General features: G+C 43.6%; 2 protein-coding genes across 6 annotated transcripts; one reads left to right on the top strand and one right to left on the bottom strand.

The window, feature by feature from the left end:
- The first annotated feature begins 6,176 nt into the window (after nt 1-6,176).
- On the top strand, nt 6,177-7,664 carry LOC117145355 (serine protease 41-like). Its single transcript, XM_033310974.1, has 4 exons — nt 6,177-6,315; nt 6,738-6,934; nt 6,992-7,037; nt 7,091-7,664. Exons 2-4 carry the CDS (start codon nt 6,757-6,759, stop codon nt 7,635-7,637), a joined length of 771 nt encoding a protein of 256 aa, XP_033166865.1. The 5' UTR covers nt 6,177-6,315; nt 6,738-6,756; the 3' UTR covers nt 7,638-7,664.
- Nucleotides 7,665-25,456: 17,792 nt separating this feature from the next.
- On the bottom strand, nt 25,457-113,686 carry LOC117144833 (nucleolysin TIA-1). 5 transcript variants are annotated; one of them, XM_033310218.1, is made up of 9 exons: nt 113,596-113,686; nt 112,325-113,213; nt 61,034-61,121; nt 36,385-36,460; nt 28,127-28,229; nt 27,851-28,043; nt 25,931-26,275; nt 25,631-25,799; nt 25,457-25,573 (listed from the first exon to the last, which is right to left on the bottom strand). In XM_033310218.1, the coding sequence occupies exons 2-9, from the start codon at nt 112,605-112,607 to the stop codon at nt 25,532-25,534; spliced, it is 1,299 nt and encodes a 432-aa protein (XP_033166109.1). In that variant the 5' UTR covers nt 112,608-113,213; nt 113,596-113,686; the 3' UTR covers nt 25,457-25,531. The 5 variants fall into 5 exon arrangements, with proteins under 5 accessions (XP_033166109.1, XP_033166112.1, XP_033166113.1 ...); XM_033310221.1 differs by having other exon boundaries at nt 112,325-113,076; nt 113,592-113,680; XM_033310222.1 differs by having other exon boundaries at nt 112,325-112,900; nt 113,596-113,680.
- Nucleotides 113,687-122,491: the final 8,805 nt, after the last annotated feature.

Below are 122,491 nucleotides of genomic sequence, written 5' to 3'. Positions count from 1 at the left end.
TGTATTTTTATGGGGTTTTTAAACAATGGTGCAGGTGTCGAAAACCATGGAATTTTAATTTTTGGAAATTTGGTGGTTTATTACATTTCTTAGTGCTTAGTGAGTACAACGAATTAATATGTATTTACCCTGTTTGTTTTTTCATGCATTAATTGTAGATTGTAGAATACCTTGTTCTTTATTCAGTGTGGTCCATGTAAACATCGAGCAAGTTTCAAATAAAATTAGTTTTGGAATACAAGGCCATTGGCGCCATTCATCTAATTGGCAGAAACTAATATGTGGCCATGTATGCAGGCAGCTAAACCAGCAGTCAGAACAGCTAAGTATGTGGCGCCACCAAGTGTGAGAGTCCAATCCCAATCCCATAGCCAAGTCTGAGGTTTTGGGGCTGCTTTGCGGCATTTTGTCGAGATTTGTTGAGAATTTATGCGCTACCTTAGAGAATTTATGAGTTGCAGTCGAGTGAATTATTTTATCATACGCATGCAGCAGCAACAAACACAGGGGGCATGTAAAGTCCTTGCCACAACAAGCTGCAGCGGAAACAGCAGCAGCACAGGCAACTAAGGCCTGCAACACAGTTTAAGCTACTAATTTCACATGCAAAAGTCTTCACTAAGCTGGCATTTTAATCTTGCCCGAGTGGTGGTCCTCCATGCGTGTGCATGTGTGTGTGTTTGTGAGTCCTGTTTCAATGTGGATGTAGATGTGAAATGGGCGTGTCTATGGGCTTGTAAGTAATTAAGCACTCGCCCTGCTGAAATGCCTACACACTAAATAATAGCATTGGCCGTGGTACGATTTCCCTCCACTTTTAAAGGGTATTTCTTTCCTAGCTTATAATTGTGCACTGGAATCTTAATGTTAAATCGATAAAAAACATACCAAAACTATTCAGATGCAATCGCTTTTAGTTTTATGTTTAATATAAATTTTAAATTAAATTTTGTAGATACTCTTTCAGTTAGTTATTAACAGTATTTGTAGGAAATTCAAAGGGCGTTCCGTATTTTTTTTCGTGTAACCTGTCCGCAGAGATTTAACTTGTAGTCCGGCCATTGATATGCGTTTCCCGGGAGGAAAGCCTCGAACCGGGCTTAAGTTGCTCCAAGTCCTGTCAAATGGGCTCGTCCTTCGGTCGCTGTTGCTCCTTCCGATCCTTCTGCTCTCGATGCGGCTGACGTTGCCGTTGTACTTAGGCCTAATGCCTTGCACTTGTTTGCAAATTGCATTGGGATAACAACGGGCAGCAGCAACTCCTGCATCCTTCTGCGTCCTTCTGCATCCTTCTGCATCCTGCTGAATCCTCTGCTGCCGATTCTTGGCCCATTGTTTGTGCTGTGCCGTTGCCAGGTGTCCAGATTGCAGTTCGTGCTCGAGCCTGGGCTAATCAATTTGCATGCTGGCGCAAGCTGATTTACCTGCTGCTACCACCTGCTCGCTTTTCCGGCAGCAGCAGCTCTCTCCGCCGTCACTAGCTTTTCATTTAATTTCCAGCCGACGTCGCAAAGCATGCTGCTCCTTCGGCTGCTACACATTTGCATTCTGGCGCCAAGTCACGTCATTCGGAATTGCCTTTCGAAATGAAAAAAGTTTTTTAATTTTACACATGCTGCGATTAAGATGTCAAATGTCAATTGTTGCCCCAAAAATATTTGCGAAAAACTATTAACTAAAACTATAAAAAATTTCATAGAAAAGCACATGGAATAAGTATTCTCAATACTTGTATCATCGCGTGTATTCTTTTAACCATACAACAGAGTTGGTTACAAGTCAGTATACTGCAAAACTGAAATCAAAGACCTACCCCTAAAAACATCGACTATAACAGACCCGTGCCATCAATTATTTCGGTGGTCCAGTACTTTGATCTGTGAAAAGAGTTTCGATGGTATATCCATGTCGTCAATTAGGAACCTGCCATGTGCCGGCCATTTAATCACGAATTAATTAAAATTCCAGCACATAAAATGCTAAATTTGAACCCCTCTCTTTTCGGCTATAATTCAATATACGTGTGTGTGAGTCGGTTATGGCTACTTTGACGTATTTGTCGGGCATAATTAGCTTCATTACTCATTCATCTTTGCATTCATTCATTAGAAACCAATTGACAGTTTAATTAAGTTTTCGCTTTTCGTCCCTCGTTTGTCTTTGCCGTGGCCGACGCCAAACTTTCGCTCAAAATAAAAAGTTTAAACAAAACGGCATGGGTGTAATGGAAACGAAGGGTATGCAGGGATCTACACAAAGTGGTGGCCGGCAGTGCCTAATTGGCACCCAATTAGGCATAAATATTTGGCTGTGTCGGCAGCAAAACAATTATTCGTGCCATACTTCATCGCCGAGCTGCGCTTTTCATTCTTCACTTTTGGGGGCCTTTCGAGACCGGACTGAAAGCTGCCTTTGACCTTCTCGACGGGGTTCTGGAGTCCTGATTAGGTTCCCTAATTGAGCATAGTTAAATGCATAAGCTGATTGTGGTAGAAAAATTAAAAAGTTCTCCTCAAAGGGGCTTCCAAATAGGTAAAGTGTCGGCTTCAATCTAAACTTTGTTTTGGGTTGAAGGACTCAGTGGGTGGAAAATTTAAAAATCCTAGTACCCACATTATTGTATATTTGGTATTTAAAGAAGCCATCATTCGTTTATATATTCTTTAATTCCATTTTTTTAACGATTCCTTAAAAATTTTATCGGCACTGGCTTCTGTATGCCCATTAAACATTCGATACTTCTCGCATTCATACTTAACCGCATTTACCTGCATATAACAGGTAAACCGGAAAGTTTATAACATTCATTCGAAAATTATAATAAACGCCACTCGTCTGCACTTTAAACTTGGATTCTGGGCACTTAGGGCTCGTTTCATGCCACCCCATCGCCGACTAACATTCAAAGTTGGCCGCATCAAGCCACATTGTTAGCGCTAACTACCAGGAAAGGCCTGTGGCCTTTTCTGTTCCAGGCTGTGTCCCGTTAATGAAATGTCGAATCCTGAGCAAGGACCTCGTTTGCCACCCATCACCCGCCGGCCGATTCACATGTGTGTGTGTGGGCGCGGCTTGTTCGCGAAAGTTGATAAAAGCGCCGCGAGACAAATTCTGATGTGGGTGTGCTGTTGTTGGGTGCAGGTTGTTACCTGTGAGCAGGATGCCGTACATCAATCCGCCGCTGTTGCCGTTTCGGTTGCATGTTTATCGTGTTTGCGGCTCATTAAATGCGGCTCATTAGGCCCGGTCAGAGTACAGGCCAACCGACTGCAGCGCCAAGAGGCTGAGCTCGAGCTCCATGCTCATCTTTGGCAGGAGCCAGCCGCATTAGGCTCATGCAGAATGTACTACATGTGGAGCCGGCAAATTAATATGATTCTCGATGTCTTTCTGTTTGTACAGCACATATCGAAATCCGAAAGTAGCAATCATATCAAATATTAGGCTTGAAATTAAACAAAAACAGAAGCGCAATCAGAATCTTGGCACACATCAGGACAAAGGAAGTGTTTATTAGAGTGGTCCTATTCTGCATAATAAAATATATTTTTCTTCATATGAAAATATATAATAATAAACAGAAAATGTATTTATTTATTTTTGTGCTATTAAAGCACACTTCCGCCTTAAGGGCGCCTAAAAGCTATGAAAAATAGAATATCAATACTGGCAAACTTTCAGATTGAAGCTTCGACAGATTTTTGTGGTGCATAATGCATGTATGGCTCATTTTAAGCATGCCCCAATTAGTATTGCAAGTGTAATTTCTAAGTCCACCCTGAATATCAGACAGAAATGATTCGATAACCGGCCAGAATCAGAATTCAGCTCCTAATTGAAATCGACTATGTTGATCATGGGCCTCTTCCCGTCTGCCGATGACAGATGTCGGATTGAAGTCTGCTCCCTTCCTTCTGCCCCTTTGATGTATGTGTGCAATGTTTAGGCCTTTTTATGAGCCAAATCCCTGTGTCCGTGTGTTTGTCTGCCCGTCTGTGTGTTTGTGGCTGACAAACAGCTTAAAACCTTGATGGACATTAGGCTAGCAGAGGGGGGCCAGTGTGGTGGGATGTTTTACATTTCAACGTCTGTTGGTCGAAAGGCAAACCAAAACCCGAACCAAACGGACGATGGGGCGTACAAACAAATGCGCTTTGAGGCCTTTCACTCACTTTGGCTAGGTAGCAATTACTGTTTGTTTATGCATTTGTTATTGTTGCCGTTGCCGTTGCAGCCAAAGAAGTAGAATTGAAATTTGAAATTCATAATTCAATTGAAGTTGTGCTTGGCTGGCAGCATCAACAAAACCCGAGACCAACAAATGGAATTACACAAATACACAGAAGTTAAAGTTGATATATCAACGGTATATAACCGCGTGCACTTGTAGCTTTCAATTTAAATTGAACTGTCTATATATTATTTAAGTACTTGAAGTCTTTATTTGAAAACGAGGTAAAAAGCCATAATGAAATTGGAATATAAATTAGTTAATAGCTTAAGATTTGTTAAAGAAAGAAGCTAGTAAATAAGAATTATAATTAACAATTTAACGATTTTGATAATTCTTCTATTATTTTTTTCTGTGCACTGCTGCTGCAGCAGAAGGGGGCGTGGTCGCCAAAGGCGGACTACGTGCATGTGTGTTAATTGAATGCAGTTGCAATTGCAGCAGTATACCATCCAAATGCATTGCCAACTGGAATTTTCTTTGATCGTTTTGCCGGAGAAGGAACGCAAAATGTACGAATGGAAAAAAAGAAATGCCAGCTCCTTTATATACGTCCATTTGCTGACATTTTGTTTAAAAGCAATGCACAAATACACGGAGACAATAAATAGATATGCGCTTGCATACGAAAATCAAACACGGCATATTATTATTTTGTGAGCTCGGCAAAAAGCAACAGTAGCAATGAGCAAAAAAATGGGAAAATCACAAAAATGGAAAATAGAGAAAAGTATTCAACTAGAACGAGGCGAAATTCGTACCCTCATCGCCAGTTGCAATAAATCTGCTGGGGCAGTCATAAATATTGATTTCGAAATTGTCCCTTTGCATGATGCTTGCATGTGTGTGTGTGATTGTGAGTGCGATGTAGCCACGCCCCCTTCGACCCACTTCACTTAGATTTGTCGCTCATATTAGCTGCAGAAATGAAAATCGTTTTCCAATCGTATTCTTGTCGTTTACCTTTTCCTCTTACCGTCGCCGCCCCCACATTTCCCATTTTCCCTTTGTTCCATTCCAGTGTAATTTGCAGTTGCTTTGCCTGTCGTTGTTATTCTTTTGCTGACAAACGCTCTTTTTCCATACTCTATTTAACTGAAGGTTCTGTGTCCTAGAAACCAGCTTTTAAAATGAGGAAAAGCTTGGATGTGGACTCTTACCACCTTGCATCAAGAATTTCGCTCTCGTAATAATTTGTGAGTGGTTTGTTAGCTGCCACACGAAAAATCTGAACAATATTAAAACAATTAATGGTATTTATTATTTCTCAAAACACATATTCAGATTTGACATTTGCGGTTTTCCAATTAAAACAGTTCAAACAGAGAATTTGGCAGTCTAAGTTAGCCTGAGCTGCCGACCTCCTCGAGTGTTGAACTCAATATTTTCAATATGATGGCAATCGGGTTTCGAGTTTGATGCTTTCGTCATTGACCGTCGATGGTTGCCATGGATTCATCTTAGGACGCCCATCTTGAACCATTGTTGTTGCCTTTGGTTGTTTCTGCCACTGCCGTTTCGCAGAAAAGTTTCGAATTTATGATCCGTCACTGACTTTAGAATTATGGCCAATGCTTACTGGCAGGTGGTTTGCCAGGGAAACTGGGAAAGAGGCGCGGTAGGGGAGAAAGGGCAGGATATCGCAGGGACGACACATATGCTGGACCCGGACTGAAATTGAAATTAAAGTCATAATTCATAGCGGACCCGCTGCCTTCAGCGTTCAGTTTTGGTTCTTCTATGAAACACACGAAGAGAATTCTCCACTGAATATATACGATAAGAAGTGCATGTGAAAAGTGTAAGCTGATAAGCCTTCAGCGAATCAAAAATATGTATACAAATTTAATTAGCACAAACACACATAAGATTCGTGATAAGCAAGTTTTTAAACAGAATATAAAAGTGATACTCAGCTTTCGACTTCAAAATCAGTTGGCTGTTGAATTTCCGCATGGAACGAAGATCACAGCAAGATGGATAGTACCACATGGAGCGGATCAACGGATCAAACTATGCTCCCTGGCTGGCTGAAGTTCTATCAGATTATAAAGTTATCTGCGCTGGAGCACTCATAAATAATCGTTAGTATAATCAGCATGTTGTTTCTCAGGTTATGCAGCGAGTTGCTTTAAAAAGAAAGCAATACTGTAAGTCCTGTTTAGAAAATCCGAAAAAATCATGATAGCCCCGAAAATTTCCAAGTATTATATTATTATATTTACTGCTTTAGATAAGTACTCCATCATGAAATCAGTATATTAAATATTTAATGGAAAATTAATATTTGAACAGTACTGAGTTGGATTTTAAATTGGTAAACGGAAATATCAAATAAGAACTTCTCTTTAAGTACTGACTAATATTTCTGAATAAATTATTTGTTGGTGGCTTAATCTTTCAGTTAAATAAATGTTCTGATCGCTGATAAGAAAAAAAAACATAAAAGCGCAGCGGGTAGCGCCAGCTCAATTGAAGATTGCTTTTAATCGGAATCATTTGAAAGTATATTTTAGTTTAAAACAATGAGTGGGGCACTCCGGTTTGCGGTATTTGCTCTGCTGCTGTTTTACCAGGGATCAGCATTACTTTTGGAGCAGAATTGTGGTAAATGTTCTGTATTTAGTCCCACTCCATGGCTGGTCAAAATTCGAACAGAACTGAGTTCGAATATCACGTGCACTGGCACGCTTATCAACGAACGTATGTATTAAAATACAATTTTATTAAAATTTGTGAACAATGTTGCTGACTTCGAAGGGTTTGTCTTGACCGCTGCGAGCTGCATAGATTACCAAGCTGAACTGTATGTAATAATAGAAGAAACACTATACTCTATTCACTAAGTTCCCTTCACAGCATCGTTCGCTTGGGAGAGATTGACGGAACCCTTAAAAACAGCAGTAAACTTCAGTATGAAGAAATCTATGTTGCGAGGGCGATTGTACATAGGTCTTATTCCTCAGAGAGCTATCAACATAATATAGCCTTGCTCAGATTGAAAACAAGTGTTGTATACAAAAGAAATATACAGCCGATATGCATTGATGTAAACGTTGGAAAAGTACCAAAAGCTCCTACCTTTGAGATGGAAATGAAAAAAAATGAAGTGCCTAAAAAGTACAAAGTTGGCATCCTTAATCGTTTTCTCTTATGGCTTGGAATGCGAGATCCAGAACCCGATGTTATTTTAACCCCCCAACCCTTTGAAATTGGGTGGCCACTCACCACACAAATTGACAAGTCTACAGTATTTCATCAATACGGCATTCTGAGCCATCATAATTCCAAGTCAAAGAAGGACGTCTATACCGATGTAATGGCCTACGCCGATTGGATAATGCCGCTCGCACTTGATGTGCATATAACCATGGCCCCAAATACAGATTTTGATTTTAAAATTTAAATACAAAATTGTAAACTTTTACTTCTATATTATGTTCAGTTCTAATGTTGCTATTGGCCGCTGTCGCTTTACTTCTTGATTGTATTTAATATGCTTCTATGATGGAGGAGATGGAGATAGCTCATCTTGCCCCCGAACTGGACGCACTACTACAGGATATTCCCATCTGGTAAGGTCCTTTATTTTATTTCTTGCCTGCCCTGAAATCAGCTTGTGTGTGCGTGTGGCGTAGTTGACAATTTTGGGCTATAAAATAACCATCATACTCATCTCTGAATGCTGACAGTTTTTGCATTCCTCTGGGAATGGTTGCTTGGATTTGGGATGTTACTAAAGCTTATGAGTTATCAGTCCATCCCCTAATCATATGTGTTTCCTTAAGCTTTACTTGCCATTCATTTATATGGTTTACCGCGGATAGTTAAGTAGGTCCAACTTTAAGTAAGATTAGTAGTGAATATAAATTAGACTGATTAGTTATTTGAATTTTTATTTGTTTATTTATTTAATATGCCGAAAGCTATTTTCCTAAAAACCGCTATAAACGCAAACTATTAAGACATTTGATTGCAAATCGATAGATTTTAATCAACGTTTATTAAATTTCCACTTTATCGTTGACCGCAGATGATTCTAAAAGTGTTAAAATGTTACCGCTGAAAACTCAATTTATTTTATCACACATCCCCCCACATACTATAGTCTTTTTCCAAATTCAAAAATCGTTACTCCATACACGGCCATCGACATTTTATCCAATTACAAATAGCCCTTTGACTTTAAAATAAAAAATATCGTTATGGAATTGGGGCAAATAAGCTGAACATGAGTCACATAAATTGCCTGGAGGTCCTAAATCTACATCCCCCATTTGGGGACCTTTGTGCCCTCCTATGTGTCACATTGTTTTTTAAATATTGGCACAAAATCAAATTATCTGCTATTTGTCAATAAATAACTACGGACAAAGGCGCAACTTTATTAAAATTCACCACAAAACGTTGCAGTTTCCGGTTTCAATTACGCCATAAATTTTCGGCTCTACACACCCGCACTTGGGGGCGTTCGGAGGGCGAGGGCGTGGTCGTGTCGGTCATTCGATGACATAGAGCCCATATTGAAATTTAAAGCCCCGCTGGCAACCTGTCGCAATTTACAACCCGTCTCCTTCCCGAATTGACTCAGTCATCCCTTCTCCGTTGGACCAGTCCAATGCCCAAGCTCCACCCGTTCCACAAAACACGAAATATGAGCCAATATAAAAGCAATAAAGCACGACATGCAAATAGAGCAATATGAAATCTGCCTAAATCGAGAGTAAGCCCTTGGAATCCAAATAGCAGGGAGACCACTACACAGAAACAAATATTTTAAAAAACTCCTAAGCTAGAACATTCTTAAGTAATTAGGAAGATGCCTGTTTACATTACATGTGCAATATACTTAACCTTTCTTTTTAATAAGGATTAGTATCTTTAAAAAGAAAGTGCAATATTAATATAGAACTTAACCCCTTTTCGTAGTGCACTCACGGCCTGCTTGTCTGGCTTTATGAATTATTGTAATGGCCGCCAAATGAAATTATAAATTTCATTGGCCAAGAAACTGGCACAGATCAAACGACGACAGCGTGCGGCCATAAACATTAATAACCAATATGCCAGCAGGCAGAAGGCAGGACTCGCAGGAGGACTCGCAGGACTCGGAGGACCAGGTAAAGACAGGCGTGTTAAGCGCATAAACAAGCCGCACAGAATTGCAGCGAAGAAAGGCCAGATCCTAGCAGTTTTCCCTGGGCGAGGCAAAGCCACTTTTGCAATTTATGGCAGCGGGGGAAAAGGCGAAAAAATCGCGAGCAAAAGCGCGGCAGAGCAGGGAAAAGCAAAGTTTGTTACTTTGGCACGGCTTTCACCGATGATGCATTGATGCGGATTTAAAGTTTAAAAGGTTTCGCGGCCGCGCCAGAGGGATAGAGAGAGAGATTCCTGACAGCCATTTGGCGTTTTGGCGCATAATAAATTCGAGCGGTAGACACACGGTTTAATTTATCATCAAAGGCTGCGAACGGCTGACTGGCAATCAGGGCCTAGCGAAAAGCAACTGGCGAATGGAATTTATTGGACTAACTTACGGACAAACCAGGGAAACCAGCCAAACCAGGCCAACCAGGCAAACCAATGCCGAGTTGATGGCTTCGTGGCTTCCAAGGTGTCTGTGCATAGTTTATTTCAAATTGGTTGCTTCTGCCAGCGATCCGCCAGCAGATTGATTGGACTGATGAATGAATGCTCATAAGAAGCGGTCTGCGCCACTCCATTGTGCCCGCAATCCAGTTTAAAAATTCCATTATATGGTTTGCTGTTTTTGCAGCACTATTTGCCTTCAATTGGTTATTTATTGGCATTCATATTGGAATGTTTAAACAATGGGTGGAGCAGCAAATGGGGGCTTAAAGATGATTTTCACTCAATATTTTGTTGGGGGTAAGTACACTTCGAAAATATTAAATCGTTCCTATTTAAACTCAAAAGTCATTTAAGAATCAGAAACGACTTGTGACTAAAACAATGCTAATAATCCCCGATGACGGTGAAAGACAAACCAATTTCTTCGCAATAAATGGTCTGAAGTAAGGGGGATTCATAATTTCCAGCTTGAGATAAGCACATACTTGGAGAAGGGACATGACTCGGCTGTATCCTCAGATATGGGATAGTAATAAAAGGGCACGCCTGGATGGCCAGAGACGACGGCATCCTCAAATCAGGCAGAAAAATGCTGCCGTGTCTGACTAGCTGCTGATACTGGATAGGATCTGACGGGAGATGATGGGATGGGGGCCATGGGTTAGGTCGGAATGGGGTAGTCAGTGTGTCTATCTGTGTTCCACATTTCATTACGCCGAACATGACGATGCTGGAAGCACGTAACAAGTTTAAATTGCGCTCGTTGACTGTTGACTGCCGTGCGGAAGATGCCGATATCGATGCCCCGTATCCCCATAGCCCCATGGTCATATCCACAGCCGATTCCTGATTCTGATTTCGATTCCGACGCCGCTGCCGGCCAAGTCATGGCCAACAGCCGTAATTGAACCAGAAAAGTGTATTTATATGTAACGGAAATGATGCTGCACTTATGTCCTGCCACACGGAGCAGAGTGGAACGAATCGAGTTGGCCATCCACAGATTTGCCTTGCTAATATATGATTATGATACTGTATGTGGATACTGTATAGAACATACAAAGCAGAGCCCACTCCAAGCTGGCATCTTCCACGGGCAATTGGCTGGGCGATAACGCGGTATTATGCATAATTGTGAGTGGAAAATCTGAAAATGGCTGGAGCAGCAATGATATGAAGTAAATAAAGTTGAGAGTGTGCGGGCACTGAGAAAAAATTGTTTAAAAAAGCAAGAACTTAATTAGCTGTTAGCCGAACAAAACAAGAAATATTTATGATCAATTATTAAGAAAATACTTAAAAAAAATACTTTTTCATCTTTAGTTTCTATAAGGTTTAGATAATCCATATTTTTCTATGCTTCTTCAGTTGATTTCTTTTCGTGGAATCACAGCCATTGCTATGACATTACTTTTTATGTAGTTAAAGCTAAATTGATGTGAGTGTGTGCCTGTTGTGATTTTGTTTCTACTTGGTGTGCCTAATTTAATGGCCACCTCCTCTCAGCCTGCTATCCGAGATTTGGAAGCCTGTTCACCTGGCAATGGAATAATGGCAGACTTATCGCTCTTGCCAACTCTGTTGATTTTTATGGCATCTTGGTTTTGGTTTGGGCTTCGGGTTCGGGTTCGTGGGAATGCGTAAATGAAATTATTATCTGAGGGATTTTTGGCAAGCTGAATAAATAAATTTTATGTCTGCGGCTGTGTGTATTTTTATGGCCTGCCAGTCGGTTGGGGCGAACTCTTGCAGTAAGTGTTGCCTGTTTGCTCAGCATTTGCATTTATTGTAATGGCCCAAAAGTTTGTCTATTTCAAAGTCATGCACGCTGTCAAGCATTAAGCGTTTCACACACCTACAACAAATAGAATGCAGGACGAAGGACGCAGGGCACAGGACGCAGGACAGGTATGCATGCTAATGTTGCGTATACGTTATATTTTCAGCTGCTGCAAAACGCGACTCGCTGCTCCCTCAAATATTTGTGTAGAGCCAAAAACGGGCACACAAATGTGTAACCAACACGCTATTTGCTTGAGGCAAACTCACAGATGCAAACGTTCATACGTACGTACATACATATGTACTATGCTTGTACGTAGCTATATGCGGATCCCAGATGCGACACAGTGCAAATAAAAATCTTGGGCAAAAAGGTGAAACGTGTATTAAATAATTCCTTTGTCGAGCACATTTTAATCGTGCAGCAGTAGCGGCAAACAAAGGCTCCACTGGACGCCAGCCCAAATGTCCAGCGGGCACAACAAACATGGCCCTTGGTCCACACAGCCCATCCCCCATCACTCCCACCCACCACTTAAGCACCCTTAACCCTTTCTGCACCCCAACAAAAAAGTGCAAACTTTGTAAAAATTCAGAACCAGAAATTTGTTGTGTCCACGTACACGAGCTTTTCGGTCTGTGGTCGCGCATGCCAACTAAGTGGACTTCAGATCGCTGCACTGAAAAAAATGAATACAAAAGGATGCTTAGACTTAGATGGCACATAAAACAGTAGTATTTAAAGTCATGAATACCATTTAAAGTAATCTAAAACAAAAGGCAAGGTATCATTGATCTTCTTTCTTTGTGAAATTAATATATATGTTCCTGCGAGTGTTTGTCTCATATTTATTGAAAAACACAATTTTTCTCAGTGTGAGTTTTGCAGCAGGCTAAGCCTAGCGAATGGATGACAGCGGTGCAACGGTTTGACAGGCGTGTGAAGACAAATTTCTGGGAATTTTCGCTGGGGCGACGAATTCAAAACAACGAAAAATGAAAATATAACACTCGTTCTCTCACTCTGGCACACGTGTGTACAAATGTTGTGAAAACAAATAAAGGCGGAAAGCGTACCCCCTTCTCTGGTGTATCTGTGTGTTTTATAACTTCAACGTGTGCCATGTGTGTATGTGTGTGTCTGTAAGTGTGTGTGAGTGTGTTGGTGTTTTGAGAGGGACCATTGCGGTTTTGCAAGCATCAGCATCAGAAATAGGAGGAGAAAAAGCCGAAACTGAAACTGTGGCAACGGCAATGACAAAGCCATGCCATCTTTTTATTTATTTATTGTTTTTGTCTGTGCTGCTGCATTGGTGTTATTAGTGGCGCTTTCCTGCTACATAGTGTAATAAAGTACAAGCGCCACACACGAAATACCAAAACTGTAGCGTCAGCTGGCATCATTCGGCATTATATTTCTATATTTTACGAGTGCGAGCTGCGCTGGTAAGCCAAAAATGCGATTCAATTTTTGATTGGAATTATACGTTTTTTTTTTTCATCTATTGGTTTATTTTGGATAGTGCTTCGCAAGGCTTAAGTGAGTTTCCACAACTTTAAGGTCACTAATAGCAGACAATAAGAAAACGGTTTAAATACACATAAGTGTTCAATTACCCACTTTCTCGTACGTTTAACGGTCTATTTTGCAATTTGGAAATAATTCAAATTAAATGAAGTTTATTTTAGGCGCATTTAGTTTATGCAAATGAAAAATTTGTAAATGCCAAATGAAAATTGCAAAATGAAAATTGAAAATTGAAAGCGAACAAAGCCGGGCTGCCTTGGCTTGCATTATATTTGATAAAATTTATTGATATAATTATCCGAGCAATTTGTGGCCTGAATTTCTGATGTCCCATAGGTAAATAGCATTATTTTCTTGTTGTTCGAAGCAAAAACTCTCCTTTAATCGACTGTTCGTTATCGTACTTTGCAATTGGTTTAAATAAAATTGAAAATTAAATAAAAACTATGTAAATTACAGCAATAAATTTCATTCGTTCGATAGCTGGCCCATAAAGCGAAATCAGATAATGGCAATTATCCATCTAGCAGTTAGTTGGGTCGACAAAGGCTATGCAAAAAATTTTAAGCCGGGCCAACTCGTAATCAGTTTTATGCAAATGGAAAGATAATAATTACATCCCACACGACACTTTTGTCTCTTCTGTGTGTGCGTGCGGCTTCGGTTTCCGAGCAATTAATTTACAATTTTCGGTTAACTGGCTGCCAAGAATAACAAAACAATTAATACAATCAAACAAACTTTCCCAAAGAAATTAAAGGCAAGTGCCGCAAAACCAAATAAAGTCCTTCGCAGTAATATCCCATTCCCACCTGTCTGAGTACTTTTTGGGTTCGTGTGGCAGTTACTAAATGGAAAACAACAAGGCTACAGCCACAACAGTGACAACAGAGTACACTGCGGAAAAGTAAGGAGTTTTCTTACAACAACCTGTTACTATTCGATTGTGTCCAAGCATCATGATGTTCAGTGCTGATATATAAAAGTGTATACATAGATTTTTCCCTGTGTACATGGTGAGCACTGAGCATTGACCAGTTTAGTTGGCTTCTCATTAAAGATTCAGTCTGGTTTCTGGGGAGGCGTAAATCAAGCCGGAACACCGTTCCCTTCACCAAACTGAAACAACATAATTTTATGTGAACTTAAATGCTCTTAGCTCGAGTGGCGACTAACTTAAGAATCGAATTGAAGAAATTTCTCGGCTTTTGAAGCCGCTTTCGCAAAGGCTGTTGCATATTTTATGCAACTCAACCGGTGAGTTGTCGGTCTTGTTTGACTTGAATATTTTGGCAAAGCGAATGAATTTTCCTTTCTGGTTTTTTGGCATGCCTCTTTTTGTTTATGGTTGACCGAGGTCAATTGCTGGCAAAGTTTAGCATGCATGCCGAAGAGACCGTAAATATTTTAAAGCCAGATGCCAAACTGTTGCATACTTATGGGAGTCGCCGGCCGACGGACAGAGACGGCTGAAAGGCATTTCCATTATTAATGTCATTGAGGCTCTGCGAAAGGAACTCATCTCTCAACTGCTGCGTTGTGGAATTTTAATAAATCATTTCTCGTGAAATGCGTATCCAAAATGAAATGGAACGAAATCAAATGAAACGAATGAATGAATGCCTTCCACAGTGGGAATGTCTGGGCAGAGGTTGGGGAAAAGCCTCCACTCCGGAATACAAAGCAAATTAGGATCGCTTAGCTGGGCCCACCAAGGAGGGGATTTATTTCAGTGGAAATATTTAAAAATGTCCGGGGGTATTCGCTTGCTGCGTTGTAAATCAAAATGCCAGGGCATTGGCAAAATATTAAAGTACAGCGAGGAAGAAGGCATCAAATATGTAAATTGCTCTTGGACTGTCTTGATTTTCTGTTCGACGTTTATGCGAAACCTTTTTTGAGAAAACGAACCTATATATAAAATATAATATTTAAAAATTCTTTATAGACATAAACGTGTTGCCATAAATTTATTCGGAGTACTGGGAAGCCGTTTCATGCATTTTATTGGGCCAATGAAGCCGCTTTTCTCTAGACTATCAAGAGTATAAATCAGCCAAATCACGATGCAACAAATGTTTCACAGACTCATGGAGTCTGAAAAAAAAGTCTCCCCACTTTAGGTACTTTTTTCCGAATGTAAATGTTGCTCGTCATATGTGTGTGTTTTTTTAAGGGCCTGCATTGGGGACACTCTTGTCGGGATCTCGACTTTAGTATTCATTTGTCAGATGAGCTACCATTTATTGAAAATATATATTTTTTCGCTTAGTCAGCGGAATTTCCTTTGATATCCGAAATCCGTTGAAATTGGCGCAGATAGGGTTTTTAGTAGAGCAGAACTCCCATCATACTTGTAGTTAGATGGCTTAATGGTCGAAAAGGACAACCCCCAAAGCCAACAACTTTTTCGCGCATTGTTTAATTTACAATTTGCGCATTAACTTTGTCACATAATTCTAATTAACGCTTTTAATTACTTTATGAGGCACTTTGCGCCGCACCCTAAAAAATATGGCTGGCTCAAATTGCCCGGGCAACAACGGCTTAAATGTCATCGCTGCCCCACCTTCCCCTTCAGCTCCATCTCCTGCCCACCTGGCCAAATGGCCAGGCATCCGCCGAGTGCCTCGTTAGGGGCCAGCATTCGAGGCGCCCACTATTTTCACGCTGATGTTGGCAACTGAGGCCGTGGCCAAAGCTGAAGCCGGGGCCTGGACAAAGTCATTAAATGCGACGCAAATTAGATTTATTGTACGCCACTGCACTTGCCAGGTGACTGCCGAGGTACACCTAGAGAAATTAGCAATCATATAATGTGCATTAATTCATGACGATATTGATGATTTGCAAAAATAAACTTCTTGATTTCAAATATTTTTTTAAATATTTTTAAAATTTCGGAGATCTTTAGCTGAGATTCAACATGAGCTATTAACCATCTCCTGCTTTTATTTGTTATCGTTTTGCTAAACTATTAATAATAATGGTTGATAACTAATTCAAGTGTAACTGTGGGTGGTTCGGTTGGTGGTATTCTGAGGTCCAATGCCGCGGTGCCGCTGCGGTTACCGCGTTGACCTGCCCAGCGAACGTGGTCCGCGGCCAGCCCCTTTCGCCGCCCACTTTTTGCTTAACAATAAATTTACATTAGCAGAATGTTACATATTTGCAGTGCTCGGAGCGCATTTTAAAAGCCGCCTCGGACAGCCTGCCAACATCCAACTGCCAACACCGCAGAAACATGCACGCACCACTAACTGAGCCGTGTCCTTTCGCCATTCATATGTGTGTGTGTGTGTGTGTGTGTGTGCATGTGTGTTTGTGGTGAGTGCACTCACCGTTAACTTGCGAAATGATATGCAAATAGGGATAAATTCGTCACCCATTGTACGTCCTTCGCTTCGCTTCACCCCGCCTGCCAACAAATCAACTAAGCTTAATGTCAGTGGACTGCAATTTTACTTTATTGCCACTCTAAGTAGGAAAATATTTCTGGCAAGTTTGTGCATTCTTGCAATTCTCGAAAGCTATAAACTTGAGTTCAATAGTCAGTCAATTTTGGCACCTTTTATTGAGTTCGATTAACATTACATTAAACTCGCAAACTTAGAATGGAAGCAGCTATCATGTTTCACTACTTGACCTATATCATATATTTGTTCGAACTTATGAGTAATATTTCAAAAGAATTAAATTTCTAGTGAAAGCATCAAGCAAATTAAATTTCATATATGCTTTGTAGTCGTTTTATATTTCCCAATTTTAAGTTTATCTTCATACATATATGCAAAAGGTTTCATCTTAATTTACTGGTGAAAACATTTAGCAAATTAAATTCAGCTCATATATGCTTTGTACTGCCTGCAACATGTCTGCGCAGTGGGACTGAGAACCCGGTCAGGAAATCGTATCTCATAACTCACGTCATTTAATTTAGCAAATATCACGACCCCAACAAAAGCCATTGAATGCAACTGCTGCTGCTGCTGCTGCTGCTGCTGCTGCTTTTGGCTTTCGGGAATCCCAGAGTCGGCGTAATGAAACAAGAAGCAGCAAGAAACTGGCCGAGATAAAAGCCAAAAGGAGGACGGGCGACGAGCGACGTGCAAAGCGAGACAAATGGCTGGATTTCGCCTAGATCTCCGGGTGCCTTGCAGTCGCAGTCGTCCTCTTTGGTCCTTTTTTGTTTCGGTGGGCAGGTGGCAGGTGTCAGGCGCATGAGTCTAGGCAATGCTGAAGTTTTCGCATAAACAAAGGCAAATATTGCGCACTTGTGCAATTTATATTGCAAAACAATTGTCATTAGAAAATGCCGCACGAACAAAAACGCCGCAGACAAAAGCGCCGTCGACGGTCGTCGGTCGACCCACCAAGGACCAAGCACAGAGCTCTCAGCTCCGAGCACTGAGCACAGAGCAGTGAGCAGGATCCAAGGACCAAAGGCATGGACTCGCCGAGGTAGCAACTGCAACTGTCACATGTGAAAGCGGGCTGTGCTGCACAGCAAACGGCAGCAGCATTTTATGGCGCAGCTTAAGTGCTTCAAAAATTCCACGTAATGCACTCAAAGCAACGTCTGCCGACCCTCAGAGAGAACCAGCCCCCAGATCTGTCCCCATTCCGAGTCCCTCGCGTCCTGGCCCCAATACTACAGATGGCAAATAAGAAAACGTGCGAGGAGCAGCGCAAATTAAAGCCATTGCCGGTTGGATTCCGCCTGCACTGAACTAAAGTTTGAGATACTTTGGGATGTGCGCTGGAAACCATTTAATTAGCTGGGAATAATATATGGATTCTAATCAGTTGCGTGTCTTGGCAATATATTGTTAATTTATTCATTGAAAATCTAATTGTATGCATATATCAAACTATATGTGTTATCTCATGCTATCATAAGTTTCAACTACTTTATAATATGGTCTGCTTCGAACTATAACTCTTGCCTAATTACAATACATTTATATTGAGTCCCAGCGAATTAGAAGCTCAATTTCTCGCTGTGAAGTGATTCCTTACCTGCTGACAGAGCAACGTGTTCCAGGTCTTCCCTTGCCGTTTCCTTTGCCTCTAGTTGACTCTACTCAACTCCACTCTACTTCACTCCAGTCCGCCGCCCGTGTGTCATCCGTCCGCTGCTCCTTTTTCATCGCTCAGCGAGTGCTGTGCGGCATTTTCTTCATTTAGGTTTTTGTCTGTGCGATTTTCACACACTTTTTGTTCATTAGTGGATAATGAACAATTGCAGCATTATGACAGCGCCAGCAGAAGCACAAGCAAAAGCTGGAACAGAAGCAGCTTCCGTGGCAGTGCAATGCAGTTGAGTTGAATTCTCTTCTTCTCGGTGGCCGGAGCATTAGCAGCCTGCATCTGGCCAGTTTTTCACCTCTCGCTATCCGGACGCAAGCATTTTTATTAAAATTCCATGTCAGAACCATTAATTTTCCCGCACTGTGCACTCGCTCCATTCGCCTCGTCCTGGTTTTTATGCAACGACTGGTTTTGTTCTTTTTTCGGTTTTAGATGTTTTGCCGGTTGTTGGGTTAAGTTTTGGTCGCTTTTATTGGAGCTTGTGAGCAGGCTGTGCGCTTGTTCTTTAATAAAGTCTCTGGATAGGAATTAATAGCTTTTCGTGTCGAATCCTTCATGTTTTTATGGCGAAAGGAGATGGCTGGCTATGTGATGGTGGGCTGGGGACTGGCCATCTCTCGTCCCCGCAGGAGTGCGTTCAATATGCAAATGATCCGGCTCGGATGGCTCGTATCTGGGGGCACAATCAAAGTTTTGTTTGGCACATTAAACCACAGCTGGCAATTAATTTGGCTTAGTTTAGTTTAGTGCACTTCCGTTGCGCACAGCGGCCATTTTGTCGCACCGCCGGATGGACATCAGCCATTCGCCAGCAGCTGCAGCGGCAACGGCAACGCCGGCGAATTCATGACCGCTCAAAAGCAGCTTTAGTTTTTATTACCATTAAAAGTGGGCGGTGCCACCCACTTCCCGCTGCTGCGCCCAAAAAACAGAATGTCGCTCATAACTCAAAGGCATAAACACACAGAAACGGCACATGTGGGGGTATGAGTGCACTCGGCAAAAATTAAACTTATTAAATTAAATTATAGGAATCTGATAAGAGAATAACTTTTTTATATTTCCCCGAAGTTTTCTAACTAATAGCTTCTATCAAACCGCAAGAGTTTTAGCCACTTTCAAGCCTCTTCCAATTATTTTGGCGTTTACGATTATATACGAATCATTTTCCCAGTGTAGCGCTATGGGCCCCCAACTGAGTCTTTCGGGGCATCATGTATTTAACAATTTTGGCAATGCTCTTTGCTGGCATCACCTGAAATCCAGCCCTCGGCCCAGTGTCCTCAAGCCCCGCACTCGCATACCCGTGACCCTATTGTCCACTCGCCGGTTCAACGGCGGCTTTGAAAGCCAAAACTGAAATCAACTAACAACATTAACATGGCAAAGCAATTTCCACGCATCCAGCGAGGATGTGGAGCAAAAGGAGGAGGACCCGGACCTGGACCTGGACCTGGATCTGGTTTTTGGGCCACACACAAAAGCAGACAATAAGCGAGCTCTCTGCCATTCGTGATGACTGCAACGGTGGATGAGCCCGCGGTGGTGCTGGTGGTTATTGCATATGCACACACCATATACCGCGCACCACACCTTCGCCTCTCGTAGGGCGACATGGGTTAAACAGGCGAGAGTCCTGCCTGCAGAGAGTGTGCCAAAAAAGATGGGCATAGTTGCCGCCGGCATCCTGGAGTTGGAGCTGCATTTAGGTACTCAAGCGCCGTTGTCATAGTCATTTGCCATGCGAACGGGTCTGGGTTGGTAGCGATGGTTTTAGGTGTGTTAGCCGGGCTACGGATCGGCCCTTTGGCTTTCTATCCAACAGCGTCACATATGCTCCTAACGATAATAGTTTTCTGCGTAATTTGTTCGCAATTTTAGAGGAAGCTCCGTCGGATATCGCGCTAAAAACTTAGGCCACGCATCGGATCCGAGCCCGGCTTTTTGGGCAGGCGGTTGCAGTTGGAGTGGGAGTTTCCCGACGTTGCGTATAATTTAGTAGCCCAGCGGAGGACCCACAGGGTGGGATATTGCGCAGATAAATAGAGAGTGCACTGAGAAAGGTAACCAAAAGTGAAAACAGTATATTCTTTAAAATTAAATTAAAAATTAAAAAGCGCGAAATAAACACTTACACACCAAAAGTAATGAAGCAGGATGCTATTAAATGCTATTTAATCTTAAATTCCTTACAGCATTTATGTCTACAGATAAACCAAGCGGTGTCTTCCTTTGCTTGCCGACACTTTTCGCTGCGACTCGTTAAAATTCATTTCAATTTGGCCCTGCTCCACAACGCCTTCGGTCCGCGGCCACCAATGGGTTAAGATAGTGGGAATGGCAGGACTTTGTCTCTATCTCCGCACGTGTCACCGATGCCGCCGCCGTGGCCGCATCCTGCGTAGCTTTATAAACAATTTTGAATTTTGCGGTTGTGCGAAAATTAATGGATGCCTCGCTCTTGTGCGGTTTTTGGCCGCGCTTCCAGACACGCCCCCTTGGCGCTCCGCCGCCCTCCGGTAAATTTTAGCATTTTGTCATTAGCGTTTGCTTTCGGAAAACGAGATTGTTGTTTGTCGTTGCGGCGGTGGTGCAATGTTGGTGGTGCGATTTCGCAGCTTAATGGCGGGTGAACTGTACACTGAAAAAGCAGCTGTGTTAGATTCAGATCAAACTCAAAGTGTATTCAATGATATATGATACTACTACTTGCATTTCATATTAATTGTACCTAATCTGACATTAAGTAGTAGACCTCAATCGCATTCTGTGGGTTCATACGTTCTTCCTGTGATTATTTACCACAGCCCGAGGGAAACAGAGTGCAATCAATTAATGCAGCAGCCGACGCCGAAGATGGCTCACACACATAAAAATGTTTCCCCGGAGTTTTGATTGTGGTGGTGGTCGTGGAGGTGCAGCACGAGTGCAGTTTCCACATGTGACTATGTGTGTGTGTGTGTGTGCTATGAATAAGACAGGACGAAAACTTGGGCTTTTGACTTTGGCAGCGCCATGGAGCCGAGTCAGGCAGCCAGGCACGGTTAATAAAACAGACAAACACTCAAACTTTTGCTATAAAAATTTCCAGCTAGTGTGTGTGAGCGAGTTTTTTAAGTTGCCAGCGTTGTTTGCTTGCTAAACAAGTGCTATTAAAAGAGCATAAAAAGGTGGAAGGTGAATTGCGATTTGTGTAGCGGGGAATGGGGAATGGGGGATGGGGCCAAAGACAAAGGAAACCCACCCAGCCTTCAGGCATCGTTAAGGTCCTGGCTGGCTGGTAGCAGGATGTGTCGCTCCCTGTGCCGTAATAAGCCCCGGCAAATCTTCATGCAAACTCAGAGTTTTTATATTTGGCAGCTTAGGTGCACTTCTGCAGTTGTCCTTTTGGCGTTCTTAATGCACTGCACGGCGAAAAAAAATATATAAAAATGGGAAAACAAAAGCCGGAGCGGAGCCACTACATGATGCAGTGAAATTTTATGCGCTTAGTTTTTATTGCGGAATATTTTGCATGGCAGGGCAGTATAAAGAATTATCCACTAAAACTGTTGTAAAGCGAGTCAAGTGTTTGTTAAGAAGTACAGCTTACAGCTCTCCCTAACTCGAGAGCCGACCGAAACTTTGGCCCCGACCCTTTTACGGTGCACCCAATTTCGAGCTCGATGCGTTTGCGTTTGTGCGGCCAACGGGGCGTATGAGTAACATGTGCACTTTATGGAGGGTAGGGGCCTATTTGTTTTATTTATATTTCGCCGCGCTGTGCCATTTTGAGCGCGCATATTAAACAGGACATGGCTGTTTGTGTGGCCATGGCATCACGACTGGCAGGCCAGCGGGCAGGATACCACGGAGGCCCAGAAGAGACACGGCCAAAGTGCAAAATGCAGTAAAATATTGAAATTGTACAGTTCCCGTTGTGCAATGAGCCGCAATGCCAGCGACGTTTCAGTGTTCTCTCTGCACTATTTTTATATTTCTTTTTTCTGTGCACTCACATGTGGGGAAGAATTTTGATTTTACGTGACTGGCATGCGACGATTGCTGTGGGAGGGGTGTTGTGGGCCACTTCCATACTGAAAAATAAAATGGTTTGAATAGAAACATTCGGCGCTCGATTGTGGGTGGGTGGGTGACTTTGGAGCAGCTTTTCTCTTATTTCCAATTAGCATTGCAAATTCATTTGCAGTTTATCGGGCTGAAATAATTCCATAGAACCCTGGGTGGAATCACCAATAATTTGAAGTTCTGCAAATGCATCCATTCAGGCATTGATGTGTGATTACTGGCAATAAATGTATTGTTCCATATGCCATTACCCTTTATGAAGGTTTCGAGATGCCTCAAATTCATTATTGGTGTCATTTATAGGCCATAGGTCATAGAAATGTTATTAATCGATAAGTATTAAGTATTTCTGGTAATTCGATTCAAAAACCCCTTCCATGATCCCCAAGAAAATGAGAAGACGTCAAGGCATTTGTTTTTAATTTTGTTTTTCTGTTTTTTGATTAACATTTTTCCGTTTTATTTGATTATTTCTCTCTTGCTCGGCTGCAATCGCTGGCAGCGCCTTTTTCTATGCATATATTAACGTGTTTGCAGCCACACACTCAAGTGTGCGTAAGTGTGTGTGTGTGTGATTGCGTGGGTGTTGGTGTGGGCATAAATGGGTATTTGTGAGTTTGTTTCGGGGGCTTCGTTCGGTTTGATTGAATTGGATAGGCTTTTGATAGGCGCTTAACATAATTATGGCATTTTGCTTGCACACTTTTCATAATTCTCTTTTTCATACTGTTTGTTTGTTTGTTTATTTTTCGCTCTCCGATTTTCCTGCTGCTGTCACAAATGCAATTACATAGGCGAGTGGCTGGGTTGGTTGTTTGGATCTGATGGGCGCTATTTAATGATCTATCATATGTCTGCGCTGGGCCTTTGCAAAAACAGATGCTCTCCTGCAGCGTTGTTTGCACTCGGCTTTGGTTTTTTTGTTGGTTTTTACATGTATATGCAAATATTAATACAATTTCCTTTTAGTTAGTTTGCCTTTGTTATGCGCACATATATCTTGTTTTTAATTATATGTTTTTTAGATATACCTTTTCATATTTTTATATGTACATACACAACATTGAATCATTTATTTATATTTCTTTTGCTTACACCATAACTATGTTTATATAATTAAATATAATTAAGCTATTATGTATATGTCGTAGAGTATTTCTGATTTTTTCATCCGTTTCATTAAATTTATTTCGTAATTTTACCATAATTTTCCAACATTTCCAACATACGTTCAGCTACAATTTTATTTAATTTTCATTGGTTTTCCATATATTTTCATTATTTATATATTTATATTTACGCATAGCTTGCTCTGACACACAGTTTTCTTGTCTGCTCAAATAACATTTAGTATATATATATATATATATATATATATGTATGTATATATATAGGTGTATATATATAGATTTGTATATATGTAAAGTGATGCATCCGTCGATGCACAGTTTGTCGTTGGCTTTCAAAAACATGTTATGCCAAGTTGAAAAAATAAATCAGTTTCCTTTGTCCGTAACATCGATTTGCTCTCATCACAACTTATAGAAATTAGACTCGCTTCTTTTGGCTCCACTCCAATTATCCAATTGAAAGATTTCTAATTTTGATTTCTCCGTTTTAGCATTATGAATTAGTTTTTCTCAATTTTTGTTTTCTTTGGTATGTAAAAAATAGTTTACAATTTGTATTCGCTTTCGTTTTCCGTTTCTTAGCCGTTTTGTCTTTGTAAATACCATAAATAATTGTGTTTAGGTTTACATTTTAGTGTATAGTGTTACAGTTACTCTTACGATTCTTAGCTACACATTGACTACATTTTGTATTTTGCTTTTGCTACACGTTTTTCTTTCATATCCTTTTCTAAATATTTCGCTATTTCCTTAGTTTCTTATAGGTTACCTTAATACATTTACACGTTACACAAACACAGATACATGAATAAGGATCCTTACGTGTGAGTGTGCGTGCTTGCTTATGCGTGTGCTTGTTTGTGTGTATGTGTAGTAGCCTCTTCTATGGGTATCATTTAGGATATATAGTTTGATCTAGTCATGGGTCCATCTACATATATATATATATTCTCTGGCTCAATCGATCCGTTCTGTTTTCAGTGCAATTATCTACTCGATTTCTGGTGTGTTTCTCATTTTCGGGTTCGGTTTAGTTGTCGGTGCTTAACTCAGTTAGTACATTTACTTTGATATTTCTCTAGATAATGCTGGATAACACTCATAGTCGTGACTCAACTGATCGATGCTAATGGTGGGCCAGTCTAATGGCCCTTGACTATTTGCTAATTCTTAGGCCTATGCACATCGATATATCGGTGAAATGATCATCGGAATGGAATCTATTGGAAAATCATCGATTCTGTGAATTTCATAGAAGATGGGGCAAATTTTCCAAAATGAGTTCTCAGTCAACAAAACATATTTCTCTTAACCTTTTGTTTGTTTGCTTAGTCTACGCTTAAATATTAGTTTTTTCGGTTTATTATACTTTCTTTTGCTATCTGAAACGTAAGCCCTGGTAAATCAAAACCACTCTCTTCGTAGCACCCACTCTATTCTTACTCTGGTATATACATACCTACATACTCGTCTATATGTTTATACCTACTAAAATACATTTAGAGCTTCTCGTGTTATCATTATTAATATTTTTCTTTTTGACTGAGGCGATTTCCTCGAACCACAGGAAAGTCCCTCAAAAATAGACACAAATAACACACATTTAAACTTTGGTTTTCGGGTTAACCGTCTTGGTTTATCGATTGATTAGATCAACTTTGGATTCGACTATTGCACTTTCTGGCCTGTGTGGTTGCTGCTGTCGCCGTGGCGTATACTTAATCTAGGGTAAGATTTCGTTTACGTGTATGCTGCACCCTTCTACACTTCGGACATGCCATAAACCTGAGCCACTGGTGGTTGTTGCTGCTGTTGCTGCGGCTGCTGCTCGTTGTTTGCGACCTGCTGCTGCTGCTGTTGCTGCTGCACCCAGTGCGATGGATAGTACAGTTGGTGGATATAGTGCTGCTGCTGCTGATGCTGGTTGTGTGTGTGCTGCTGCTGCTGCAGTTGGTGGTGCTGCAGCTGCTGCGTTTGGTAGGGCGGCTCCTTCACATATTCGCCGGACGTCTGCTGCTCATGTTGCTGCTGCAGCATCTGCTGCTGCTGCTGCTGTTGCTGCTGCTGCTGGTGCTGCTGTGTGGGATACATGGCCATCCCTCATGGCAGCTACACGAGCAGACTGGGCGCCAGCCACTCGTCCTCCGCCAGCTAAACGATGTACAATCGTTAGGCACCGCCTCATCATCGAATTCCTTGAGCACTCACCTGTGGACTAACCTGGAACTGCTGCATCGGATAGGCGACCACTCCGGCCGCCTGCGGCAATGCGCTGCCCACGCTCTGTGTGATCTGCGGCGCAGTGGCTGCCGCTGCACTGGCCAGCTGAGGCTGGGGCGGCACACTCTGCCAGGTGCCGGGCAGCTGGACGCCCATTCTGAAGCGACAAAGAATAGAGAGGGCATAAATAAAGCGTATAACTAACACAAATGATTAAAATGTATTCATGTAGTTCTTTGTTACAGCTTAATCCCAACTTTGCTGCCCCGATCTGGATCTCAAACTCACCCCATGTATCCCGCCTGCTGGTAGCCGGCGAATTGACCGTAGGTGAATCCCTGCATGCCCTGCAGGAACTGTCCGGGCTGAAGGGCACTGGCGGGGGCTGCCGCCGGATATGTGGGTGCCGGCGGGTACCAGTATCCGGCCACCTGCTGTCCGTAGGCAGCCGCTGCGGCCGCCGCTGCCGCCGAGCCGAAGGGGAATCCCTGGGCCAAGGCCCCACCGGCAATGGCCGACATGTGGTTGGGGTCACCACTCTCCTTGCCCCACGCACACTTCACCGGCTGCTGGTTGATCTCCGTGTTGTTAACGGCCACGATGGCGTGGGTGGCCGCCTCCTTGGTGGAGAAACTGAGAGGTGAGAGAATAAATTTATTCTTATTATATATGGCTTAAATTCGTATAATTAATGTCGTTTAATAATGAAAAAAAAACTGCATAAAAATATAAAATTAAATTTGAAAATAAGCATTTAAAATATTTAATTATAACTAGCAATCAGATATATCTTTAGCACATTCATTACTGGATTTTTGCTTTTTGAAGGCAGGCAGCAGATTGGCCTGGTTTAATTTCCGCTTAACCCGCTGCGGCAACAAAGCGCAAAAGTGGTACAAGCGTCTGTGGAATTATTCCGTTGTTGCTGGATTGGTTATAATGATGCAGCAACTCTGCCACAGCTGCTGCTGCACTTGTAGTCCCCGAGCTCATTATGTTACAAAATGCCAAACAATGCCTCCGCTGCGCACCGCCTCCCGCCTCCTCCCGTTCTCTCACTTTCTCCTCGACTTTCTTTTCCCCTTCGCCGCTTTTTTTTGCATCACGTTTGCAACACACAAATGAGTTTTGGAGCAGTGCACAAAAGGCGCCCATGGACATGGCCAGTAACTGCAATGCGTTTGTTGCCCACCCCTCCGCACTCATCACACTTCACACATACACTTGACACAAAGGGCTACTAATATGCACAAAAGTAAAGAGTTTTCATGAATGAAAACATTTCATTTTCTCGTCTTAACTATTTTGAATAAAAAATGCTTAAAGAAGAGCCCTTATTTGTAAGAGTAATATATTTGTATTTATATTTCTGGTCACCCATATTTTTTCTCAGTGAGCGAATCCTATCCGTATCTGCCCTTTTGGTTGCGGTGGGGTGAACTCAGTCCGTCGTGGGCCAACGGCTGCCATTAAAACCCTATCAGCATTCGTGACGGCAGCTGCGATCTCCACCGCCAACACCACCAGCACCACCAGCACCACCGGTACCCAGCCACCTCTGCACCTCCTGCTCCACCGACTCCTTGGCTGGGTTTATTCCCCCACTTCTTTTTTTGGTTTGGTTTTTACTCTTTGCCGTGCCATCGTTGTCGTCGCTGTTATTGCGGTTCATTGTTCTGTTTGTAACTTCAAATTTGCCTCTCGATGTTGCTGTTGTTGCATTCCTTGTTATTGTTGTCGAGTGTAAAAGTGTTGTTGATTTATTAACGGCGAGCGGTTTGGATGGGGGCCACGCACACATTTATATGGCGTGGTGTGTGTGCATCGGCGACGATGACAATGGAAACACACCGATGACACCGCAGACCGCAGCACACGCACACCCATGCAGGCGGCAAATCAAAATGGCGGGCCACAAAGGGTTAATGTGCAGGACACTTATAGGGGCACAGGAAAATGGGGGAAGATTGCTCCATTATTTGATCGATTGCCTGATCGCTTATTCTACGGTGGAGCATACATACTTCTTCAGAAGTATGGGAGCACACAAAATATAAAATTCTAATAAGAATAACACATATGTTTAAGAAGAAAATGAAAATGTTATAAATTGGTAAATGAAGTACCTTTTATATATTAAGTACTTATGCACAGTAGAGTTCTTAATCTTACTTTTATACATGTAAATATCGTTTTCTGTCAACTTACCGCACGAATGCGTATCCTTTGTCCTTGAAGACCCGTATCTCCTGTATTGTGCCATACGGCGAGAAGGTCTTCTGCAGAATCTCCTCGTTTAGGAAGCCGGAGAGGGCTCCGTTGATGCCACCACAGTAGACAGTGCAATTGGTGGGGCTGCTCTGGTTGTAGACCTCGTCAAAGGTCAGCGGCTTGGCGTTCACTGTGGAAGAGCGAGATGTGACATTGAGACGCGGGATGGCTTGGTGGTTCGGATAGGTTGCTCTGATGGAATGGGATACTCACTGTCTGCCTTGGTTGCCGGCGGCTTTCGTGTGGCCCAATTTGTGCGTATCGAGCGCGAGCCCAGCCATTGGCCATTCATTGCTGTGATGGCGGTTTCCGCCTCCTGCAACGAGCCAAATTAAATGGAGAGCGCAATTAGCTAAGAGCCCATTCCATTTACGCGGGCTTGTCTAGCCGCTTAAGCCGCTTACGGCGGCTGCTAAGTCGCCTTGAAAGACTGCTCTTGGTTTTTAAGTAGAGATCCCAGCCCAAAATTTATAAACAAACAGCTCAGAAAGTGTTAAGGCAGAAGCAACAAAAGTAGCAAGCACTTGAAAAAATATAATTATCCCCTAACTACTCGCAATCCTATCGAACGAGATTAAATTCCTAACAATTTAATGAGAAATTATCTCTATTAAATGATTAAGCTGTTTTTTCATTATTTATACTATGGAAATGTTAGTGCAATAATAATTTTTTTGAGTGCTTAAGCAGAGACGAAAAAATGAAAAAGAACATGGAAAACAATCGCGTTGGAAAGTTGCTCCTTGTGGTTAGCAGGCGACATTGTTGCTGCTGCTCTTTGATTTTCCTTGGCTGCGTTTGTGTAAAGTAAAGTAAAGTAAAGGAGGAGCAAAGTGGGTGGTAGGAGGAGGAGGAAAGGGGCTGACTCTATACGTAGCATTTACAAGGCCGTGCACAAATTATAATTTCAATTTCGCATAAAAGGTAATTCGTGCGTATCAAACGTGATTCATGCCGAAATGATTGCAACTGCCAGGAGGTCTTGCATGCAGTCTGCTTTCCCTGTGTGTATATGTATGAGTGTGTGTGCGCTTGAGAGTGTTTCCGTGTATGTGTGGTGGGCGTTTCATAGCAATTTACTTGCGGCACACCAAAAGACCGAAGACCGAAACCGAACGGAGCCGGCTAAAGCAATGCAATGCAATAATGGCATTTGCGGCGCTGCAGACGCTGCAGCTGCTCATTGCACGTCCCTTAAATGGCGGCAAAGTCGAATCCGCATCCGGATACGACTGCGGCTGGCAGCAACTGTAACTAGGCACCTACAACAGCCCGCCCACCAGCGTGCCAGCCACCAGGCCACCGGCCCACCTTCCATCCTTTTTCCTTTCTTTTTTCCATTAATTTTCCTACTCTTTGTGGCGGCTACGTGCAGCGCTCGAAATCAGCGTTGACGTGCACCGGCTGAAAAACGACGTTTTCCAACCGAAAGTAGACTCGAACTTTGAGAGGGGAAAACTTTCGAGGGTTTTCAAGAGCAGATCTCATTCGAGGGGGCCTGTAATTGCTAAGCGTTTATAGACCATATCCATATTTAAATATATTTAATCCTTGATTTCTGACAATCTTATTCAGAACTAGATCAATTGAACTGAACAGAACAGGTTCTTGTACAAATTCATTAAGTTTCACAGAGCTCCTGGGGTTAATATATAAAAATTGTGCATTAAAGTCGTTTCTTAAATAGCTTTTACGTGGTACTTAAAATCCCACAGCGTAAATTGCTGTGTATTGGTTTTCTTGGCCCTGTAATTTAACCACTTGAGTAAGAGTCAACAATTGAGTGCTTGCCCCGTCAGCGATAAACCACGCAACTGTCGCCCAACTTTGTCCGTAATTTAATGTCTGCATGTGTGAGTGCCAGGATGTGTGTGTGTGTGGACTCCTATGTTTGCCAGTGTGCGTTTGTTCCCGGGCAACGTCGCTCAGTTTGCGTGCGTGCGCATTTTTATGCATTGCCAGTTGCATTTTTCATATTTGCATAAACTATAAATTTTACATTTTTTAAGCGATACGCATCGTTGATTACATATACACTCACGTTCCCTCACAGCACAAACAGCAACAACAACAACGCAATGGCAACCACAACAAGAACAAGTCCTGCAAACAATACCACAATGCCCATCCCTCGTCCTGCGAGTTTCTGCCGGGCATGAAATGTTATTTAAATATTTCACCAATGACTTTACGGCAGCTTAAAGCCTAGCCTTTTTCGCCCGATTGTTCGTCCTTTCGCAGCGGGAAACATCATTCAGGATTTATCAAAGGACAGACACTTCAAGTGCAGTTACAAGTGCAGTTGTGCCGCTTTCTTCTTTGCCAATTCCAATTGCAATCGCATGTGTCAATGAAAATTGTCTTGCCATGATTGTGTGTGGATTAGAGGAATGAGCCGGGGAGTTTGTTAGAACAACTTTGGTCCTGGCTAATGCAATGGCCAAGAGCAGACACACGCACACACACACAAAAACTTGTCCTAACTGCAACGGACATTTTCGGTCGAGTTTTCCAGTTTTTCCAGTTTCCCCAGCTTTGACAAGTCTTTGAAGCCAGGAAACTTTATCAATCATTTTGGTGGCAAATTGCTTAGAAAACAGGAAGTGTATGCTGGTGAAAGAAGAAAGCAAGTTAACAGAATAATGGCTGAAAAAAATAACTAAAATAATAGTACTTGGCATTGCTTAAAGCTCGAAAGAAAATAATTCTATTAGGACCAACAATTTTCTTTTCATAGTTAATCCAACTCGACACAGAAATCTTCAAGCACCCTTAATGAGTTGATTATAACACAATTTCGGGCCTCAAGAGCCTCTCCAGTAATTTGCCAATTCATCTTGCTCAAAATGGGAGCCCGACGACCGCAATATGGCACCCACTACGACTTGTCGAACTATTTATGAAAGTCCGACCCAAAAACCGAATCCAAACCAAAACTGTTGTTGGCAAGAATGCCTAGGCTAATTGCAAATCTACGGCATTGGATCAAGTCTGCAGACAGACGACAATGGGAATTGGCCCGGGTTTTAGCCCATTTCGCATCATTGGCAGTTGGAGCGACACATTTTCTTTGTGTGCGGTTTGCCTGTTGTTTGTTGACTGGGCGAAATTAATTAATGGTGAATGGCAAATTTGCAGCTAATAGGAGGAAAACTTGAATCGTTTTCTGGTCTGTCGCTGTGACAACCAACTTGGCGTGCACTGAACAAAAATGAGCTTAACTGAGGTGCTATAGTTTATCGGAATTGGAGCTCATACGCGCACATGTCATATTATTTTCTGGCTAGTTCCGAGTTTTAACTCGCCTTTTATTAAAACTTCAGGCCTGCTTCGAAGTTTTTCCTTGTCGCTGGAAAATTTCCTAAATGACAACTTCGCCTTCGAGATAAGTTAATTAATTTTCATGGACATGGCTGGCTGAAAACTTTTCCCCCTCCGCGACACTCAAATTTAAGAACATTTTTCGCTGCGTACAGATTGAATTTTCAGCGAAACTTGTGTAAAGTCAACTCGGACCGAGAGTGAGAACCGGGTCTTTTGTAAATATTGATTACTTGATAAGGCGCAGAATCCTTTAATGCTGCGTACCGTGGACGGACCATGGCTAACAACGGAAACGAGCTGGGATGGACCAAAGTTTTCCGGGGGGCGGTGTGGTGGAAACAAGACCAAAAAGGCGAAATACCTTCATTAAGCGAATGAAGAAAAGCAAAAGTAAGTTGAAGAATTTTTAAGTGGTTTAAAAGGGTTTTGTCATACTTTTCATGTGGATCTCGACGGGATCAGGAACCCTTTATCTTACGCCACAAAATGGGGGATGCCGCTGGTTGCGGGTGACGTTTCGTGTGTATACAAAACACGGTAAGCCGAAAGCAAGACATTTTAAATGTTTATTAAAACAATAAGGAAATGGTTTGTGCCGAAAACGGAAAAGGGCCAGGCGGAAAAGGAAAAACTGTAGCGAAAGAAGGTGAAAAAAGGGCAGCTCGGCACACAAAAAGGGGATAATCCCCACCCGCACATATAGACGACACCCTTGGCAGATGGACACATTCAGGGAAAATAAGAAGGTTCTGGCTTTTCTAACGGCGACCGTTTTGTCTTAAAAAGGTAGCAGACGCCCAGTATTTAGTGTTGGCCAAGCCCCTACCTACTTATTTTTTTTTTTCATCGGCTAAAAGGTTTTCTTGCCTTCCCAGCTCCTAAGCTGGTTTAGCTTTGTTCTTCGGTCAGATTCATTAACGTGGCTATTTAGATAAGCGTGAATGTAACCAACCAACCAACCAATCCCAACCCGAGTCCCAATCCCAAGTTGAATATTAAAGCTGTCCAGATAAAAAAAATAAACCAGCATCTCAGTTCACAACTCGCAGTTCCGATGATGATTTTTTGATATTTATAAAATAACTCAAGTGGCAAATCGTTTGCTCAGTGAAAATGCCCTTCCATTTGCGGACTTCTCGAACGATAATGATGGTCGGCATCCAGCATTATGATGTTCTGGCCATCGAAGAGCGCAGATAAGGCCCAGTCATCTTTGAATCTGTCTGGCCCAGTCAACGGTAAAAACTGTTTTCATTCCGCTTAGGCCCAAAACGCTGTTCGATTTTTGACCACCACACACACACATCTACGATGTTGGGTGGGTTGGGTTGTGGGAGTTGTTGACCAAAAAATCAGTATTTCACGCTAGAACGCATTTTTGTCAAGGCATAATTCCATGGGATTTATTTATGTATGTCAGCTCTGGCCGTTGTTTCCCATTCCCATTCTGTTCTACCATTTTTTTTATAGTTACTGCCCCCGAGGCTTGAGCTTATGCGTGTGTAGGCAGTTTGTAAGCCGTGGTGTCCCTACATCGTCCTCAAATCACTAGTTCCTGAATTATTATGGAAAGCATAAAATGAATGTCCAGGCCATTTATATTTATAACCGAGTTTTGTACGCTTCAGCAAATTTATTGCCTGGCTTGAAATTAAATAAATTGAAAAGCACTAGGGCGGGGGAGAAACTTTAAAGCCAGGCACAAATATTGGAAGAGTTTTGGGGATTTGATAAATTAGCCTTCTGCATATGTCCTGCTATAGAGGATCTAATTGATTTACTCTTGTTTGGAATTGGTTTACATTCTTGCTGACGGGCTTCCACTTTTTATTTAGAGAACACCTGAATAATTACCCAAAAAATTAGTTGGCATCGAAGAGGTGGGTAATCAATCTCATGGCGGTTGCTGATTTTTCTCATAATTTTGGCTATGGCAAGACGGCACGTAGCGCAAATTAAGGCCAATGTATGCGGAATGCTTTTTAATTTAAGTGCACATGCACATGACAAGGCAGGCAGCAGGAGCAACACGCAACGGAATCATAAAAGAAACATCACCACTGCCATTGGAGTGGGTGGTTGGGTGGTGCAAGGTTAACCACAGGCATTCTGTGCGCCGCGACAACGGCAGCAGCGACAACAATAAGAACAAATGATAATAATGCAACAATGAACTGCACAAGAAGATGATGAAAAGAATGGGGGGCGTGGCCGGGAAGTCGACATTATATCTTGTTCGCTGCACACATTGTCAATTCGCTTGCCTCCGTCTGTTCCTGCATTTTTTTTTATTATTTGTATTTTTGTGGCCCTGCTGCCATCTTCTGTTGTGGCAACTTTTAAATAAATTTAAGTGCATTATACAACGAAAAATCTGTCGTGGAAAGCAAAACGAGGCGAAGGCGGTGGGCGTAATGCGATTAAATGCATCTCGGGCCCTGAGCCTGCCTTTGTCTCCATATCGCTGGCAAATAAGTTTTGTGTCAAAAAGAAAAGCCACTCAAGATGCAGCAGGCGGTGATTTCCGCTTCCTGAATGTGCTGATCGCTTTTTATTTTTGCCATGTGAGTATGCAATAATATGTTAATATGCCTCGGCTGTGTGACAATAACAGAAGCCGTCGGCAATGGCGAAAGGCATTAGCATTTCCGGTGGAGCAGGAAATACTGCACGGCAACAAAAAAGGACGTGTTCACAAAAAAAATCATGCTTTTTTTTTGCTATCAGTTGGTTATATAAATCGTAAATGAAGACCTAAGAGTATGAAATGATATCGTATTCTTTAAGATTCCAACTGATTGATTGCCAGTTTCTCTATGTGTACTCTCCTCCTGGCATCGACATGTTTATTGCGTTTAATGCCGGCGTAAATTTTTTCGAACTCGCTGGCGTTGTTGTTGTGATTTATGATGCTAATGACACGCAGACAGGCATCGTCTTCCCGAGAAGAGCTCCCCATGCAAATGCTCAGCTTGCCTTGATGGTTATTAAATTATGGCAATTTGTATGCGTCGCCCAGGAGGAGGAGGAGGAGGAGTGGCCAAGGAGCTGGCTGGGGATGAGAGGTAATGCTCTGGTGTTTATTTAAAACATGTTGCCAAACAATTTACGTTAAATATTTCTCGAGATGCTTGAGCAGATCTGGCATTTTGGCATTGGGTTTATGCAAAGCCATGGCGATTGGCAAAATTTCATGCGCCGGCGAACGGAAGTGCTGAATGAAAGAAAACTGTTTCTTCCTTTTCCGCTTGCAGTTGCCATTGCAGTGCGCACACATGCGAGTATGTGCGTGTGTGTGTGCAGTAAGCCATTCGAAAAATAACTTTTCAATTTCCGCAAAACCACAGAAAATATCAACTTTGCACAAAAATTTAATAAAACTTTTCGCATAAATAAAATTTGCATTAAATCAGCTGCAAGCGACGCCGGGACTCAGGGACAAGGGGCGTGGCGGCTTAGGGCGTAGCGACTGTGTACAAAACGCATGTCGAGAAACTTAATTTGAAATATTTGAGTTTGCTATTTGGTCTGTGAGTGTGTGTGTGTGTGCATTTGTGTGTTTGCACTTCTTCCTCTTTTCGTTTGCATCGAAACTAATCGAGAAAGTTCGAAAATTGGCATCCCATTCCCCACTTGCAGCACAAAAAGTTAACTAGTTAGCTGGGGAAAAGCATTAAGTATACGCCGCATTGGCCATAATTCCAACTAAAACAAGCCAGTTGCCAAAAGGCTACGAACGGAAAGTTCGTTTTTGGCTTAAATCTATATCTATACATATATCTGTGCACATATATCGCCGAATGACAGCTGGGCGTGCGGCCGAAGGGGGCGTGGCAGCAGCCAAGTGTCAGAGATTATGTTGTATTTGCACACGACACATTCCAACGCAAATCCGCGCTCATCTCTTCGATGTCAAACAAATCATTGACTTGGCTGCCAAATCATTGGGCCATGTCGGCTGCACACTTCATGGCATTAGCATTAAAATTTAATTAATAATTTGGAACATTTTGCCGCCTAATTGACTAGCGGCACCTTTGGCTTTTACGCCTTCTTCGGCAACTGATTTGGCTTTTCCCAAAAGTACATGAGGGCATAAATCTCCGTGTGTGGTTGGTTGCTTTCAGATTCTAAGCCTTAAGCTTTCGAATTTTTTCTGCTCCACTGGCTGACACGCAATTCACTTGGCTTTACTCGGCAGCCTTTGATGATTTAAAGCATGTTTATGCCTTGAGTTCTATGAATTTCGGAAATTTCTAAGTCGAGGTAGAGAAAATATAAGTAAAAAATTAAAGCCTCATCTTTTATAAAACTAGTCTATGAAATAGTCATATAAAATTGCTTACGAAGAACACTTCTTTAAAAATCGTCTTGAATTTCGCAAGCTGAATAAGTTTCTTGACATGATTTAACCACAAGGACCTTCCATAAACTTGGTAAAACCCCCCATTCTCCCGATTTCGCTGCCTCTTTGTCGAATTTTCTACCTATTAGGCACATGAAATTCAATCACAACACACACACAGGGATATGGAGTCCTGCCAGCAGTTACTTGGACCCTTATCAGTTGCGGTTTAAACATATTGAATATGATGTGTAAATGTTTACAGTGCCCCAAGGGTGGTTTCTTTTCGGGTTATTCTTTCCAGCCTCGGGAGCCCGTGAGATTCGCTGCATCTGTGGCCATAAAAAAACATTACAGATTCGTGAGCCGCACGCTTTTGATATACGAGTGTGTCCATGAGGAAGAGAATAAAATCAAATACTCGCCCCTTGGCAGTTAACCGAGAAAAGGAAAAGCAGAATGCATTAAATCTTAAAAATGTGTGCGCTTCGGTTGGCTTTTCTTTGGCTTATGTATATCTTGAGCAAATGTGGGGAAAGTGTGGGTTTGGGAAAGGAAAGTGGAGCCACAGGTGTCTTTTGATATGTTAAGTTGCTGCTGGATCGTCAAATGGGATGCCAGCTAAAGTTTTCACTTGTTTTAATTAAGATTTCATTTGCCAACTTCTCCCTTTGTGTGCTTTTGTGTGTGTGCTTACTTAGAGAATTAAACTTGTGTAGCGACTAATGCGAGTTTGATTGAAACATTTCTAATTGCCGGCGAAGGAAGCCTTTGATGTTGCAAATCTGCTGGGATAGCTTACCGATTTCTTGACAAAGCTGACAAAGCCATAGCCCTTTGATTTCAACGTCTGCGGATCGCGCACAACTCTGCAGTCTCTGCAAAAAGATTGAGAAAATAAAAATGGTTAATCTCGAGTAAAACTTTACCGAACAGGAGTGGGAAACAATTAAAATGTAGCTTTATGTTATTTATTTGGGTAATTTAGAGTTATCAGCTTAATGTTTAAACACTTCAGACCCAGCGCAAAGGTCCTGCGAAGATGGCAGGACCCCTTGAGCGAATTAAAAGGCAAACGCTTGGCCCAGTTGAAGTCAAGAAGCAAAAGTCGATGTCGACATTGGAAATCCAATGGAATTACGTGTGAGGAAATATCAAGCTTTGGGCGGAGAAAAGGGGATTTCGTAATGGAAGTGCAGAGATATAGAGTGCAGCCCACCGCCTTCGAGGGTGTATCAGTGGGCGTGGCCAAGGGGATTTGCCACGGCCTCCATTCGCCATTCCCCATCCCCCATCCTGGTTCTCAATGCCAATCCCATTCCGAAAAGCCGTAACCCCGCCAAACCACCAAACCACGTGTCGTGCCATGTCGTGGACGCTGCTCGAGAATCGGGCGTCAGCATTCGGCTTAAATATGTTGGCCCGTCCAACCTAAGCCACGAAGAAATATTTAGCCCCCCTTTTCGGTTCGACACCCATGTGTGTGTGCGAGTGTGTGGGCCAACCGCAACAGCAACAACAAGCTGGCGAAGCTACTAGGCAACCAGTTTAGGCCACTCCGAAAAAGTTTGCGTTCTTTAAAAACTCAAAAAAAGCAGAGGAGTACATTTTAAATACATTTTTTTAAGAATGAAAAGCCTACTAACAAGCCCATATTTTATTAGCTAGCCTTTAATGTAGAAATCTATTACGAAACATTGCGTTTTTACTTTTAGAATGCAAGCGAAGCTGATAGTTGTTTGCTTCCTTTGCAGCAAGTAATAAAACTACTTTCCAAAGATTCTACATAGTATCTTTTTTTCGAAGTGCACTCGGGGCCAGCAGGGCAAAACCCGCATGTCGACCACGGCATTTAAAAAAGGCCAACTTGATTGTAAATCACGATAAAAGTCAATTTTTAATATGAGTTTTAGTTTAGTCCGTGTTGCCCCCCGTTCTCGCAACCACCATGTTAAGTGGCTGGCGAAAAAAAGAAGGAAACGTATTTTAATGGCCTTTGGCGCTTTGGCTTTGGTGGGGCGCTTCAAGGCTGTAAATTTATGGGTGGGCTGGCCAGAAGCGAAATTGCAATGCGATTGCCAACGCAATTCAGTCGATGCACACATAAATATCGAACAAAAAACATATTTAATTAAAGTTTAATATTTATTAGCTACCAGAGGAATTCGGCTGCAATTGCTCGGGGCCGAGGTTTGTCTGGTTTGGTCAGGCGAAAGGTTTTCTGACCGGCACGCAAGCAAACACACAAACACGGCAAGCTGGCCAACACCAATACAAACAGGAGGACAAACACTCTCAGTGAACGTATATAAATACACTTAAACAATGAATATAATAAGCAATTGTAAGCAATTTCCAAAAGACCTAAATTGAATAGAAAGAATTTTGTTTTCTTTTTATGAACAATACATCGACAAGTAGTAGTAGGTTTTCTTCATATTGAGACTACAATCAAAGTTTTTGCCAGTGCACAGAACACACACTTCCTGGCTGCCTGTCAGCGGTGCTGACTGCCATTGGGAAGGATTGTGCTAACAAATTAAAGGCCAGGACAGTATGTGCACTCCCTTGGAGACCGCCTACCCTTCTAACCCACCATCCACCGCCATCTCCCCGGAGTATATCATATTTCACAATCGATAAACATCACAGTTCATATATTCATAACGTTTTTGTTTGAATATTTTAACATGCAGACACAACATCAGTGGCGTGGGGGAGGTGTACAATTTCCTGCTTGCATGTAAATACAACTTCGAAAATGTCTGCAAGTAGAGTGTAGATACACACACACACACACATATAGTAGCCTCCAGTATCTCAGGGGCTGCAATAATATATTTGAACATTTAACAGAAAACAAACACAACCTTTGTGCCCCAGGCCAAGAGATTTTCGTGGAGGAGCATCGATGGCCCTCGAACTGCGTTTGCCACACAGTTTGTTATCATGCACGAAATGCTTGCAAAATTTGCAGGCAACGGCTGCAGCCAATGGGGGCGGCACATCGGCTTTTGGGGGCGTGGCACCAGCTGTGCCCAATGTTTGTCCAAAGAATTGAGCGGCGAAGTCGTTGGGGGGGAAAGTGTGAGACGCTCGGGAGATGCAAAACACAGCCACGAAAGTTTGATTTCAAAGTGATTTCAATATACCCTTAACTTACTAGTTTTTTTCAAAAATTGTTATTTACTGAGCTTGAATACTGACAATTATCACGTCATATATTTATTTTCAAAGTGGTATATAGATATATTTTATATTGAAGGGACCGCAACCATTTATTCGTTGTTTTGAAGTGTCACGCACTTTAAGGTATTACAACAAATTTAAACATTAAGCCTACAGACTGACGAGCTCTACAAGCTAATGATTGTTAGTCTAATGACCTTTTCGAGTTGTATCACTCAACAATGAAGAACAATTTGAATTCGAAAGTCAAAGGGTAAAAGTTCAAGAACACTTAGGGAAAGGGGATAAATGCATGTGCATAAGTAAGATCTGTATGCACATGTACATCCATAAGCCTTTCCGTCTTTTTGTTTTCCCCTCTTTTACTCTCGACTCGGGCCAATCAATATATTTTTTACAAATATTGGCAAAAGTTTTGCTTATGGCTTAAGCTCTGTGCCTGATACTCGAAAATAAATTTAACCAGAGGAGAAGGAAAATATTTTGCTATCTTAAGTGCATAAAACTATAATCGTTAAACAAAATATTTCGCATACACGCACGCACTCATACAAATGCTGTTATTTATACTGCATATATTTTTTTGGCTTTATTCCCAAAGCCTTTGGCCCGGGACTCGAGTAACTTTTGTCCCGATCTATTTTTGGGGGATTTGTGGGCCGAAAGGACGAAGGAATGTTTGCGGTGCGCGCTGAGCGCATTAGTTGTGGAGTCCTCGCTATTTTGGCCTTTGCAATTGGTTTATGCCAGCAATGCAGCTCCCATTCCGGCCCCTTTGCCATGTGTTGGAAATTCTTTTGTATTTGAATTAAAATTGCATAGATGATTTATAGACGCTTCCAAGTTGGCCGGGCGAAATAAACTTATGCATGGGATTTTTGTGCACCACGATGGTGAAATGGGTGAAATGGTTGAAGTGGGAAGTGTAAGGCAAGCCCATTGATAACTGCATGAGATATGGCTCTTGAGTTTGAGTGGGCTTTTCCCGGTGGCAAGCACAAAATATGAGTTCGATTTCGAAAACCTAACATTTCTAGCCAGACAACAAATAAGCACGGAAACAGTTGAATGTTTGCGTCCATAATTCTTCCGCATATAGCCACACATTGGCTTTTCCTTATCAGCCATTCAAATATAGACATAAGAAAGGCCACAACGGCCAAGAAATCGACTAGTAACATATTTATTAGGGCGTAACTTGCCTACGCAACTTAACCAGCAATTTGCAATTTCCGGGCCACTTTAAGAGCATTATCTGCACCCCATCGGCACACTTGGCAGACATATAATTTACAAATCGGGCGATCGGAAAGGAAAGGGGTTAGGAATCGGGCTGGCAGGACATGCTGAACACATCAACAGCGATGGCAAACACAAATTACTCAGCAGTGCAAACAAATGAAAAGCGATAATATCGCGTACAGCACAAGGAAGAATATAGAATGGAGAATGGAGAATGTACATATATATCTACAGGATTAGCTGAAGCCAAGTCAAAATCCCTGGCACTAAATCAATGAATGGCGGTTGTCCTTCAATTTCCTTTTTGGCCACGTTGGTGCAACGGGAATGGGGAGCTCATCGCATCGCATAAGAATAGCATCTCATCCAGCATCCAACATTGGCATCATCATCGACATTGAGTTGCGTGTTTGAAATATTGAAATATTTTTGTTGGCCATGTTTACACATCGGGCTATTGACTGCGCACAGTTATTCCGCATTTCGTTTTTTTCGCCTCCCAGTTTTGAATTTCCATAGCGAATTTTTCGATTTTTTCGCCAAGCATTTTTATTCGATTTGTGTTTGTCTCGTGCTTGCATTTTATTGGCTTCCTCTGCGCCGATAACCCTGATGGCTGATGATGATGATTTCCATTTCCTTGTTCGATTGCAGATCGGGGACGGCGTGGAACTGGGGGCGTGGCAGAGTTACTTCAGCGCCCGTTCAAATACCGAATACAGTTGTAAATTCAAATGAAATGCAAGCGAGCGCATTGTTTGAGCTCTGAAATGGGTAAAAATCGGGTGGGGACGGAGCTCCAATTCTGGCTTTTTGGTTAGCCAAATATTTAAAGTGGATTTCTTGGAGCATTTTATGAGCTTTCCATTGCGGCTGCCTTCTTTTATTTGATTTGATTTTCCGGCCAGTGGCATCTGCCGTCCCAGAGAATTAAGTAATAAATTTGGGTTCGAGGCACCCGGTTACCGAATCCAAATGGCAGACCGTGCTGAATTGCTGTGAATTACAAATCCGTAAACGTCGCATCTTTGATGCGGCATGCACTCTGCGAAATGGCCAAAAGTGGCAGAGCCAAACCGAGAAAAAATAAAGCAAGCGCAATCGAAAAAAATCGAAAAACCGGAGAAAAGTCGAGCTCATCACGTCCTTGTCCTTGTTCCCTCGGCCAGGACATCTTTACATTTATTTACACCAGCATGCAAAACTCGCATTGAGACAATTTCATGCTCATCTGCATAAAATCAATTCCATTTTGGAGACAATTTGAAGATTGGAATACAAATTTCGAATTATCAACATGGGACCCGACGTCGGGGAATCGTGGCCAAAATGGCCAAACCGGCAGCGATCGCAATCAGCATTGAGACCTGACCCCCAACTTCATCCATTCCCCATTTCTTTTCAATCCTGCACTGGAAAAAATAGTTCGGAAGGGGATGAGCAGAAAACCGGCATACGTATAACAAAGAAACCCATGGAGCGCAAGTTTTAATTTAGAGGGAAATAACATAAGTGCCTTTGGCATGCTTCTATTCTTGTGCTCCGTAATCCATTTTAGCCATATTTGTCTCAGTGTATAGAAGGCCATCTATCGCTTGAATGGTGCGGATGCGACTGCTTGACTTGTGTTGCTAGTTTTCCTCTTATTTTTGGGAGGAGGCAGGCTCTTGCCGCTCCTGTCCAGGCATTTACGCCATTCACGATGCGACGCGGCTGCTTTGGTGGGCTCCTCGTCCTTTTCGTCCTGCCAACGTCATGCATACGTAATGCGCCTGGGGATCCTGGCAGCAGCGACTGTCTCACTAATTCCAGGCCAGCCATTACGCGCGTGTGTGAGTGCGAGTGAGTGAGTGTGTCTCCAGTGCAGCGGGAAAATTATGTGGTGTGTGATTTGCCATGGACACTGAACGTTTCCCGTTTGCCCCTGCTTTCACCCTGCAATCGCTTTTCCCGAGGTTTTCCACGCTTTGCTATTGAAATTTCCCTTTGAGAGAGAGTGAGCAAGAGGCGGAGCTGATATTTCAGAGCACAAAACGAGAAACAAAAAGGAGAAATTAACATGCAACTCGTTACGCTTGGCACTTGTGTGTTAAGCCCGCTCTCCCCCTAACCCCTGGCACCCCAACCCTTTTCCCGAGCACGTAGCGAAAAGTGTGGGGCAGGGGGATGGGTGTGTGGGGTGGGGTGGAGCAAAAAGCCATATCGATTTTGCAGTAAATAAAACATTCAAAGATTGAAGTTGCCGCTTTTGAGCTTAGCCGAATGGTGTGTGGCCTCCTTTTTTATGGAGTGCGCTTCCTTTTATGGCTTCCGTTTCTATAGCAGCTGCCGCTGCATGGTTATGGTGGCTCCACTGTGGTGATGGTGGTGGGGGTTCCACTGTGGCGCGCTGAAGGGACACTGCCGCTGCCAAATTGTAAATATTTTTGTCGGCCACGTAGCGGCGCAGGAGAAAATATTGCATTTCTCGCTTGGCATAATAAACGATGTGCCGGCAAAAAACGAGAAGCATAAAAAACACAGAAACCGAAAGAGTACCGCCAAAAACCACGCAGAAATACCAACAGCTGCACCACACAAAGAACACCACATGTACACAACGGACAATGGCAGGATCTTTGTAAAGGACGAAGGGTAAACAATATGGTTCGACGGTCAGCCGAAAAAATAAGAGGAAAAACCGCTTTATGAAAGCGATAAAATCTATTTTTCTGAGAAATATATGGAAATCAACTGGGAAATAATTGCTTAAACAAGTTTAACATTAAAAATTTAACATGCAACTGCTACAGTTATGTTCAGCCTTGGTCTGCTGTGTAGTTAAACATATTACCCCCAAATTGGAAATTGATATCCCATTTGCAATATTTCCGTTGCCTACTTTCGGGCGCCAGCTTCTTTTGCCGGACATTTGGCCATTCTTTTTATTCAATTTGCGTCCGCTTAGTTGAATTCTCATCAGCTAAAATCCTTAAATGGTCAGTCCTGTCACATATGGCCCAAACGACGCCAGCGGCAGACAAAACGGGCTGAGCAGGAAAAAAACTGGTAAAATCAAATTAAAATGGCGCCGTTGTCCCACACACACACGCAAATCCAGCAACTTTCCTTCCGTGTATGTGTGTTCAATAAATTATATAAGATATAGCTTTTAGCCGCGCTCATCCTTTCGGCATTGATTTGACATGAATTATTGCGGGTCCTTCGTCCTTCGGGACATGAGTGCCAGTAGCAGTACCACTACTAGTAGCCATTCCTGAAAATCTTGCTCGTAAACTTTAAGGCTTCCGTGAGAATGGATAAATTCCATTAACCGATGCCAGCCGCAGGCTAAACGCTGAAGTGCATTTACCCACCAACCGACCGACTGAATGAATAGGGCGTTATTTATAACGCAATAGTGCACCTCCCGACGCCCCCCTTTATGTATCTCCTTGAATCCATGGCTCCACGGATCCATGGATGCATGGATCCAGCCCCCCTTGTGGCCACGCCCGGACACACGTCAATAAAACTGCTTCAAACTGTCCACATTGAAGTTGTTGGCCGCTGCAACTGAAGCTGATGCCGGGGCGATAAGGCTACTTTAACGCTGTCCCCGATTTCTGCATGATGCCACACACGGTCGGCCCCTTTCGTGTTTGCCCCCAATAGTGGTTGATGGCCAGTGAGTGGGGCGGTTGGGTGGTGCGCTGGTCGCTGGATGGTGCAATGGCCGGGTGGTGCGATGGTGAATGGAATGGCGGTTTCAAACATGCAAATTGCTTGCGGTTCGCTTCGGTTTTCCCCGCCATCGCTTTTCCCCCGCTCACACCCTTTCGCCCCCACGGCATTTTTCGCTTTCATTGAGTGCTCCGCTTACAGTTAACTCGACTTTATCCCGTGTGTATGTGTGTGAAAGTAAGTATGTGCATGTGTTTGTTTTATATGCACGAGTGCAAAATGCAACAACAAAAATCCATTTAGATTAATTAGTTTTCAAGCGAACCAAGGCGACTCGGAGTTCCTGCGGCAGAGCTTAAATTTTACCAGGAACGTGGTAAAGATTCCCTTTGATTACCAAAAGCATATGTATGTCTACAATTCATTTCAATGCGAAGTAATCAATAAATCATTAGGGCACTTTTAAGACTTTTACCAGTAAGTAGAATAATCTTGTTTGGCTTCCATTTAATGGCAACAAACTATGCTTAACATTATCATTGCCATATTTATTTCTTGGGTTAAAGCTTTTACAACATAAATACTTCAGTTTAAAAGTGTGAGCTTCCTAGAAAGTAGTAAGCTCTTTTATTATTCCTTCGTCAGAAAGGACGTCTGGAAGTCATAAAAGCTGAAATATTCGCCTTTGTATCTTTGCGTTCCCCTTCCAGCAAGTTGAGACTCACTTTCTGCCCGACTGCACTTGGCCAACTCCACCTGCAGCCCCAACTGGCCAACTGGCGTCCGCAAAACGGCGCTTAATGATGCCAAAGATGAGCGACCCCGGCGTGTCAATGGACTGGATGCGACCAGAGACCGGCGACCAGGACCAGCGACCCCCGGACATCGGCTGCATCATCTACATCATCTACATCTACTTGGCTAACTAAGCGTGGCCTGTTCGGCTGCTCCCTTGGTGTTAAACTTGTCGTACATGCACCACTCAGCATCCCGGCCGAGTGGATCCACAAAAAAAGTGGGATGCGAAAGTAGTGAACTAAAGTTTGCTCAAAAGTTTGTTTATTACACCGACAACGGGCAGCAGCGGCACACAAAAACTCGAGTGGCTTTCACTGCGGCCAACTTTATGGAGTCGTTTGTAAATTCATCATCTTTTCAGCAGTTTATGCGCCAGTTTGCTGCCTACTTTCGGAGTTCGGATGTCTGGAATGCAGCTCCTTTGTTTCGCTCTATTAAAAACTTGTAGCAACTTGGCTCGTTATCCTTTTTTTTGGTAAGCATAATTTCATCCGGCATTCGTTTGCATGTCACATCGCCGGCCATAGTTTTATTGATAGCCGAGCACTGGCGGCAATTAAGTGCCAGTTCGAAGAAGCCAAGACAAATGCCCCAGCCATTTTCTTGAGCTGCGAAACTTTGATTGCTTCGGGCCTGAAAAGGCTAAAAAGCGGATAGCGGGGGCTTCAAGAAAGTTTTCTTGGTAAAACTGTGACCCCGGTGACTGAGATAAAGCTACAGCTGAGGCTATGAACGGTATGAGACTAGAAGATACCCCGTATCAAGTATTTTTATTTAAAGTGAGTAGCTTATCAAGTATTTACTTTATGAACGGCAAATGCTGATTGATTTTAATCTGTACAACGTAAAGAAAAAGGTAATGCTTCAAGTTCTTTGAATTTCCAAGAATACAATAAACTCTTTCTGGGTAAAAGTACTTGGTACGAGAAGGACCTTTTACAGCATCATTAAGGATAAGCATCGCTGGCTGTCTCTGGAATTTGTTTGTTGCCATTCTGCGCATTGTGCTATTCACTTCCTTGAGATAGCTGTTCTCTATCTTCGTAGATAAAGTCAGCTTTAATTTTGAATTCAACACCAATCGCCCTGGGTGTTCAATTGGCATACTCCTTATGCTGGGCCAAGCCAAGCCAATTAAGAAATAATTTAGGGCGCCAACAAGTTAACAAGTGTGTCCTTTCAGTGCCACCTGCCACTCGATGGCCACCTTTTGCTGGCCATGTGGACGGCCAAAAGTCCGTAAATAAAACTCGAGATCTCCAAGCTGACCTGGGCCGTGAAATCCTAGCGAAATCCTTGGAAATGTTTTATTAGCCCTACGTACGCTTGAATAAGCCAGCTTAGCGGAAGCTATCGGATTTTATGCTTTTGACTTTTGCAACGAGTGCAGCGGCGGTCTTGGCCCTCTCAGCTGACCTGGGAGTTGCATTTCCCCCGATTCCCACTCGCTCCCCCGGCCGCTTTTCCGACCCCGCTTTTCCTGTCTGTCTTGGCCAGTCCATCGCCGCTTAAGCTGTGTGCCTTGCAGCAGCTTTTTCTTGCCGCTTGTTGGTTCTTGTGGCTCTTTGTTTTTCGTTTCGTTTTATGGGTTTGGTGGCGAGTGCACCTTTGGGTGCTGATTATCTGTACGTGGCTAATGTTTGGTTTTCTATTCCTACACATTGAGAAAACAAGTCAAATATTTATGTGTAACAATTCTAATGATTATAAAACAGATTGCGCTTTCTGCTGGTAAAATAAATAGTTCGGTCTTGTGGACGATTAATTAATATATAGTCATTATTTCCACATGTGTTGCTATTGCATTTGACAATCCTTTCGCCTGCTTTCGGCTAATATCGAACATTAAGTTGATGGCAGTCTGAAGAACATTCCACTGCGGCGAAGATTCCTAACGTGAACTCAACCTGGAATTTCAGAGCAATGAGGGCCATAATGTTATTGCAAACATTACTGCATTGGCCAAATATTTATTTCGTGAGAGCACTGACCGTGCATCAATTTTCGGTATTTTCGGTATTGAAAGGAATTTCAGTGCACTCAGCAACATGTGCTGTGAAATACACGCATCCTGGCTGGCATTCCCATCGTCCTGAAATGCGAGTACAACACAACAAAGAGCAAAAGAGCCGGGTTAATCCAGCCAGTAGCAATGGCAATGCCCATGATGATGGCGATGGAGCTCCACATTCCCACTTTTCCGCCGATTTGAGAGCTTGCTCCTGGCCAGGCTTAGTGCGTTCGCCTGTGTGGGTGTTTAAGTTAGAAATATTGAAAATTTTTTTATTGAAGCACGATATATGAATCGCAGACTCAGACTGTGCTGCACAAACAGCAATGGGCAAAGAAAACAAAACGTGAAATCAAATTCCATGGCAAAGGAGTAAGCCTTTGCCTTTGTTGGGAAATATTTTAGATACCCAACAGATGTTCTCATTCGTAAACAGATTTTTAGAAATCGTCTCGGGCCGTGATTTGCATAATACTCGTGGTGAAAGAAGAGCTTTTCACGCGTTATTGAGAACAGAATCGATTCAAGTCCTTGCCGTTTTCAAGAGCCATGTTTATGAGTTTCTCCCCCGAGAGTGTTTTGCATATCCCGTCGCAGCGGATGTTGCCATTGTCCTTGTCATTAATTATTCACTGGTTGGAGTAGGAGGGATTTGAGGCGAGGGCTTACCAAATCATGAGGTGGGCTCTCGCATGCTGCTCTCATCTCGAAACAAAATAAAGATACGACGCAGACAAAAATGTAACTTCCGGTGGCCATAATTGATGATGTGCTGCCACAGATAAATACAGTGGGCCAGATGGCGAGCCAAGGCAGTGGATTCCAGGGGGGAAATTTAATATTGACCCCACTGTTTCGGCAACAAACAGGAAGCAGCCACATCATAGACATAAATATTCCTCAGCTTATAACGCACACAAAAGCGTACACTTCCGCTTACGAGATGTAAACTTGAGGGTAAACTTTTCCCCCGATTTCCCAGCTGATTGAAGACCGATTTTGTGTGTGTGCCATAGAGAACATATGATATATATTCTGTTCTTATTTTTTTACCAAACGTGCTGCTGGTGTTAGCTAGACAAACATCAGCTTCATCATATTTATAAATTAAACGTCATCGATACGATACATCGATTGCGGTCGGGGGAGGTGGCATGTATGTTTGTATGTATGCTATATGGAGAGCCTGCCAGACCGAAACATAAAAATGAAATATTTATCATCCGAGGCGGTATCACTCGACGTCCCAATAACAATTCTCGATTGCGAACGTGCGTTGGCATCTGCCGATTGCCGGCAATCAGCGCCAAAAAGGACGAGTCCTGACAAATACGAGTGTGTGGCTGACTGGGAGTTGCAGATACCACCGCTCGTGCTTCCTTTCAAATTTGTCATCATTTTGTCATTGGTTTATCGGCAAGGGGTCTGCTTAATTTCCTTTCGAGTGGCTGTGATTGGGCAAAAGTTGAGGCCATCAAATAGGCAGCCAACGATGGTCATTTCAATTCAATTTCAATTCTCTGTACAGCGAAAAAAATGAATTAAATGAGAAATTTATTCTCGAAAGTTAAGAGAGTGGTTTTACTATTTAGCCATAAAGAGAACTCGTTATGCCTGAAGTGTTTTTATAACATCCCAGTTTAATCATAACTTACATTTATTTTATTAAACTCTTTGGTTTTTTAAGCGAAAATGAAAATAATCATTTTCCGAATGTTATAAAAAACCACATATAATTATGAACTGCTCAATTCCCCAGTGAAGAAAACAATAAGCTGGCATCAAAACGGCAAAAAACATATTTGAAGAGTCTAAAAGTTTAATGCACAACCAGAAAATTTGTTGAAATGGCATCAACTTTTTTACGGCAATCAATACGAAGAGGCAGCGAGAAAAAAAGGCTGAAAAAACAACTTGTACCAATTTGGAGTTTTGTCATAAAAAATTGAAAATGTCAAAAACAACGTGGACGTTTTGCCAGTTTGCTACCACACAAGCAGGATATATGCGCGTGTGTGTATGCCAGTGGGTGTAGATGTGTGTGTTGCCGGCATGTAGTTGACATCATTGATTGATTTAGCTGTCAATTGCATAATCACTCAAGCGTTATTGTTCGACCGCTGGGTTGAAGCCAGCCTCGCGCTCGCTTTCAGTTTTGGTTGGTTTCCCTGCCACGCCCACTTTTCCGCCGCCACCGCCCTCCGTCGCCACCCTATCCACGACCGTCTCCTGACTTCTGTTTGTCTGGCTTGGCCAGGCCAAATCAATGCGCCACCGGGGGTTTGAGTTTGCCCACGTGTGCGGCGCAAATAAAGCAGCTGCCCAGTGTCAGGCAATTGTCAGCAAGCCGCCGGTGCCCTATGAAACCACCCACCACCCTCGCCAATAGCCACCCACCCAGTTGCCTTGCAGCCCCCTCGTTGCTTATTGTTGCTGTCCTTGCCGTTGTAATAGTTGTAGCTGCGAACCGCAACAGCGCCAGCTGTCGGTGAGATTGTTGCACAAGCATCCTGAGTCCAGAGTCCTGAAGGGTGTCTATGTGTATGTACACGGGGGAAAATTACTTAATATAGTCATTGAATCAATTAAGGAATATCGGAGAAATGCCGACCCAATATTTTTTGAATATTGTGTATCCCAAACATTGATATATTTCAAGGAGAGCAATCTTTTGGCTGACCCTAGCTTCTCTTCAATTTCTCTCAGTGCATGGGTGCGCCTTTGATTGCGAGCGCGCCGTATGTTTGTGCATGCGCCTCGCATATTGGCAACAGCAATTGATGTGGCAACAAATTAACATGCCGCAAATGGAAGTAATGGCCAAGTGTTAATTGTTGTGTGAGTGCAGCACACACATCTAAACCCACTCGGCATTCAGCCACAAAACAAAGCATCGGCCCATTTATAGCCATTTAATAATGACGTGATTTAAAATTGATTTATTTCTATTCGGCGAGGTGAAAGACAGGAATTGACCCACAGAACAGAAAAATCAAGTCACAAAAAAAAATAATAAATTACCTTCATGGCAGCCCGATTGTCGTTGTTGTTATTTGCGTTGGCTTCGGAGAATGGCATTGTTATTCCTATAATACACACAAATACACAAGCACACAGAAACGCAGGGACCAGCATAAGTCCTGTGCTGGCAAATAGAAAAAGAATGACCAGGCTGCCGGAGGGGCCACTGGGCTTGTCTAGGCTTGTAAAAAATGGATATGTCAACGTCCGGCATGTCAACAAGATAACATGACCATGCCCACATCGGCTGCCCCTTGTCAAAGAAAAAGGAAAAAAAGATGAACAAAAGTTCAAATCAACAAAAGCCAAGCCTCAACTCGGAGCAACAATTGTGGGTAGAGGCAGCATTCAGCTTTCAGTTTCCATTCCTTTTTTATGGCATCTCTGCTCTTGTATTGCTTACCGAAAATCCAACTCTAAGTCAGCCGAAAGGCTGCTGAAAACATCCTGAGTGGGTGACCTGAATGAGGCCAAGATTAAGCAGCCAGCGGGATAGTTGGTTGCAGCGAGGAATACGAGTGCACCGCGAAAATAAGCAGAATCCATAGGAGGATTCTGCAAACACTGCAAATAATGTCTGCAGAACTTTAACCTTAAAGGTTTTGGTTGATTTCAATCATACTCAACCACGCTCTGCCCAAATTATGAAGTATGGATTGACATCCCTTTTCTCAGTGTACAATTTCGGTCACAGGGCCCAGTAAGATGTCCTCGAAGTGGACATAAAGCCTCTACTGTGGGCCGAAGTAATCGTTCGCTGCCAAGTATCCGTTTACGGCCAATGCATTTCGGCTGCTTGTCGTGTCATTCCGGATATCCGGCGGAGTTGCAAGTGCACGGCGCGAACCATAAATCTTAAAGGAGCCAGCGGGCGAGCGGCAAAAGAACAGCGTCCTTGAGTCGGCCAGTCGCCGAGTCCTTTAATCGTGTCACAACAACACAGCACAGGACAACACACTAAACAGCTTTCGCCGAATTGCAGTGTCATAAAAGTGGCAGCGCTTTCCATCCACTCGCCACTCGTTTTTGGCCGTTTTCCCGCGTTCCTTTTCTGGCCAAAAGCATTTTATCGCTCGCTTTGACGGCTGATGGGCTCTTGTTAAGTCGACCGGCGGAAGCGCCTAAGCAGCTCGCATTTCTGGCGTGTTTTTTAACTGCCAGCCGCATGCAAAATAAATTCGCAACGCGAGCTGCTGATGGGTGGTGGGTGGATGGTGGGTGGCGTGGTGCGGCAATTGCAGCCAATGGAGGCTTGTTGCATATATGCGTTGCAATTGCACGTCAGTGGCATGTTTGCACTTGACAATTCATTTCATTGTTTGTAGATTGCATTTGTCGCCCCAGCCCGCCTCTGCTTTCCTCTACGCCCTCACTGGAAATTGTTAACGCAGTTTGGTGGAAAGGGGCGTGGTCGTGCAGCAGCTCCGAAATTGCATTCGCAGCACGCGATGCGCGCATTTCACTCGGCCATCCCCTTCAATGAATCCCTTTTTACTCCCACCTCTTGGAAATGCACTCGAACGAATTTGTAAATGATTTTGCAGTTTTAAACAATTTTTGCTGTTTTTGTTTTGACAGCTATTTTGCGAGTATGAACATATCAATTTGTTATAAAATTAGTCTGTGATTTTTGTAAGTGGGTATTGAACTTTCGAAGCTAATTATTTCCACGTAAATAAAAATAGCAGTGCATTATTTTTGTGTGTTCCTTTCCCAATGCCTATTCCCGGCAAACACAAAACGCCGGAGTTTATTTCCCAGCTGCCTTTTACTTATTTTGCACTGTCGCCAGTCGAGGTTGCTACCTTTTTCATGTTTCTCCTGCTCCAGCGAAATGCAATTTTCTTGGCATTTTCGGCAAAACTTGAGCTGGGTTGTTTGAATTGCAGTATGCACGTGGTCAACAGGTTATCCTGTCCGGGGAACGGGTCCTTGGTCCTTGCACCGTGGTCCCTGGTTCTTGGCTGCCTGCCTGCAACGTTTATTTCCGCTTTTGTACCTTTTTGGCATTTTTGTTTTCTTCGGTCCTGAGTCCTTGTGCCTTGGCTTTCTTTATTTTTTTTGTATGTTTTGTAGATATTTTTGTGTTTTGTCGGTTGCTGTTGCATTGTGGTTTTCTCATTTATTTTGTGCTGCACTATGCCGCAACATATCATGGTATTGTTGTTGCAACAGGAAATGGCTTCAATTTGCTGTTAACAAGTTTAAAATTTCGCAATTGCAACGGAAATACACAACATGATTTCCACCTGAGCACGAGCATTGGCGCACATAATTACTCAGCCAGCAGTTCAGTTGAGGTGTGTTGGCGAATTAATATCTCCGACTTGATTTAGAAGGAGCCTTTCAGCTGGGGAAAGCTGAAACTAACTAATCTGATGACTTCATCTTCTTCCCGTCTGCCATCTCAAAGGAGCAAGCAATCAGTCGGTCTGAAAGCTTAGCATCTTGGCCGGCTCATCCGCTTTTGGCCAAAGTCCGAGGACTTTAGACTGCAGCAGCTGTTACACGATGCCAATGAACTCCGCACTTCACATCTGCTTACATCTGGAAAATAAATTCACGCCATTTGGCAAAATCCTCGCAACGTGCACAGCCAGCTCTTTGTGGACATAGTAGGTATGTATATGTACTATATACTTCAGACACACATATAAAGGATATATTCATATGCCGTCTCTGGGATTCCTTGGGGTGCGTAGGTGTGGGTTGAGATGACTGTGATAAATCAACAAATTCATCAGGCCGAGACTGGCAGCAGATGGCGACACTTTGGTAGTAGAGAAAGACATTTAAATCTGGCCGAGACTTTTTCAGATTTTGTTATTATTTAGAGATAGTTTTACATAGTTGTAGGATGGACAAAAAGTTCTGCATTCCAAAAGAATATACGTTTTGAAAGTAATATTACCAGATGTTCGAAACATAATTACCTAATATGAAAGACCTTCTTCTGATGAATAAGTTACTCATTTAAGCCCCTTAATGAATACAATTTTCTGGGAACATAGGGAAATGTTGGAAGCCGTTTAAATGAAAATCAAATTAACATTTTTAATTTAACCTGCTTCGCCACCTTTGCGTCATTTCGACCATTTCGGGAATTGTCGCTGTGTGCTTCATATGAATTGTCAACGTTTTTATTTAATTTGTTGTGGCTTTGCGCTTCAGTTTTTCTATTTGGTTTAATTAATTTAAGCGCCTCCCCCCACCAAACAAACTGTCTCATCGCACGATGACAGTGTCGAGAGGCCCACACATGCACAATTTTATTACATATTTTAATCATAAAAAGCGCGTGGCCATGTGGCACAGACAAATTGACATTATCATGGCCAGGAGTGGGAGTGGCAACCACCCAGCCACGCACGCATTATCCTTCCATGTCCGCGTGTGTGTGTGCTTCGCTGCAGATGCGTAAGTTGATTATTAAGTGGCGTGAGTGGGTGACGAAGTAGCTGATGGAAAGGGGAAATGGAAGGTCCTGGCTGGGTATGTTGCTTCGATAATTACGAGCGTGCCCAGAACCAGACTTTGCCCACGGTTCATGCCCAGTTAAATACAGACATTAGGCATGCATAGCTATTTAGCTATACAAACACATCTCACTCCCCCTTTGCAAGTACACGGCGAAGAAATATATCATTATAATAATAATGTATTCGGCGGATTGATTGATGTTGTGTAGAAATCAAGAACGTGTCTTCAGTCGAACAACCAATATCCGTGGAACTACTTAAGCTTAAGCACTAATTTAGTCATTTTGCTGAACAATAATATATGGATCTAACTGGGGACCTTATCCAATTAGCAATTAAGTAACATTTCTCTCTCTGTAGCTGTTGATTTTATAAGAGCGCGTGCGCTCGAGGATTTCAGTGCGGCCGGGTCTCAATTATAATTTTGTTTGATGGTCGCCCAGAATCGTTATGTCCTTCGTGCGTTTTGCAATAACAACAAAGAAATTAAATTACCTCAAGGCACAAATTAAGCGACCCCACATATGCAATGCATGTGTATATGTGTGTGTGTGTGCGTGCGGAGCGGATAATCTAACGCAATTAATCGACTCGTCACTACGCACACACATGTCACAGTCCTTTCGCCGTTGTTGGAAATGTCAGCGGTCTAATATGCAAATTAATCTGAAATTACAGCGCATTGCGAATAGAAGGGGCGTAGAGTTTTCAGAGAAGGCCCTACCTATTCTTTGGGGGCGTGGCAGTGTCCGCTATTCACGTGTTTTAATTAAATTTAATTGCAGACTAACGCTGGAGTGGTTCTGGGTCGGGGCTTTGCGGCTCTCGATTGGAAAAGATTAATTTGGAATGCATTCAATTCTCCATTGCGCTGCTGGTTTTTAAACAAATTGATAGACCCTCGAAACTAAATGGAAATCAAAAAGACATTATGCAAATTGTTGCTGCCCCAAAAAACACATTAAATTGATATCAATCTACAAGGAAATAATCTAAATATTAAATATGTATGGCTTCTGGACCCGGAGCGTTTCACTTTGCCCATTATTCCGGATGACGAATCCCAGGACCCCTGAACTCCCGAACCGACGACCCCCGCACCGCCCAGACCTCCAATGAGCAATCCCAGACAAATTCAATCAATCAAACAAGGAACAGGCCAAAAGCAAAGGCAATGCCAATGCCGTTAGGTGCCCGTAATGAAGTCCTGTCCAAATTTGCCTTTTTCTAAATTAGCACAAATGTTCTTTTTACGACGGCGAAAGAGGACCTGGAAGTGGCAATGGTCCTGCCATCGGTTCCGGCTCCTATCTGCGCCACTGTGGCTCCGACTCCGCCATTGTCTCTAATTTCTCATTAATTTGCAAGCGAAATCAGTGAACACTGTGCGGCACTACCGAAATGACAACAAGCAGAGAGCGTGCACTGAGCAAAAAGCCACCTAATATGGTGAAATTGGAAAGGAGCTTGATTTCTTTGGGCTGGTATTTCTTTTATAAGCATTGCCACAGCATTTTACAAGTATGCCACATAAAAATGCTTTCTTTCAATAATAAAAAACCCATAATAGATCCATGCGCCATGGCCAAATTTATCCAAGTGCAAAACGACAGGTCCAAAATGTAACGACAAAAGCGAATCGAGGCAACAGGGCGTATGAGCGCTCTGTGCAAACGGCGGTTGTGGATGGACGAAAGGGAGAGGGAGCTAGGCGCAAGACAAGGAGCGGGAAAGAGATGGCCCCAGCTCGGGGCAGGTGGCATCGAATGAATACTCGTCAGGTGTTTGCGGTGGTTTTTCGAGTATTTTGCCAGAGACCAATGCCAACGAACGCTGTCAGCGGCACAGCCACTGCCAAAGTCAATAAGAGGCAACGGACGGGCAGCTGCTGCTCCGGCTTTCGACTTAATTGAAAGGCGTTTATTTGGCTTTAAAAACGTAAATCAAATTCATTTAATTCAGCCCCAGCCCGCGATCTTCTTTGCCCTTATCTTTTCTACTTTGAGACCGCCCCTTCGGGCGTTTACCTCTGTCCGGCAATTACAGGGCACTCGACACTTGGATGGCTCTGTGGCAGATCTGCATGGCCGTCCAGCATCCGCCATTCGCCATCCGCATCCGCCACATCCGCATCCGGCAGCTCATTTTATAGCTTGTATTTTAAATAAATGTCTACCATCGCCGGGGCCCTTGAGTCTGGCCAAGCAAATTTCCGCGCTTACGCCACTTGGGGCAAACAAAAGGCGCTTGACATTGCCCCGGCATTCGCTTTTGTTGGATTAGCTTTGATTAGATTTCTCTTGTTTGCAGCTCCTTCTTCGCCATCCTGCCGCAGAGTGTCACTCAAGTGGTAGGGGCACCTGTACAGGCGGCACACTAAGCGAAAAACCACGACCCAGCTAATGAGGGACTAACTGATTTCATAGAATGATGTTATAATGGAAGCAATGCAAAGTAGAGTCTTAGTGCAACAATAATGTATACCCTTTAGTAATGTATAGTTTTGATACGCATTTTATTCCTTAGTGTATGGACCGACTTTATTGGTCCATGATTATATTATTTTGTGCCCCTTCCGCTAATTTTTGCCCGACTCAAACTTCAGGAGGCTGGCCCAGAGGTCGTTGAGTGTTTTAAAATTACATTTCCGTGTCGAAATTGCACCTGTGACTTCGGCGTAGAGCCGGGGGCACATAAAATGGGCCACTCAATCTGTGTGACTCATTTTGTCAAATTATTTTAGGGATTTATGCGTTGGCAGCCATTTTTTATTCGCTTACTTTAATGGCAGTCAATTTATTGCCAATAAATTTGTAGCCAAAAGTTTAGAGCAAGGCCGTGGAGTGGCAAGCTCGGCCCGAGTAGCAAATTTTTATTTGGCCAAGTGATAAACTTTCAACATATGTGCGGGCCCCGGAGGGTCGACTCCTCAGCCGCCGCCGTCGCCGTCGTTGCCCTTTACTTGTTTTTTTTGGCAGCGGCTCAATTCCGGGCAGAGCCGAGAAGCGGAGGACCAAAGAACCAGAGGCCCAGAAACTGCAGTTAAATTCAATTTGTGCCGCGCTGCCTGCAAATGACAGGCAGCCAAAGTGCCATTTTAAGCGGCAGCCAAAAATTGTCGCCCCTCGTCCAAGGACGAAAAGGACTACACTCGGTGTCGTCTTCATTGCAGCATAATTTCTGGCGCGGCTTTGTTGGCGCGATAAAAAAGTTTGGGCTGCTGCCCTTACATCCCTTGTTGTCCCTTTTATTTCCGTTGATTTAATTTTAAAAGGCGCCGCCGCTCTGAAGCACTTTTATTTATATACATTTAGCCGCTGTGGGGCGCCGTTTTGCAAACTGTTTTGGCTCCGTTTAGTTGGCCCCAAAAACGCAGGACATTGTCAGCCAGCTAGCCAGCCAGTCAGTCACTCAGTCACTCAGTCATTCATTCACTCAGTCGCCGAGCATTTGGCAACAGACACTGTCCAAAAGGCAGCCAACCGTGCTTGGCACTCGTGTTTCGCCTTTGTCAATTTTAATGAATTAATGCGTATTTTATGGGAAAAGTTGCCTGGCCGCGGCATGAAAGTAAATTAAATAAATTTATGCCCCAGGATCCAAGGACGATGCTGCTGCCGCCACAGCCTGGCTCTCAGTCTATTATCTAAGCATTAAACCTGTGTATTGATACACAATCTGTACAAATTGAAAACGAAATTTGTTTGCCATTTAATGATTGTGCAAACTTTGCTGGCCATTAAAATTATATTAAAAAGTTTACACAGCTGAATGTACTCGGCCCGGTTTCAATTTGCTTTAATTTGCATTGAGTGGCGCTTTAAAGTCGCAGAACTTGGTCCAACTTTTGACACTTGCCACAAATATAAATCGTCGCAGGCGGCATGAAAAAGTGTCAGGCTTTTGCGGCTGCAACACAAACTGCCAAGACTCATTTTTCACACTACGCACAAACAGAGCGAAGGATTGCGAGAAAATCCGGGAAGATCACATAGAGAAAAAATGAACTCTAAAGTAAGCCAAATGTTGCATTTACATTTTCCTAAACTTTTAATACAGATTTTGAAAAAAAATAGTAATGAAAGATGTGTAACAAAAACATTTTTATAGTCTCATTATGTCATATTTAATGCTAAGTAAAAGGTATTTCTCAAAGTTAGTTTCTAGACCATAAATATATATTTGTAAATTAAAGGGTTAAGTTTATTTCCAAGTGCAGGGAAAATCGCTAAGAGTGCCACGGAGATGATGCTTGACTGATTGTGCGCGTTTTGGGGCAAAAGTTTTTCGCATTAACTTCCGCTGCACGCCGCGTCGCATTTGAATGCGATTTTGATTTGTCACTCGCCGCCTCGCAACAAAAGCCGCCGCCTACTTAACAGCAGAGTTAGATGGCGCGGGCCGCTCAACTTTTTGCGCCATTTCCGCCGCCCACTTGTCGCCGATCATTGGTTTCCGTTTCCCCTTGCTGCAACTGAAAGTCGAACTGTAGAACTGTACAACTGCAGAACTGCAGAAAGGAGCCAAGTTAACTTGACGACGTGCACAAGCGCATTTTGAAGTTTATGAAAAGGGCTGAGGCCGAAGCTGAGGCTGAATCCATCGCTGAAGCTGGCCAACTTTCTGAATAGATTAAGTTGAAAGTTTTGCTCATTTTCAGCATAGTCCCAATCGAGGGCTGTCGCTGAAACGGGGCGACAAAATTATATGCCCCTCTGAAAAAAATTGAAATGGAGAGAAGGAGCATCAGCGTAATGACGTCGTGGCCAGGTGGCAAAGGAGTCTGCAGTCTGGCGATGGTAGACAGCAAACCAAAATCAAAACTTTTCCAAGTGTCATTAAAAGTAACCGAAAAAAGCAAACGAGATAGCGAGTGAGTTTATTTCCCTTCGCATTCCCAGTCGCAACTATCAACTATTATCTTGTTGATTTCTTTGCTTTTTTTCGGGAAACCTCTTTGGGACTTTTACACGTAAGTTCAGCATAAGTTTTGTGTGGGTACACGGGAAAAAAAAGGTTTGGTCAAAGCTGGAAAGTAGGATTATAGGAATAAATTCGACTTTCCGGTCGGTCCTCATTTTCCAAACTTTTGTATTGCTTATGTTATATTGCTTTTTAATTTAAAGCTTAAATTGGAACCCATTGAAATATTTTGAAATATTAATTGCTCTATGAACTTTTTTCGTGGAAATTTGGAAATTCGTGCGAACCAAGCTTGCGCACAAAGGCCAAGTTAAGCCCTTTGTGGCCGACAATGAATGGCGGCAAACAGCAACAAGCAAGAAGGGCTGCCAATTACAGGCCGAGAAGGCCTCGTTAGCCATGCAGCACAAAAATGTAATTGAATTATGAGAGGCGGCAACAATATCGAGGAAACTAATCAGCCAAGGACCCACAGTAGTCCTGCCAAATGGCCAGAACGTGTCCATGTCCCGCTCGCTAATCAATTTGCCCATTGTGCCGAACTCCTTTGTTTCTCTATTTCTCTGTGTCTACGTTGCTGGTACTGCTTCTGATTCCGATCCCCATTCCGATTCTGAATCTGATTCTGGTTTTATTTATGAATGCGCCTCGTGAAACGAGTTCGAAATCGAGGCCAGAACATATTGCATGTGATTAATCAGGAGCACTGCTATCTGGTTATGGTTTTGGGCTGCGGCGACTGCAGCGACAAGCAGACGCAATTTGTGCCGCCCACCGCAGGCGGATAATTGAATTTCAGTTTTGTGCCCGGTCACGAATAGTATTATAACCATATACTAACTATATATATCTCGAGTCCCTTGAACTGCCCGTCATCGTCTTAGCTGCTAATGCTACTCTGCTGCTTCTGCTGCAGTCGATTGGTTTCTGCGAATCTCCCTAATTGGCCAACTTGAAGTGGTCATGGGTTTTATGTTGATCCTTTCGACCAGTCGAATAATTAATTAGCTGCATTAAAGCAAACACACTCGGGGCGTTGTGTTTTATGGGGCAGCCTCATAAGAATGAGGGGCCTCGCATTATATTGTCTAATCAGATGTTTGGTGGGTGCCAGTCCATTAAGCATTGCGATAGGGAAACTATTTATTAGTGGTGCCCCAGAGGCAAATTGTGTGCTGGGAAAGTGGACAAGTGACGGTGCTGGGTGCTGGGTGCTGGGAGCTCGGTGGTTTTGATTAAGAGCAAGGTGTTGATTGATTTGGAAACTCAAAGAGACTTAATTATTTTGAAGGGATTATCAGTGCGATTACGGTTGCCGATTGCGATTGTATTGCCAAAGGGAAGCAATTAATTGAGGGATTAAGTTCCTTTTGTTTCCGCAGCCTTTGCTTTTCAATAATTTCTCATCGACTTCCATAATGAGTTCTGTCTGGTGGCCCGTCTCCGAAACTAAAACCATAAAAAGTTTCAGTTATGTCGAATTTTCCACACATATTACTCTGTAAAGTTTCCACTCTTCACCGCAGCTGAAAAGTTAGGCCAGTTAATTAAAAACGAGCTGAAGTCTGGGGGCAAATTTGTTGTATAAATTTAGCGTCCTTAATGAAAAATCCACCCATGAGTGCTGTTAACCTGATGATGAAAAGTAGGTAAAGCCGGAGACGACAACATATTTGCGATTATTTCCCACGCGGGCACTTAAGGCATAAAGAGCAATAAATTAAGAGACGAAGGCAGCTGCGAAGGCGAAGGATGTCCTGGCATGAGGATGTCTTTGAAGCCGGCTGCCTGGATCCTTGAATCCTTGGACCCCGAAGGCAGCGGAGAACCACTTCAGGTGTAGATGGAAAATGTAATTATTTCGTAGATTTGCTCCCGCCATAAAATAAACACGCGGAAGAACGGTTTTTGCAGATCCGGAGCCGCGGGATAAAAAGCTACCAAAAATCCGCACAGCACTTCAAAAGGCCAAGCCCCCAAAAATATTAAACGAATGTTTGGCGTTGCACAATAAAAATTATTTTGTACTTATTGGAACAGAAAGATTGTTTAAAGAAAGCTAGTATAATGATTATCCTTAAACTCTTAAGGTAAGTACAAGTTTGACACGTATAAAATTAGATAACATTAAGCTGAGAATTTTATACTGGAGTCTTCTCAATGTTTTTTTTTTCGAGTGTTCACTCGAATAAATAGTTTCTGGCAAAATGAGTTCAACGTTTCTCAAAAGAACTACGAGCAAATAGCGAGGGGCGAATGGAAGACGGAGACGAAGCCTGATGCTCATTAATTAAGGAAGTGGCAAATGAAAAGCCTGCGAAAAACGCTCCCAGGACGTCTTTTTTTGGTTAGTGACCTGATGAGCAGACGCAACATTTCTGAGCCGCACACAAGTATATATATATATATATATAAGGTAAAGCAAGGTAAGATGGGGTAGCCCCCCACTTGAATCACGGGCGTATGTATATAAATCAGTTTTATTTGCTTTCACTTGTTCTGCTCTAATATTTTTTTGGGCCACTCGCCCGGCATCATTTGTTTGCCTCGGCGTCGACAGCGGCTTGTGGCTTTCAACTGGTCCCGGTCCCCGATGCAGTTTGTTTTTCCCCCTTTTTAGCTGCTCAAACAAAAACGTCGAAAATTAAATTATTAATTTATTGCCCGTTGCTTGGGCGCCCCAGCCACAGCCGCAGTTTCTATGGACCATTCACTCGTGATTTCCAGAAAAGCAGCCGGAAAAAAACAAAAGCAAAGCAGAGCCAGAAATAAGAGAAATTCACATTGCTGTGGCACAACATTTCGCGGTTTCCTTCGACATGCACCCTCGGCTCGCTAATTATTCATAAATTAGGCGCAGAAAGACGGGGGACTTCATTTGCCGCTTGTTTGTTTATTTAACAATTTGCTCGGCCGGCACAAGTGCGGCAAAATGTTCTTTGATTGGAGTTAATGTGCTGGCAGAAGAAGGAATCGATGCTAGAAAAGGTTTTGGAGTGGGTAATGTTCTAGTAATTAAAAAGTAGTAACCCAGTCGATTACCAAGCTGTAAGATCTGATACATACTTGCATATATGATATTAACTGAATATAGTTTATTAAAAATTTCGTATGAGGGTACTTACGATATTTCTCCGAATGGGGTGAATGCATCTTTCAGCTGTTGCGTTTCGATTTCGGCACTCAGATCGCCCACAAAAATGTGAAACTGTTCTGTAAAGACAAAAAGGGAGACAAATTCAGCGGCAATTACGGTCTGGGCAAGAGTTAAACTATAGTTGCTTAGTCTCGCCATCGGGCGACCAGACGACAAACCGCACTCGACGATGGCCCAGACAGACACTTGAGATGGCCAAGATGCCCATGTGTGCCCGACCAAGTGGCAACTGGCTGAAATCGCAACGTGCAATTGTCCACCCCCGAGTTTCGAGCTCCGAGTCCCCCAGTTGGCCGGTATCTGTTGCTGATTTGGGGCTTGACATTATCAAATGCCGACTGTCAGCCGGGCTGCCTAGGATCTCGCCCCCGAATCCCGGAATCGTTTCCCTGAGACCCAGAGCCCGTCACTCCAGTTGCCACTTTGCTTGCCGGTTGTTGCCGGCTATTTTCGGCACTCCGGCTCTAGCTCAGAGCCAGGTGCAGAGTATCTGGTTCCGCATCCGGTTGCAGCTGCAATCGCCGGGTGAAAACTGCCAGGAGCCGGCTGCCAGGTGGACACGAGTGCCATCACAAGTGCGCCAACGTGTCATGTTTGCATGCACGCGCTGCAACAAACACGGGCCAACATCTATAAATAGGTTTGCTCGGAAGTGATATATGTGCTTTCACTTTAATAATCTTTCTACTAAAACTATATTTAAGCATTTAAGTACAGAAATCTAATAATTATAACTATATATTAAGTGATTTATTTTAAATATTTAGCTTTATTGTTTAATTGACCAAGTTTGTTGATTTTCTGAGGCTTGCCTGTACCCACAGACCATCCAGGATCCTAAAACTGCTTTTCGGCTCGCGTCCGTGCCAAAATGACATAGTTTCGCATTACAAGGAAATTGCACTTGAATGTGCCCGTCAGTGGCGTACGACTGGTGGGCGTGGCCGGCCCTAAACTCCCACACCCACACCAACACCCCACGCCCCACCTCATCATGTGTGCAGTGGAAACAGAGTTGACAAATATGCCAAAAAAGAAAACTCCCCCAGCGACATGAATTACAATTCGGGTGGGTGGTGGCTAGTAGCTGGTGGCTGGGCGGTGGTGCTGCGCGTCGTCCCGTAGCTGTGGTACTTTCATTTGTCCGTCCGTTTGTCCGCCGGAGCGGCAGGAAGTTGTGCTAAGCGTCATTTCCGTTGTTTTGAGTGATTGCAATTGAGATACGGTTTTTGCGGTTTCTTTTTTCGAGCACCGCTGGGAATCGCTGTCTCCCCGTCTGGGCAATGGAGCACGTGTCGACGTTTCTCTTTTCACTTAAGCGGTTTAAATTCCACTCGAATCGGAGGTCTGCCTAATGTGCTGTAAAATGTTGCCTTAAAGATTCACTCAGCAAAAAATCGAGGGCCAGGAAAGTTTACTTTAAAGTAAAAATAATTAATATGTAGCTCAGTATAACAGTGACTTATTAACCAGCAGTTTCCTTTTCTTTTGTTTTGATCAACACACTAATAGTTTCCTTTTATAAATATTAAATATTATCTTGAATCATACTAAAAGTCTGATAAAGTGCAACCCCAAATGCCCATCAGTCACAAACAACATTGGTTTCCGTGTAGGTCACGCAAAAAGGATTAAAGGGAAAATATTTGACTGGGTCGGGCATTCGACTGGAATGGAATGTTGCCATTTTGATGTTGACACTCAAATGCCTTTATCTCGGCGGTAATAAATTGTTCGGCAAATCCCCCAAATCAATCGCTGACCAATTTATTTTATGCAATCTCTGCATCTGACACAACCCCAACCCCTCGATCCCCGGCCAACGAATGAAGCCAACAATTTATTGCCCTAACTAACAAAACTGCAGCTGCAATCGCTGCGTTTACAAACCTTCCCCTGACCTTTCACCCTTTCATCCTTTCCCCGCCCGGAACAAAAACAAACCGCGACGAAAACAAATGCACATTAAATCTGCACCAGTTACAAATTCTTGTTGGTTTTAGTCAACTGGTCAGTCGCAAAACAATTTGGACAGGCCATTTTATTTGCCAGCGGCAGATTTTTCAGCGTTTTTCCGCGCTCTGTGTGGGCCATTCAACGGGTCCAGGGCCAATTAAGTTCCAGTCCATAAAATTTGCATCAAAAGGCGACCATTGACCTTTGGGCGTGTCCATAATTAAGAGTCCAAAAATATACCCATCCGGTGCGGCCTGCAATACGCACAGTCCAGTTTCACAATTAAAGAGTCCGCGTCTCCATTAAAAGCCGGGCCAACTTCCCAGCGAGCGGGCATAAAGCAGCTGGCCAAAAGAATTCACAGCCAAACACCAGAGCACGAAAATGAGCGAACATCAACGACAGGGGGCTTGGGAGGGAAATGCCGGGTGGTACGTAATTCGACATAAAAATATCGTAAATCTTAAATTAGAAATTTCGCACATTAAAAACTTGGAAATTGCATTTGGCTTTCTGGCTTCAACTTGGTCGTAAGCTCGCATTCAGGCAAAAGGCGAGAAATTCAAGCGAAAAACATCCTAAAATCTACACGCGAAAAAATTAAATGGTTGCCATAAATAAAGATAAAAAATAAGTAAGTAAAAAGTTCAGGATACGATGTTTCCTATCAAGAAATTAGCATAAGTATGACATATAAACCATTTGTTGTTTATGTTTGAACCAGCAGGCAATTATTTTCAGTGTGCAAGTATTTTGGCCCGATTCTGTTTGTATTCCTATGTGTATGTGTGGCAAGCAAACGAAGCTCGAGCCAAATTCGGCGAGGAATCAAGGATCCCCGGACTGGCCTGCATAATGCCCATTGGCGCACATTTTTAATGAGTTGGACATAAAAAAGTTTTAGCTTTTGAAAAGCTGCTGTTGAAATGAAGCCAATGAAACCCTCACAAACACCCCAAGCTCGAGGGAAAATGAGGAAAAGGACGCTGATGAACAGAGGCCTGGTCTGCGGACCATTGTCTCTGCGGGGATTTGAGTGTTGTCCTGCATGTCGTCTGCTGTTTTATTGCATAATCGTGAGTCAATCAGCGGCCAGAGGGATTCCTTGCCGGTTACTCCAGCTCCTCTTTATCCTGCGCCACCCTCTTCCATCTTCCACCTCCGATATCCATTCCCTGTTTCAGTTGATCACGCATTCGACGCTAGTTCGACCTTCATCAATGCACGTCAGCTAATAAATACGTGCTGCATTTTGCCCTGACCTCCCAAGAGAAAAAGCCAGAGAACAAGAGGGGAATTGTTCCCCCATGCAATTAAATTTCACTTCAGCTATACCAGTTCGCTTTAATTTGCCGAATTTAATTGAATTGCGAGCACATCAAATTGCGCATACGCCCCGTGGTACGCAAACACAAATGCACACACACACAGACGAGCTGGTGGAAAAGTTGAAAAACATTGCTTTGCGATAAAAATGTACACTAATTTCGTTGAAATTATAGATTTGTATGGTAATGCGTTTCAATTTGCCGGCATTTCTCATTCATTTCCTGCGCTCTCCCGATTATCGAACCAAATTCAAATGATGAGCCATTAAATGAGAAGTGGCTATCTAAACTACGATGTCCTCATTTTGGGCGGTAAATTGGCGATTCGCGGTAGATCAATGGACAATCAATGCAGTACCACGGTACTGTATGAACTTGTAGTGGTACTGACTGCTTGGGCAGGACTAAATTTATTCCATATATTCCTCCCCTTACTTTGAACTTATATAATCATTTTACAACACAAGAAGAGTGTACACGAACAGATGTATTCGAGTTGTACGATCATTGTATTGCAAGGTGTTGCATAAGCTGTAGTCAATTTTTTGTTGGCTTTTCTTAGTTCGCGCTCTTGAACGGTTTTTCCTCGGCTCTTTTTCTGGCGGTTGTCCAAACCGGAGTGACTACAAATGTGGTTGAAATGTGCGCGAAAAGCGGCAAACCGCAAAAGTAGCTGAACAAACACAAATGTGCAGGGCCAAATCGACAGAGAAAAAAGCGATAAAATGGGTTGTGGAACGGAGGTAAACACTGCTACATGTTCACCGACAAATGTGACGGACATGGACATGTGTATGCCCCCACACAACCCCACCACCACTTCCACCATTCGGCAGAAAATGCAAAATGCAAACACAAATATAAACACAGATGCTAACTAACCACATCAACATATCTGCCTGTGTGAAGTTTAGACTGCTGTGCAAACATATGAAAATGGAGATTTTCACGATGGTCCATTTTGATGTATTTTGCTCGAAAATTATGTTACAATGCCACTTGTATTTGCATCGCCCGAATAGCCGAGCAATTATATCGAAAAAAGAAGGATAACACTCCTGCGAAGCGCCGTACATTTTTCATGCGAACCCTCGACATTGCAAATGCATGGCCTCTTGAATTAAATCAACTGCAGCTCAAGCTGAAATTGCCGTGTAAACGAAATGGTAGTACATCCCGGCTATCCCCGATCCACTTTCGAGTGCCCCGGGCCATATTATAGCCATGGGCAACGCATCTGCTGGAGAGTCCTTGCCGTTCATTGTTGTCCGAATATAATTCATGGCTCAGCCAGACAACTCGCATCGTCAAGCTTTTCGGCTATAATACATGCGGGATAGCAGATAAGTAAGGGAAAAGGCATATAAAGGTGAAGCTCCAGGCTAAAGTTTAAATTTAATGAATAGAAGTGAAATTTTGCAGAAATATTTAACTAGCAACAGAAGGACACGTTCAATTTGGTTTGTTCGTCCCATTTCAATGGTACTTTTAGTCAAGTTCTTCCATAAGCTGACTTTCGTTTGCTTCAATCTATAATTTAAGTTAAGCTCTTCACAGATAGTTTCGAAGATACTTCCGAATAGCGCATGCGAGATATTAAAGCGCTTTAAATGCTTCCAACTCCCGATAGTTTTCCGGCGGAACCTCTACTTCTGTTTATCGAAGTGAACTATGCATTTTGGGAGCCGAGTTTCCCTTTGTTGTTTACATTGTCAAATGGATTTGGAGCCGCCGTTTGCACCGCCGCCGTTAAAAGCGAAGCGTAAAAGTGCCACAAAAGTTGCGAAAGGGGGGAGGGGGCTAAAAGCGAATGGATTAAAACACGTGAAGCACGCGACCTCAAAGCGCATTATTTGTTGTAAAAAAAAGTATTACACACTCACACACACCCCCACGAATACGGCTGAAACGAAATGGCAGTCACACACACACAAATAGCGGGAAAACGAGTGAAACGAACGGCAGGGAAAACCTAATAAGCTTTTGTGCAATTGCAAGCCATTGTGCTGCAGCTAAAGCCCGGCCAACCAACAGAAAGCTAATTCAAACACCTGCCACAAAAGGTAGGAAAAGCGGAGTGTGTATGTGTGTGTGAGCTGAGAATATGCAAACGTCGAATGGAAAAAAGGGAAAAAAGGGGAAAGGATTTTGCCAGCCACAAATGCATGCAACGCGTAACATTTAGCCTGCCAGCGCTCTGCAGCGGTGGTTTGGCGGTTCGGTGGGGCGATGCCTGTGGTGGTGCATTAACACATGCGCCAATAAGTATGCAATGCGCTGTGACATTTTTAACGCGTCCCACAAAGACAGCAGCAGGGCGACAACAATGCTTCTATCTCCACTCCTTTCGCTCACCCTGTCGCCTTCGCTTCGCCGTCTGTTGCACAGGAAATCACGATTACAGTGAGTCAAAAGCAGCACTACACTGGGAAAAAACCCACTTAATTGGTTAAAACGTAGGGAAACAGTTGTAATTGTACTTCAAGTTAAATGAAATGCTTGGGCGATTCTTAACATTCCAGTATGAGCTTAAGTTTGGCAGTATTCACTTTTAAGAAAACATCTTTATCATTAATTTGCAAGCACTTGATGAAACTATTTTTTTCGCTCTGCATAAGCAGCATCAGTTGCATGCAGAATATGTGAGCGTGTCGCTGTTTGTTGAGTGACAAAATTAGATTTAAATATGCCCGCCCGCAAACGCCTCTTGGCGAAATGTCACCGCATGTCCTGCTTTCGCTCCTGCTCCTGGCAACTCTCATCCCGATGAAAATGAGCTGTCGGCGGAGTGAAGTGTTTTTGTCGCGCATATGGGACGCCAGCATTTTGCTGATTGTTTTTTATTTTTATTTTATACAGCGAAAGCGGCCGAAAGTTTTCACTTGGGCTTATAGAAAAATCAATTCCCTATCCGTACACACGCTTATGCGAAAAGTTTTCCCATGAAACTTGAGTCGTTTTACCCCCCCGCACGATGGAACAATGGCTGTAAGCCACAGGAGGATTAAATATTTTCAATATGATTATTTGCGTTTGATAATTACTATAAAAGCTGTGTAAGCTATTATGAAATATTGATCTGACCTTAGGGCTTAGCGCTCATTAAAAAACACTTGGTCGGATTTCTTTGTTTCATTGTTCTATTTTTTGGCAACAGCTCCTTTCAATTCCGTCCATTGTCTGTCAATCGGCTCGGATCGCCTTGCCTTGAATCCGCTGCCACTGTCTATGTCATTATGAAACGTAAAACGAAAACGATTTACAGTAATGCCAACACTTTGCCGCCCTGCCACTGTCTTGTCCCTACCACCTTCCCATCGTCCTTGTCGTCGCCCGACATTGTTGTTAAATGAAGAAAGTATTTTTCAAATGCGAATTTCCGTTATGCTCCTCGTTTCGACATGAAGACATTTTTGACTATTGTCTGGCGGAGCAGCGAGCTGAAAGTAGAATCTGAGGCAGCTGAAAACAGCAACAAAGTCGGTGCACTCGAAAAAAAAGTTCACTATAAATCAAACAATGTATCTTCATTCGTATACTTAAGTTGTCTTGTTTTCAACCAATTTACGTTTTAAATTTGCTTTAGTACTGAACAGATTTTTGAACAGTGTACCCAACTATTGCCAATGACAACGAGAGCGACAACGAAGACGATGAGCACGACGGCACGACGCTGATGATGGCAAGCGTTTCCGCTTTTGTTGTTGTCACCGTTGTCGCTGCCTCAGTTGTTGTTTTTGTTGTCCTGGTTGCTGTGCGCGGGACACACAAAACATTGAATGACATTATCCTTTATTGCTTATCCCACGCCTTGTTCCGAGTCCTGTGGCCCGCGTTAGCAGCTGCCACGCAAAATGGACGAAGAAAGTCTTCTGGGGTTTAGGGGGCAAAAAGTCAAAAGGGCATACGCGGCGTATGCGTAATATTAACTAGAACTTGCAGGACAAGTGGTAGGGTGTGTGTGTGAGGGCGAGTGTGTATAGTGGGGTGAAAAGATCGAGGGCAGCCGCATTGTGTCCACCAGGACAAACTTTTTCATTTCCCCGCGGAAAAATTTTCAAAAAAATTTCATTTCCCAACGACTGAAGGAAAACTTTGCACCAAAGACATAGAAACTAGTTAGGAGTGCGGATACAAGAGGGAGGTTTAGTGGAAAGTGGGGCCAACAAAGCTGAAAAAGTCATGTCGTTTCATTCCCCCTCACCCAACCGCCCACTCATTCACTTACACACACAAACGCATTTCACGAAATAAAGTATTCAAATAAAATATGCTAAAATCTTTGAAGTACTTCAAATAGCAAAAAGTAGAAAAAGAACCCAAACGAAACGAACAAAAAGAATACGCCACACAGAAACAGTCAAAAACTTTTCATAGGAAAAGGGATATAGAATCGCAGTGAGAGGACCGGTGCTGGTGGTGGAGGAAAATGGGAAAACCAGGGAAAGCAAAGCCCGACATAAAAGGCATCGAGAGAAATAAAGAAATGGCAGGCGAAATGGCAATAGCCAGGCACAAAAAGTAAATATCGTTTATGTTGTCATAACGCGCAATGCCCTGCAGCCAACACTACCACCACTAGCACCACCACCCACTTTTGAGGGCCCGCACCACCCAACCGCTCACAGATTGAGCTCGGTGCGCCACAGCCTTATCATTTGAATTTTCCGGCGACGTGTTTGTCGAGCTGGAGCCGATAAAGATGCGATAAAGTGAGAACAAGTTGTCGGGCAGCTGGAGAAAAGTTTTGACCGAATTCTGACTTTTGCCCGGCTTGACTTGACTGACATTATTCGGCCAGCAGAATTGGCAATTTGTGTAAATTATTGCCTCAACTTTTTCCTCGACAAACTTTCCTCCAAATTAATATGACGTTATAAGAATTTATTTGATTATTTCAACCGTTTGACGACTTACTGCATACGCCCCACTTTTGCAGCATACTTAATTAAGCAGAAACGTTGCACAAAAGTTTGCCGAAAATTGTATTAAAAATTCATATTTGCCTCGAAATGTGTTCGTAGTCCGCACACATGTAAAGCTCCCAGCTGTTAGATTTAATTTGACTGCAAATAATATATGAACAAGGCGGGTATTTGCCTGGCTGGTGGGAAAACTCGGCTCAAACTCAAACACTCGACACTTTGGCAACGAAAACTGTTAACGGAAAATGTGTGTAATGCCCGGCAGGCGGCTGAATTTATGCATTTTAAATGATATGTGAGAGTTTTGGGTTCCGGGTGAGGCGGCTGCAACAATATTTGGATTTGCCAATGTGTCGGCGCTCTAGCGGAATAACCAGCCATGTTTGCATTTCAACAAAATGCAGCCAACTTTTAGGCGCAAATTGTCGGCAGATTATATTGTCCTGCCTGTCAGGATATGTGTGATTGTCTATACGAGTATATGTGTGTGTGTCTGTGCACTAATGCAGCGACAAGTCTGCTGGAAATTATCCACATGCCAGACGATTTTCCATTGCAGTTTCTGATATTTGTTTTTAATTTTTCCACGCATTTCTTTTCGCTCTGTGTGCTTTCAATTATCATTGTTTTGATTATTATTTTAATGTTTTGCACAAACATTTAGCTCATCCCAATCCTGCTACACATCTGTATCTGTTGTCACATTCGTCTGCATTTCGTGATGTTGTTCGTTAGCTGCTTTTGTTTCGTTATTATTTATTATATTCGTTTGTTTTTGTGCAACACAAATTCTATCTGTGAGTAAGAGTTTATTACTCATTTTAATTTAAAATTAAGATACAAAACGCACATCCTCTACTTTTAAAGATCGCTTAGTTTCCACCTTCCCCATTTTGTGTTTGTGTGACCAGTTCTTTTAGCACCTGTGCCACATGTCATGGAAATCCCTTGAAGCGTTATGTAACCCAATCATCTGTGCATGGCCAGCAGTTGTGAGATTGATTTTCAAAGCAAAAAATATCCTTTTTACTTGGCTTACATGTTTTTATCTATTTTCACTTTAAACGTGTCGTTCGATTTTCCTCGCCCACGGATTATTTTGCTAAGGGACTCACATTTCCAGCGTTTGCTTCGTCAAATTGTCATATCGAATTTAGCTGGTCAACAAACTGCATTGATTTTGGCCGTCCCAGCAATGTCCTGGTCACGTTTATTGTGCAACCCAGGCAATAACGTCCAATTTGCCCAAGATCCAGCAAGTTCAAAAGAAATAGAGTCAAACGGCACGGCGGAGTACACCACAAATGCAGTTCAATTCGGGCAATTAGAATGAAAACAAAGACAACCCCAATTTGATTCTGTGATGGGAAAGGACTATATTTTGCCGCTGTAAAATCAGAAGTTTCTGGCTGGGAGTTATTCATAAAGAGTGATAGTCTGTGTTTAAACTAAATAAAATATCAAATAAAGCTAAGTCTATGCCACTTCATTTACTCCCAAACTAACAAGTTCAATTAATATAGAAAAATAATAATGACAAATATGTGGACACAGAACAATCTATGAGGCTTCTCATCACTGCAGGCAACGTGTCGTATGCGCAACGCACACGCATGCAACTGCAACAATTTTTCTGCATATGGCTCAATTCACGTCGCCCACCCCTTACAGCCAAGTTAAAGCGACCCAAGGCAAGCCACATTTATTGATGTCTCAATTTCCTTCGCCAAATCACCTATTACAAATCGACAGCCAGCTTTGTTGGTTCTTACAACTGGTCGTGATGGTAGTATTGGTGGTGCTGCAGCAATTCGTACAAATTTGGCTGGCAAATAAAGCGCCTGGAAAAGCTGGAAAAGTAAAAATTACCCTTCTGGCTGGTAATGGTTGGCAATTTGTTTGGCTCTTGCCGATGCCATTTTGGCCATTGCACAAACTGCAGATACGTGTGGGTGGAGTGAGCGGTATGGGCGGTATGGGTGGTATAGTGGTTGAAGCTACACTCATTTGAGGTGAAATTGATAAGAGTGGTGCCTTTTATGCCTCATTTCCAATAGTTGGAAAGACCCCGCTTACTGATAGCAGTTTGATCATTCCATTACAGCTCGCTGCTGCTTGAAGCAATTTGCCACAAATTTCAATCAAACGTGCTCGCTAAAAAGTTGCCATAAGTTGCACCACCCACTCAGGTGGCGGTGCCACGCCCCATTCGCCAAGCAGCCCCATCGCCCACTCCCACCACTTACAGCTAACAAACTTTTACATTAAGACATTAGCGAAAAACTTTTTTCCGTTCCTTTTTCTGCCCTTTCCAGCGCTGTTTGCGATTTTTCTCTCATTCGGTTGCAGCTGCAACAACTTTCGCTCGAACTAATTTCTTATTTGTTTGGCTCTTGCGGTGCAGCGAGGAAAACTGCGGGGAAAACTGGGATTGCCATGTGGCAGCGACTGGCCGGCAAATGGAGTGCTCCATTTTCATTTGCTCGCCCTCTCACTTTTGCCGGCCAGCGGGATATTGCACATGAAAAACTTTTCGTATTTTCATTGGCTTTGATTCGGTTTTGCAAATGGCTTAGCATTGTTGAGGAGTCGAGAGTTAAGAGCTGATTGGATGATCTTTCGATGGCCGTGGAGTCGTAATGGGGAATAATGCTAATGAAGGCAGCTGCGCACCGAATTCAATTTAAGTTTTTGCCTAATTATGCGAATTTGGGTGCATACAGCTGCTTTTAACTACAGTGATTCTTAAATTTGTAGTTTTCCTTCCTTCTAAATTTAAGCAGCTCCGAATGATCAAATCATAGTCTTTTCACCTTCTAAGCTGCACTGTCTGATCCATTTCATCCGCAGGTATTATTTCCTCTCCATTTCCCGGCAACCGCAGCCTTGACATTTTCCCACCCCGCAGCACTTAAAAAATGCAAAACGCGTTAATGGCAGCCTGGGCAGCACCTGTGCTACTTTGGGTTGTTGGGTGCACGAGGAGATGTAGAGTGGGTGTAGAGTGATGGTGTCCACGTTATGGCTCGCTGCCGTTTTTGCACCACAGCAACGCACTTGGCTGCGCTACGCAATTTCCGTTTCCGGTTGCGCAGAACCAGGGCCAAAGGCAGACAACTGCAGGACAACATCCCGGCCTCATCCTTGGCAGCCATTTGGCGCACAAACAATCCGTTAACACTTTTCTGCGCTGCTCTTTTCTCTTTATACCCTGCCCCCTTCCGCCATCAACCGCCTTTTGCAACTTTGTGGCCCTTGTTTCGGGGTTTCCAGGCTGGGAAAACTCCTGTTGCTGTCGCTGACGCGACTCCAGGTTGTAAATTTCCATTAAATGTGCATTTTTGTACAAGTTTTTGAATTAAACTTTTTTCGCCTTGGCCATAGCTCAGCTCAGCTGAGCTGGTTGGCTGTAAAAGCAACTGTCGGGCTTTTAGCCCGCTGCGCCATCGCCTGGCCATCTTGGCCAACAGCTCGGGCGAAAAGTTTGCACCGAACTGAAACAAGTTCATTTCCGCGGCTCTCATTATTTTGCCAAGTGCAGCAGATACGTTTCGAGTAACTACAGAAAAGGTAGCATATACCGAATTGTGGGGTTGGGTTAAAGGAAAATGTGATCGAAATGAAAGATATTTAACATTCTTACTTTAAATAATTGTGTTCTTTTTAGTCTAATATAAGTTCACCGCTACCTAAATTTTCTTCCACGGGCTCCATAGCCGTGTTTAATAGCTGGTCTAAAATTTTTTAAGCTTTCGCTTTCAGTTGCAGGCGAATATTATAATTTTGCACCGCCCCCGATTTTTCTGGACCTCATCCGGAACTGCACCCTCAACCTCAGCCATATCCACATGCTGCATCTGTCGCTGGCTGGGCAAGTCATAAAAATCTCATGAAGGGTCAGGCTAAGTGGGACACTTGACCGGGGTTCAGGGGATTCCCAGAGCGGTGGCATGCTATTACTTTTAGAATATGACCGAAACATGCAAAAGATTTCTCGCTAGCAGTTTGCCAAAGGGCTGGGTGCGAAAGAAGCAGAGACAATGCAGCCATGGCTTGACACTGAAAAATGTGAAAATTATGCAGCAAACATTAAAGAAACTATGTAAATTGGCTGCTCCTTCTGCTGCTGCTTTTGCCGGGGGCGTGGCCTCTGAAGGGGCTGGTTTCCCCATCGCCCAGCACCCACTCTGCTGCCCTAACCCGATGCCATCAAATTTTATTCCCCTGGCAAGTTTGACTCACGCCTAATGGTTTTAATTAAGCGACTGCAACTCCGACTCGTGAGTTGCATGTCATGCATGAAATTCATTAGGTTCTGCCGACGTCTGCTTAGTGTCTTACTCGAGAGTCGCGCTTTTCCAGCTTCCTTTGATATACTTATACTTGGCATTTTCTTAAGCAAAAACTTTGCTGGCAACTAAAACCAAACTTGACATAGTTTCGGCAAAAATTGCAGCTAAAAACTTACTTAATTTCTACCAACTGCACTTACTCTGCACCAACTGTCGCCGTAGGGGTGGTTACGCTACTTCCTTTCCGCCAACTACACAGAGAGAAACATCTGTTTCCCACAAAAACTCACTATTTTGGTCATACCGATCGACAAAATTATTAAAACGTGGAAAGTTATACCTTGCAGATCTTGTAGTTTAATTTCCAATCAAATGGCATCACTGCCATTGAATTCAGAAAAATTTAATTTTTTTTACCATTTTTGCAGAATTTGATGATGGTACCCCTTACTAAATATTCAAAATTTTCAAAATTTTTTTTTTTTTTTAATTTAAAAAAGGATCAGAGTCGGTAGCCTAGCTTGTAAGCACCACAAAAAATCTCTTTTTTTGCCTCTGCGACTTTATAGGACCAAGTTGCACTATAAAAAGAGTGGTGTTTTTAAACAAATAGATTATAGCTTTCCAATAAATATATTTATATATATTTTGGTCAGTGCAGTATATTTGGTCAGTGGTCAGTGTACTTCTGGAGGTGCACGCACGAACACAGATACACATGACACTCTTATTTGCATAGTTAGTCAAGTTTTCTTTGCCCCATTGGGGATGGCCAAGAACGGGGTCGGGCGTCTGGGCCAAGACAGTGGCAACTGCTTCCCGCATGTGAAGAGTCCACTCGCTTTGACACTATTTCAACAGGCAAATAAACATGGGGTAGCGGGGTGTTGCCGTCTTTTATTTATCTTTGACACTTGCTAATTTTTGCTGAGTTGTTGATGAAAATATTTTGCCTGGCAAGTGTCAACTTCTTAAGTTGTTTAGCAACCAAATACAACGAATTTAGCTTGACTGTCGAGGGGGCTTGCGAACTCGACTGACAGACGCATTTCGCAGCAGAAATTAGCCCGTCTAATAGCAGAAATGCCATGGCCAAGGAATTTTCGCTAAGCAACACACAGTGGATGAAATGATGCTGAAATCTGTGCGACGCTCTAATGATTGTTCATGTCAACAATTTGCAAAACTAAATGAACACATTTCGCAGTCATAAATTATGCAATAGAACGAAGCAACCACCAGCTAGCATTTCGCCCACAAACACATGTGTGTGCCAGTTGCCAGTTGGTAGTTGGCAGCAACTTGTTAGCCAACTAGGAGACTGAGCTGAAACTCGGCTGGCCATAAAACACAAAATACGAAACGGAAAGCGACGGCAAGACACGGAGCCTGTTGAGGCCAACATGGCATACTGACAACATGTGTTCTGAGGTGAGGCTTATAAATAAATTATTGATAAGCATCTGGCATAGAGGAAACGTCAAAAGTTGTATGCTTAAATAAGCAGGGAACGGGAGCAGTGACGTGGCAAACTTGTTGTGCTGGCTTTTGAATTTTTAAATGCATTGAAATTACTGCGGGAAAATCTAGACTAAGTAGGATGAAAATTTAAATTGCACACCGTCGCCATTGCTGAGAAACAAGGCGAAACGAGGGCAAACTTTTAGCAAGTTTGTTGCGCATTTTTAATTAATTTTCTTGCCTTCCTCGCTGCGCCCAAAGGCATGCTATAGAATTTTTTCGCGCCGGCTTTTAGCCATATTTAAACGGCTCACACTGTGCTTGTGTGCATGGCTATGTGTATGTATATGTGTGTGGTGCATTGACATGTCAATAAGAAATGAAAATGAATATGAAGACGTGTGCGAGCTGCCCGCTTGCCTGCCAGCCTCCTGAACATCGACGGCGTTGCAATTAAAATTGTAAGACAAATTAAAAACCGGAGTACACTGAGAAAAACTTGTGTAGAACAGTATGACAACCGATCAAACATAAATAAGTAAGATCTGTGCGAAAGGTTTTACCACAGCGGTTGTTAAATCTTCGATGTTAGCTGCATCTTTTTGGACACTTTTTTTTTCTTAATTTGCTGATTGTCTTGCTCATTTTTATTGCAGTGCACACACGTAACACTTGCAAATTCTGCAGAAATAAGCCAAGAAGCGGTGAGAGTGAAAAGATTTGCACTTGGCTGCTGATTGCAGTTCCCAACTCGTGTCCTCAATTTGACATTTATGCGAGCGCAGGCAAGCGATTCTTAATCGAAGCAACTGCGATTCCTTTCTTGGCAATTGTATATGAACGCCTACGTGGATGGGGTCGTGTATGTGTTAGCCAGTATATATCGGCCAGAAGCCACGGCAAAGTTTCACATCCTCCTTCGTACGCAACTGAAACTTTTAATTAATTTATTTTGCCAGCACTCGCTTTGTCTCGCTGACGTTGTCTGTTTGCCCGGCAGAGCCTCAATAAATGTTTTTGCCCTGACCATAAATGATTTATTTGTTATTTATGCGTGCCATGTTGGACAAGTGATGGCTCCTTCCTTCGACGGCACAATCAGTCCAGTCAAACAACTTTATTTAATGTCAAAGTAAACACGCCGTCACAGCCTCTCCACTCTGTAGACGGTGCACTCAAAAAAATATTGTAAAATACTTAAAAGTTGAATACTTTTTTTTACCAACGAAAAGGTAAAAGCTCAGTACTATCAGTAATGATATAGTTCCGATAAGATCTTGAAAATATATTACTTTTCATGAAAAGAATTTATATAATTTATTTATACAGCTCAAACTAATTTCTCTAGTGTACCGCTTGTCCCACTCTGTCACCTGGAAATTCCGCTTCATTTTCCCCATTTTCCCCAGCCCCATTTCCCGAACAGCCGCTGCTGCGTTTTTAATTTGCACATTGCGGTCGGCGGGGCGGATTGCGCGCGCATTTAAACGATTTTCGGTTAATTATACGCCGTTACATAATGACATTTGCGCAAAGCCACGCCCCCAGCGAGCGCCCACTTGCCATTGGGCTGTTAACCGAGCTTCCTGACGGCGAACCGACCGGCTTCCATTTCATTTCGAGTGTCTTGCGCTGTTTGTTCAGGCCCTGGTTTGCATTCCTCGCGGTTTCATTACCCAGCCACTGTTGCCGTTGACAGTTAGCCACCACCCAGTGAGCCACCCGTTCGCCCCTTCACCCGTTCCGCCCACTCGCACTGCCAGTTCATAAATAGCAGCGTGTCCTTCTCCTCATCGGTGCGACTGCAGTGAAGCCAAAGCCTCAAAAGACAATCGCTGCAGATGAAATGCATGTGTCAGATTGCAGAACATACCAGAAAAGAGTGGCTGGCAGTGCTTTAATGCGGTGGAATTGCAAACTATGTGCGGATTTCGCTGCAGATCATATTTCTTGTTTAACGAATCCAACTTTGTACTTCAAAGTTTCTCAGTTACACATTCCTCACACAGAAGCAATTTTGAACAGATATTCATAACCCGACGAACCATATGAGGCCGAAATAAATGGGAAGTAGATGAATAATTTGAAGTTATTCAATTAATATCATGTTGCCATGTAAATTGTGACAAAGAAACTCAAATTAAACTTAGTTTTCAGATGTTACCGTATGAGAAGTAAAGTTTTAAAATCCATGTTACTTATTGCATAAGTTTCGTTGTTATGCACACACATGTTTTCAATGGAATTCTATAGTTCATGTGGGTTTAGAGTTTCCTTGCTAGCTTGTAATCGAATTATATTTTGTAAAGTTTTTAAATTACAATTACATACATGTCGGTTTGCTGTACAACATAAAAAAAGTCGGACTCCCTTCGATGAACATTCGATAGCCATTGTTAAGCGAACATAACCGCAGAAACCATAAAACTAACAAAAATTCAACTTAAATACAAATTAAATGCACCAGGGAATCGATGGAAAAAAGATGGGTAAAAAATTACGCCAGCAGCTAACAAAACTTTGTGTTGGTCAATTGTATTCGTTTTATCTTGTAATGTTGGCGGAAAAAATATTAAATCACAAAAGCGCGCAAACAAAAGCAAAGACAATAACACCAGCAACTATTTACCATATTTTCGCCCGCGATGAAAAAGATGGAATTATTGTTTGTATATGGCTGGGTGGTGCACACAAGCACGCATAAGGGCATGTGGCTGGATGCGTATTTATGTATTTAAATTCAATTAATAATTAAGGTGTAAATGCATTTGCATGCTGGTTAATTAAATTTGTGCGGCTTTATTAAAGGAAATTACGTATTTTAATGCGGCAACCACCGCAGAACCACCACTCGCAATAACAACGACAGGATGCCCGAAAGCCCCGATCAAAGGATGCTGAATGGCTGTGGGATAATGTAAATTCCGGATTCCCGCCAGCTGTTTGCCAGCGAGCTTAAAGCCAGTTCGAGCAAACACTTAAAGCCTCGAGTGGATGGATGTCGTGATGCCGGGATGCCGGGATGCAGGGATACGGATGCACAGGCGCATCTATAAATATTTCATGCGTTGCACTGCAGTCATTATGGCATTCATTAAATATAGAGTGCACGACATCCATACCCCAGCATACATGCAACCATACCATCCATGCATCCACCCGCAGATAGGGAGCGTCAACTAAAACCGCCTCGCATCCATAAATCTCTACCAGCCTCATCGTCCTCATCGTGCTCATGGCCATGCCACCACTTTTGTCAGTAGTTATTCATATAAATACACAGTGAGTACAGTGGGTACAGTGGGGCCACAATGGCACTGACTCACTGACTCAGTCGTGGTGTTAGTGTATTTCTGATTTGTGGTCTGACAGTTTAACCAAAACTGCATGCATGTAAATTTATTTGTGCTCATTTTTGCCGGCGAACTGGGTACAGACCGCCGCCTTTCCCGCCTCGCTTACATATGTCAAAATATTCAATTTATGCAGCGGCAGAAACAAAATGAGCCCAGATGAACGCCAAGGATATGGAATTGTGGGCGGGATTTCGCACAAAGGCAATGAGCTCCGAGTGTCAGCCATTATTTGGTGTGTTCCCAGTTCGGTACCCATTTCAGCTTAAAAATTGTGGAGATTTGGTTAGAGTATGCCAGAGGAATGTGTATTTAAACTTTATGATTTTGTTATTTACATAAAATTTATATCTATTGCGGTTGTTTAAAGAACAGCCCGAAGCTGGATGCATTCGATTCGTCCTGCAAGCGACCACTTGGTTGGTGTCCTTTGGGAATCCCCACTCCCGAGCCGCCCGCAGGACTCAGACCTCTGTTCCTTCCTGTGTGCCCCATTTCAGTTCTATTCTATATATACTTTGCATGTGTGACATTTATTTTTGCATGCTGCTGGCCACTGACAATGGGTCAGTTCAGTTTCCAGTTCCCGGCGCCATTGTTCCGACCAGGCCCAAAAGCGAAGCCAACCGCTGCCGTTGGTGGCTTGACATTTCTGACATTTGCAACATTTATGGCCCTCTGCTGATACCCATGGGTGTGGCACGCCCCCCGCCCCACGACCAACCCCTGCGGAGACCGCACGCATAAATGGATTGCAATTTCGCCACTCTTTACGGCAATTTGTATGCCAAAGTGCTTCATTCTATCAACTTATTAGGGAGCAGTCTTGAAGAGTGATCTTTTTGATACACTGTTGCAATTGACTCCTACCTTATGGATATTTGCTGTTGCTGATGCCGCCATATTTTTATGCTATGGTGGCCATAGCGTTTTATGCATTTTTTGTGCATTACCAGCTGAACGGGAAAACAACCAGCAAGTTGAGAACCTAACGTGCCACTTTATTTGCAACTTATTCACTTCCCCGAACTCTCTGGCCATGCAGATGTAGTTATTATTTGAAATTTCATAATACTTTTACAACTTTATGCAACTGTTTCGCTGCCGGGCTGCCTTAACGCGGCTTTCGTGCTTTATTTTTTGCGGTTGGCCAAAAAACCACCCGACAACCATCCCAGATCCACCCACAACATCACCGCTCAGCCACCCACTTGGGTTGTTTACTTTTGCAATTTTCAACGCTCCAACTGCATGCCATTTATTTCAGCTTTCGCTCCCCATTTTCCTCCAACTCAGCTCTGTTTATTTAGCCGGGCTTTTTGCTTTTGTTTCGCTCGGTAGCTCCATTTTTATGTAAAACATATTTTTCTTAAATAATTTATTTTTGGTTTTTGTTTTCCTCCTTCAGTCCTGCTACTTTTCTGCTCCTTGAGCAAACTAAAATGAAGCTTTTATTGAGTTCAGGTGCGCTGTGCCTTTCCCACTCCATTTGGCTCTGTTGGTGGACAAGTCTACATTCTACATCGGAAGAATACTATACGATTAAAATCGAAAATAATACACATGATTGAACGATTGGCTTAAAAAATTAAGTGATTCAATTACTAACTCTTACACACAATCAATGAAGTGAGTATCTCCTTAGAATTATTCCTTAATGAAGTTGATTTTAAGTTGTTACTGTCTATGACGACTATATTAATCACTTTTTACAGTGTACTATTCTGCCGGCATACTTTAGGGCAACTTTTGATTTCGCCTCTTTGCTTCTTTTTCAATTTGTGGCCACATTAATGTTAGAAAAGAAGAAAAAATATGAATGCACACGAAAAGTGTAAAGAAATGGCCTGGCCTGTCGTGAATGCAGAATCGGGGTGGCTCGGAGTCCTTTTTAGGGTAGCCCAGAGTGGGTTAGACGCGGGGTTAAGCCGGAGTCTTCGCGTGCACGGAAACGTTTAGCCGCCGCATATTGCCGGGCTCCGGTGGCCGAGAAGCGTCTGCTTTTATTTTTAGAAAATATTGGCACTATTTACCCCACTCCCAGTCGGCAGATTCAGTTCACATTTACCCCGTACGCCACTCGAGTTGGAGGATTCGCTCCCCGGGCTTTGTTCTCCGGGCCAAATGGGGCCAAAGTGGAAACGTTTGCTTATGCATGGCGGGAAAGTGGCTCTGCTTGCTTACCTGAAATGGAGAAAACAAGAGAAATGGATATTAATTAGAGTGCAAGGCGACGTTGTGTATGTTGTGTTAGTATTTTGTATTTGCCCGCTTATTATTTGTGAGCCAACTTATCACACACAACGGAAAGACTTTTACGAAAACTTAATTTATTATTTCGTGCTTATGCAAACACATCAATTTGTCGCAAGTAAACACTTCAAGCGCTTTTCGTTATCTTTGGCCAACAGTTGAGGCAGAGCCAAATTCATTAGAAATCCCACAGCAAATAGGAACGAAAATGGCCAAAATAAAAAAAATATATAGATATGTTTCGGGCGGGTCAAATGTTTGTTTAGGACCTGACGTCCGACCGAAATAACTTTTCGACTTTGGCCGAGAAAAGCGAACCCTAAAAAGCCACCTGGCCAATGGCTTTCATAATTTTTCAATAAATTCGAAGACCATTATATCGATCTAAGTGAGGGCTTCGTTTTCAATAAAGTCGGCATTACGTTTTGGCAACCCTAACTAGCCGGGTTCACCGCCTGATTGCTCCTGTCCCGCAGCCATTTTGCCACTTTTCTACTTGGCTGCTGTTTAACCGCAATTGAAATTACGCGCTCGCTTCCGTGACGACGAAGGCCGCTTGAAAAATTTATGCAAATTGCGTCACGTGCCCCGATGATTTCTTTCGAGGCAAAGGAGGTGGTCGCGGAGGTCGCAGTTCCAGGATCTGAGCCACCTTTCGGCACTCCTTTCGTGTCGCTCCCATTGCCACTGCGTCGCTGGCAAGTGAATCATTATTTAATTTAATGTAAAATAATTAGCATGAGCCGGAGCGCTCGGAACATTCAGAGCATTCAGAGTCCTTGGCTGACAGTGATGAATACTTGAGGTCCTCCACACTTGCTGATACTGCTCTGACACTTTTTCAGCCACCACCCGTATCCATCCGAGTCCCATTTGCGGTCAGTCGATGATGTATTACACACTGAGATACCCACACTCGAGGCCCGATTACAATTGAAGTCCCCTCGACTGCCGCACACTTGTCTTATTCTTTCCGAAAGAAACTTTTTCCGCTGTTAACATAATTTCCGCAGTTGATTGATTCACTCGGATCGGCAGGACGCAGGACTACGGGGCAAGGACTACGCAGAATACGGGCGGGCATCCATCCGGCTGGAGCACTTAAGCTGCCTGCCTGCTCACAAGTCCACATCCGTCGACTGGCGCTTAGACAAATTGTACTTTAATGTAATTTTATTGCAAAACTTTTCGATTTGCATATTAAAGGACGAGAAGCGGGCACAATAAAAATTTCATAAGCGGTCGGCAAGGACTTTGACACGTGCCGATGAAAATATGCGGGCGGAAAACTCGGGATATTCTTTACATGTGTACAAAGGCGCTGAAAATACATTTCAAAATCTATAGAGAAAGGGTTGTAATCAGCACCTTTTTGGTATATGGATGTTTGAAAATTAGTTTTCTTAGCACAAATGCGTTTAGTCACCTATTACCTCAGTGAATCATATATATATATAGAATCTAACAAGTGTTGACACAAAAATAACCTAATTGAATGGTCGTTTCCCTTTCAGACTGAACAACAATGGCGCCTCGGCTAAATAGGTAATTACGGGCTAGGAACACAACTTAACGCAATGAAAACACATATATAACACAGGCCCCCTCCGAGCAGCAGTAAAAAAAGGTCAAACCCATACTAGCACACTCACAAAATTGATGCAAAGAAGTCAACCTTGGGGTCATCGATGCGATTGCTTAACAAAGCCAACGTCTGGCGGGCTCAACTTTCGGGCATTAGCTCAAATTGGCAAAGGGAGGCAAAGATCCTTGAAGGGAGTGAAAGGGTCCTCATTTTTTATTCATAAACATTCATATTTTCCCATTCATGCAGCACCAGCTGCTTCCCTTTGCCTTTGTCCTGTCAGTATCTTTGCCTTTTTTTCTATTCCAATTTTTGCTGATTTCATATCCACAATTTGTGTTGATTGATAAGCAATAAGCGTAAGCTTTGAAGTGCGGCCGAAAGTGCAGATACCCCAAATGGGACACACTTCTGTTATATATTCGTTCTGGAGTTCCTGAATTTCGCTAATTTGATGAGTACTACCAGCTTATTTGCACACAAAAACTTCGCCGCATTGTACTCCTAATAATTTGAGACAAAGGTAGCTGATTTTGTAATTTAAGCCTTTGGAGGTTCGCCGTTGTGTGCATGTATAATCGCATCGCACTGGCCCCCATCTTAATCGGTGTTAATTGTGTGTACTCGCATATATGTATTTATGTAGCTTGTGCATATATATATTTATATATGTGTCTGATCTGGCCCTGCACCTTGTGACGTTCATTGGCATTGTTGCAACGACAACTTCAATTTACACGCCTCGTCGGACGCTCATTCCCTTTGTTTTCCCGGCGAGGCTGCCTTCTTGTTGTGCTCCAGTGGCTCTATATAATTAGAGCTGCCGTACATCTACATCGACATATACACATATATTTATATATTTGTATTTGTGCGTGGCTGGAACAACAATTATCCACCCACACACATGGCAAGGAGCAGTGCCAATAAACATTTTCATAAATTGTTAACAATTATTGCCGTGCGCCAACAAAGCGAAAGTCCGCCTGTGTCTAGCCAGCTCGAGACTCATCCTCTTCGCTCAGTTTTCCCTTTTCCCATTTCCCATTTCCCCACTGCACTGTCTGCCTAATACAATTTCAATATTTGCCGGGGCAACGTGGCGTATACGTTATGCTTACATACACACAAATATGCCGCTGCTGCCGTTGCACTCATGTCTGATTAAATTAAATTTACAATTCATACGTCTGCTCGGCATTATTATAGTGAGAGTACCATGTGCTTTTGTGTGTGTGGGTGTGTGGGGGGGAAAGAAACTTTCAGAGAGATTGGTAGACCAGACAACAATGTTGTTGTTTAATTGTTGGCTTCGTTTTTGCCATCTGCGCGAGCCACGCCCCCTTTAATTACCAGACGCATACCCGCCCCTATTAAGAAATGACATGTGGAGTACAACAAAAAAGTTTGCAATTTTCCACACCACGGAAAATTATTATTTACATTTTACAATCATTTGGACATTTGGATGATATTAAAATAAATCCATTCGATGGCGTCGCCAAGCGAAATTTTAAATAGCAATATGATTATCAACATGACAATGAAATTGAACACAACGCATGACAGTAATGTCAGAAAAAAGTAACAAATATTGTGATACTTAACGATTAAGGAAACCCTGGTACTTTAAAGACCAGTTGAATATTCAATGTTGAAGTGTTGGTAATTTGGATTTAGACACAATTGCTCACTCATCTAATTTTAATGTGTTGCTAAGTCAATTTGGAGGTGAAACAAACGCACTCAACAAGCCGACTTAAATTGCCACAAAGCAAGGGCAGCGGCGAAAACTCCTGCTCGCAGTTGAGCAATTGAGAAATGACCCGAGAAACGATTACAACAAAATGTAATGGTCAAACATTAGCAGGAACACGCTCTGCATTTTGCATTTTCCATTTTCCACTCGGCATTTAGCCACAACAGAGACGTCGACGAATCCGGCCAGAGCATAATTGCATTTGCGTTAAAACGCAAGCAAACAATTCACTTAGAGTGCAAATAAGTGAGGAGAGAAACCACTCTGCCCATATCCTTTATATATGCCAGTGTATAAATATCAGTGGGAGGAGGGCCCAAACCGAAATGGCCAAACTGACAAACGTGGACAACGGAAGTCAATCAGACGGAGACGACGGACTTTGATACGCAAGCGCAGCGGAAGTTCAATTGCAGTGAGCCGGCGACCGAGGACCAAGGAGGAAGGACGAGGGCGAGGAGGTGGCAATGTCCTGGCGACAGGCCAACAACAGCTGGCGATTAGACGAAGGAAGCAGCTGGCGGAGTGGAGTGGGGTGGAGTGGAGTGGGGAGTATGAGAACAGGATGACCGACCACGACAAACGCTGTTTAACTTAATTCAATAATCATTGGCAATTGCAATTTGCGGTCTGGCGACGTCCGGGCGACATTTGTGCAAATACAGAAATTATAATAATGACAGACTCCAGGCAGGACTCGAATGGAGGTCCTTCTTGGCCCGTCTTGGCCGACTTGTGCAGTGTCCTGTGACCGGAGCGGCATTAAGTGGCCGAAAGTCAGGCACATCGATCCCAGGGACCCAGTTTTTGCGGTTCACATGGGCAATTACCATGTCGAGATCCGAACCGATTCCTGAACGATTCTACGCAATCGTACGAATGACAGTGTCGATGGGTACGTGACATTTGGACCAAAACAAATTTCACTTATTGCCCGATAATGTTTCCAGCTTATATTAAATAATCATTTGGGTAATTTCGAATTATTGCTAGGTGGTCCGAGTGCACAGGCCGAGAATTGTGTTCGATGCACTAATTGCTGAATGTGCAGCTGGTCGAAATGGGGCAACTGGGGGGCCTCGGATTACGAACTGAACTGAAAGGGGTGTTCGAGCATTAGCAGGGCACAACCGCAATATTGAATTGAAATTTCATTAACGTATTAGTGTGTGCGCAGACAAATGGGGTTCGAGATTAAATGGACACAATTGTATTTAGGAAATTGGTGTAGCATTTTTGTTGCAGGCACTTTCAGCTTCAAATATCGAACCAATAATATAACCAGCCATTCCATTTTATCTGGAATTTTCTATAGCATTCAGAGGCTTCTAATTGTATTTCAATACACTTACCCATGTTTATTTGTGTATTACAACCGCTTAACACAACCTCCTTAGCAAGATAAAGATGCTGCAACATGGGTTTATTTTCATTCGATTCCCTGTAAGTGGCTGAGTGGCCGCCCCTGCCACTCACCTCACGTGTGTATAATTAAAATAATAGCAGCAAAGCCTAGTTTTATTATTAATTATGCAAGAACACACAAACACACAGAGCGCGGCACGCCCCTTCATTAATAAAACATGGGCATTCATGATGGTGATGGTGGAGTGGAGAAGTGGGGCAACCGCGGCGCTGTGGCGTATTCAATATGGAAGTTGGCCAGGACTATTTTCTTTTTCGTTTGCTTGCTCCCAGCCACCGTGGTGCTTGGCTTTTAATGCCGATTAATTACATAATATTTAATACACATGTTCCACTTGGCATTGTCTAGCCAAAGTTGATTTTGCAACAATTTGTAGTTAATTTATGCATGAGATGTTTATTAGTTAGGAGGATTCCTATGGAGGCGAGAAGCAACATCTCCATTGTGTTCGAACGGAAGCAATCTGGGAAATTAAGAGCCTGAAGCATGGAAAATTACACAAAAAATCAACATGGCGAAAAATATGCTTTTCCGTTTGCAGAACTAAAGCCGTCATTACCATGACAGCATATTTCTGGCGTCCCCAGCAACTTTAACCATAAATTTATGAGCGATTTTAAATGCTTTAAAAATGAGAATGAAAATCTCGGCGGGCGAGCGAAACCAGATGGGTGGGGCGAAAGAAAAGCGGCAATGAATTGGACGGCATTGGGATGGAAAGAAATCCCGGTCCGGGTTCGGGTCCGGCTCCATCGGCCGTAGCGCAATAAAACTGCGTCATTTTGAGCGGCATAAAAAATCGTTTTTGTGTGTCCTGACAGTGCGGCATCAGTTTGAAGGGGCAGAGCACGGGCATGGGCACAAAAAATCATGTCATGTCATTGTCGGCATCGTAAAAATGTTATCAGCCATAATAACGAGCCACGATTTTTGTGGGGGGAGACTCTGGATGGCATGGCGAACAGAATTTTCGGTGCTGCGGGGGTGTCGCCAGCGCTAATGGTGCGCAGCTAATGACTGGGTGAGGGGTGTCCTCGTGCCCTGGCGTCCTGGATGGAATGGCCGTTGCCCCGAACGATGATATAGTAGCAAAGACCGAGTACCGAATGTTCCGGAGAGCTTTAAATTCCAATACCCAATACTGGGCTGGATATTAAATTGCCGCATTCGCAGTTCCACTCGCCAACTTACGCTTAATGGTAATAAAAAGTAAATCAAATCAGTGTCCTTAATCCCTGAATTGATGTGGGGCTTCCTCGATTGCGACACAGACGCAGACTCCTCGGATCCTTCGCTCTGCTCCCTGAATCCTGGAGTCCCCTACTTTCGCCTCGTATTTATGCGAAGGCATTTCTTTTTGCTGGCTGTCCTTACTTACAAATCAATTTCTGAACCGACTTTGACTGAGGCCACATCGTTGGCTGCCTTTTGTGCCGGCTGCGGTGCAATGGAAGCACTTTGACCGGTCTTAAAGCCGCCATATTATGACAGATGCATTGAGCTCTTGCGGTTTTCCTGATTGAGCCTTCAGTGGTGCGTGAACTTAATACTTCCTGAGGCCGCTTTAAGGGGTTTGAAATATATCATGTACAAGTAAGCTTAACGTTTTAATTTATGTTACGAAAAGAAAAGGCGACCACCTTTACTTTAGATCTTGTTCAGATGGTATATATACTAAAAAATATCAATAAGGTTCAGCGTGCTGTTTTGTAAGAAATTTAAATCCCAATCAGTGATAGAAAAATGACCTCTCAAAAAGACCATTCCCCCTTTTTGGCTTACTTAAAGCCAATCGATGCTGGCATAATGCTCGTACTGCCAGTCGACTTGAATGGATGGCGGCCAATGCTGCGTATGCGCAATATTCGGGGCAACTGCCTGAAGCCGCCAAAAAATGAACTGCCAGCTCGAGTTGCACTCATTAATCAAATGTTAAGGAAGAGAGGTCTTCCGCCTGCAGCCCCACGAAATAAAAAGAATGGGGAAGAGGGACGACTTTGGCAAGATTTTTCCCTCCTCGCAGGATTTGGAGAGGGTGAAGCTGCCAGTGTTTGTGCAAGCTGAAAATGCATTTAAAATACACAAAAATCCGCAACGAGAAGCTAAGTGAAAAACCGAGCGGAGCGAGGGAGATAGAGCTAAGAGCTTGAGGAGGCGCCTCGGCATTGTGTTCCATGATATTTGCATTTTCTCTCCGCTTTACCCCTATTTTTCTTTTTTTTGGCAAGGCAAATAGCAGCGAGTACATAAAAAAGAAGTTGAGAGGGCCAACACACACCATCACACACCCATTTATGGAGGGGCGAAAGAGAGATAGATATAAATAATAAGTCCGTGGGCGAGTGTGTGTGTGTGTGCAAAAAATGGGCGTGCCGCCCCCGTCGAAACAAAACCAACCAAAAAAGTGAAAAAGAAATGCTGCAAAAAAATGCATTTTATATGCAGATGCATGGCGTAAATTGTAGTTACGTACTAAATAAGTAAAATAGCGCTGAGTATTTTTCACTTAAAATGCAGCAAGGCAAAAAGCAAAGGGGCCAGAGACCCTCTGGTCCGGCCGGAAAAAAAGAGGCGGCGAGGGTCGGAAAAGGGGGCGTGGAGACGAACCTCTTAATTGGATGCATGCAGGCAAAATAACATGCGAGGCGTGCGCAAATTGTTCGGGGTTGAATTAAAGTGGAGGCTAAGTTAACTAGCCGCCGGCTAATTAAAACCTGAAAAGTTCGCCACACTTGAATATCCAACTTGGGCGTACTTCTGCAGCTCAGTGCGTGTGTGTGTGTGTGAGTTTGAATGGAATTTGCATTGGGAATTGGACTAAGACAAGAGCCGGCTTTTGTGAAAGTTCCTAAAGTCGAATTGGCTCAGAGACTTGCACAGTTTTCCTTGCCCTGCTTCTCTGCTCGCATTAACAGCTGCTCAATGGAAATGGGAATGTCGCTTGTGCTCTCATTTTCCGCAAAGACACACACAAAACACACACATACACATTGACACGGAGAGCTCTATTTGCATAAGCATTTTGTGTGTCTGTCTTTGTACACATGTTGGCAATAAAACCAGAAACGGCAACAGCAACCACAAGAGCGTCAAAATTAAACACAATCAGAGCAGAAACTCATTTAAGGCGCTAAGCATTCGCAACAATTTCGCCAACAACATAAATTACACTTTACTCGAGGGCCGGAGGATAACCGAAAAAAGAGTGAAGAGGGAATTGAAATTGCTGGAACGCCTCTAATGAAAGGATTAGCTTAGATTGCTATCAAAATATGAAAATTTATTCCAGCTGGAAAAGCCTGCCGCTTTTTACGAGACACCCAGCCCAGAAATCCTTTTCTGGCTGAGAAAATCTTTGAGTTGCCGCCGCATTAAATGAAACATTGCCGTCCCTTATTTTATTTACTTTTTTTTTTGCTTCTCTTAGCCCCGGTCTGTGTTTTTTAATTTCATGCTGAAGGACACGCCTTGGAGCTTCTTCATTTTGTCAAGTTAATGGAGAATAATAAAGCGCAAAAGTAAATAAGTAAACAGAGCGGAGACGCAAAACTACAACAATAAAAGGCGGCAGGCGCAAAAAGCTGAGACGGCAAACGGCCGGAAAATAAAAGCGGACGACCAAAGCCGCGCCAAAGGACCTCCTTGCGGAGGAGCAAAGGGATGGGGATGGGGGACCCCGCACCCAGCACCCCAGCACAGCAAGGCATCTTTTTGTTTTATGCGAAATGCACTAAAAATATATTTAAATTTATTTCATTTTCCCCCAAATGAACTGCGCAGGACATGGCCAAAGTGCAGCCTTGTCGTTTTTGGTTGGTAAATGTAAATGGTAGGGGGTCCTCGTCGTCGGACGTGGAGCTGCCATGACGCCAGCCAGGCGACAAGGACGATTACTCCGCGACCCCCTCCCTACCAGCTGGGGGGCTACACAGAGAAAAAGAACATCACAGTAATTATATATAAGCAGACTTGTCAAATAGTCTAGATTCCATGTATCTGGTAAGATCCACCTGACATTTATCACTTAATATGATAATAGTGGGAATATGAATGAATTATGATCCTATATCTAAATATATGTATTTTTATACAGAACTGTGTCTTTTTGAAATCCAGTCACTGGCCCCTCTGTTTGCTGTAATAAACTTGATTGCGCATCCCTATGCTGTACTTCCTTCTACCCCCCTTGGTCCTGTGGTGTTGTTGTTGTAGTCTCTGGTTTTTAAATAAAATTTTTATGAAATTTTTGGCAATTGAACTCAAGTTTTAATGGAACGCCATAAATTAGTGGCGCTGTCCTTCTTCTCGGCCACTTGAGTCCCGCTGCGAAATTGGATACAAGCGCTTAATAAAGCACTCGAGAGGCTGAGCGGCGTCGTCTGACCGCTCCAGACCCCTCCAGATCCCCCCAAATCCCGCCCTGATGTCACATCCATTTCATTTGCGCTTGGCAACCGACATCAATTCATTTTGTGCGCAATTAGATTGTTGTTGTCGCGGCGCACACACACGCGAGACTAAACTTTCCAATATGATCCGGTCCGATGTATTTGTTGTATTTTATTTTTATGTCCTTTTGCAGCGCCGTCCAACTTTTGGCCATTCAGCGAACACTTTGCCACTGGCCATGGCAACGATTGACTGGGCCCCGAATGGTTTTGAATGTATTTCGCACTCGAAACTTTTCAAATTCATGCACAAGAGATAGCAAGATGGATGGATGGACAAATCAAAGCGGCAGCAACTAAAAAATTTGAATGGCCAATGGGAAAAAAAGTCCCCGGAAGTGGAGAAACAAAAGCGGAAATTCTAATTAGTTTAACTTTCCAATAGGGTGACTCTGTTCGTAAAGCAAATACAAAATACTTAGCAGTTATTACCGGTTTTATATACAATGCGTAGCTATTCCATCACACAACTTGTTCAACGCAGAATTTTATTAATTTAATCTCTGAATTAAAAACATTCTTTCATTTTATAAGCGCTGTAATTACAGAGCGATTAGTAATCGAAACCAGTTTCTGTAAAGGCTTTTTCATTTATTTCACATTTTGTTGTTATTTTGGCATTTGCATTGCGCATTTACTGTGTGCACTCTGATGTTTCATTAGTTGGGCTGCACAACGAAAGTTTGTGGTTTGCTGTCCCTACCGCCCAGGACCTTTATTTTTCCCTATTTCCCTGGAACTTTCCCCCAGCATCTATTCACCCCATTGCCGGCAATATATTTCAGCTGCTGGATCCATTGGGGCAGTTGTAAAGTTTGTCTTGCAGTTTGTCGGGAATGGATTGCAAAGGGGTCAGAATGGAGTCAGTGCGATGGGGATTTATGGTAGCTGGGGGCTGGTCATTGGCCAAACGCGTTGATGTGTAATTGAGGGCCAGGAATTCAACGTTAGACGTTTGTGAGAGATCAAAACCCATAATCATTTCCCAAGAAAGCTTCACCTAATCCGAAGGAACCTCAAAAATAGATTGGAAATGAAACTGTTTTTCTACAACATACGGTTTAAATAATTATTCCAAGTGCTTAGGTATATAAACAAAGATGAAACGCCACTTTTTCTAGATGGTTAAACATAAACTAAACTCTTTAAGCACTCCTACACTCAAGCGACATCCAGGACAGGCCAACTGGCTGGATGGGGCTAAAATGCAGCTGCCATGTTCCATGTTCCATGTGCCAGACGTGACTGAAAAGTTGCTGCTATCATTTTTGCTCGCAATAGTTTGCACTGCCGGCAATTAATTTATGTGACAAACTGTTTAAAAAGTTAAAGCCGCCGCCCAAGCAGCCGGAAATAGATTCAACTAAATCTGCTGCATCTGATTCCAACTGGAGAGCTACAGCGACCACTTGACTGCAATGGGGATGCTGTGGTGGCAAGTTGAGTGCAGAAGCGGCGATGAAATAATCATGTTATGGCTTCGAGCGTATTTTATTTTATTTAGGGTCAGTCGTGGAAATGTGATGAAATTTATTATAACTCGAGTTGGCCACTGCAAAGTTTGCACAATCAACGGAATGGCCAGATATAGCGCCGCGATAATGGAAGACAAAGAAAGGCGGCCCAAGGAGCTGAATCACTGAGGCTAAATTACGGAATCCTTCTTGCATTATCCTGCCGCTAGATTAAAATGAACTATTGCATGACAACAACACCACAACAATGGCAGTGGCAGTGGCAATAATAATACAAGCAAACGATAAGCAACACGAAGCAGCAGGGCGAAGCAACTTGGCTCGCAAGTGCTAAAGAATGAATGAATAAAAGAAGCCTGGCCCAAGGAAATCTGTGAAAGACGCCGGGTGAAAGCGGCAACAGCAGCAACAACGACCATAATAATGGCTGGGATAATAATAAGAATTAAGCAAGAAAACACATCAGACAGACATCCGAGCCATAGCCATAGCTTTGGCCAGGGATTCCGATTTGGATTCGGATTCGCATTCGACTCTCCGCTGCTTTTTTGGACTCGGATTGGGTTGTGAACAGGGAGCTGAACACAACACAACACACGGCTTCCGTTTCCGCAGCCATTTTCGTGGGGATTTATTAGTTTTTGCTCGTTAGAACTGCGCACAGCTGCCGGGCCATGTTGAGAAGTGTTTAAGCAGGGCTGCACAGCGAGAAACAAGTACTGAGATGTCTTTCGACTCATTGCGAACATTCAAAAGCAGACGTGTATACTTAGCTTTATGGTAATTGTAAAAGCCTAATGACAAGTTCCAAAAGTGAGTGAGCTTCGAATACTTTTACTTGGGTTTTTCTCTGCCTGTAGCAATGGGGAAAAGGAGCTCGAGCAGCTAGAAAGCTCTAGCTGGAGAAGACGACTTCATGAACCAACAAAAATTAACACCCAGTGCAAAAAGCAGAAAACGAACGACTGAAACACACATAAGCTGCTTGTTTATAGTTACAGCTTATGCTGCCACCTAACCCCCACCCCCTTGGCCATTCCCGCTGTTCACCGCCTTTCCCCGACTTTCCCGCTCTTCCGCTTTCCCGCTTTCCAGTGACCAAGCCATTTCGCCTATGAACCATTTTCTTTGGCTAAAACTGCAGTCGAGGCAACGACGGCAGCTTCTGTTGCTGATGTGCATCAAAGTGAGAATGATTGATTCAATTTTAAAGTTGTTGCTATGTGTGTATTGGTGGGTTAAGCTCCTGCGTCCGTGTGTGTGGGTGGGTGGTGTGTTTTCGGTTGTGCGTGTGTGTGTGTGTTTTAAGCACAGTCTGCTGCTCAGTTGCCAGCTTTAACAAATAATCTCGCTGGCGTCCATTCGTTTTGAGTCCTTGCTGCTTTCGATGCACCTAGGAAAATATAGGGACGTTAAATAACTGAAACTCCCTATTAAGGTTTACATTCTCAACTCATGGTATCAACCCTTAAATATCGTTCAGTATTTCTATTAGGAAATATTTATAGAAATTACATATTCCTAATCCTTAGATTTGTGGTTTCAGCCACTCCGCTTTGATTTTAAATTTATTGCGTTTCAGTGTAAGGACATGAGTGGGTGCCCAGGATCGGGTGGGTTAAGGGTGGAGCGAGAGGAGCTGCTGCCATGATGGAGTTCGGTCAGAGCCAGCAGTCGTTGGCTGACTTTTCTCCGCTTGTTACCTCAGCTACTAATACCAGAAATAATTACAAAAGTGAATTTATGTTGCTGCGGCGATAACAAATGCTTTTTAGCACCCCCCTTCTGGACCCCTTTGACCCCTTCATCCTGGCCCCATTGCAGTACAAACACACTATCTAAAGTCGAAGATTTATTTTTTCCCCAAGGGGTCGCGGGGGGTCTGAAATGCGCGTAACTTTTGCCAATGACGCAAAGGAATTTTCAGCCAGAGCGGAGAGCAGATGTATGAATCGCCATAGATGGGGGATTGCGATGTCAGAGTGAAGTATGGCCTGCAAAGTGCAGCAATCCCACTGCAATCCCCTCCAGAAGAGCCCCTGCAAGGCCCGGCACCCAATGATCCACTGGGTGTGGCGTGGCATCCATCTAAGCATGTGGCATACAAGACTGAACTTTCTTTATCAAGTTTTGGCAACATCACAGATTAAAATTTGGCTTTCTGACACTGCCGAAGCGACAGACTCTGGAATTAGTTCTGCTTCGTGAGGGGGCGGACGAAGGACGATGGGCGTGGCCGTTGCACTGGCAGTGGCAGTGTTGTGAATTAAGCTGAGTGACTTTCAAATGAGTGGATGCGCCCAGAAGTTCATTAGCAAAAGCCAAAAGTTGCTTGATTGACGCCCGGCATTGACTGCAGTTTAGCTTGCTGAAGTTGCATGATTTCTGCTCGGGCTCTTGACAGTTACTTTTGGCTGGGAAAACATTTTCCCCACACAGAGGAAAATCCTTAGTGAATTGCTACGTAAAAAATAGTCTACAGCTAACTGTAAGTACTACAATAGTATTTCCAGCCACAATTTTTCTCTCTATTCTTCATTTTATAAAAATCTAAGTTCCCCTTTCCCTCCACGCCGTATAGCCAATTAAATCCTTGTCAGCCAACTCTTTCTCCTCATTCGACCCTCTTGCCATAATTATTTTTCGTGTTCGTAATTACGTTTTCCATTTTCCATTTACATAACCTTTTGCCGCGGCCACCGAAGGCAATCACTTAAGTGGCGCTAAAAAATTATCTAACCAAATTATTTCAAGCGAAAACCGAAAAGAGCGCCGCAACGAGTAACAATCGATGCGAAATACTTGGATAATTGGCGCTTATTGATACTTGAGCGCCACATAATCGTCTTAATTACTTTGCAAACTAACTTTAATTGGCCCGAACGGTGGACGAGATAAAAGGGCCCAATTACAAACGCCCGTACGGCAGAGATCCCGGGCTGATTGCATGTCTGCTTGCCATTTGAGGCCAAAAGGATGAAAAAAGAGTCCGACGGAGGAAAACTAGAGTGGAGCAAGGAAAAAAAAGAGCGGAAAAGATGCCGATGTCGATGCCACCATTCATTATCTGGCGCCCCAATCTCTGGAGCAGCAGCCAACACTTGAGCCGGACCCTTTCAATAAATAATATAATAATAATCCAATCATATTGTTACATCCGCGACTGCCAGTCATCAGGATCCAGAAGGAGCCGGAGAAATTCCAGCTGCACTGGCTGCTCAGAGCTGTCCGGATCTGGCTACTTTGTTCTTGCGCTTCCGCCGTGACGCTTCCGTCGCCTGTCCACCCGGAATCCTGAGTCCTCAGTCCTGAATCCACTGGCAGCCAGCTAATATGCGTCCCGCCGGCGCAGCGGAAATTGCAAGCCAAGCCGTGGGCTGCGGGGATGTGGGGCTGCGGGGCGAAAGGCGTGGGGCATCAGGATGCGGACAGAGACTAAGCAGCTTAAAGGCGCATCATCGATGCCAACGCTTCCAGCTGAAGATTTATCGTCCTGTTCGGGTTCAGTTTGGGTTTTGCCACGTGAGATGTGTTTGGTCCGGGATTCTGGGGACCCGTTGCCCAGGGACACGTTGCTTTTCATTTGAGTGGCAGCCACAAGATGCAGGCGAATGGATAGCAAATGCTGGAATGCATCTATTAGCCAAATTGTTTTCCCCATTCCACGTATTCAGATTAGGTGCACTTAACGATTTGTTTTAAATTCATGAAAATGGTTAAATTCAATAACTTTATATAACTCTTTTAACTTAATAATATGTTGTTCAATGTTTTTTTTTAAGGTCATTTAACACCTTGTGAGTAGTTAATGACTTGGCTCTGCTTAATAACAAGGTTGTTCCAATTTGCAACATTAATTTGGGTCATCCGACTCCTCAGTTGGCTTCATTCGATTTGGCAAGATGCAATTTCAGATTGCGATCGCTTTTGGGCCGCCCCACCCCTGGCAGCTCCCATGTGCCTATTTATTTATGCCAAGGGGATGTATCAGATTTACTGCAGCCGCTTGCCAAATGGCAGAGCCAAAAACAGCATCCATTATCATCAGCGGCAGCCAAGCATTACGGCCTCGTCTCAGCTCAACTGAGCTGCCTTTAATGTCATTGGGAGGGCGCCGCTGATTTGTCAACCCAGCCGACCCACGGCCCATGGCCCACTCGCAATTCTGATAATGGTCTAGCCCTCAACGATTTCCTTCCCGCGATTTTGCCACTCCCTCGGCGACGGGGCAAGGTGAAAATTGCAAATTACAGCCGAGCAAATAAAGCTCGGCGACATAGACCTAGGAGGAACTTTGGGAAATTACCAGAGGAATGAGCCCGGCCCGGCTTCCCTCTAAACCAAATTGAATTCAGTGCTTTGATGGCAGACGACGTTTTGCGGGGGCGGACATTTTTTAGCAGCGGCATTTCAAAGAAATTGTCATGACAAATTGAAACAATTTCTTTGGCTTTTGTGGCTTGCCAACATGGGAAAACCCCGACAACATTTTATGCAATAAATTAAAAAATTTGCGTACAAAACCTCGGGCGGCTTATTCCACTCCGGCTTTTCGGCCTTTGTTTGCCGTTTAATGGAGCGTGTGCGAGACCCGAAAAACCCGAAAACGTAAATTTCAAATTGAGTGATTTTTGAGGGGAAGACGTGCTTAATTGCATTTGCCGTTGGTCCTGACAAATGTATGGTCATGACATTCCCCGAACTGGCAATAAATATAATTCGAATCTAAAAATCCGAATTCCTGCCCCACATAAGAGTCCAGAGTCGCAAATATCTTATTTCCAATTCCGAGCAATTGTCAACGCAAATGTCTCAACTTGGGCGCTAAGCGTCCAGCTCCCTGTTCCCTGCCCCCTGGTCTGTGTTCCCTGCCATCCGTGTCACTTTCGCTCCGTCCGGACAATGCGCAAAATTTCAGGAATGTCGACCCGTAGACAGGACCAAGACACTTGGTATAACACAAACAGGGAGAAGGAGCTGTGAAGAGGGGCGAAACAAAAGCGAAGAAGGCGAAACGAGCAATGGTCACACGGCACAGGACATTTAATGTAAACGTTTTGTCGACAAATGTCAAATGGCCACTCTCCAGGACAACTGGAAACCAACAAATGGGGTGGTGGCCCACCGCCACCACCGAGCACCCGAAATTAATTCGATTTAATGCTCACCTTAGTGCGACGGTCAGGCGGATTAAGCAACAAAATCAATGATAATTTGCCAGGGCAATGAATAAGAGAACAAAGACGGCCCTAACAAGTTCATTTCATTACGGAAATGAAAATGGCATAATTAAATGTTAACGATGCTGTCGGTGGTTGTCCCGCGTTGCCCTTTTTTCTTTCATTTCAGTTTCTTGGCGCCCCCGGGTGCATCCACGTGCCCGAATAAATCAAATTTACCAGTCGGTATGCGGCTTTTGCAACTCACCGTAGCGACCTTCAAAATTACCGACTTCCAATCATGTTTTCTTCCTGGCTCCCTTTTGGCAAATGAACTCTCGGTCGAGACGGTTTCTTTTGGCTTACCTGTCATGGGAATAACGGGGGAGTGCGATGAGCATTAAGTGCGGCTTAGAAAATAATAATAAAAAGTGCGCTTTGGCTGCCGGCACGCACACTTTCATTAGCCGCATTCATAAGGCATTAAAAACGACGGCGGGATATCAATTTGGCCAGACACGAGACCCATTAACACCAACACACACATAAGCAAAGATCTCTTGCTAAATAGAAAATATGAAGAACGAAAATTAAAAAAGGCAGCCACGCCTTCGACTTCGTCTTCCTCTTTTTTCCTTGCCTCAGCCATTAAAGTGTAAATCCTTCCGAGGCATCGAAAATGAAGAGATTCCCCCAGCGCCACCCTGCAACATTATGATCACCACTCGCACACATGTGCATTACGTGTGTAGTGTGTGTATGCTGAAATAATTTTTATGATTATTTCTTCCTTCCGTTGCCGGCTCATGCACAGCCCAGCCAGAAACCCAGGCCAGACCAGAAGCTCAGCTCAGTTGAGCTGCTAAAAGTATATCTGCTGCGCTCCTCTATTTCCTCGTGCGCCATTTAAGTGCGCCAAAGCCAGGACTCTGACTCTGCCCAGATAAGCACAGTGGAAATAAACATTACAAGTTGCCACGGGGTCCGAGTTTAGTGGAAGCATTTACTTACTGCTCAGATTACGCAATGATCGTCCAGGCATTAGCCATCAGGCAGATAGTGGCAGCAATCTTGTAATAGGAAAGCTCAGGTGTTTCAGGATAGTTTGCTACTAAATTTCAGTTATAAAACATTGCCAAAGAAATTCGGATTAAGGATTTTAGATTTACAGTTATCTGCCTGCCAAATAAAAATTAACGAATTCTAGCTTGATTTAGCTAATCTCAGAAGTTTCGTTTTCTTGACTATAGTTTTTGGCCACGTTAAGCAAGTTGGGCTAATGAAATACTTATTTTCTACTGTTTCAGAGAACGCCTAAACTGATAATTCACATGGTCCTTCTAGGGTTACACCGATGTTTGTTCGCCACATTTGCCATCCTACTGTCGAAAGCGGACAACAACCAAGTTTGCTTCACGGTGGCAAATGTTTGCCTTCGCCTGGCTTTCCCACTGGCTGCGATATGGAATTCCTTGGATTAAATGTTATGTTGGCATTATATTTCTTTCTCTTTACGCCCATGTCTGGCAATCTGTGTCTGTGTATGGGTGCGTTGGTAACGCATGCTGGGCCCTAATGTCTTCATCCTTATAGCCTGGCTATATGGCATTGTTGTTGCCATTTCAGCGCTGCCTCTGCCTTTGCCTTTCGCTGCTGCACTAATAGCTGCGCCCACAAAAGTAGACTTGACTTTTTGGAGCGGCTAAAATAGAGCAGAGCCGAGTTAAGTAAATAATGCCAACACATGTAATACATCAAGGCGCCCATGTGTGCGTCGGTGTTTATTTATGATGTTTTGCGGCTGGCTGTGGCGAGGAGCTTTAAGAATCTGGGCTTTCAATTTGCACGCTCGCGTCTCGTTCCTCTTTTCCCATCCATTTAATTTAATTTAAAAGCAAATGAAAAAATAGCAAAAATTGCCAGAGCACATAGAAGAAAGTATAATAATATTAAAGCGTTTTTTTGCGACATAGGACTAAGCACTTGTAAATCCCCATGGAGGATGTGCCATCAAGTTAGTCTCAAACACAAACACACACGCACACCCGCTGCACTTTTATCCACACGCAAACATGAGTGAGCTTCCACCCCGGCCATGGATATGCATATACGTATATATACTTCCTTATGTGTGTCAGTGTGTGTGTTTGTGTGTGGCCAAACTCATAGGAACTTATGCATAAGTGACATTAAGAAAAAGCTCTTCAAATGCAAGAGAAACACTTTGGCCACCGCCACCGCAGCCGACAAGGAAAATAGGAAAAACCCAAGTAAAAGTTTTCTCAGCTGAAAGCATCACAGGAAAAAAGGATAGCAAAAAATACATGACAGGAAGAAGGAGGCGACGGGCGGGACTCCGGCTGGCATGCAGCAGCCAAATGAACGCAAACTTTCGGCGGCATTAGGGATATGGCAGCGTCTCTGGCGAAGGATATGCAATCATCATGCGGATTTCCATAAGCAGCCAGCGAGCAGCGAGTCGAAGGCAAATAGAAAACCAACAGAGGACACCACTAGCTCATGAGCAAACACACACTGTGCACTTGAAAAAAATCGGGGGCACTTACATGAAGTCCTTCCAATGTGCCATATTAAATAAAGCTCTTCTTGAGATGGTTTTTACTCTATTTACTTTGCGGTCAAAAATGTTTCCAGTGTAAGAACCCTCACACACTCTCCGCCTTGTAAGCTGCAACTGGCTTAGCTCAATATCCTTTTTGGTGCAACTTTAAACTATTTTCAATGGCATTTCCGACTGCATCTCCGCTTCGTTTTGACTTTGCCATTGCCTCTCCGGCGGAGTCAAATGTTTGTACAGTCTGCAGTCCGCCCCTCCCACTGGGAATCTCCTTTAAGTGGGTTTGAGCATGGAAAAATTGATAAGTTGCCGGGGATGTACGGTGTGCGTGCTTATTGACATATCTAACTCCACTGCGCCATGACTTCTGCGTTGAAAAGTGCGATGAAAATGTTTAAAGTTTGCCTCTTGCGGAAGCTGGGGACATGAGAAAAGGCCACCGCAGATCCTGCAAAGTTTGCAAATTGTTTTCTGCGGCTTCCATTCAACTCTTGGCCAAGCAACGAATGTGAAACGGTCATGGCAACAGATATTTATAATTAGAGAAAGTTTTTGCAGCTAGCACAAAGCGTGCTCCTGGCGTGGTTTATGCCGGCACCATATCTGAATAATAGAGAATGTTCCGGGTAAGTTGCTTTGAGGCTTCAACTTCGAATCGACTCAGTAATCCCATTTTAACAGTGGCCAGAAGGCAAACCTTTTAACATTTGCCATATGCAATTCGGAGCGCAGCTGGCCACAGCCCTCGGCCCAAAAGGTGAGCACACAAAAAAGAGGTGCAGGCCAAAATCACTCCGTTTGGCCAAGAAAAAAGGTCCTGGTACCGACCAGTGTCAGCTGGCAACAAACGCAAGTATGCAAAAATAGCAGCGGAACACGCATCCTGCCGAAAAAGAGCAGCAGTTGCTCTTTTCCCTATCGCCAATTGGCAGTAGTTAACGCCAGTCAGACAAATGCACTTCGGGAGTACACTTAGGTTAACTTGGGCAACAAAAAGGTACCAACAAAACTACGTTTGTTGTACTAACATAAACTATTAAGCTATGCATATCCTTCAAAATGTACATTTGTTTTCTAAATCCCCTAAATCTAACCACTTGTTCTCTCAGTGCGAGCACACACACACGCAAAATCACAGCGAGCAATACAAACGCACTTGTCGCCGTTTATTGATTCAATCATTGGAAATGTGTTAAGGTTTTTAAAGCAGTCTCTCTATTTGCTTCAAGTTTTTTGCAGGACACCCCTGCTGGGCACCCCCACCCGCACCACCACCACACCCTTAACCACCCAGCCGCCGCCTTAACCCTTAACCGGCCACCCACTGCCCATTGGACCCTCGCCGCCCTTTTCCGCTTTCCGGCGAGTTGCCTTTTTGCTGTGTTTGTTTTCTGTTTGCATTTTTTTGTTTGTTTCGAGCTCTGCAGCAACTCAACTGTCGACTGTTTGCTTTGCGTTGCTTTAACGCTATTTTCGCTCAGTTTAGTTTTGTTTGGTTTTGTTGAGCACTTTTGTACAGTGTGTTGTTGCTGGCTGACCCTCCAACACCATTTGCCCCGCCCATTCGCCCATCCGCCCAACAGTCGTTGATTTTCCCCATTTTTTGTCGTCTTTTTTTTGGGCCGTAAATTTATGCTAACAGCTCTCCATTGAAAATGCATAAATTTATGTGTTTACACTATGTGCAGGCATTTGCTTTGCGGGTGCGGATGTGCAAAGAGCGGGGATGCCGGGCACATGTGTTTACTTAGCACTTTTTATGGCCTGGCCAAGCCGGAAACCCTGGCCAGCCCGCAGTCCATGTTTTATTTACTTACAGTTTGTTTTATTTAGCCCGAACTGTTTTTATTTTCGGCTAAGCTCTCTTTGGCCCCGGGAAAACTATGCGAAATTTTATAAATTATTATTTGCATAAATTGCCGTATTTGCCAGCGCAAATGAGACCAGAGTCACACAGAAGTTCGCACGCACAGCTCATAAAACTTAGCTCAAGACTAAACGCTTTTGCCCGCCGATCGGCGATGGGAGGTCCGTTCAAAAATTCCATCAACGCCCCAAATGACTTTATGCAAAAGTTTGGCCCGGGCATAAAAAACAAAGGCACCGAAAGCCGAGGAGCTGGAATGCCAAACGAGCAAAACAATGCGGACATGGCGGTAAAGGGTTAAGGAAAACGACTCACACGTTTGCGGTACACAGTAAGAAAATGAAAATTACAAAATAATTATTTAATCTCTATTCAAGTTGACAGTAAAGTTGTTACTTTAGGAACCGATGGCTTACTTTGTATGTTTCATGAATGCAAATTAACTGTGTACTGTTCATTTATGTTCTGTGTATGCTTGGATCCAGTTGGCCGACTGAAGGAGGAACTGTGGCCAATGCATTAAATCGTGCCAAACTCAGAGCAACTGAAAAGTGTGAGGACAAAGTCTGGGCCGGGCACATAAATGCGAAATAAAAACCATTTGAATGGCAGGCGACACTCAAAATCGATACGAACCGAACGACAGGATGGTCCTGACTTCGAAGGATATATGTGGATGGGAGCCTTTGGACGCTGGGCATTGCAGAAGTACGAAAATGTAAATGGGCCTTGGTTCTCGAGCCCAAGTGCTTCTGTGTGTTTATATGGTATATGGGGCTGCAGCAGTAAAATAGATGGGCATTTAAGATGAGCCAACTTCCCGTTCGGCCCTCCGATTCTCAGTCTCTTAATCCACACTTGCGGTCATCAGATCAGTTGGCCAATTCATTGCAAAGTCATTTGAAAAACGTTTTCCTTTTATTTCCCTCGGGCTGTACGTTTTGTTTAGTTACGAGCTTAGAGGTCTTTAAAAATGTTCTCGAGTTTGAAATGCCATCTTACCAGATGGGAGGCTAGAAAGTTTTGTACTTTCGTTGTAAAGTTTATGCCAAATTTAACACTATTTAAATATTTTTTAAATTTGTTAAAATATCTTTGAAGTAAGTTGTTACTTCTTTTTCCGGTGCTGTGCCACTCGTTGCTGAAAAAGTTCACGTCCTCGGCGCCGGGTAATGGAGGAACTCAGTCGAGTGGTCGCCTCCTTTTTGGCGTTAATGAAAAATGCATGAAATTTAAATTGCGCCAAAGTGTTGACCAGTGGCTGGACCCACACCTTTGCCTCCACTGAAATCCGCTTTGCTCGGATGCGATGTGGGCATGAGCAATTTGTTACACCGTGCAACAAGCGAATGGTCCGCAGACACTTTTATTACGCGGCGCCAACAAAACAAGCGGCTGGAGGAAGGTGGCAAAATCGACAGACAAAAAGCGACAAATGCGATGACAAACAATACGAACAACAACAATGACGCCGCTGTCAATTGTCTGAATTTTGAAAACCGAAAGCAAGAAAATAAAGGGAACGAAACGAAAACACTGAGAATCGGAGACTGTGGAAAAACTGAACCTCATTTTCTATGCCACTGCCGCTGCCAAATGTCAAATGTCGAATTGAGCAATGAAATGTGAACTTTTCATTTGCCGCCACCAACAGGAAACAAAACGGAGCACAAAAGAAATTGCAGTGTAAAAAATGGACAGTCAAAAATGTTACCAATCAAATGAAATGTAATCAAACGGAATGAACAGGACAGCGGGGAGACATCAAATCAAGCAACGATTTTTATGTTTCACTCCATGACAAGTGTGCTATTTTTAGGACAAAGATACACGTTAATGATTTCACGTACAGACATTTGAATATTCCACTAATTTTACCAAATAGATGCTAAATAAAACAATTCGGTTACGCATTTTGTACGTACTCATTGAAAATGCCAATGAAGATTCGATTTATAAGATACAAAACCTAAGCAGACTTAAAGTCCAATACAACCTTAATTTTCCGACACGCTTTTCTTAAACATTTTATCGCATCCTCCACTTTGTACCCAATTCAAGTAGAATTTATTGAGAGTCTTTAAGCACGGGCACTCCACACCAACACCAGTGCGGATGGGAATTCAAATGGCTCACACAGACACGGGCACATAGCTATGGCCAAAGCTACTCAATTGTAATGGCCGCTGGCATAAAATAAAGCTCACAACGAGCAGCGCCCAGAAACGCCACGCCCACAAGGCCAACCAACACCTTTTTTATGCGTTTTCATTTGCGAAAGCGTAGGAAATATCTTGCCCACGGGGCGTATTAAAATCAATTCATTTAATTTTGATCAAAGCGAAATAAATCTTTGCGCTTTTTGCTTAATTTCCTTCGCTTTTCGAGATGGGAAAACTGGGAGGGAAAATCCACAACAACGTCAGTGAGTAATTCGGTTTCAATGTGTATGGGTGTAGGGGTGTGCTGTAAAACGCAAAGTAAGACAAAAAGCACGAGTAAGAGAGAAATACCGTAAGCGAAATGAGAAATCATTAGTAAGTAAAAAGCTTGTCAGTGTGTGTGTAAGTACACACACACACACACAGACGAAGCGAAGATAAAGACACACATAAAAGAAAAGCGGCGTGTAAAAGTTTTTCCAGTTCCCTGTACTTTTCCTTATCAATGCCAGCGACGGCAACTGAATTAATTTTTCAATTCGCCAAACGAATTCATTGACTTTTTGTGTTCGCCACCCATGCACCTACACACCCGCACAACCCTCTCCTTGCACACACTCACACACATACACATTCACAATCGCAGTCAAAGATTCTGATGCAGACTCCACGTTTCTGCTGGGGTATTAAAATCCTTAAACAGATTTCATTTCGAATGCTTTGCGGTCGATAAATGCATTTCACTTTGGTGGTTTTTTACCCACACAAACTCACTGCCGCACACACTCACATTACATGCTTATCCTTAACGTTTCTGTGTGTGTTTCATTTGGCGTTGCATACTTTTCGGCTGCTGCTATCCTGTTCGGTTATTCCGCCTTGGCAACTGACTCCTTCCAATGATTTGCTGGCAAATTACTTTGAAGTGTTGCCTGCTGTCTCTCACCTCACTTTGCCACTTTTGCCCGCTCCTCGCCGGAGCCTTGCTGCTGTACAAAAATTGCCAAATTCATTTCCAAAACAAACATTTAGTATGTGTGTTTGTCCGTATGAGGGTGTGTGTATATGTTGGCTGCAAGTGTTGCCAACCAATTTAAAAGTTTTGCTGTCGCCGTTGCCTGAGCGAAAGTAAAGCGCGCTCGCCGTTGTTGTTGCATCATTTGGGGGCACGGAAAAACAGCCAAGTGCAGGCGGATCACAGCCAGATGGAGATAATTCACCGAAATACAGTGGAAATTAGGTTGGCAGAATCGCTTCACCAATTAAATCTGGCCAAGGATATCATTCAAGAGGCTTGAGACTAAGCAGTTGCAATTAAAATAAATATCCTATATAACTTATTGCATAAGCTACCCATTCCATTCATTTTTCATTAAATTGAAATAAAAAACTAACACCAGAATCCTCAATGTTCTGAATTCAAGCTAAATTTAAGGTGAGTTGTTCAGCATATGGAGCATCTCGTACGGCTAGCTGCCACTGTAGTTGAACCTCCATTAGGCGGTGGATGCTGTTGTGATGCTGCGGACGGGAGTCCTCCCACAGCCAACTACTGTGGCACTTGTTGGCTTGGCTGCTGCTGTTGCAGTTGCGACACTTGAGAAACTCGCAGTCGCTGTTTGTTTTTGCAACAGCGGCATGTAGGTGTAACCCGCCCCCGCCCCCCACCACACAACCATCCTTTCACAGTGTGTATGTGTGTGTAAGTGCTGCTCGAAAGTTCATGCACCGTGTGCCAGTGCAGCTGTGTGGGTGTGCACTGTGTGTCCTTAGTGCATATATAAATTTATATGCATGTGCCTGTTACGCTCTGCTCCTTTCGGTTTGCCGGCAGTTTGGCCGACTCTCTCGCATTTGAATTGGAAATTCAGCGGCGTGCTTAATTTTCAATTTGCAATCATTTGGCCTGGTAATCAATGTTTGCTTTGTCGGTTGCGGTTGTCGACTTTTTCTAGTCCCCTGCTAATTAGTAACTAAGTGTGGCTCATCACAAAGTCAATTGTCCCTCTTGCCTTTTCCCAATCGGATTCTTTTCAATAAAAAGCTACTCAAAAACCCATATAACATTTCCGATTTCTATAGATGCATGGAACTTGAGTATTTTAATATGATTCAAAAATTAAGGTTGTACTGGTTGAAATAGACTAATACTTAGAATACTTAAGATCTCTGAAAAATATAAAGAAAACCGAAGCTGGACTTAAATATCCGTTTTTATAATAGTTACTGTTTCTGTACTAACTTTATATAGAAAATAATCGATTCGAAAGTAAAAATTATCTAGATTTCAATTAGTGACCACTTGGCTTTAGTGCTGTGCTGCCATCGACTTTTCCTATTTCCCCGCTAATTAGTGGATAAGTGCGGATCATCGCAAAGTCAATTGTCCTGGAAATGACTCTCCATCTATATTTTTTGTGCCGGTTAACAACTAGCGAATTTGCTCCACTTTCGCACTCGTTTCCCCCCTCGATTTCCCGGACTTCTAGTAAGCCGGGCCGCATTAAGCCAACTTACACAATGCCCGGAACCGGCGGACTCTTCACTTTCGCCCCGGCTTCTATTTATGTGCCATGCCCGCCAGTTGGTGTTGTCTTGTCTAGTAATTTTCTCACACTTTTCAGCCGCTCATCAACGCTCCGGCGGCCAAAGGGAAAGGCAAACTTCGCAGACTCAAGTGTGGAAATTTTCACTTTTTTGCCATAATTAAATTCATTTTCAAGTTGCTCTTGCTGCCTTTCTGCCGGCTTTCGACTCAACGAGATGCCACACCGACGCACACTCAACTTTTCACTATTTTTAGTCGTCCCAGTCGCAGTAGTAGACATTTTCCATTTTTCATTACAGCCCAAAGTCAGGCCGCCTGGTCGCCTGGCCGCTTTTCCTCGTTTCATTTTCATGCAGCTTCCTGTGCCGTTGTTTCCGGTTTTATGCCTGCCAGTGTCTATTTGTGTATAGTTTTTGCCATTAGCAACCGTTGTCGGTTTGAGGGACTTGGGGGTGTTGTGGGGCCGGGGATGGTAGAGCCAACAAATTGGAGAATAGTCCCAGTTTCTGTCTCTATCGCTGCTGCTGCCTTTGTTTCCCAGTTTCGGCTTAAGTTGTTTTTAAGTTGTAAATCTCTACGGGCATGCAATTTCCCCTGCCTGCCCAAGCTGTATCAAATTTTTCATTTGTGGTTAAAAATATGAAAATTGTAACTGATATTTATGCTTGTAATGCCTACGCTTGACATTTTCAGCCCAGAGGGGTGGTGTCCACAATAATTCATCTCTGAAATGCGTGTTCGAGTTTGTTATTTTTCGGATTACGTGTGCGAATTTGGCCCCTTGGAATTTTACTCATTTAAAACTGCCCGAAAGTGATACGTGTGCTCTATTGGTATTTTTGAAATCTACTTCCTTGACTTCCGACTGTCTGGGCCACGTTTAATTGAATGTTTTTATTTTTTTTTTTTAATTAGTTTATTTATTAAGGCATACGGGGAAGTCATGAAGCCCCTTTGTGTCCTTCTTATCTATTAATTCAGCCCATTTTGGGCTCGCCGGCTAACTATAGTTAGCTTTTTCAAATTTACAGTAATTTAACTAGAATTACATAACAATCACATATAACAAATAGGATTTAAGATAAGCGTCAGCTTCTGCGGACCCTTGTCAAAGGAGATCGGGTAATGAGATCCCTCGGTTGCCTTCTATTGAGCCTCCTTGGTGGGCGAGATCTATTTAGAGCGCTGGCCAGCCGATTTCTGTGGCGCTCCAGCCTGTCATGGTATCTGCTCGAGTGCTGGTTTATTTCGTCGAAAACCGTTGCTAGTTTTAGGTCTCTGTGCAGAGTGGTGTTTCGAACAAACCACTCGCAGCCGGTGATAAGTCTTGCTACCTTATTTTGAATAGCCTGGATTCTTTTGATTTGGCTGTCACATGCCAAGCCCCAGATTTGGCACCCATACTTCCAGTTTGGTGCTAAGATCTGTTTGTAAATTGTCAGCTTGTTGGATAGCGACAATTTACTGCGCGAACAAAGTAGCCAGTAGTGCTTCGTCACCTTAGCACGTAGGCGCGTTCTGATGTCGGTCACATGCTTGGAAAATGTGAGTCTGCGATCCAGAAGCACTCCAAGGTACTTTGCTGCGTTCGGCTGTGGTACGGGGGCTTCCTCGATGTAGACGGGCGGTGGCGTTCTCCGCTTTAAAGTAAAGCAGACGTTGTTGGACTTACTGCTATTGATGCCAATGTTCCAACGTCTTGCCCATTCCGAGAACCGGTATGCAAAGTCCTGGATACCATCGGCTGCGTCGTGCTCGCATCGGGACCTGTAGGTGACGCACACGTCATCGGCAAATGTGGCCAACATAGATTTCCCGTAAAGGCTTACATCCGGCTGCGGCATGTCGTGGCTATACAGGCAGTAGAGCAGGGGGCCGAGGACACTACCTTGTGGAACACCAGCTGCCACGTTGTGCTCGGTGGAAATTGCTGAATGAAAGCGCACAGCGAACCTCCTTCCTTCCAGGTACGATTTTAGCAGCCCAAAATATGGAGCAGGCAGCGTCTGCTTGATTTTCAGTTGGAGTCCAATGTGCCACACTCGATCAAACGCTTCTCGAATGTCCAAGAAGAGGCTGTTACAATATTCCTTACTGTCGTAGGCCGTCAGGATTTGCTCGACGACTCGATGGAGCTGCTCGACAGTACAGTGGCCAGCACGGAAACCGAACTGGTGCTCAGGGGTAATCCCCTGGGCTTCCATAATCCTTACAATCCGGACAGCAATCAGTCTCTCAAACACCTTCGAAATTGAAGGGAGGAGACTGATCGGCCGGTAGGAGGCGGGCTCCCTTTCCGGCTTGCCAGGTTTGTGGATCATGGTGATTATCCCGAGCTTCCACTGATAAGGGAAGTATTGCAACCTCACAATAGCGTTGAAAACCAACGTTATGTAGAGGATCGCTTGTCTGGGCAGGGCCTTCAATGTGGCGTTGCAGATGACGTCATGTCCAGGTGCTTTGTTGTTACTCTGGCGCACAATGACTTCGGCTACCTCGCAGGGTTCAAACGGCGTGATTGGCATATCCATTTGAAGCGCTTGGTTCAGCTGGTCCTGAGTTTCTTCAACCTGTTGCAGGCTGGCAAGCTTGAATGGTTGAAATCGCTCGGCGAGGTGCGCAGCGAATACCTCCGCTTGTCCCAAGTCGGTCCGACACCATGTCCCGTTGCTATCGACTAGAGGCGCCTTCCTCGTGCAACGCCTTTTGATTGCGCGCGTGGCCTTCCACAGCGAATGCGTAGCTTCGCTTTCGACTCCAGTATTGGCAAGCCTTTCGTCGAACCATGCGGCTTTGTGCAGCACCAACGCGCATCGGAGCCTACTCAGCGCTCGATTCCATTCCGTTTTGTCCAACGGGTGCCGAGACCTCATCCACCTAGTGCGTAAGCGCCTCTTCTCAGCTATAAGCAGCAGGATCTCCCTGGGTATTGGTATTCGATCTGCCGCGGGCTGCCGAGATATTCTGCGAGTTGCCAATCTAGCTGCTGACTTGATATTGTTGGTGAGCAGTTCGATAGCATCATCAACGTCCTGTCCAGAGTTTAAGGCAGTGTTGAGGGGCAGTGTGGACTCCAGTTGCGATTGGAATACCTCCAGGTTACTACGCCTAGTGATAAGCCGCTCCATCTTAGGGTAGGATATTGCCCCCGCATCCAGCGTAATTACCAGAGGCAGGTGGTCGGAGCTAAGCTCAACAACCGCACTTATGCTAGCGTGGATGCCCAGCACACCCTTTGTCAGTGCAAAATCGATGTATCCTGGTGAGCCTCTACTGCCGTACGGGTATCTTGTTGGTCCTCCTGTTGCTAGCGAGTCCACCTCCGAATTTAGGACGAGATTCGCTAATGCAATGCCTCTTTGGTTGCTCCTTCCCGCACCCCAGAGCCAGTGGGACGCGTTCCAATCGCCTGCAACAATGAACTTCGTCTGGAACTCTTCCAGAATGTCCTTAAACTCGTCCGTAGTCCATGCAAATCTCGGTGGGCAGTAGACCGCTCCAAAGCTTATAGGACCAAGTGCCGTTTCAATAACCGCCGGCGCAAGTTGCACCTTGGCAGTGGCTATTGGTGTTAGCGGAAAGTGGGCAAGGCTAGATTTGATTAAGATAGCTGCTCCGCCTTTGGCGTTGCCACCACTCGGATCATTGGCAGTGTAGGCTACAAATCCGAATAGCTTAGGCGTCTCTGCCCCCTTGCAGTGTGTCTCGCTGAGCAGCAATACATCGATTTCGTGACGTCGCACGAAGCACTCTACTTCAGGCAACTTCGTGGATACGCCGTCGGCGTTCCACACTAGGATGCGCAGCGGCATCATTATGGCGCTTGACGCGCTTGGAGAGCAGTGAGCAGATTGATAATCTGCCCCTGCTGCTGTGACTGTTGTTGCTGTTGCTTCATCATCATCATCATTAATTCCATCTGCTTCTCTTGAATCGAGCGCAAAGAATTAATGTTTTCATTAAGCGTCTGCAGGATGGCTTCAATGCTGCTGCTAGCATCCGTCGAGCGCTGAAGTGTACCCCTAGACGTCCTTGTCCGGCTGCGGCTCCTTTGACGACTGGGACTTCCATCATTGGGCTGTTGCTGTTGCTTCTGTTGTTGGTGCATCAGGCTCAGTGGTTGCTTGTGGTGAATGGACCCTCTAGCCACATCTGCATAAGATATTCCGCCTCGAGAAGAGGGGATCTCCTTACCTCCAGCTAAGCCCCGTGAAGTTGGTCGCTCGTTTACTTCCGTTCTTCCAGCCACTCCACTTCTGGGTCTGGATCGCTGCAGGAACGCTTGTAGCTTGCTGCAACCTTTATAGTTTGCAGGATGCTGACCGCCACAGTTGTAGCAAGTGCACAGCTCGATGCGTGGCCTGGTACAGTCCTTGGCTGGGTGTTCGCCGGCACATTTCACACAAATGTGGGCCTTACGGCAGTATTTGGCTGTGTGGCCAAACTGCTGACAACGATGGCACTGGACAATAGCGTTACGCTTGCGGAGAGGCTCAATAACTACTCTCATATGGCATAGTGCCTTAACCGCCAGGATCTCCTTATTGTTTGCCGCAGCAGCAATATTTAGGAAGAACATATTGACTGGCGACGCTTTTGAGGTACCCGGTTCGTTTCGCCTAAGCGGTGTATGAATATCGAGAACCTTGTGCCCGATCTTTTCCAGCTCATCCTTGATTTGGTGATGTAGCGTACTGTGGTGCAGGCCTTTCACGCATACCCTGTAAGGCCTGTCCTCTTTAAGCTGGTAGCAGTGGAACTCATATTCTTCGTTCTCGAGCCAGTTCACTATGGCGCGAAATGTATTAGCGTCAGCCGCGTAAAGCCTTAGGACACCGCTCATTGACGCCCTAGCCTCAACCTTTTCTAGGTCCACTATGCTTTCAATGCTCTGCATCATCAGGCATACGTCGTCCACTCCCTCCATTACTATAGGAGGTGGTTTGGACTGCGCCTTTTTGACTGGACTAGTGGTACCAGCGGAGGCTGCATCCCGCTTAGCGGCAGCAATAGCAGCTTGATGACTGGTACTGGGCTGGTCATACAGATCGTCAATTTCATTGCCTACTTGTTTGTCGGCTGTGAGATGCGCAAGTAAACCAAATCGGTTTGAATTGCCGCCATATCTAGGTTCTGTAGTCGAAGGGTTTTCCCCTTGTTTGCCGATGCTTTGTTTTGGTTTTTTCCTTTCAGTCTCCGGAGAAGCACGAGACTTTCGCTTTATTTTTTGAAAGCGCTGCGGGGCAGCACATTGGGGGCTCGGGAGAAACGCAGTATCCAACGATTCATCAGCCGCAGCGGTTTCATTTAAAGGGTTCATATTGTAGTGTGCACCAAATCACCAGGGTTCTAGCCAAAACTTGAACCCTGGGAAAGCTTTAAGCTCGCAAACAGCTGTTTGTGCGATCGCGTGGCAGCTGGGCAGCGGAGCCCCAGTTCGAGTAACTTAACTTTGTATTTTTGAATGAAAATGTTATCGTTTCACTATTATTTCACTGTTAGTGACTTGGGGGGTCACTATTTGCTATATGTGCCAGTATTCTGGACTTGTCCATAAGTTTATTACCGCGAAAACTAATTTCACTTTATCCACTTTGTCAGGTGCGTATTGTTAGACACGAACCTTTTCACCGAATAATAATTGAATGTGTTGCCAGTATGATTTTGGCCATCTGACGCATACGAAATTTCTATAAATATGAAATACGTTATCGTGCCCTGATATCGATCGCCTGGGCATTTTTTGCCCTTTTTGGTTTGAATTGTTATTGTTCAGACATTGCTGTGAATACGTAAGCTGTTGTTATTTCTCAAGAGCTTCTTGTTAACTGAGCTTTTGCTTTTGGTTTTTGCTGCACTTGAACTCTTGTTTATTTTAAAGTTTCGCATTTTATTATTATATATAATATGTAGCATAATGTGTTTTTTGCGTACTCTAATTTATTGCGCTTTAAGATAAATGCACAAATTTGACAAATAGAACACATTTTAGCACAAACAGCATTTCATTAGGATACAACTAATAGGATAAATTATTTTTTGCCATGGCCGTGTTTGAATGATTTGCTAACTTTTTAAGCCTGCACAAATCCTTGGCTGAAAATGAAATGCAATTATATCGCAAAATAAAATTCATTCAATTAAATCCTAACTGAAAGCCAATCTGAATACGTTTAGAATTGCAAATGACTATGCTGGCGTTTTTTTCCTGAAAATAATACTTGATTTATTGGTCTTTACATGATATTAAACGGTTTGCATTTCCCAGAGTTTTCATATAGGGCATTTCATTAAATTAGGCACAAATAATTGTTAGAATCAGAAAGAAAATTCTACCTAAGTTGGGTTATTTGGTTTCAGCCAAGTCCGTTATGATGCATTCAATTAAGTTTTGATATTGCAAATATACAGAAGTTTAGTCGCTGAATGAAATCGTTGTCTATTGAAAATTTATTCCAGTTGTTGATGCGAATAGTACCCCCAGAACAAAACGGAGCTCGTTGTCTGCCGCATTCGAAACACGTCTCAGGGGCAAAGTGACAGCGACATTTCTCAATTTATGCAACACCTTTTGCCGGTGGAAATTGCGCCGAAACCGAAATCGAAATCGAAACCGAGACCAAGACCGAAACCGAAACGGGACGAAAAGGACATTCACCCCGGGAAACTCGCTTTTCCACTCACCTGGCTTGGAGTTGTTGCCCACGAGCTGCTGCTGCTGCTGTTGCTGTTGCGACATTTGCTGCTGCTGTTGCTGCTGCGAGTGCTGCTGCTGGCCATTGTGCTGCAAATGAGCAGCTGTCACCGACTGCTGCTGCTGTTGCTGCTGGGCGGCTGCTGCGGCCGCTGCAGCGGGATGGATGGCCAGCAGCTTCGTTTCCGGCGGCTTGTGCGGACCCATTGTGATCTGCGGGGCACCCATGGCTATGGTCGGTGCTGGCATCATCAGGGTCGACATGGTCAGCATAATTTGCGAGTGAATTTTGGTCGTTGGACTCGGGACGCGAAGCTGGATTGGCTGGTGATGCAGTTGCTCTGGCTGTGAGTCTTTGTCTTTATTGATTTGCTGCTGACCCCTCCGCAGGATCTGAACTCGGTGCCAAAGGTCGTGCGTTAGCCTTTGTCGCCAGCTTTCTCTGGCTCTCTCCGCTGCTTTCTACTTTCTATGTGTGCGGAGTGCAAACTTATGAAATATGCTCTCGCCTCGCTCGCCTCTATGTATTTTCACTTTTCGTGCTGGCTGGTTACTCTATTTATGTACTACATATATGTATATATAAATATCGACGTAAGTATGGGGGCATGTGGAGAATATGTAAGTATATTTTTTTCGCCTTTCTCTTATGTTTCGCTTATGTGTTTGTTCAACCGGAAATACACGAACTCAAGCGCACTTGGCTTGTAATATCGTTTCAGGGATTTCCTTCGCCTTCTGCCTGCCAGTAATCGCAAATTATTCTTTCTTTTCTGTTGTGTCTGCTGGCAGCGGAAATTATAAATATTCCTGTCATGCGAGTAGTACTACGAGTTCAGTTCTCTGCCTGCCAGACGTCTTCTGTTTTAATATCAATGTCTGGTATGTAAAATGTCAGGACAAAAAAAAAACGAAAATATGAAAAAATAATGAAAATGTGTGAGAATATAACAGGGTAAAATGCCAAACAAAAAAGTGAAGCCCTGCTCAGCCGGCTCAAAGTCGCTGGGAAAGTTTCAAGCAGCTGGCTGCAATGGCAATTATTATTTCGCCGGCAGCCTCTGAGTTTTTGTCGCGCGCGAATTTGCTGGCAACTTTAGAAGTCAGTGACTCCAAGTGCGCGATAAGACCAGCTTGATAAATGCCGTGTATGGGTTGAGGTGATCTTTAAAGAAATATAAGGTTCAAGCCCAAAGCCCAGAATAATTTGCCACTACGGCAAGGCAAGCTGTGAAGTCTATGTTTCGAACTACGCACGAACCAGGCAGACGTGATCAATCGCACACACAGGATATAATTTACAGGATATACAAAGCGTTCGGTATACGTTCGTACTAGACCGCTGGGCGACGCTTTTCTTACTGAACGCCAGGAGCACACGCATTGGCCAAAATTCGGAGGCGCTGCTGCCACTGCAACGACGGCAGAAAGGCTGCCGATTTTCCTGCTGCCGATTTTCCCGCTGTCGCTGCTGCTGTGAAAATCGCTGTCGCCGCTGCTGCTGCTGCCTCTGCCGCCGATGACGATGACGGGATGCGTTTCCCTACATTTCTCTTCGGCGGCGAGGAGCTCGGTTAACGGCGGCACGAAGCTGGCTGCTATCGCTGCCATCGTTCATGAAATATTCACGAATGGCTCGCTCTCACTCGCGCCGCCTGCTCCTTGCTGAATCCTTGCTCTCCGGCCCTCTCTCCGTCCCTCTCGCCATCCCAACTGGCTCGTTTCCTCGCTCCGGGCGCCATTCACAAGTCGCAAGACTCGTCCTTTCAGGTCCTTTCGGCTCCCGTCGCCACAGAGCGCAGAATCCAAGCGGCCGAGAGCACAGGCTTTTCGAAAGCGCCAGCCACATTTGAAATTGACTGCGAAGGCTTGTTTTCTGATTTATAATTTAAATTATAATATAAAACTAAAATTGTTATATATCTAAACAAAAATCTTAATATCTACATTTAATAATGTAGTTTCCAATTTAGTCAGAGTCTTTATAAAGATTTTCCATACTATCACTTATTGCTTTTAATAGCATCTCCAAAAATGTCCTTTTGCGCCTCGTCAATCGAAAATACCAGTATTTTTATGGCATGCCCTGAAAACTGTTATACGTTGCTGGACAAGGCAAGTGTTAATAACATCGAGCTAATGTTAATATTTTCTATTCTTCATTCATCTGAATCCATCCTTGCGTCCAAATGGTTATAGCATATTAACTTATAAAACTAATATAACAAGATAATATAATATAGGATAAAACAGCTACAGCTTTTGAACGATATGTAAAAAATTTTGAAAAGGGTCAGATAAAAGCAACTACCTTTCATCTTTACTTGTATCACTAAAATGAAATGTTATATTGTATAAGCTACATACCTTTAATCGCATGATAAACTTTGCCTCTCCTGCTGCCAATTGCCTTGCGTTAATTGTAGCCCTGGAACGAAATCCAAACAGGACAACAAAAAGGATGCAATTTAAGGTGCATCTCCCTATTATTGCACTCTTTCCTCCTCATTATTACTCCTCTTTTTTCGTTATTAACATACTTTCTCGTGTCGACAGCGGTGACAGGGACAGCGACCGAAAGGACGACGGTGTTCTGAGGTAATGTTGCAACGAGCAGTGCTCGAAAAAGTGTCTGGACTGGGGAGGAGTCGCCAGTGAAATGGTGAAATGTTGGGAAAATACATAATTACATGTAATTTACCATGCGACATTATCATTGTTCTGCTCGTATTTAGCATAGAATCAACGTCGCACGGCACAGACGTCGAGTGTCCATGGAATAGCTCATGTGGCGGAAAACGAGTCCTGAATGCACTGTCCCTGCTCTCCAACTCACATATGAACTCAAAAAAAAAAGGATTCCACTTTGTATTTCTTTTAATATTCCAGCGGAAAAATAGATAAGTTTATAAGGATTCAGCTTATTACTTCAGCTTCAGCTTAACATTACTTCTACAAAACATATGTTTATGAAGAACATCCTGAATTTCTTTTAGTGTATATTGCATGTGCTTAAATGCAACAACAACAGCAGCAACTTCACGTAATAACAAAAATAATAAACAATAAGAAGAGGCCGTTAGAGCGATGCAAAAGACGAGTTTCTTTCTTATTTGGCCCACTCTTTCTGCATGTCCTTCTGCCGCTCTCACCGATTCTATGCACTTGTGTGTGTGACAATTGCCCTTTGAATTTTTAAATCCCTTTAAATGAAAACAACAACTGGGATCCCCCTGCCTTTTGGCCTTTTGTTCTTCGAGTTGCGCTTGTTAGGTAAATCAGCGCCAGTTTGCATGAGTGTGTTGGTGAGCGAGTGTGTGAGTGTGCGATTGTGTGAATGAGTGAGCCTTTGCAGCAAAAACAACGAGAAAACAACAACAATATCATCGTGCGGAAAGTTATAACGTGCTTAAGCGTCTTTAGCTGAAATGAGGCTAAAAATATTTGCTTATAATGAAGTGCACGGCTGTGTGAGTGTAAATGTGACCTGTGACCATGCACAAGTACACCCGTACAATTGTATGTTTGCTGGTTTGTCATTGTGTGTGTGGCGACATAACAATAGCGCATCGGGTACTATTGTTGTTGTTTCACTCGAGGAGGGGCCTTTGCACCCCTCTTATAAGCACAAAATTAAGGCATTGTTAAAGCCAATTAGGGTATTTAGTCGAGAGTCCCGGCGCGAAGGCAGTGTGGACACAACACGGCGTATGCGTGATATTTCATGGCGGATGACAGCTGCCAAGGATAATGGTGCGAAACTGAAGGGGAAAACTTCACAGGGATTTTCTTGACAATTATGAAAAGGGCAGATGCATTTCGGGCATGCATGTAGGAGCATATTCAAACGAATAACTACAGCTTAAATGCACAGAGAGAACTGGATTCATATTTCCTTTTTGGTAATCAACTCTTGAGGCAAATATCTTTTCATCAAATTAAGCTATTATAAAATAAAATACTTATCACAAAATTGGTTTCACTCTGCGCCTGAAAGTGCAAGTTGAGTAAAATTATGTAACGTCCATTAAGCAATTAGGCTTGTTCAAAATATAGTTTTTAAGAGGATTTTCATTAACGGACAAAAGCTCTTAAGTCTTTAAAACCAAAGTTTTAAGTGCAAATTAATAGGGTTCGAGCCAAATCAAACTAAGCCACAACAAACATGGTACTTCTTGACACAACCAATTGCCTGGGCTGGAGCCAATAGATCCCTTGAAGGACAATGGGATAGACAAAAGGGAAAGGCACGGCCAACCCAAGCTAGAGAACTGAGGAGAGGGGTCAAGGTTGGCGTAGAATTCGCTGGTGATGCTTTTGGGCCAAAACAACTAAGCACCTTTTCTAAAAGACTTGCCACACTGATGGCTCAGCTAGGAATTTGCAATTTGGGGTGCCGGCACCCTTAAAGTGCCACTAAATAAATACACGTTCGCATGCTCAAGAAGACTATGAACCCAAAATAAGTGAATTATTTATGCGGGCCCTATTCCGGTCTTAGGTGCCACCTAATGGGGGTCACACTTGGAGATTTAAATTTTTAAATAGGTGTGTCAGATAATGAAAATAAGTACCCGACGGGGGATTTCAAGCCCAGGAAAGTACTAGCGTTTTTCGGGCGCTGCCGTGTGTCACAGTTTAGTATTTCCCCCGCTTTCCGGCTCCACTTTTCCCGGCCGACTGATGTGGACACGGCTTGAAGGCCATCGCCGTTTGCCTCTTAACTTGGCTAACGATAATTTGTTTGGCAACTGGCGGCGCTGGCGCTGCGTAATGAATTTTTATGCCCCTTTAATGTACTTTACGCAGATATGAAATTATGTGACCAACGCAACTGAATCCAGAGCTCGGCCCGCCCTTCAGTTGAGCCCTCCAGTCGGACGGGCGACCGCCTGCCATGTTAATTATTAATATTTTTTAATTAAAATGTGCACTAGCCACGAAAACACAAACACGCCTGTTAGGCAAACACGAACGGGTGCTAAAGTGTTCACAGAAAGCAAGTCAAACACAAATAAAATCCCACTCACTGCCATAAAGAGAAATAAAGAATAAGCAAGCGCACTAAATCAACACACAACTTTTGGTGAGGCAAAAAATTTGGAATTTAAAATGGAGCGAGTGCCAGCTCGTCAGTCTGCGGTCTGCCAGATAAATCTCCAGTGGGTCTGGGTCTGAATCTGAATCGCTTCAGGAAAATGCCCGCATGAATTATCGAATTCAAATATAGGGTCCTTTGGCCAAGAACGAGCCGTATTCTCCGGCTTGTGCGAGTGCGGCCGACTTAATGTAGCGCGAAATAACTGGAATAATTCAAATGTGAAACTGTAGCAAATCGTGGTGTTCATATATCCAGCCTGTCCCATTATGCATGACCAAATTATGACTGCCAATAATAAAGAGCGAAGGCGCGAACATTTACAGTCGGTTCTGCCGCCGAAAGAGTTACGCACCCTTCGCTCGATTATATACATTTTTGAGCTGAGTTAGTGGGGCCATTAGAGTGAAATGGTATCTATAAGTCACGTTCTGGGAACTGATTTGAATACGCTCTGTGGTAAAGTATATAATGGGTATTGAGCTGTCCAAAGTGCTTGACAGATAAAAGTGCATTTCATCCACATTAAAACCACAATGAGATTTAGCAAAACAAAAATTACAAGAAATTTCCCAGAAATAAATATGACCACTGCTAAACTGTCAAAGTGTCGTAAGCATGTATAATGAATTTTAACCAGAATTTAACGTATATAATTGACATCTTGCCTTGACACTTTACTCATACAATATAGTATTTAAAGAATTATTTGAATTACCTTTCTATCCTGCAGAATAATACTTTTCAACACCATTGGATAAGTATATGAAGTGGTTTTTTCTGTTCGTTCGCCGATATTTTTTGTGGCAGCTTCAATTGCAGCTTCTTGTGGCAATTTTCGGTCTCAACGGCTTTCGCAGTAATTGTCACCGGACTATTACCGCCACCCTTGGCCATCCGATGGCATTTCCAACCGGAAGCGCGTCCCATCGATTTGTCTCTGTCGCTGTCCTTCACTGGGTCCTGTCCTGTTCCGTTCTGAGCTGGCACAATTTAGTGTTTAAGTAATATTTTGTTACTTCGGCGCGATGCAGGAGAGAGTTACACTGGCTGGCTGCACATAACTGGGTAATTTATATTGGCCATTTCGCTTTGAGTCGCACACACTCACGGTCGCAAAGTGCTTCTGCGACAAAGTAAATTGTAAAATGTCACCCATAAAGCGTAAATTGTAACAAAAAGCACTCGAGGCCACGCAGTGATTTAAATTTTGTCGTCTGTAGGCTCCGGCTGTAAAGTTATGTGTATCTGCGGCGTTGTACCCCGAAAAGCACATCCTCCCTTCCCCAATTTCCCCTTTCCCCTGCATCCTTTCGTCCTGCAGCTCCAGGACCCAGCTGGCAAGGCCTTTCGTCCTTTCGGTCGGGACACTGGCACTTGGCAGCACTGGCGACAAGTTTTTTGGCCCGATGCGAGCACACACAGTGTCCACAATTTACACAATTCATAATTCATGCGCAAATACTGCTCATACAATATATGGATCGTCGGGCGATTTCAGCATTTCGCAGTCGCAGCTGCAGCTTCAAACTTTAATTATATCTGTATCTATGCGTGTGCGTTTTAATTGAGTTTTGGTATGCAAAACACTGGGCCAAAGTGACAAATTGATTATCAATTCGCATGTTTTATGGACACGGATAGAGGGCTTTTGGGTATACAAAGAAATATATTGTAAGTATGAATGCGTAGGCTGATGAATTTAAAGTGCAGATAATCGCGACCTTAAAGATATAATTTCGATATAGGATTCCGTATGCCTGAGCTGTTGAATTAAAACCGGAAACAATTCATTTCACGCACTATTGAGCCTGGGAACAAACCATTTTTCTTCGCCGCAATTTGAGCAAATATTAATTTTTGCCCGCTCTTATTCATGAACCTGTCCGCCAAGTCTGGGAATTTTCTTCTTCTTCGAAACTCCGTCTGTGACTGTGGCGGCAGAGTTTTCCCGCTGGTCGTTGCTCGCTTTTCGTTTGGTGAGGTCCAAAGGACGACGACAATCAATTTTTCTTCATCACAAAATTGCATTCTTCAAACAGAGAGAATGGAGGAATGGCGGGGAAGAACACAAAAATTCGCACTTTATTCATTTCCGTCCGACATCAAATGCTTTCCATCTGCCGAGGCCAACGATCTCCTTCCACTCTTGATTCTCTGGACTCGGGACTCTGGATTCCCGTCTCCTTATTTCCGCATTTTGTATTCATTAATCAACTTTCAAATCTTTCCACAACAAACAAAAGGCTGGCGTCCTGGGCGAAATCCCCGCCGTATCCTCGCAACCCGGGTGGCACTTTGCACTAATTTGCGGCCTCATCTCCCGACAGTCGCAACAAGCAGCGACAAGCTGTCCACTCGGCAGCAGGCTTTTCACTCCTCGCACCACCCGACCACCAGATAAGCCACCCATTGGCCCACCCACCTGCACGGCTTGTTTGTATCATTTACGCGCCGTGCATCGAGTCGCGGCTCACACGGCGTATGCGTGCTGGCTGTCCCATCACTCAATGGCAGCTGCAGAGTTGCAGTTAGTGGGCGTCAGTTTTCATTTGCGTCAATTGTTTGCAACTGGTTAAGGATTCAGGATGTCAGCTGGTGAGAAATCGGGATGCGCGCCGTCTTGCAGAGGGAAAAATATATGTTCCCAATTATGCCATATTCCTTTTGTAATCTTATTGTAAACATTATATTTTATAGGCTTATTTCTTATAAATGATTGACCCTCCTTTTTTTGATCGATATACATATATAAAACAGATATCTTATATAATTTTCTCGCCGTGCTGGCCTCTGAACATCTTTGTGCCGCCTTGGATGCTTGAGCATTTTACGTTGCTTGTCTTCCAGTGGCAGGCAGCAGTCATTAACAACCGGAGATGAGTTTGGTTTAATGCGGTTGCCGTTTACAAATGGAATTTTTTAGTGGCCCAACAGCCTGGCAGTCGACAAGGAGTAGTCAAAACGCCGGGCGGCAAGGATGTGCAGGCGGAGTAGTGGCAGCTGACTGAAGGATGCAGGATTTGGCAACGGAAGTCACTTTTGCGGGAGTGCGTGAGCACTGAATTTGTGCATTTCTGGAAATTTAATGCTGAGGGCCAATGAAAATTCAGTCGGTCATCAACAACGGCATCGTCATTATCACCAAACAGAAAGGCGCCCAGACTTGGCATACTTACTTTTAGATTATTCCATCTGCCGGTCTGCCATCGGTCAAGGTGCAGCTGCAATTGCATAGAGTGGTGTGGAAAACGAGAGGGAACATGGAAATTCGCCCCTAATACTGCCCGGTCATTTTTCCAAGCGCATTTGGGCGAGCATTTAATCCATCTCCATCAAAACGAATGAATCTCCGAATCATTTTATTTTCCTGGCAAGAACAAGTGCTATTGCAGTTGATAAAGCTGCTTATAATTGTGAGTGTGTGTGTTTGAGGGTTTCCACCCGAGGGCTTAATATCTCCTGCTTTTATTTGGATCTAAGTTATTTGCTAGGCTCCGGTCTACTTATCAGCAATGCAAATGACTGAAAATCGATCTAAAATGAAAACTGAAAATCAAAAATCTGTGCATTAATGAGCTGCCAGAAAGGGGAGCTTACGCTTTAGCTGGCAGGTACATTTTTCGGCTCCGTTTCCAGAAACCATGAAGATAAAATAGTACTAATTCTGTGTTGATGTCTAGGAAAAATCTTTTTTACATATTCAAGTCAGGCCCCCACGATAACGTCTCGCTAGAGAAAGCAGAAGGGGAATATGTGAGTTACAAATCACAATAAAACAACATCCTAAAAATTACAAGCCGTTTCAAAACTATCATTGTTTTTAAGAACTTTTAACAACTTCTTTTTATAGCTATCGATTGATGAAATCGTTGCCGGAAATCTTTGCAGCTCATAAAGTCGTGTATGTGTCAAGTCGCCAAGGCGGAAAACTAATTAAAAACCTTCAGGATTTTGGTCCTTTATGCATTTCCAAAGTGGATGGCAATCTGCACTTCTGGACTTGACTGGTCCGCTGGGTAAACTTTTCATTAGCCACATTTGGGTGGAAAAGTTTCGGTCCGAATCTTTTACACTTGCATGCCAAGCATCGTCGCCTACTTATGCGCAATTTTTCGACAACTATTTATGCAGTGAAAACTTTATGTTTGCCACCCCTTCAGCAACGCCCCCCATTGCCACGCCCCCTCATTCACTTGGCTTCGAGTCCGAGTCAGAGTGCTCAACTATTTATGTTAGAACTGCAAAGCGTAGAGCCGAAACCAATGAAATTTCCTGGAAATACTTGGGACAACGCGCAAAGTGCAGCCTATACACGGAGAGAAAAGGTGGCTTTATTTCCTGATGTATCATATATTGTGTACTGTGTTATATATTTCCTCTTTATAATTTGTTTATAGTAATAAAAAATTTAAATCTAACATTTGATTGATTATCGACTTCGCCTTTCTCTCCGTGTATGCACTGCCAGTGGGCGTTGGGCGTGGCCAGGTTATACACTTTGACTTTACTTAGTTGGCTTTTACCTTGCCGGTGATTTTAGCCAGCTGCCTGGAAAGTGGCGAGCAGTCAGGCAGCATATTTTTCTTAGCCACTCGGCCCGTTCTTATGATTTGGCGTGGGCGTGCGGTGCAGGTGGTGCGGGTGTTGTAAGTGGATCAGGTGAGTGGGTGGCGGCACGAAATCCTCGTGTATGCGCATACATTAGAAGCGTTAAGCTTCAGAAGCGGCGTGTTTGCACAAGTGCTGGTAACTAAACGCCCTGGAAAAGGAGGGACCAAAGTTTTGCGACTTGCAGAGTTTATGGGCAGAGTCAATGGTCAATTTGTTTGAGATTTGAGAATTTGTGCTGCCCCGGGTCTTGGCCTAATTAAAATTGCATTAAAGCCCGGCCATGTGTCCTTTAAAGGGGACGCGCGAGTGGCCTTCGCCCATGTGATCTGCTCCTGAATGTTCGAGAGCCATCTAACCAAGCGAAACGCGGCCCGTGCTCCATACAAATTGCAGTCAACATGGCGCGTAAGTCAACCGGAACTGGCAAACGCCAGCAATGAAATAC

This window comes from Drosophila mauritiana, chromosome 3R, assembly GCF_004382145.1.
Source record: "Drosophila mauritiana strain mau12 chromosome 3R, ASM438214v1, whole genome shotgun sequence".
In the NCBI taxonomy this organism is placed as follows: Eukaryota; Metazoa; Arthropoda; class Insecta; order Diptera; family Drosophilidae; genus Drosophila; species Drosophila mauritiana.
Note: the sequence above shows the minus strand (reverse complement) of the source record. Positions and strands in the feature narration are given on the sequence as shown.

What these genes read in the sequence shown, in the direction of transcription:
- LOC117144833 (XM_033310218.1), bottom strand. Translation starts at nt 112,607, where the DNA reads ATGCTGACCATGTCGACCCTGATGATGCCAGCACCGACCATAGCCATG. An exon ending in AAAGGATACGCATTCGTGCG is followed by an intron (nt 26,276 to 27,850) that starts GTAAGTTGACAG and finishes CTCACCTCTCAG; the next exon opens with TTTCTCCACCAAGGAGGCGG. An exon ending in CAGCAGGCGGGATACATGGG is followed by an intron (nt 25,800 to 25,930) that starts GTGAGTTTGAGA and finishes TTGTCGCTTCAG; the next exon opens with AATGGGCGTCCAGCTGCCCG.
- LOC117145355 (XM_033310974.1), top strand. Translation starts at nt 6,757, where the DNA reads ATGAGTGGGGCACTCCGGTTTGCGGTATTTGCTCTGCTGCTGTTTTAC. An exon ending in TGGCACGCTTATCAACGAAC is followed by an intron (nt 6,935 to 6,991) that starts GTATGTATTAAA and finishes CTGACTTCGAAG; the next exon opens with GGTTTGTCTTGACCGCTGCG. An exon ending in ATAGATTACCAAGCTGAACT is followed by an intron (nt 7,038 to 7,090) that starts GTATGTAATAAT and finishes TTCCCTTCACAG; the next exon opens with CATCGTTCGCTTGGGAGAGA.